Raw genomic sequence first — 108,939 nt, forward strand, 5'->3', positions numbered from 1 at the left:
CAAGTGAAGACATAAACCAGAGGTACAATCAAAGCTGAATGGTGAGGCTGCTGAGCTCTTATCTGTTGAGACTTACAGGAGCAAGAATTCAACCAAGGTTTCTTCAGTGGTCACATCCAGTTACCTGCACAGACCCACCTCTAAGGGCTCACAGTGTGAGAGGAGGGGAGACATGCAGTGATGCTGGGAGTGTGTCAGAGCTCGTCTTGGATCTGGAAGTGGAGCCTCTGGAGCCCAGGCAGGGTGTGTTGAATCCAGGCTGGGGCAACCCCAGAGTTACTTGTATTTGATTCTGAAATCTATTCAGGAATTTTCTCAGCACCAGGTTGGTGCTTGTTAGTGCCGAGCTGTTGTATCTCAGCACCTGGAGGACGAGTGTACTGAGCGGGGTGTTCTCCTCCGTGAATGCTGTGCCCTGTGACTCTCTGCTCAGGATTGTGTGCTCAGAATACCAGACCGTTGGCTCAGAAGAGACCTGCAGGGTTGTAATCTAAATCTAATCTAAATGTAAATCTTCCATTTAGGGGAAATAAACAGAACAGTGGGAGGTGAATAACTTGCCCAGTTAACACAGCTCACACAAAGTCCAGTCTGAAAGTCTCCATCCAGGGCTTTTTGAAAACCTTCTGTACCCAAGTGTAGACCACGCCTCACTGCAGAGCTGACAGCAAGTAAAAGAAATCAGAATCAGGGAACCATATTAGTTTGTCCTAAAATTCAGCAGTGGCCACAGCACTGGAAAAGTTCTGTTCCATTCCAATCCAAAGAAGGGCAATGCCAAAGAATCTTCAAACTACCACACAGTTGCACTCATCTCACATGCTAGCAAAGTCATGCTCAAAATCTCCAAGCCAGGCTTAAACAGTATGTGAACCGTGGATTTCTAGATGTTCAAGCTGGATTTAGAAAAGGCAGAGAAACCAGAGATCAAATTGCCAACATCCGTTGGATCCTAGAAAAAGCAAGAGAATTCTTGCTTCTGCTTCTTTTGATTACGCCCAAGTTTTTGATTATGGAGCACAACACACTGTGGAAAACTGTTCAAGAGATGGGAATACCAGACCACCTGACCTGCCTCTTGAGAAATCTGTATGCAGGTCAAGAAGCAACAGTTAGAACTGGACATGGAAAAAGAGACGGGTTTCAAATTGGGAAAGGAGTACGTCAGGCCTGTATGTTATCATCCTGCTTATTTAATTAATATTCAGAGCGCATCATGTGAAATGCCAGGCTGGATGAAGCACAAGCCGGAATCAAGACTGCCAGGAGAAATATTAATTACCTCAGATATGCAAATGACATTACCCTTATAGCAGAAAGGGAAGAGAAACAAAAAAGCCTCTTGATGAAAGTGAAAGAGGAGAGTGAAGAAGCTGGCTTAAACCTCAACATTCCAAAAACTAAGATCATGGCATCCGGTCCCATCTCTTCATGGCAAATAGATGGGGAAACAATGGAAACAGTGACAGGCTTTACTTTGGGGGGCTACAAAATCACTGCAGAAGGTGACTGCAGCCATGAAATTAACTGCTCCTTGGAAGAAAAGCTATGACCAACCTAGACAGCATATTCAAAAGCAGAGATATTGCTTTGCCAAGAGAGGTTCCTCTAGTCAAAGCTATGGTTTTTCCAGTAGTCAAGTACGAAAGTGAGAGTTGGACTCCAAAGAAAGCTGAGCGCTAAAGAATTGATGCTTTGGAACTGTGGTGTTGGAGAAGACTCTTGAGAGTCCCTTGGACTGCAAGGAGGTCCAACCAGTCCATCTTAAAGGAGATCAGTTCTGGGTGTTCATTGGAAGGACTGATGCTGAAGCTGAAACTCCAATACTTTGGCCACCTCCTGCAAAGAGTTGACTCATTGGAAAAGACTCTGATGCTGGGAGGGATTGGGGGCAGGCAGGAGGAGAAGGGGATGACAGAGGATGAGGTGGTTGGATGGCATCACTGACTCGATGGACATGGGTTTGGGTAGACTCTGGGAGTTGGTGATGGACAGGGAGGCCTGGCGTCCTGCTACTCATGGGTTCGCAAAGAGTCGGACATGACTGAGCGACTGAACTGAACTGAAATGAAGGTTTTTTAATGTCTCAAAATTATATCATTCTCTGATAATCATTTCATAATGTATGTAAGTCAAATCAGTATGCTCTACATCTTAAATGTGTACAGTACTACTGTATGTCAATTATATCTCAATAAAACTGGAAGAAAAATAGATTAAGGTATGAAAATAGATATATTATTCCTTGAATTATTATTCCCATTTTAATTGAGTATGTTGTTTTTCTTTTAGTTGCATTTTCTTTCTTTACATATCTGTCTTTCATTCATTAAAAGGTAAAATAAGGGCACGATTAATCAACATATGAAAGTTGTTTGGTCAAGGAAATTGGCTATTTTTATTCTTTTGGTCTAGCTGTGTGACTCTTGGCATCTTAGTTCCCAGACCAGAGACCCTAACCAGCCCACAGCAGTGAAAGCGCCAAGTCTTAACCACTGGTGAAAGTGAAAGTGATATCGCTCATTCGTGTCTGACTCTTTGTGACCCCAAGGACTGTAGCCTGCCAGGCTCCTCTGGCCCTAGAATTCTCCAGGTGAGAATACCGGAGTGGGTAGTCATACCCGACCCAAGTATCAAAGGTGAGTCTCCTGCATTGTAGGCAGATTATTTACCATCTGAGCCACCAGGGAAGCCCCTTAACCACTGGACTGCCAGGCAATTCCCACTTTAAAAAATTATTATAATTTTTTAATAGTATTTGACAAATTTTTGATTTAAGCAGAAAAGCCCAATCTAGGAGTTTCCCAGGTGGCTCAGTGATAAAGAATCCTCCTGCCAATGTAGGAGACCCCGGTTCAATCCCTTGGTTAGGCAGATCCCCTGGAGGAGGAAATGGCAACCCAATCCAGTATTCTTGCCTGGGTTCCCACAGACAGAGGAGCCTGGCAGCCTGGCAGCCTCATAAAGAGTGGGACATGACTGTGCAAGCTCGCCGAGCCTGCAAAGCATTCTTTTGATGGTTGAACCAACACTTGTAGTTTCAGCAATCGCAGATTGCCCTCTAACGATCATGTCAAGTCTCAAAAATTAGATAAATCACTTTGGTGTTTCTCTTGTGTTCTTAGTCGCTCAGTCATGTCCAACTCTTTGCGGCCCATGGACTGTAGCCTGCCAGGCTCCTCTGTTCATGGAGGATTCTCCAGGCAAGAATACTAGAGTGGGTTTCCATGTCCTTCTTCAGGGGATCTTCCCAACCCAGGGATCAAACCAAGGTCTCCTGCATTGCAGGCAGATTCTTCACCATCCGAGCCATCAGGGAAGCCCAAAAGGATGTGAACTCGATCAGGATTTGAAGCCAGGACTGCTCACACCCGAAGTGAGAGTCACACTCCTAGACCAACGTGACTCTCTGGTGTCTCTCCTAGGACACACCTGACTGATGCCATTTGCCAACACTTTCAGGGCCCTCATTATTAGCCCATTCTGTTAACCTGTAAGTTTGTCCATGTCTGTCACTTTATGTTACCCTGTCTGGATCAGAAAGATCCAGACAGAGCTCCTCTGTCATCAGAGGCCAAACATTTGAGGTAGAGTAAGAGGAAGGCCTGGAAGTCAGTGTCCTGAGGGGTGAGGAAGGACCTGAGGGTGCAGGAGCCAGTCTGTGGAGCTGAAGCAGCCCCAGGTGCTGAGTGTTGAGCTCTGCTTCCCGGGCACCCTCTCTGACCTTCACATCTGGTCCCTTCCTGGCTGTTGCAGCTCCTGTGACCCCAAGGCAATCAAACACTGGGTCACTGGGGTAGGCGTGTGGTGCCAGGGTGGGTCAGGTGTGGTCTGGTTTATTCCATACCTCATAGCTCCCTTCTGATATTAGAAACCAAACTAGACTCATAAACCCTTGCTCTTCCTGCAAGAAAGTGGTTCTAATATAGTTCTCAAAGTGCAGACCCAAAACAGGCTACACTGGCATCAGCTGGGATGCAGTTTTCAGGACCTATCCCAGACCTCCTGATGGGAACTCCAGGGGTGAGGGCCCAGGGCTTTGCATTTCAATAATCCCTGCAGCAGAAATTTCCTGTTCAAATCCAGCCCCGCCCTGCCCACTCCTCATCTCAATATTTAGTAACTGTGATTCCTGAGCAGTCAGATGTTGGGCGCATACTTTCTCGCCAGGAAAGAAGCTGGCAAAGCTCCCCAGTCAGCTTAGTCTGAGTCCTGTCCTGGCCTAGGCAAAGGAATGCATGTCCTGGATTATGAGTCTTGTTCATTTGTCCTGGGTGTCCATTGGGTTCCCACTTATACTCAAAATGCAGCTCATATGCTGTCTCTTTTATGAGGTTTTTGTAACTCCTTGCTCAAAGCTGCCACTACATATATGTCCACAAGGCACCTGTGCAGGTTGCCCTTACCATTTGTGTTAAAACTTCCTTACCCATGTTAGCCTGAGCAAGACTGAGCCAACCTTGAGTGCCAGGAGAGTGAGGTTCCATCAGCCCCAGTTTCTTCTAAAAGCAGCGGCCATCACATAGTAGATACTTAGTACATGTTTGCCAAATGAATGGTCTATAATTGAGAAGGAATTGAAACTCGAAAGTATAAGCCAAGAATGGCTGGCAGGTTTTCCAAGTCCTTTTGTTGGAACCCAGAGCTCACTGGGCTTTGCTTTTGGCATCTTCTCACCTGTCTTCTCTCATCAGACATTTCCATCCCTTCCCAAAGTCCATCTAGAATAAAATATCAACTTTCAGGACTGCCTTCCAGATCAGCCAAGTCCAAATGCCCAAATAACTTCTGTCCTGGATCCACATGCTCAACTACAACCCTGAGGGTAGTTTCACTGAAATTTAGATTACCAATTGGGATGAGTCATGGGGTGGAGTGGGGTAGGGGGACTCGAGTTGACCTTAATATTAGGGAAGTTATCTTTGCATTTTTAAAGAAAAGCCTGCTTGACATGGAAGGAAGAGAGAGAGAATATAGTTTTAGTATGTGCAGGAGTCTTCAGGTGGAAAACTGTAGACACCTCCAAGAACGCTAGGACCCACACTCCATGGCTGAATGACTCACTCATCTGTCACCCAGGTGGTGCCTAGGTGGGCTTCTCAGGAAGTCCAGAGTCATCTAAGTTTCAAGGTCAACATTTTCTGGGAATCCAGGCCACACATTTAGTGTCTCAGGGACTCGGATTCTCAAGCTGTGAAAATGAAAGAATCCATTCTACCCTCTCAAGTGTGGTGAGATTAAAATTATGTAACAATCAGTAATCAATAGTTGATGGTAAGATCTTATGAGTGAGTGAAAATCTCTCAGTCATGTCCAACACTTTGGGACCCCATGGACTATAGCCCCCCAGGTTCCTCTGACCGTAGAATTCTTCAGGCAAGAATACTGAAGTGGTTTGTGCCATTTCCTTCTTCAGAGGATCGTCCTGACACAGAGATCAAACCCAGGTCTCCTGCGTTGTAGGCAGATTCTTTACCATCTGAGACACCAGGGAAGCCCAAGAATAGATGGCATTCTTAGTGTTGCCTTCATTGCTCAGCTGACTTCCAAATCCAAGAATGGATCAGGGATTTCAGGGGAAGAGTTCAATTCTTTCCCCTGGAGGACCATCAGTAGGGCTTTCTGCCCCATGAAGTCTGAGGAGAGATGTTTCAAGGTGAGTTGGGAAAGGAGAGTTGAATTTTTTCATTAAAACTTCATTTTGCACATTTTAATACATTATAATAAGTATTTTATCCCGTTAGAAAAGTCAGGGGCTTCCTTAGTGGCTCAGTGGTAAAGAATCTGCCTGCTGATGCAGGAGACAGGGCTTTGGTCTCTAATCCAGGAAGATCCCACATGCCTTGGAGCAACTAAGCCCATGCACCACAACTACTGAGCCTGTGCTCTAGAGACCAGGAGCCGAAACTCCTGAGCACCTGTGCCACAAGTACCGAAGCCTGCTCACCCTAGAGCCCTGCTCCCCAAGAAGAGAAGCCGCCACAATGAGAGGCCCGTGCACCACGAGCAGAGAGTAGCCCCAGCTCGCTGCAACTAGAGAAAGCCCGTTGAGCAATGAAGACCCAGCACAGACAAAAATAACTGGCTAACTAACTAACTAATCATATTTAAAAAGTAAACCTTGTGCAGTCACAAACAATATATAAAAATAAATAAAAGCAGAAAGATACGAAACCATCTAATGTCTCCACGGGGAGGGACATGGTGAGCTCTTTGGCAGATCGTCACTTCTTAGCTACGCTCGGTTGCACAAACTGCTTCCCATGTATTTGCGTGTCTCTACAGGACTGCATAGCTGTAGTTATGCACTATGAATTATTTTGAATCTTATTTTTGAAAACTTCATTATAATCAACAAATAACTTTACATATTATAAACTCTCCTTAAAAACTGCTTTTACCAGCTGTAAACTATTCCCCCCCCCCAAAAAAAAGAATATACCCACTCTTCTGTATCTTTTTTCTACCTTTACAAATAAAGTTTGATTAATTTATTTTTTATTTTTTGTTGCCCTCATGGCTTTCAGGATCTCAGTTCCCCAAACTGAGACTGAACTCAGGACACAGCAGTGAGAGTGCCTAGTCTTAACCACTGGACCACCAGGGAATTCCTTGATTAATATTCTTACCCTGAGGGTGTTCCTCTGCGGTCTAGTTGGGATTCAGAGCTTTCACTCAGAGGCCCAGGTTCAATGCCTGGTTGGGGAACTGAGATACTGCTAAGCCACCTGGCATGGCCAACATTTTTTTAAAATACAATTTGCATACCTAAACATTATTCTGTATTTTATTTTAAAATGATGGATTTCTTGAGTAAAAATTACTGGGTCAAAGAACATGAACTTTTTTTTGTGGGGGCTGCATCAGGTCTCAGTCCTGGCAGGATCTTTTGTTGTGGCACCCTGACTCTCTAGCTGTGGGTGGGTCCAGGAGCTCCAGGGCTCAGTAGTTGCAATGTACTGGCTTAACTGTGCCCGCATGTGGGATACTACTTCCTGGGCCAGGAACTGAACCGGATCGCCTGGATTATATGGTGGTCTTAACCACTGGATCACCAGGAAAGTTTTGCATGAATATTTTTAAGGCTTTTCATACATGTTTTGGGGGCTTCCCAGGTGATTCAGTGAGTAAAGAATCTACTTGCAATGCAGGAGACACAGGAGATGCAGGTTCAATCCCTGGATTAGGAAGATCCCCTGGAGGGGGGCGAGGCAACCCACTCAGGTATTCTTGCCTGGAGAATCCCATGGACAGAGAAGCCCGGCAAGCAACAGTCAATAGGGTCAAAAAGAGTCAGACACAGCTGCAGCGACGGAGCACACTGGCAGCCTACATGTTTTCAAATAGCTTTTTGAAAGCACTGTGCCAGCCTATGGTCAACCGCTATTTATTGAACCCCTACTATGCACTGGGACTGTTCTAGATTTGAGAGATACAAGGGGTGACAAATAGACAAGGTTCCTGTTTTTTTTTTTGTATATATATAATTTTAAAAACTGTGCAGGTTTAAGGACCAATGGCAGAATAGCATTCTGTGATTGGTAATGTGTTGATGAACACCTTGATGTAGGACCCTGAGAATCTGGGATAATCAATATTGGGACCTGCTTAATATATGCTACCAATATTGAAAACCCACATCAATCACAACTATATTCCACATAATTCTTGTTAATGAGTTAATGGGAACAGATTCTTCTTAGTTTCATCGTGGGGTCAACATTTCTTCACAGACTCAACTTTTATTTATTACCCTTTCCAGCTCCATCTCACCTTACCCAAGCCTTCTGTGTCTCATCATTTCTGTATTTATTTAGCCTTTCCATTCTCTGTCAGGTATGGGTGTGCCCTGCTGTAACCCACATGACACTTACCTTTCGAGTATGTTTTTATACTCTGTCCTTCTCAGCAGTATAGAGATTTTTCTTTTTCAATCTTCTCTGCTGTACCCCACCTGTCATCTTAGTTCACCCTGACAGATTATGCCTGCTCACCCTGACATACCGTCCGTGGCATGCCCTGTATTGTTTCAACTTGCTCAGCTCTTTCTTCTCTGAGACATCTCTCCCATACCCTATATTTTCCTTCTCTTTCTGAATTTTACCTCTACCAAAAGTTTACCCTTCGCTAGTCAGCCCGCCCCTCTTGGCCTGTCTCAAATCTTTCTTACCGTACCATTTGACTTGAACCCACCCTACATTTTCCAGTTGCAAAAAAGAAAAATGGCTGTCTGGGGAGGCCTTACAAATAGCTGTGAAAAGAAGAGAAGCAAAAAGCAAAGGAGAAAAGTAAAGTTATAAACATCTGAATGCAGAGTTCCAAAGAATAGCAAGAAGAGATAAGAAAGCCTTCTTCAGTGATCAATGCAAAGAAATAGAGGAAAACAACAGAATGGGAAAGACTAGGGATCTCTTCAAGAAAATCAGAGATACCAAAGGAACATTTCATGCAAAGATGAGCTCGATAAAGGACAGAAATGGTATGGACCTAACAGAAGCAGAAGGTATTAAGAAGAGATGGCAAGAATGCAGAGAAGAACTGTACAAAAAAGATGTTCACGACCCAGATAATCACGATGGTGTGATCACTCACCTAGAGCCAGACATCCTGGAATGTGAAGTCAAGTGGGCCTTAGAAAGCATCACTACGAACAAAGCTAGTGGAGGTGATGGAATTCCAGTTGAGCTATTCCACATCCTAAAAGATGATGCTGTGAAAGTGCTGCACTCAATATGCCAGCAAATTTGGAAAAGTCAGCAGTGGCCACAGGACTGGAAAAGGTCAGTGTTCATTCCAATCCCAAAGAAAGGCAATGCCAAAGAATGCTCAAACTACAGCACAATTGCACTCATCTCACACGCTAGTAAAGTAATGCTCAAAATTCTCCAAGCCAGGCTTCAGCAATACGTGAACCGTGAACTTCCTGATGTTCAAGCTGGTTTTAGAAAAGGCAGAGGAAACAGAGATCAAATTGCCAACATCTGCTGGATCATGGAAAAAGCAAGAGAGTTCCAGAAAAACATCTATTTCTGCTTTATTGATTATGCCAAACCTTTTACTGTGTGGATCACAATAAACTGGGAAATTCTGAAAGAGATGGGAATACCAGACCACCTGATCTGCCTCTTGAGAAATTTGTATGCAGGTCAGGAAGCAACAGTTAGAACTGGACATGGAACAACAGACTGGTTCCAAATAGGAAAAGGAATTCATCAAGGCTGTATATTGTCACCCTGTTTATTTAACTTACATGCAGAGTACATCATGAGAAACGCTGGACTGGAAGAAACACAAAGTGGAATCAAGACTGCCAGGAGAAATATCAATAACCTCAGATATGCAGATGACACCACCCTTATGGCAGAAAGTTAAGAGGAATTCAAAACCCTCTTGATGAAAATGAAAGTGAAGAGTGAAAAAGTTGGCTTAAAGCTCAACATTCAGAAAACGAAGATCATGGCATCCGGTCCCACCACTTCATGGGAAATAGATGGGGAAACAGTGGAAACAGTGTCAGACTTTATTTTTCTGGGCTCCAAAATCACTACAGATGGTGACTGCAGCCATGAAATTAAAAGACGCTTACTCCTTGGAAGGAAAGTTATGACCAACCTAGATAGCATATTCAAAAGCTGAGACATTACTTTGCCAACAAAGGTTCGTCTAGTCAAGTAGATAGATAGAGAGGAAGATGCCAGTCATTAAAAATAAAAGAAAAAGGATCTTGTCTGCTGTTATGTGGGTAATAGACAGCAGGGCAGGGAGCCCACCCGGAAGACTAGCCTGTTACTACTGAGGAGAGGATGGTTCTCGGATGGAAGCCGTAGAGGTGTGAGAAGTGACTGGATTTCAGTGTTGATACATTTTAAAGACAATGTTAGCAGAAAGCCAGTGAAGAACTACACATCTATTCACTTAATTTTACAGGTAATTTCAGATGGCTTACTGCCCCGTCCAGCACAGTGGGTGAGAAAGACCTGAAATGGGGGCGAGCGCATAATGAAAAGACAGACACATATAATTTGGCAAGCGGGAGAGTCAGGGGGCCTTGCTCTCCATGGCAGCAAGACAAAATGGCCCTTTTCAGCCTGTACTTTTATTGGCAGAAGTCATATCAGATCATTAGGGAATAGCTATACTGGGGAGTTTGATTAGCACACCATAAAGAGTCAAGTTAAGGCTCTGCAGTTGATCAGGAACATCTTGTTTTGTTTCCATGGGGACAGACACAGGGGTAGGCAGTGAAGGGGAGCAGAGAGCACGTCCCGCCATTTGGCATGCTTACTAGGACAATCACGAGGGCACAGTTTGCCGTATCCTTGAGTCATGGGGCAAGTCTGGTCTCTGCTCTGCCAGGCTGCAACAGCTTACTGCAACAAACTCATTGTAAAATACAAGAATTATTTTAAAATCAGGGCTTCCCTGGTGGCTCAGTGGTAAGGAATCAGCCTTCCAATGCAGGAGACACGGGTTTGATCCTGGATCTGGGAAGATCCCACATGACTTAGGGAAACAGGCCCATGCACATCTATTGAGCCTGTGCTCTAGAGCCTAGGAGCTTCAACCACTGAGCCCATGTGCCAACAAATACTGAAGCCCATGCGCTCTAGAACCTGTGCTCTGAAGCAAGAAAATCTACAGCAATGAGAGGCTTGTGCCCTGCCGCTAGAAAGTAGCCCCCATTCACCACAACTAGAGAAAAGCCCATGCAGCAGCGAAGACCCAGCACAGCCAAACATAAATAAATAAACATTTTTAAAGTAAAAATCAAAATCAGTGCCAACAAAAAAATAAATTTTAAATGTTAAGTCTGGGGTTCAAGTTAGAACCTTACTAGGTAAGCTGGGATATCTGAAATGTGTTGAAAAGGAGAATTTACTGTTTATCTAACCATGGATTTTGTTGGCTCAAAAACTCTTAGGATTATTGCATGAGTCATGGGTGGGGCGATGGTTCAAGATCAGTTCCTGGCTTCCTGTTTCCGGTTCTTATTTAGAGTCAAAGCAAATTAATTTCAAAATATTCACAGATGAAATCAATATCCACAATGCCACTGAGTAAATGTAAAATCCTCAGGAATTCAAGGAGATTCTACTTTTGCCCCAGGAATGACCTCGCTGTGGGCAGCTGAAGATCTAGGGTCCTTTCTGAGGCTCCCAGGATGTAGGGGCTACTGAGTTATAGCCTTAAACAGAGTTATCCTTTCTACCTAACACGTCCCACAAAGAATTACAGCCAGCTTCAGAGATCTCATCTGAACTAGGATTTTGGTTTTCTGGTGTTGGTTGTGTTTTAAGCATTTGTGTGGGCTTAAAGTGTCACAAAGATTTTCTCTTAATGATATTTCTTTGAGAGAATTTGACATCCACCCTAGGTGGCTCTGGGACTTCTCTGGTGGTTCAGTGGTGAAGAACCCACTCACCACTGCAGGAGACCCAGGTGCGATCCATGGTTTGGGAAGATCCCCTGGAGAAGGAAATGGTAACCCACTCCAGTATCCTTGTCTGGAAAACCTCATGAACAGAGGAACCTGACAGGCTACTGTCCATGGGGTCGCAAAGAGCTGCACACAACTTAGCGACTAAACAACAGCAGTTCTTCATCTTCATCGTGGTAATGGTGACATGGGCATGTAAATTGCCAGAACTCAACCAGCTATATGTTTCAAACAGGTGTTTTATGTAAAGTATGTACTTTCAAAGTTGATTTTTAACAAATAAATCTCTTTGGAATGAGTCCTTTGGTTAGGTAAACAAAAGAAACAAGACACCTTGTCTTTTTGCTGAGAGCTATGCCTTGGACATCTGGAGGGAGAGACTGGGCAATTTACTCCCCAGTGGTTAGGCAGGAACAAAAACAGCCGTCTACTTATGCATTTAGAGAGAGATCAAACAGTTAAGGCAAACTTTGAATAAAAGACAGATCTAGATAAAGAATAAATATGTTAGAAATCATAAAATTACACTGTTAAAAATTCATCTCCCCTGTAGCTTTTTTCTCCCTTTCTCTTATCTTTTTCTTTTTCAACCTTTTCCCCCGTCCCTCCTTCCTTTTCCACTCTCACCTTTACAGTTTATCCCCCCATTTTCAAGCGCACGTCACTCATCTGGGACTGATCAAGGACCCAAGTCAGAGCTCACGCTGGCATTTTGCCAGCATCTGCACGGCTCTGCAGCTATTGTATCGTTTCAGGAAGGCACCCTGGTCTTTTTTTTTTTTTTGTAATTTTTTTTCTTTTTTTTTTTTCACCCTGGTCTTTGAAGAAAGTCACACTGGGTCTAGTGTGTATGTTTTCCTGGATCCTCAGTTTTTGCTTTCCTCTGGGGTGGGCGGACGGGATTCGAAGGCCAGCTCCGCGGCGGGCGCTTTCCTTCCAGAGGCGACGCGAGGCGGTAGGGAATGTACTTGGATCCTAGAATTCAAGAGCGACCCCGTGGGCTCGGGGGCTCGGAAAAGTCTCTCCCTATTCAGAATCGACCCAGAGGGTGCTTGAAATAAGTCGGGTTCCGGGATCTCCCTTCGGACCTACGACTGGGAATTTCCGCGGATCCGGGCAGATCTGCGTTTTCACAGCCTGCAGCCTGCAGATGTTGAGCAGTTTGAGAACCGGAAACCTAAGGCAGCTCACTCCTCCCAAACCTGCCCATAAATTCCTTCATTCTGCCTTTTTTTTTTTTTTTTTTTTAATCCACGAACAGCGTTTCTTCCCTTTAAACCAGAGTTGAGGGGAGGGGTGACCTTCTGAGGGTTCGCCGAGCTCCGCCCTGGATTCTGTAAACTCCCAACACTCGGATCGTTTTCTGTTTCCTTTCCCAACCCTGTAGTGGTACCAGAGGTCAGCGGAGAGAAGGAGGCCCGTGTGCCGGTGAGTCCAGGGGTACAAAAGGAAGAATGCAGAAAAAGTAGTTTATAGAGCAAAGCAGGGGAGTCTGGAGGCCGGGTGGGCGGAGGAAAAGCACTTGGTACACCGGACTAGCTGCTACGTGTGATGGGGGAGGAGGCGGCCACGGCTAAATCCAGGCGAGCCCCCCAAATCTGGAGTCTTACTTCCCACGGAGAGTAGTTGGCTTTATCTCTCATTACAATCATCCCTAAATGCTGGGAAACAAACGTAGCATGTTAACGTTAGTATGAAAAGTCTTGGGGGGAGAGGGAGAAGGTTTACCTAAGTGAACCAGTTTGCTGGAGCAGCCACACCCAGGAAGTCTTGGAAAGAAGACTGACTTGGAGGAAAGGGCTTGTCTAGCTGTCAGGAGAGCTGGCTTCCATCTGCCTGTCTATACCTTCACTATTCATTTCTTTCCTTCTTTTTGGTTGCTCTGAGTCTTTGTTGTCGCACAGGGGGCTTCTCTAGTTGCCTGGAGCCTGTCTAGAGCTGGGAGGTGGGGTCCAGTAGTTGTGGTGAAGCAGTGAAGTTGCTCAGTCCTGTCCGACTCTTTGGGACCCCGTGGACTGTAGCCTACCAGGCTTCTCCATCCGTGGAATTTTCCAGGCAACAGTACTGGAGTGGGTTGTCATTTCCTTCTTCAGGGGACCTTCCCGACCCAGGGATCGAACCCAGGTCCCCTGCATTACAAAGGACGCTTTACTGTCTGAGCCATCAGGGAAGCCCAGTTGTGGTACAGGGGCTCAGTTGCCCCCCGGGCATGTGGAATCTTCCCAGACCAAGGATGGAACCCATGTTCCCTGCATTGGGAGGCAGACTCCATCCACTCTACTACTCTGGGGGAGGTCCACTTTCACTTGTGAGCTTTAGCAGTGAAAAAGAATCTCTCTGGGATGGGACAGGACCCAATCTCTGACCTGCTACATAAATTATGATGGTCAAAGTAATTAACAAAAATGATGTGAAATCTAAGAAATGTTAAAACTTTCTGAGGCATGACATTTGGGTCCACAGCAAAAGTATTGCATAAGGATCTTAGTGGAATGGTTAGTAATGAGAGGCAGAGAACAACTTTTTAAAAGCATTTGCAGGGACACAAACATGAAATGAACACAGGTCCTGATCCCAGAGTGACTCATTGTCTAATGGGGGGGATGTATAAAATGGTGAGATGGGGTTCAAGGCAGGGCACACTTTGTTCCATCAGGGAGATTTCAACAAGGGCTAGACCAATTATTCTAAAACTGGAATCACTGAGGGGGCTTTAAAGGATAGGAAGCCTAGGCCCAACCCAAGGGATACTAATTCAGTTGGTTTTGGCCATGGCCTAGAGATACAGACGGTAAAAACTCTCCAGGTGGTTCTATAAGCAGTCAAGTTTGAGGACCATGGTGTACATATTCCAAAGACCAAAAGATGTGCTTTGGGGACATCTTTCAGTAGAAGAAGACTTTCAGGATGGCATTATTGTTATATTTGAAGTACAGTTCATATATCACTTAATTCACCCTTTTAAAGCAAACCGTTAAAGAAAGAAAAAAAAAAAAGCAAACGGGTAGTTTTTAGTATGATCCCAAGGTTGTGCCACCCTTACCACCATCTAATTGGGATGTTCTTTTAGGATGTGTTGTTCTGATGGGCTGGAAGGCAGAGGAGAGTAACCCATAGGAGAGTGATGTGTAAGCAGTGGCATCCTTATTTCACAGAGAAATGGAAAATGGTGCCACCTAGCTGGTTGTGGCAGCTTCCACTTAAGATGGAGTAGAGACGTTGTGTGTTAATTCTGCAGGTGGGGCAGCTGTGGATGGCTTGGGGCATTATGGTAATAACTGGGGACAGACCTGTGTTTAGGAAGCCTTTGCAGTTCTCTAGGCTGAGGTAGATGAAAGCTTGGACTAAGGTAGCTGTTGTGGGATTGAAAAGGGGTTGGAGAAGCTGACTGTGAGTCCATGAGAGGGAGGGGAAAGGGGATCAGAAGGGACCAAGCTGGTGATGCTTAAAGAGAACTAGGAGAGGCTGGTGTGCGGAGTTTGCTTGTAGACCTGTTGGGTTTGAGGGGAGGATGGGCCCAGAGGTGCAGACATACTGAGGCAGCTTGAAAAGGGAATCTGGAGAGGCTGGTATTGGAGTGGATCATAGGGAGTCATCTCACTGGACCTGTGATTCCCCAGGGGCTGAACCAAGAGTCTCCTTGGGAGAATGCAGATACTTATAGGATGAGGCCACCAGAAGACACATAGCAGTCAGTCAGAGGAGGAGAAGGAGATTAGAGGGAGGGGATGTATGTATATTTATGGCTGATTCATGCTGTTGTACAGCAGAAACCAACCATTGTAAAGCAGGTGTCCTCCGGTTAAAAATAAATTTTTTAAAAAATGAAAGAAGAGAGAGAGAAGGGTTTGGTCATTCATCTGGGGTAGTGACTTCTGAGAGGCAGAGTTGGGGAAATCTACAAATGTGGTCTCAGTAGACTTTTTGTTTGTTTTCTCAGCTGCAGTGATTCTTCTCTGTGGCACCTAGTTTGTTCCCTGCTTGGCTGGGCTTTCTTTCCTTGCAGAGGGTGAAGACTGCTCTCTAGTTGGGCTGAACGGGCTTCTCATTTAAGGTGACTTTCCCTTGTGGAGCAGGAGTTCTAGGGCACTCTGGCTTCAGTGATTGCAGCTCAAGGGTTGAGTTGTTGCTGTGCGCAGGCTTAGTTGCCCTGAGGCATGCGGATCTTCCCAGGCCAGGTATGGAATCCGTGTCCCCTGTTCTGGCAGGCGGATTCTTAACCACTGGACAATCAGGGAAGACCCTGGCTGGTCTCAGTAGACTTGCCAGTAACTCTGCTGTGCGAGGTGGAGGGAGGTGGAGGTGGGTTGGGTTGGAAGAGAAGTCGTGACTAAAGGAAGAGCCAGAAACATTGAGATGTCTCTAAAGCTCACCCTCCGTCTCACCTCCCTGGCTTTTCTAGCCTTCAGGCTTTTAAAATCACTGCAGATGGTGACTGCAGCCATGAAATTAAAAGACGCCTACTCCTTGGAAGGAAAGTTATGACCAACCTAGACAGCATATTAAAAAGCAGAGACATTACTTTGCCAACAAAGGTCTGTCTGGTCAAGGCTATGATTTTTCCAGTAGTCATGTATGGATGTAAGAGTTGGACTATAAAGAAAGCTGAGCGATGAAGAAGAATTGATGCTTTTGGACTGTGGTGTTGGAGAAGACCCTTGAGAGTCCCTTGGACTGCAAGGAGATCCAACCAGTCCATCCTAAAGATCAGTCCTGGGTATTCATTGGAAAGACTAATGTTGAATCTTAGACTCCAATACTTTGGCCACCTGATGTGAAGAGCTGACTCACTGGAAAAGACCCTGATGCTGGGAAAAATTGAGGGCAGGAGGAGAAGGGGACGACAGGGAATGAGAGGGTTGGATGGCATCACCGACTCAATGGACATGAGTTTGGGTAAGCTCCGGGAATTGGTGATGGACAGGGAAGACCCGTGCTGCGGTTCACGGGGTCGCAGAGTCGGACACGACTGAGCGACTGAACTGAACTGAACTGAGGAGCGGAAGTGAAGTGAAGTGAAGTCGCTCAGTCGTGTCCGACTCTTTGCGACCCCATGGACAGTAGCCCATCAGGCTCAGCCATCCATGGGATTTTCCAGGCAAGAATACTGGAGTGGGCTGCCATTTCCTTCTCCAGGGGATCTTCCTAACCCAGGGAGCGAACCCAGGTCTCCTCATTGCAGAAAGATGCTTTTACCGTCTGAGCCACCAGGGAAGCTAGAAAGAGACCGGCTAACCAAGCAGAGCGGCCGGGGCGGGGCGGGGCGGGGCCGGGGGCGGGGCCTGGCTAGGGCACCGGCGCGGTGAATGGATTTTTCGGACCCGACTTCCCCATAGCTCAGTTCTCCGCCGCGGTTCCTCGGGTCCGCCAGCTTTCCTTCGGTCCCGGAGCCTCTGGCGGGCAGACAAGATCTGGGCCATGGGGCTCTCTCGTGTCTGGCTGTTTCTAGACGGCCTTGCCTTTTTTGTGGTCCTGGGTAACGCCGCCGGTGAGTGGGGTTCATTGAGGTCTCAGTCTGGACGGAGCCCGGGCTGAGTCAGGGGTTCGGGTGGTTAGTATTCGATGGGATTCGGTGAGCGTCGCGGGGATCGTCTCAACTGCGGCTGGGGTTGAGCGAATAGAGGAGTTGGGGGGGTGGGGGCGGGAGGACGGTGGGGGGCGGGGAGGTGTAAGGTCTAGGAGCGGCCGGGAACTTCACATGGCGTGTGGCGAGCACTGCATCCCGCGTTTCAGTCTCTTTAACGTTCCTAGCCTCTGCTCTCCCTGCCCCACCTGCCCTCCCCGGTGTCCTCATCACATGCCTCAGTCCTCAGATTCAACTGATTGGCAAGGCATCTTGGTCCCCACTCCGCTCCCTGCTGCTTCCCGCCCCCGGCTATCGCCTCAGCGCCCGCCCCCCCCCCCGCCCCCCCGCCCCGCCCTGTTGCTGTCTTGAATGGCGTTTCTTCCAGGTCCCAGGCTCAGGCGATCACTTCTTAGCCGTCTGTGGGGCGCCCTCTTATGCCCCTGAAAGCTGTCCTCTCCTATTCTTAGCTCTGCCGTCTCTTCTCATTTCTGGACTCCAGAAACAAGGAGTTTCCAGGTTGGCGGCGCGCAGGGGTCCTCAGCCCCGAGAGTTAGGGCTCTTTTTCTAGTGACCAGGGCCTCTGGGAAGGGGCAAGCTGGATCCACAGTCTTCCTACTGCTATGGGCACTGTGGCGGCTCCTGAATCACTGACGGAGGTTAGGTCTGAGGGCTTCGGGACCAAAGGATTCTTCCTGCGATTTCCGTGGTCCCCCCTCCCCCACTAATGTGAACTCTAATTTTCCGCTGTGCCTGTGGTCCCACAACTGAATCTCTCCTTACCTCCTCCCTTGCTGGCCCTCGAGCCCCCTCAGGATTTGCCCTCCCCGCTCGGTGCTGCCCCCTCCCCTCCCTGCTGCCCCCTCCTCTCCATGGCTCTCTGATCTCTTCCTAGGGCGTCCCCACCCTCATCCCTTTTCCCACTACAGGTCCCTCCCCTCCCCTCATGGGTCTTTTCCTGCGAGGATCAGTCACCTGCAAGGCTCCTCCCTCCCCTCAGCTTTCACTAGCCTTACTTTTCTTGGGATGACTTTTACCCATGAATTTTCCCCTCCACTCTCTGCCCTATATCATCACCAGGGGGAGCTCTCCTGCCAATGATCCCTGGGCCTTGAGCACAGTGCCCAGCCCCTGAGAGACCTGCCCCCCACTTGACACCCACCCTCCTACCTCCGCCCCCGTGCAGCACCTGCTCTTGGCCCTCGTCCCAAGGGAGCCTTTCCCCCAACACGGCCCCTCCCCACTCCTGCATCCTAAACCTCACCCTCTGGATTCCTCCACTCCCCGGGCCACAGGTGCTGGAGTCCTCTTGCCCTGGTCCCTCTGCAGTTCCCCCCATGGCACCTTGCCCTGCTCCCACCCTTGTCCGACTGCCTTGGGCCCTCACCAAGTTCTCATCAATCACAGGCCCCATGGTGCCCAGAATCTCCACCTCACTCTCATCCTCCCTCACCCAGGGCATCCCTCCTCTTCTGTCTTTCCCTTAACCCAAGGCGGGGGGTCACCCCTGGGCCATGCTCACCCCTTGCCCCTCAATCCCAGGCCCTCACCACATCTTCTCTGCAGTCTCTTCCCTTCCCCCACAGTAGGAATACTTGCCCTTGGTCCACTGTCCACCTCCTTAGCCTTCATCACCCTCTCTTTGGTTCCACGACCCCAGTGGACTCTCACTATCTCAATCTTGTATCTGAAATCCTTGTTTATGCCACTTGGTCAGCAGGCTTTTCCTACAGGGAGTCTTCTCCCAGGCCCCCATCCCCTGCTTGCTGGCTGCCTGAACCCTCTGTGGAGGTGTGACCTCACTCCCTCCAACCCCTCCCACCATGTAGGTGCTTCCCAGTGTGCACCTTGGCTTTCAGTTCTATCTTCTCTTGCCACTCCGATATTTTAATTCTCCATGACCCTTATGCACATGGCACTGACTCCTCTCCCAGGGGACACTGGCAGATGCAGCCACCTCCCCACCTGGGGCCTCATCATGCCTCTTTGCACTCTGCGCCCAGACCCACTCCTTCACCTCCCCCAGGTTACTGGCCCACCTTCATCTCTCTTGGGGCCACAGCCCAGCCCCTCAGGCCCCTCTGCCTCCTGCCTCACCCTCCCTGGAGCCCGCCTTGTCCATGATGAGCCTGCACCAGGGGCAGCAGCCCTCTCTTTCCATCTCACCTGGCCCCCCTCTGAGCAGGGATCCCTCTGGTCCTGGGTCTGACACTGCCCTTCCCTCCCTCTGACTCCACCTCCCCTCACCCTGCTCTTCCTGCCTCTCCCCTTGCCCTCCTGCCTGGACCCTTAGGGAGCTGGTGCCTCCCTGTCCTGGCACTTGTCCTACACGTGTGTCCATCTCCACCCTCTCCCTCCACTCCTCGATTCCCCTCTCCCTCCTTCTCTTTCCCATTTTCCCGTATGGAAATCCTCATTCTGGTCCCTTGTACACATGCATGTTCTGCATCCTCAGCACCTGGAGCAGGTCAGGACACAGAACTAGTCTGTTAAACATCTGATGTGCACTTGTCTCCAGAAAGCAGCTTCATCTGTGGTTCCTCCTTCCCCAGGATCCCACAGTCTTTTATACAACATGACTGTGCTTTCCCGGGATGGCTTTGTGCAGTCCAGGTTTTTTGCTGAGGGATACTTGGATCATCAGACCTTCCTGCACTATGATCACAAAAAAGGCAGGGCAGAGCCCTGGGGACGGTGGGCTGAAAAACTGGCAGCAGAGACGTGGGAGACAGAGACCATGGACTTGAATGAGAGCTGGAAGGAGCTCAGAAAACTTCTAGCAGAAATCCTGTCCCTGCAGGAGGAGAAAGGAGGTGAGAGTGCAGAGGGGGCAAGAGTGCTGTGGGCCATTTTCCTGGAAGGTCTTCTACCCAGAGCATGGGCCTCTTTCCTCTGAATTTGGGGATGGGGATGAGGAAGTGGGGTCTGTGAGTTCAGCAGCACAGGGAAGACATGGAGGGGAGCAGGGGGGAGCCCTCTATCTGGACTTTCTCACTGGGGTGGGAGGACAGAGGCCCTGGGGACCAGAGGAGTCACTGATGGGGGGTGGGGATGGGGCAGGCTTACATTCCCTCCAGGAGAGCGTGGGCTGTAATATCGATGAAGACAGCCACCCCCGGGGCTTCCGGCTTCTCTACTTCAATGGGGAGCTCCTCCTCTCCTGCTACCCGGAGCCCCACGGATGTACCCTGCCCCAGTCTTCGGCTCGGACTTTGGCCATGGAAATGGAGTTAAGCAAGCATTACCAGGCCCACGTGCAGAGAGAACTTTGTTGGAGACTGCGGAGCTACCTGGAATCCTGGACGGGCTTCACGGAGAGGACAGGTACTGATGCTGGGCCAGGCCCTTCCTCTGCCCCTGCTCTTAAAACCTCCCATCCCGACTTGCCCACAGAGACCCTCCCTGTCCTCTGGGCACGTATGTGCTCTGTTGGCGCGGTGTCCTGGGGTTTCTTTCCTGTTCTTTTAAATCCACTGTAGAAGGCTGGGTGGGTGGTGGGGCATGAACTGCCCCTGTGACAATCGTCCAGGGGAGTAGTGGGTCCTCTGACAGAAACTGTACGAGGGGAGGTGGGTGTCAGGCAGCAGAGGAGGGCCTTAGATGGGGGTGGGCCTCTGGCCCCCAGCTTGCCTGATCCAGAAAATTCCCTCTAATCCCCAGGAGCCCACCCTTCACAGCCCCCTCCCCAACATCAACAGTGGACCCAAGAGAGTGAGGCCCATCCCACCCCTCCCCTTCCCCGCCAGAGGACTTGGGCCCCAGGGTGCAGAACTTGGAGCAGGCCTGGGGGGATGAGGGCTCAGCCAAAGGTGGACAGTGAGGAGAAGCAGCTCTGTGCGCGCCGTCTTCCTTGAGGGAGCAGGGCTTGGCCGTGGGCCTCACTAGCTCTGTGCTTTCTCCCCACAGAGCCCCCATCTGTGAATGTGACCTGCAGCCAGGACTCAGAGGGCATGGTCCACCTCACAGGCAAGGCTTTTGGCTCTTTCCCCGCAATATCTCAGTGGTCTGGTATTGGGACAAGGAACCCATGAGCCGGGATGCCCAGCAGTCTGGGGATGTCCTGCCTGATGGGAATGGGACCCACTACACCTGGGAAACCGTAAAAATTCCCCAAGGAGAGGAGCCGCGGGTCAAGTGCATTGTGGAACACAGCGGGAATCACAGTGCACACCTTGCACCCTTGAGTGAGACTGGGGTGAGCCTGCAGGCAGTTGTGACCCTGGGAGGGTCAGAGGCCAGGGTCAGGGAGAGAAGAGCAGGCTGTGGCTCTGGGGTGCCCGGGTTGAATATAATAAGGTCCTTTTACAGGAAAGACCCTGGTGCACCAGAGCTTATGGTGGATCGTGAGCATTCCTGTTGTTTTTATCATCGGATTTTGTGTCTATTGTTATATTAAGAAGAGGGAGACAGCATCAGCTACAGGGAGGCCAGGTGAGAAATCTGGGCAGGGGGTGCTCTGTATGAGATTCGGAAGCAGTGAGGATTTCAGCTCCCTGCTCTGTTTGGAACTCTCTTTGTTTTCTGTCAGGCTCACCGGGGCTTGTCTGGGGAGCATGTGTTGGATTATGTGCTGGTTTGGAGGGTCTAGGTGATCCAGGAATCAGAGAGAACCTTTAGTAAAGTGTTTGTACCTGGTGAGGAGGGGATAAAAACTGAAGAGGAATTCAGAGGAAAGGTGACGATCTAAGTGCCTGTCTGCATTTCTCCCCCCTGGGTTTTCAGTCATTATTAAGAATCCAAGTGAAAGCATCATAAGGCTCGAACTAGCGGTCAGTGGATGGTCAGAGCCCTGCCTGTGATGTCCCCTTGCCAGGTCCCACTTGGAGATGTCTTGCAACCTCTCAAATTCCTCCTCCATGAACTAGCTTCTGAGTTCAGTGTCTGCTGGGTCACCCCCAGCCTGCACCTTTCTCAAGTTCCCATCAAGTGCCCCCATGCTAGCTGGGCTCTCCTTCCCCATAATATGGAGGACTAGTAGACATCCCTTGACCATTTGAAGAGAGGAGACCAGTCAGTCCTCAGGCAACTGGGGTCACTGATTTTATCCTGTCTCCAGGTTTTTCCTATCTAGCCCCTTGGGATACTCTTTCGGGCAGGGCACTGGGTCTGCTCTCTGTGGCCTCACCCTGCCCCCCTGAGTCAGTTCCCTTGCTCATGGTGGTCACTGCCTTGTAGATGTGGAGGAAGGGATGGGCTCTTTGACTGCTTCCCCATAATCAAGTGGGTTGAGGGGAGAGGAAAAGAGAAGCAGAGCTTTGTATGTGGCAAAGAGCAAAGGCAGAACGTGGAACAGTAAAAAGGTGGCAGAGACTCGGCTCCTTCTGTCGAGACCGCCTCTTCTGTGTCAGGTGCCTTGTTGGGAGCATGGTTTCTTATCCCCAAACCTAATTCCCTTATCAGTTGGCCTTCGGCCTGGGCATACAGGGGTGGTTAGTTCTCACAGCAGCAGACTCTGTCCGTGTAGCACCCAGAGCAGGGACCCAGCAGATCTGTAGTTTCTCCTGCTCTTACCTGGGGAACATCAGTTCTGGTTCCTCTGGGGCAGAAATGGTTGTCTTGTATGTATTGGGGCATTTGCTGGGAACACTGTGAAAATCATGTGCTAATTTCTCAGAATCACTTTTGACATTTTTAGTGTTCAATAAAATTGTTTATGATTTCAGGTGGCAAACCTTAATAGGATTTCCATGCATATTGAATGAAACAGGAATTCAAATGGGGCGCTCCCGCTGGGAGGTGGAGGGTGGGATGGCAGTCCCAGGATGCAGAGGGGGCCAGGTACAGCCTCATTCTGGGGAAATTCTCAAGAACCCCAATCCACATTGAAAAGCAGATCCCCTGCAGGTAGTGAGGGCGAGTCCTGGTTGACTCCCTGGCTGAGCAAGGCAGAAGGGCCTGCTCTGCCTCAGCCCAGCCCAGCACCTGGAGTGGAGCTGGGATTCCCAGGAAGGAGCAGGAAAGGCCAAGTGCAGCCTAGGGGCCTGGGCCGAGAGTGAGGTTTGGGGCGAGGCCAGGGGTGCTCCAGGGTCCGATCAGGGGGAGAGTCCGTGGCAGTCCAGTGTTTCTAGACAGGGCTGCTGTCCCCTGGGTCTTTGGATGGACTTTCCAGTTCAGAGCTGCTGGCGCAGGGCTGGGGGGGAGGGGGAGGGGGGCTGCAGGAGGTGGAGGTCAGGTTGAGGTGGAGCCAAGCCGAAGAGCAGGTGCTTGTGCGGTGAGGAGGCCGAGAGCTGAGGAGAGAAAGGAACTGTGTGTGTCCACTCCTGGGCTAGAGGAGCATGGAGCTGGGTCCTGTCTGTGAGGGAGCCTCGCGTAGCATTAGAGAATGGATCTGGGTTCAAGGCGGAAAGGCCTTGGGTTTTCGCTCCGGATCTTGTCCTTGTGTCCTGCGACTTCTGTCCCTGTCGTGGAGGGTGGTGGCAGCAGGGACAGGGGATGGTGTGGATGGAGTCAGGGGAGGAGTCCAGCAAGAGCTGGGAAAAAGGAAGCAGAAAAGAACAGGTGTGTCTTCCCTCAGAGGAAGGCAGAATCTGATTTTGAAGCAACTGAAGGAGAATCTCTGAGGAAATGAAAAGCATTACTCTGCAACCAGTTGGTCAGTGACTTATTGGTTTTTCTTTTTCCCCAGAGCCTATTAGCCTACAAGACCTGGGTCAATGCCAGACAGAGCCAACTGATCATAATGGCCTCACACACCCAGAATTTCAGTCCTCGTGTCAGACTCCGGCTCCATCAGTTTAACAGGGGAAGCTTAGAATCCGCCACCAGGAGGCCTGAATTCAGTTCCTAGTTCTGGTCCTAAGAGCACTTTATCTTTTTTGTGTGTTCTGTTATTTATCTTAGTATTTTTAAATTATTTCTATTTTATGTTTTATTTTTAACTGGAGAATACTTGCATTATACTGTATTGGTTTCTGCCATACAGCACTGTGAATCAGCCATAAGTGTACATGTATCTCCTCCCTCTGCAACTTCCCTCCCACCTCCCCCATCCCACCCCTCTAGGTCACTGAGCACCAGGTTGACTACGTAGTCAGGTGCTGTTCCCTCCCTGCCTGTTGCACAGTAAGGCAATGGGAATAGAGAACTCATTCCATATCTGTTTATCTGAATGGGATGATATATTCTTTCATGGTTTTATTCAAGGTTAACATCATTCACACTTTTTGCATGCATGTTTCGAGTGTTCTTGCATTTTAGTAAACTCTCAGGTGTCATTTATCACACTCAGCTCTTATTAATCATAAACTTTCATCCTCATTTATTTTCTTGTGTGATTATTTAATCAAAGGCACAATTGTCTATAAATTAAGAAGTCAAATATCTGTGCATGATTTCTCATGATACAGACTCTTATTATAATCCTGATTCTTCTCAATTTCTGCTTTCCCTTTGGTGACCACTTTGAATACTTTTTCGCTGATTCTTTCGGCTTTTATTTCCAAATCTCTAACACGATGCCTTGTTAGAACTGCTGGTTGATTTTTCTGCCACAGCCACTGTCTGCCGCATCACACAGTGGCTGATGCAATAGTTGATAGTCATGCTTTCACGCTTCCCATTCCTTCAGCTCCCACTTTATTTACATATTGATCATACTTAGTTCATTCAGCTTTTTCTTTTCCATGACTATTATACTTGTCAAGTAAAAAGATGCTCGACTTAAATGTGAGTTAAGTTTTATTTAGGGCAAAATGAGGACTGCAGCCTGGGAGACAGCACCTCAGATAGCTCTGAGAAACAGCTCCACAGAGGTAGGGAGGGAAGGTCAGTGTATATGATTTTGGTGAAGGGGGGAGTTCAGTGCAATCAAGCTTATCTTCCAAAGGTTTTCTGCTAGTCGCAAGGAGCTGATCTCACCGTGAAAGGATTTAATGCTTTTCTACATATGAGGAAGTGAAGCGAACCAAAGGACTGGAAAAGGTCAGTTTTCATTCCAATCCCTAAGAAGTACAATGCCAAAGAATGTTTAAACTACCATACAATTGTATTCATTTCACATGCTAGCAAAATTAGGCTCAGAATTCTTCAAGCTAAGGGTCAGCAGTATGTGAACTGAGACCTTCCAGATGTACAAGCTGGGTTTAGAAAAGGCAGAGGAACCAGAGATCAAATTGCCAGCATTTGTTGGATCACAGAGAAAGCAAGGGAATTCCAGAAAAACACCTACTTCTGCTTCATTGACTATGCTAAAGCCTTTGACTGTGTGGATCACAACAAACTGTGGAATGGTCTTAAAGAGATGGGAACACCAGACCATATTACTTGTCTCCTGAAAACCTGTATGCAAGTCAAGAAGCAACAGGTAGAACCTGATACAGAACTACAGACTGGCTTAAAATTGGGAAAGGAGGATAATTCGGCTGTACATTGTCACCCTGCTTATTTAACTTATATGCAGAATACATCAGGCAAAATGCCAGGCTGGATGAACCACAAGTTGGAATCAAGATTGCCAGGAGAAATAAATATCAACAACCTTAGATAAGGAGATGATACCATTTTAATGGCAGGAAGTGAAGAAGAGGAACTACAGAGGCAGAAAGAACTAAAGAGCCTCTTGGTGAATGTGAAAGAGGAGAGTGAAAAAGCTGGCTTAAAACTCAGCATTTAAAAAATTAAGATCATGGCATCCAGTCCCATCACTTCAAGGCAAATAGAAGGGGGAAAAGTGAAAGCACTGACAGATTTTGTTTTCTTGGGCTCCAAAATCACTGCAGACAGACTGCAGTCATGAAATTAAAAGACGCTTGCTCCTTGGAAGGGAAACTATGACCAACTTTGACAGCGTATTAAAAGCAGAGACATCACTTTGCCAACAAAGATCCATATTGTCACAGCTGTGGTTTTTCCAGTAGTCATGTACAAATGGAGAGTTGGACCACGAAGAAACCTGAGGGCGAAGGAATTGATGCTTTCAAATTGTGGTTCTGGATAAGACTCTTGAGAGTCCCTTGGACAGCAAGGAGATCAAACTGGTCAATCCTAAAGGAAATCAACCCTGAATACTCATGGGAAGGATGATGGTAAAGTTGAAACTCCGATACCTTGGCCACCTGAAGAGAAGAGCCGAATCTTTGGAAAAGACCCTGATGCTGGGAAAGATAGAAGGTAAAAGGAAAAGGTGGAGACAGAGGATGAGATGATTAGATAGCATCACCGAGCCAATGGACAGGATCTTGAGCAAACTCCAGGAGATAGCGAAGGACAGGGAAGCCCGGCATGCTGCAGTCCATAGGGTCACAGAGTCAGACACGACTTAGAGACTGAACTACAGGAACGGATATGAGATGCAGGAACTGAGATCACAAAATCAGTTCTTGAAAATAATCTCTCTAAAGACCCATTCCACTAGCTTCCCTGGAGCACAAAGGGCCTCATTCTCCTCCCTGTGTGTCGAAGGTCAACAGCTGCAGCAGCCCGGGAGTCAGTCTCTGGAGAGGCAGATGGCAGATGCCCTCAGCAAGTGCCAATTTTAGCTGACACACTCATGTGTAAACTCTATTACCTCTCACTTTCTGCTCAACCTCTTGTTCTCCCTGAGTTAACACTTGCCTTTGTGCTTGCTGATTATGTTCTATGAAGCTCTCATGAATTCAGCTCTAATGATTCCCCTGTTTGCGTGACTCTTTCAAGAAGCGTGGATACTTTGGATATTCCATCAGTTTTTCCTTTTTTGGAAATGTCGTCCTGGACCCTGCTGACATGCTCCCACCTGGTCTAGATTCTTCTGCATCTGGAGCAAGCCATCCTCCTAGGATCTCCCTGCACCACCATCTGGGCAGCACTTTAAAGTGCTGTGGATACTGCATAGCACAGGGAACTCTACCCAGCACTCTCAACAATCATCATCTCAACAATCATCACTGGATTGTACAGCAGAAAGTGACACAGCACTGTAAATCAATTACACTCCAATGAAAACAAAACAAACAAGTAAGCAAGCAGACGTCTACCCCAGATGGCATTTATTAGTCACTTGTTCTTTCAGCCAAACCCAAGTGCCTGCATTGTACCAGGTCACGTTCCAGTTCCAGATCTTTGCTCTAACAATTGAAATTTGACATTCTTGTCCATCCCTTTCTCCCCCTCACCTGATTAGGAGCATTTCCACATTAGGAGAATTCCACACTGAAAGAGTCTTGGTAGGAGGCAGAGACCACCTTCCTCCATTAAAGAAGAAAACCCACTTTCCCACATATTCTTGACAGAGCACACAGCATGATGCTGAGGTCCCACCACTCAGGTGACCACATGTCAGACTCTACTTAGGATGTTGTAACACAGAGAAGCTGGAACTATGCAGGATGCATCTGACAAGGGTGTCGAGAGTGGGAGTCACACCACCCCCTGTTGTCAGGAGCCTCAGTGATGGCCGTCCTCAGCACGGGGTCCATGCCCAGCACGAGGGGCTCACTGTGTGAGCAGTGACACTGTGCCCCAGCAGGGCCGAAACTTCCTTTGTGGGACCTGGCCTGGAGTGGACACTGGATCCTGTCCCCGTGGAGCCATATATATATATATAGTACTGTATGTCTAACTTTATTTGGATCCCATGGTTAGCTCCAAGAATAAGTGAGGAGAACTTAACCTGGAGAATAGTTTCAGAGAGCAAGGATTTCATTACACTGAACTGTGAACCACTGCCTGAGTCTTCAGGTGGAGTAAGAACTACAGTATTTTTCAACATCACACCTCATAATTGACAATATAGGTATTCCCTTTTCTTTCTGAAGGAAAAAAAAAGCTTTTAAATGTGGATTTAAGATCCTTCTCTGGCCACTCGATGTCATTTACCTCAGTGGTTCCCAAATTGGCTAATCACCAGAATTGCTTGTGGGGCTTCTTACGAAATGCTCAGCCTCTCCCCAGAACCACCTTCTCAGAGTATTAGGACAAGACCAAGGGATTGCTTCTTTAACAACCTCTGTGTGTGAGGCTGATACACAGCATGTGCGAATCCTGGTCTATGTTCATTCTTGCTATTAAAAGTGTGATCTGAAGACCAGCAGCATCAGCACCAACCTTATTACAAATGCAGATTCTCAGGCTCTACTCCCGACTGTCTAGATTTAATAAGGGTCCAGGGGAGCACCATCATCCCCACCCTGGACACCACACTAATCCTACAGGCTCCTCCACTGCATCACTCACCCTTCACCTCCTGATTCTGCTCAGCAGTTAGACTGATGCTTCTAATGAGCAGTCACACCAGGTCATCTTCTAGTCAAACCATCTTATGAGTGCACATCTTTCACAGACATAAGACACCTTCTAATATGCTGGAGGCCCACATGATCTGGCCAGACACCAGATCTCATCGAAATTCCTTGCTCCTCCAGCCACACCTGCCTCCTGGCTCTTCCTTGAACACACACACACTCTCCTGCCCTCCTGCATTTGCACTGGAGGCTCCTCTGCCTGGAGAGGACTCTGCCCAGACATGCTTGTGGACATTCTTTCATGTCCTTCACATCTTTACTCAAAGATCATCTCAACAAGGCCTATACTGAACACGCTAGTAAAACAGCCACATTCCCTGTACCCACACACTTATACTCTGGGTCACCTTCCTCAGAGCACTTGCCAATCTCTAGGCAGACACTTCCCTCACTTATTAGGCTCACTCTGCCCCCCTCACCAGAACACACTGCATGAGGCCAACAAAGGGTGTCTGCTGTTAGTTCACTGAATTTTCACTGATGCAAAAATAGAGCATCATCTATCTGGCACACAACAAATACCAGATGAAGGAACGATCAGTGTAGACGCCTCTGTATTCTGTCTTCATTAATGTGGACTCAGGCCACTTGCTCTCTCTCGGCAGCTACAGCACATCATTCACTCACACTGACATCAGTGCTGCCTGTGCTTTCCCCACAAGAGCGGATCAGCCCTCCCTCCCACACCCACCAATCTGCACTCTACACATAATGATATTTTCTCTTCAGAAAAGATCCCAGGGGCACAGGTCGCATATTCTTCCTGCTGTGACTATTAGGCACACTTTTTAATTCCAGAAGTTTGTTCTGGAAGAGGTCAGCAGTCTCCCCACCTCTTCATGTTACACTAATAGGAGCACAGACACCTTCAGATGCAGCTGCAGAAAGAGGGGTCTGGGGATCTGATGTCGCAGTGGGACCAAGCATCACTCAGTCCCCACAAGGCAGCTGTTTCACACTGTGAGAGAAAAGAATCAGGAAGCAGTTCAGGTCGGTCATGTAAGGCCTGACAATCTCCATAGCCCCCCACACGCTCACATGTCCCACTCAGAGACCCCCGCCACCCTGTGTGTCCCCTCTGCCCCAACCCCTTCCCCAATCTAGACGCCCCAGGGTCTCACCTTTAGGAACCGTGAGAGACACATCAGAGCCCTGGGCACTGTCACTGCCTGGGGGAGAACAAGACCAGAGTGTGGTCAGAACCCACAGGAGAGAAACTGGAGAAGGCACTTCGAGGAGGGTGAGTCCTGCATGGCCTCCTGTTTGCACCCGCACAAGGGTCTCAGGATTCACACCCTCCATACTTACTTGCAGCCTGGGTGTAGCCCCTTCCTGTTTGACCTGTGAGAAGAAAGTATCACGTGAGCGACCAGGGAGATGACTGAGTCATGAGATCCTAGAAATCCCTAGTCCTGGACAACAAAGAACTTTTCAGAACCGTGACTAAAAATCCAGGACAGTCTCAGGAACATGAAGGAAAGAGACATAGGAGGACTGGACTAGCTGCCCTCCCGGAGGTCTGTTCTCAGCAGGGACATTCCCTCCTGACCTTCAAATGCTGAGAAACAGGCCCCCAACTGGAATTATGAAGATGAAAAATGTGTCTTTCATTTTCACATGTACTTTACAAAAGGGTCAGTCTTAGCATCAGTTCAGATTCCACAAGTGTGTGGAGGGTACTTTCCAGTAACGAGGCAGGCAATCTTCCATCTGGGCCAGACACCCGCCCAGTGAGACAAAAAAAAACAGATCCCTCCCTCCTTTCCCTACCTGAGTGCTTCCTCCAAATCACAGCTCCAGTCACCACAGCTCCAGTGACCATGAGGAGAACCAGGCCAACAATGATGCCCATGATGGGAACAGAGGGCTGAGGAGGTTCTGTGGAAGAAAGGGAAGGAGCCCAGACTTCAAGCTTCAGTCCTGACCTTGCTGATCGTGTCCAGAAGGGCTCCTGACTTATCTGAGAGGAAGCTCCATTCCGACCCCCTCCTTACCCCATCTCAGGGAGAGGGGCTCCTGAAGCCCCTCGTGCTGCACGTGGCACGTGTATCTATGCTCTTCTCCAGAAGGCACCACCAGGGCTGCCCACTTCTGGAAGGTTCCATCCCCTGAAGGCCTGGTCTCCACAAGCTCCATGTCCTGAGTCTGGTCCTCCCCGTCACGCTGCCAGGTCAGTGAGATCTCCTCAGGGTAGAAGCCCAGGGCCCAGCACCTCAGGGTGACCTCATGGTCAGAAATGGGGTGATGGGCCACATGTGTCTTTGGAGGGTCTGAAGAGAAAGAATCAGAAAATTCACATTCCATGGGCCACTGAAGCAGTACCACGTGACCATGCTGAGAATGGAGGAGGTAATGGGTTTGAACAGAAGCAGCAGAAACACCAGACACCAACCTGGACTCCAGGATTGGGAAAAACTCCTAGTTCTTGGAAAGCTCTGGAGTCAGGGTGAGTGCCAAGGTAGGAGAATCCATGTAAGGGGAAATGACAGAGTAATGGTCCTGATTTGGGTGGAGGCTGAATGTCTCAGAAAAGCTGGAGTCTGGCCTCCTAAGATGGTCTCAGGGTGAGAACAGGCCTTGAGGCAGAAACTCAAGATTCACAAGATGGCAGTCAGTGTCAAAGGGCACCACTGACCAGTTATTTCAGGGGTGGTTTTCTGCTTCTCCAAAAACACTGAATGCTTTAACTGTCCTTCAGAGAAATGGGGCCACTGGTGTGTCACTGTCTTCTACAGAATCTGAAAACCTGGGGGGATTCCCCCTCTCCAGACAAGAAGTTGGGGCGGTGTTTCCAGAAGGAGCCCATTTTCCTCTCCTCGTGGAAAGCCGGCTCCAGCCTGAGAGGAGATCAGGGAGGCCTGGTGCCCCTCATACCTGCGCGCAGCAGCGTGTCCTTTCCTGTCTCCAGGTGTCTAAGGAGCCACTGCACGCACTTGACCTCCAGGTAGTTCCGTTGGAACTCTGCCTCCCCGGAGATTTCCCACTTGCGCTTGGTGATCTGAGCCACCGTGTTCGCCGCGGTCCAGGAGCGCAGGTCTTCGTTCAGGGCGAGGTAATCCGCACCGTCATAGGCGTTCTGCCAGATCCCGCGGAGGAGGCGCCCCTCCGGCCCCACGTCGCAGCCAAGCACCCACTGGAGGGTGTGAGACCCTGACCCGCCCCGACCACCCGCGCTGATTAAACTCAAACTGTAAATGAAACCGGGTCAAGTCCCTGCCCCCCACTTCCCCAGGCTCCTCCCTCGGACCCAGAGATTCGGGGCGACCCCAGCCAGTCCCTGGGGATGGGGGTCGTGACCTGGACCCGGGCCCGTCTCGCTCACCGGCCTCGCTCTGGTTGTAGAAACCGCGTATGGTGTTCAAGCCTGTTCGCAATCTCTCTTGAGCTTTCTTGGCATCTCGTGTCATCTCTTCCCAATATTCCGGCCCCTCCTGCTCCATCCAAGGCACCCGCGGCTCCATTCTCGGATTCGGGGCGTCGCTGTCGAACCGCGCGAACTGTGTGTCGTCCACGTAGCCGACGGCAAAGAAACGCGGCTCCCCGAAGCCGGGCCGGGACACGCAGGTGCAGAAATAGCTCAGGGAGTGGGAGCCTGGGGGCGGGGAGGGGTGAGACCCGGCCCGATATTCCTCCTGGAGCGGGTCCCGGGTCAGAGGTGATGGGGCCGGGAGTGGGGACGGGGCTAGGGGCACGTGAGACCGAAAAGGTCGGAGAAGGACTGGGACTTCTTAGGGGAGAGAAAAGGGGGCAGGAAGCAGGGGAGGGACAGGACGGAACCAGGTGGGAGAGGACGGGTCCGGGCGAGGGCGGCGGGGTGGCTCCTTCCCTGGGGGTCCTGCCCATCCCACTCCCCCCGGCCCCTTGGCGGTCCCCTCGCCCCTTCCAGCAGAGGCCGTTCCCTCCCGACCCCGCACTCACCGGCCCAGGTCTTGGTCAGGACCAGGACCTCCGAGAGCAGCAGGAGGAGGGTTCGCGGCCCCATGACCCGTATCCTCCGGGTCTGGGGAGAAACCGAGTCCCGGCGGAGGCGGTGTGGGTACCGTTGGAGACTATAACCTGGAATCGCGGGGCCGCTGATTGGCTTCTAGAAACCAGACACCCAATGGAAGTGAGAACTAGGGCCGCGACACGAGTGTCCGGCCGGAAAGGCACAACACAGTTTGCCAAGAGAAAGTGAAACTCGAGGAGACTAGGGATTCCCCAACACAGTCCCCGCCCCAAACAAGGCCCTTGACTCTGAGACGCTGAGGACTTGAGAACCAGGTCCGGTAACTGGGACTTTGCCCTAATCCCTCCTCTCCTGCACCGAGAACTCTGCAGTCACACTGTCCCGAGTCCTGGCCCAGCGACTGTGTAGTCAGATATTCTCAGAACATTTTGGTCAGGATATTTATACAGTCCTACAAATTAGTGAGGACCCCTAGGATAATTTTGTTTATGTAGTTACTTCTGTCGATATTTTCCGTAGAGGAAATAACAGTTTAAACATTTTCAACTAATTTATTTAGAATAATGTTAATAACCCATGATTTTTACATGAAAAATAACTATTTCTCCAAATAAACTCTATAGTGGGAACAGTGGAAGTTTTTTCATTATTATATTTTTGCAAGTCTCTTCCTTGTCTGTCTCACTGGATTTTATATTTGTTTTGCGTTGAATCCGTTATTTTGATTGAAAATCTATGAAAATAAAAAGGACCATACATATGTAGGAGTAATATTTTTAATAACCTTTCCTGTTATTTGTTGATGTTTATCTTTGATACAAAGCTAAAACTATGCAAGTGATAATTTCTTAAAGGTTATTTTTTCAGTGGACCTGAAACAATACCACTATTTCCTATTCTGTTATATTAAAATCCATAAGCCTATTTTGCAGAGTGGATGTCACTTGTACTAATGTAAGATTTTTTTAAAAGTAATTCATTGTTTCACTAAGTTTTATAGCTCTTCCAGTGTCATTCCTTCTTTCAAATAAAAATTGCATTCCATGAAAAAGAGAGTAGTTCAACTCATACAAATGATTTTCCTTGGGACATAGGACTTTGGAATGTAGCAGAAATGCTTGATGTATACTTCCCATGTCATCATAGAAGATAGTTCTTTTTAAGCAAAATAACCATTTACTAGCATTTTGAGATACGACCATAAGCCTATTATTTTCCTAAATGAAGCAGCTCATTTTGACAGTAGGGAAAACAATAGAGCAATATTTGTGCAAGGCATATATTAAGATTATAACACCATTTTCTGAATTTTGCTTAAGCATGAAAAACTTGAAAGGCCGATATTCACACCAGTTTTTTTTTTTAAAGCATTGATAGTTTTTGATACTTTGAAATAGCAAACCAGGGAAACAGGAGAGCAACCTGTATTAAGTATTAGCAGTCAATAAAGTCTCAAATGATGGTAAGACACTAGATACCAGGTAATCCAGAAAGATCGTTCTGAGGGAAAGAATTGCAAATGCAACATTTCTGAAGGAAGCATTAAAAATGGTTACAGCATATATGTCATTAAAATGCTATATCTCAAAATGAGAAAGCTGACATTCAGTTGACACAAAATAATTCTAGAAAAGAACAGAAAATTCATTAATATTAAATCTCATTAATAACATTAATGAGAAGATTATTAAGAAGAAGTGTCAAGAATATACTGAAGAACTCTACAAAATAGATCTTAAAGACCCATATAACCACGATGGACTATGGACGGAGGTTCATGACATTGTACAGGAGACAGGGATCAAGACCATTCCCATGGAAAAGAAATGCAAAAAAGCAAAATGGCTGTCTGGGGAGGCCTTACAAATAGCTGTGAAAAGAAGAGAAGTGAAATGCAAAGGAGAAAAGGAAAGATATAAGATATAAGACATGCAAATAAACACAGCAATGATACATCCTCATACACCTAGTACAGTAGCTAGAATCCAAGAACTGGTGATGCCAAGTGCTGACCAGGACATGGAGCAGCAGAAAACCAGGCTCAATGGGGCAGGAATAGGAAGCAGCACAGTCGCTAGAAATGAGAGTCAGCAGTTTCTTATGAAGCTACACAGAGACTCTCCATCGCATCTGCTCATCAGTCTAGTACTTCTCCATCTCATTGGAACGCTTATATTTGCACAAACCCCTGCACACCAGAGTTTATATCAGAGCGCCCCTTAAGTGTGGACTGCACATGGTACCTTCCTTCCAAAGACTACAGCATGGACAGTGAGGAAGTAAAATAGAACATCACAAGGAGAAACCGAGGAAATATATCTTAGGTGGGTGCTGAAGTGAATTTATTAGTGATATTCCAGTGGACAGTATAAATAAACCCTTGCTGTGTGGAGAATGTCACTTCATCTCTGTGGTCTTCTTTGCAAAAACCCAACTCAACTAGAGAGACACTCCACACTATCCCTGAGCAATTCTCAAAAACGTCCAGGTCATCAAACAAAAAGGGAAGTCTGAGAGACTGTCTCGGCCAGAGGAGCCTGAAGGAGACGTGATTCAGTTTCAGTTCAGTTCAGTCGCTCAGTCGTGTCCGAGTCTTTGCGACCCCATGAATCGCAGCACGCCAGGCCTCCCTGTCCATCACCAATTCCCGGAGTTCACTCAAACTCACGTCCATCGAGTCGGTGATGCTATCCAGACATGATTAGAATCTAATTTATATCATTTGTCTTTGATAGGATCTTGGGTCAGCAAAAAGAAAATCCCACCAGGAAAGGAGGGCTTCCAGGGCCCAGCCTCCATCCTCAGCCTCCCGCTCTCTCCCACCTCGGTTCCCTCCAGCCACCAGAGCAAACAAGGCTTGAGCACCCAGTATGTGCCAGGCACTGTCCTGAGCACTTCCCATATCAACTCAACCAGCCCTCACCACATCCCTAAAACGTCACCCTTTTTGCAGATGGGGATGAGCACAGAGGGAAAATAACTTGTCTGGAGTAACACAGCTAGGAGGGTGGGGGAGGACATGCTGGGGTTCAGACTGCCCAGGTGGAGCCCCCACTCTCCAGTCTCCAGGGACTTGGTCCGTCCTGTGACACCACCACACCATCCAATATACACACACGACTCCTTATCAGCAGTTTCCCTCTATATAGACCGCAGCTGCCCTGTCAACTCCTCTTCATCCTCAAGGCTGATTTCAAACGTCCCCTCCTCAGGAAGGATGTCCTGAGCTGCTCCCAGACTACAGTGGCGCCCTTGCTCTCTATTCCAAATGCCTATTTCCCAGCCGGACTATTTAGCATCGAAACACACAGGGCAAGTTCTTGGGCTACCCTTGTGGCTCAGCTGGTAAAGACTCTGCCTGCAATGAGGGAGACCTGGGTTGGATCCCTGGGTTGGGAAAATCCCCTAGAGAAGGGAAAGGCTGCTGCTGCTGCTAAATCACTTCAGTCGTGTCAGACTCTGTGCGACCCCATAGACGGCAGCCCACCAGGCTCCCCCGCCCTGGGATTCTCCAGGCAAGAACACTGGAGTGGGTTGCCATAAGGCTACCCACTCAATATTCTGGCCTGGAGAATTCTATGGACTATACAGCCCACGGGGTCGCAAAGAGTCAGCAACGACTCAGCGGCTTTCGCTTTCACCTAATGTATCCCCAGGGCCTGGCAGAAAGCATGTGCTAAATAAATACCATTTCAGTTAAAGAATTAATAAACTTCCTCAAAGCGTCATTGGGATTCCCAGGTGTCCCTAGTGATAAAGAACTCACCGGACAATGCAGGAGGCGTTAAAGTCTCGGGTTCAATCCCTGGGTTAGGAAGATCCTCTGGAGGAGGGCAAGGCAACCCACTCCAGTATTCTCCACCTGGAGAATCCCATGGACAGAGGAGCCTGGCGGGCTACAGTCTATGGAGTTGCAAAGAGTAGGACACGACTGTGCGACTTAGCACGCACGCACGTAAAGCGTCATTAGGGAGAACTTCATGTTTATAGTATTGATTGGCTGAAATATTTGGACCAACCTTCCCACTGATAATAGCCGTTTTTGTTTTTTCGTTTTGCCTGACGAGATATAATTTGCTTAAGAATAGACTCTTCAAATATTGAAGAGTGTTATGTGAAGGCTTAAAAATTCTGGCTGACAACAGAATTCAAAAACTGGTCATTTCTGTAGAAGCATCAGAGAGACAGAATTGGGTTCATCATAAGGTTTTGTTTTTATTAACAATTACGATTACACAGGAATCAGCTTCTTTGGTAGCAGCTGAATTCTCCATCACTAAAGGAGTTCAACTGTTCCCTTTGGATGTTGTATAGAGAAGGGTGATGTTGTGAAAGGATCAACCCCATGGTCTCTGAAGCCTTCTTCCTCTCCGAAGTTGCCATAACGATGGAACACTGGGCTGGTTGTCTCAGTACCTGCCTTCCACCAGCTGCGTGATCCTGGGCTGGGCACTTCTGAGTCTCATTCCAAACACTTGATACTTAAGCTGTGATTATATCTGACTGACTTCAGAATAATAAATGGAATAAATTGGATAGTACATGTACATTTTTGTTTTGTTTTCTTTTTATTTTTTTTTGCATCATAACAGCCAAAATCCTCTCTTTTCCTTCTTTCATTTTTTTGATTGTACACCACATACCAACAACAATAGCAAATAAATATTTAAATGGAAAAAAATTCACCCACAGTCTAACTACCTAATGATAATAGTACCTTCTCCATTCTCTTCCAGTGTGACTAAGAATTTATTTATTCTTAGTAATCTATTGTAAGTTCTTTAAAAAAAATTTTTTTTCTTTTTTATTTTTTTCACCATGCCCTGCAGCTTGTGGGATCCAGGTTCCCCCCAACCCCGACTGATCCCTAGTTCTGCAACTCTGCATTGGAAGTGCAGTCTTAACCACTGAACCTTCATGAACCTATTGTAAGTTCATGAATTTACAGAAGTCAGAACATCGCACAACTATTCTTTCCACAAATATAGCAGCACACTAACAATAAGAACAAAGGCAAAGCCAAACACACAGGCCTTTTAAATGTTGTGCAATATGATAAACTCATGATTTTCTTAAATCTCAGAGGGAAGAGAGTCAGGCCAGCCACACTATTGTCCAGACCACCCTGGACTCTGTCTGTAACATCACTCCTTCCCTGAATTTCCTGCCTGCTTGCCAGCCCTGCACTTTTGGACGCACAAGACCCCCAGGCTCATGAGCCAAGTTTTAAAATCAATCTCTCTCTCTCTTTCACACACACACAACACAATATTTCTCACACACTGGCAAGGGATCATCACTCATAAATAGTAGTGTTTACTTTCGATCCACTGGTTCTGAGCTCAGGGTCAAGCTCTGCAGTATTTCTGCACGGCTGTGTCTGAACCAGGTCCAGGAGTCCCTACACTTACTGCCTCTGGTTAGTGGATGGACACTTTCATCAGGAACTTTCATCCTCCAGAACAGCGAGGCGGGGAGGGCAGAGTCTTGCGTGGCTGTTGGAGAAGCCAAACTACTTTGTTCATGAGACCAAGCTCTTGACGAGTCAGGTGAGGATTTCCCATAAATCTGAGAAACCTGCAGTGATATCATAGCCAAACCTGGAGACTGGTCTGAACAAAGAGCACCCATTGATGAAAGCAGGCAGGAGCCCGGGAGAAAGAGGGGGAGAGGTGCTCTCCACCTCTCCCCAGTCCTCAGGAGCGAGAGGCCCTCTGGATGGACTTCCTGTAGCATCAAGTGAGGCAGATGAGTGAACACAAGAATGAAGAGAATGAAGGCTGGGGTCTGGGTGCCATTAATTAATTATTAATTCAGCAATCTCACTGCTCAAGGATGCAAGCTTAGCAAATAATTTGGGGGCTCTGGAGATGGGGAACCAGATTATAACCTTGTGTTGGTCATTAGAGGGCTGACAATGACTGTGTGGATGATACTCCCCTACTTCTGGGAACTCCTGAGGGACACTCTGATGCATGTGCAAAGATGTCCCAGACCAGAACCTCCTTCAAGGCTACAAGTGAAGCAGAGGAATAGTTCCTAAAGTTCATAGGCCAGACACCCCAGCAGTTAGAGAGAGTTTAATGAATGAGGTGGAACTTTGGATAGAACTTCACCCATGTGGATGACTAGGATAATCATAAAAGACAAAAAGGAAAAGACAATAAAGACATTGCAAGCAGTCGGGAGTTAGTGTGCAGCAAGGTGTGGGCTGCAATCAGGCACAGTGGGTTCAGGGAAGACGTTGTAGTTTAATAATTTCTCGTTAAAGTCACTTGAGGGGTCAGCTGTGTTGAAACAGTGTGTGGAAGGCCTTGAAACCAAGTGAAGACATAAACCAGAGGTACAATCAAAGCTGAATGGTGAGGCTGCTCAGCTCTTATCTGTTGAGCCTTACAGGAGCAAGAATTCAACCAAGGTTTCTCCAGTGGTCACATCCAGTTACCTGCACAGACCCACCTTCTAAGGGCTCACAGTGTGAGAGGTGGGGGGACATGCAGTGATGCTGGGAGTGTGTCAGATCTCATCTAGGATCTGGAGCTGGAGACTCTGGAGCCCAGGCAGGGTGTGTTGAATCCAGGCTGGGGCAACCCCAGAGTTACTTGTATTTGATTCTGAAATTCATTCAGGAATTTTCTCAGCACCAGGTTGGTGCTTGTTAGTGCCGAGCTGTTGTATCTCTGCACCTGGAGGACGAGTGTACTGAGCGGGGTGTTCTCCTCCGTGAATGCTGTGCTCTGTGACTCTGTGCTCAGGATTGTGTGCTCAGAATACCAGACCGTTGGCTCAGAAGAGACCTGCAGGGTCAAAATCTAACCCTCCATTTAGGGGAAGTAAACAGAGAACCATGGGAGTTGAATAACTTGCCCAGTTAACACAGTTCACTCAAAGTCCAGGTCTGAAAGTCTCCATCCAGTGCTTTTTCAAAACATCCTGTACCCAAATGTAAACCACTCCTCATGCAGACCTGACAGCAAGTAAAAGAAATCAGAATCGGGGAACCATATTAGTTTGTCCTAAAACTCAGCAGTGGCCACAGCACTGGAAAAGTTCCGTTCCATTCCAATCCAAAGAAGGGCAATGCCAAAGAATCTTCAAACTACCACACAATTGCACTCATCTCACATGCTAGCAAAGTCATGCTCAAAATTCTCCAAGCAAGGCTTAAACAGTATGTGAACCATGGATTTCTAGATGTTCAAGCTGGACTTAGAAAAGGCAGAGGAACCAGAGATCAAATTGCCAACATCCGTTGGATCATAGAAAAAGCAAGAGAATTCTAGAAAAACATCTACTTCTGCTTTATTGATTATCCCGAAGTTTTTGACTATGGATCACAACACACTGTGGAAAATTGTTCAAGAGATGGGAATACCAGACCACCTTACCTGCCTCCTGAGAAATCTGTAAGCAGGTCAAGAAGCAACAGTTAGAACTGGACATGGAAAAAGAGATGGGTTCCAAATTGGGAAAGGAGTACGTCAAGTCTGTATATTGTCATCCTGCTTATTTAACTTATATGCAGAGTACATCGTATGAAATGCCAGGCTGAATGAAGCACAAGCTGGAGTCAAAACTGCCAGGAGAAATATCGATAACCTCAGATATGCAAATGACACTACCCTTATAGCAGAAAGGGAAGAGAAAGGAAAGAGCCTCTTGATGAAAGTGAAAGAGGAGAGTGAAGAAGCTGGCTTAAAATTCAACATTCAAAAAAATAAGATCATGGCATCTGGTCCCATCACTTCATGGCAAATAGATGGGGAAACAATGGAAACAGTGACAGGCTTTACTTTGGGGGGCTACAAAATCACTGCACATGGTGACTGCAGCCATGAAATTAACTGCTCCTTGGAAGAAAAGCTATGACCAACCTAGACAGCATATTCAAAAACAGAGACATTGCTTTGCCAACAGAGGTCCCTCTAGTCAAAGCTATGGTTTTTCCAGTAGTCACGTATGAATGTGAGGGTTGGACTACAAAGAAAGCTGAGTGCTGAAGAATTGATGCTTTTGAACTGAGGTGTTGGAGAAGACTTTTAAGAGTGCCTTTGACTGCAAGGAGATCAAAGCAGTCAATCGTAAAGGAAATCAGTCCTGAATATTCATTGGAAGGACTGATGCTGAAGCTGAAGCTCCAATACTTTGGCTACCTGATGCAAAGAACTGACTCATTTGAAAAGACCCTGATTCTGCGAAAGATTGAAGACAGGAGGAGAAGGGGATGACAGAGGATGAGGTGGTTGAATGGCATCATCGACTCGATGGACATGAGTTTGAGCAAGCTCTGGGAGTTGGTGATGGACAGGGTGCTTCAGTCTATGGGGTCCCAAAGAGTCGGAGACAACTGAGAGACTGAACTGAACTGCAAGAGGAAACCAATTAAGAGATGGGTCTGCGTTTAAGGCAGGAGGGCTTTGAGTTTCACTCCTGGATCTTTTCCTTTCTTCGTGCTGACTTCTGTCCCTGTTGTGGAGGGTGGTGGCAGTTGGGACAGGTGAAGATGTTGATGGAATCAGAGGAGGAGTCCAGGAAGAGCTGGGAAAAAGGAGGCAAAAAAGGACGGGTGTGTCTTCCCTCAGAGGATGGCCGAATCTGACCTTGGAGCAACTGTAAGAGAATCTCTGAGGGAATAAAAAGCAATATTCTGCAACCAGTTGGTCAGTTATTTTTTGGTTTTTCTTTTTCCCCAGAGCCTGTTAGCTTACAAGACCTGGATTGATGCCAGATGGAGCCAACTGATCATAATGGCCTCACACACCCAGGATTTCAGTCCTCAGGTCAGATCCCGGCTCCATCAGTCTACCAGGGGAAGCTTAGAATTTGCAGCCAGGAGGCCTGAATTCAGTTCCTAGTTCTGGTCTTAATAGCACTTTTTCTTTTATGTGTGTTCTGTTCTTTATATTATTATTCTTATTTTATATTTTATTTTGTTTTGGAGAATACTTGCATTACAATGTTGTACTGGTTTCTGCCATGCAGCAGCATGAATCACCCATAAGTGTACATGTATCTCCTCCCTCTGGAACTTCCCTCCACCTTCCCCATCCCAGCCCTCTAGGTCGCTGAGCACCATGTTGAGCTTTCTATGTTATACCAAAACTTTCCACTAGCTTTTATTTTACACATGGTAAAGGATATATTTCAATGCTACTCTCTCAACTCGTCCCACCCTCTCCTTCCCTCACAAGTCCATTCTCCATGTCTGCATCTCTATTCCTGCCCTGTACATTGGTTCATCAGTACCATTTTTCAAGGTTCCATATAGATGTATTTATTATTATTATTTTTGAATTTAGTTGGTTCAAAATATAACACATTCCTTCTTGAGGTCTCCATTTCTTCATCTATGAAATGAGAAAACTACTGTTTCTTTCCAGTCGTGATTGGGATGATTAAAAGCGTTATTATATTTGAGGTGGTTGCAGCTATACCACACTAGTACTATTATTTTTTCTTTTTAATTATAATAGAGCAGATAGACAATAAATTGTTACCAATAAGCTTGTTCTGCCAGTTTCCTTAGTGTGGCCTCTCCTGAGATGACCACTAGCAGATTTCTGGAATCTAAGGTTCCCTTCACCCTTGTCATAATCACATATGCATGTATGTTACTTCATGCCTGAAAAATCTGTATAATTTCATATTAAAAGTTTTAACTGCTCTTTAAATATACACATAGGATTGCATTTTGTTTCACATGCTGGGATGGAGAGAGTGTAAGATTCTGGGGAAAAGGAGAGTTTGCTCTCAGCCTTGAGGAGGCTCTAATAATCCCCACCTCTCTGTCCCTCCAGCTCCCATTCTGGCAGCTCAGCATAAAGGGCCGGGGGTAATGAGCGGGCCACCTGGGACCAGTGTCCAGGGGCTGAGCCTGGGAGGGAGTCTCCCCTGAACAGTTGTCACCCTCATGTGATGAAGCAGAGCTGCAGCGCGATGCCGGGGGAGGAGACAGGACAGGGCTTGGGGGCCTCTGATTAGGAGGAATATGGGACAGTCTGCTTCTTGGGAGCCGTGACTGTTGGGGATGAGTGTCCTGAACTGAGAGAGTAAAGGAGCCCAGAATGGGGAGGCATCAATCAAGCAGCAGCATCTCCCTCCATCAGCTCAGGCTGATTTGCACAGGGCAGGTGGGAAGCAAGACTTCTCCATCGGACCCTCAGTCGTTCCTGACTTCTGGTCTGGGGCACACAGGTGAGTGGTGCTCTCCTTGGTCAGGACAACCTTAGCCCCACCCAGGTAAAGCATCTGTGGCACGCGTGTTCTAAGGGGCACCTCCCACAGACCCGAGACAGATGACAGGAGCACTTTCTGCAGCAGGACCTGACTGGAAGCAAGAGGGTGACGAAGGGTTCTCCCTAGGCAGGGCCTGTTCCCTCCCTGCCTGGTGCACACGCTGTACAGTAAGGTAACGGGAATAGAGAACTCATTCCATACCTGTTTATATGAATGGGATGATATATTCTTTCATGGTTTTATTAAGGTTAACGTCATTCACGCAGTTGTGCATGCCATGTTTCAAGTATTCTTGCATTTTAGTAAGAATATTTAGAATACTAAATTTAGTAAGAATTTAGTAAGAACTCTCAGGTGTCATTTGTTGCACTTAGCTCTCATTAAGCATTAACTTTCATCCTCATTCATTTTCTTGTGTGATTATTTAATCAAAGGCACAGATCAGATCAGTCGCTCAGTCGTGTCCGACTCTTTGCGACCCCATGAATCACAGCACGCCATGCCTCCCTGTCCATCATCAACTCCCGGAGTTCACTCAGACTTATGTCCATCGAATCAGTGATGCCATCCAACCATCTCATCCTCTGTCGTCCCCTTCTCCTCCTGCCCCCAATCCCTCCCAGCATCAGAGTCTTTTCCAATGAGTCAACTCTTCGCATGAGGTGGCCAAAGTACTGGAGTTTCAGCTTTAGCATCATTCCTTCTAAAGAAGTCCCAGGGCTGATCTCCTTCAGAATGGACTGGTTGGAGCTCCTTGCAGTCCAAGGGACTCTCAAGATCTTCTCCAACACCACAGTTCAAAAGCATCAATTCTTCGGCACTCAGCCTTCTTCACAGTCCAACTCTCACATCCATACATGACCACAGGAAAAACCATAGCCTTGACTAGACGGACCTTTGTTGGCAAAGTAATGTCTCTGCTTTTGAATATGCTGTCTAGGTTGGGCATAACTTTCCTTCCAAGGAGTAAGCGTCTTTTAATTTCATGGCTGCAGTCACCATCTGCAGTGATTTTGGAGCCCAGAAAAATAAAGTCTGACACTGTTTCCACTGTTTCCCCATCTATTTCCCATGAAGTGATGGGACCGGATGCCATGATCTTCGTTTTCTGAATGTTGAGCTTTAAGCCAACTTTTTCACTCTCCACTTTCACTTTCATCAAGAGGCTTTTTATTTCCTCTTCACTTTCTGCCATAATGGTGGTGTCATCTGCATATCTACTTGTCTGTAAATTAAGAAGTCAAATATCTGTGCATGATTTCTCATGATACAGACTCTTATTATAATCCTGATTCTTCTCAATGTCTGCTTTCCCGTTGGTGACCACTTTGAATACTTTTTCGCTGATTCTTTCGGCTTTTATTTCCAAATCTCTAAACACAATCCCTTGTTAGAACTGCTGCTTGGTTTTTCTGTCACAGCCACTGTCTGCCGCATCACACAGTGGCTGATGCAATAGTTGATAATCACTGCTTTCTTTCACTCTTCCCATTCCTTCAGTTCCCACTTTATTTACATATTGATCATACATAGTTCATTCAGCTTTTTCTTTTCCCTAGTACACTTGTCAACTAAAAAGATGCTCAATTTAAGATGTGAGTTAAGTTTTATTTGGGGCAAAATGAGGAATGCAGCTTTGGAGACAGCACCTCAGATAGCTCTGAGAAACGGCTTCAGAGAGGTAGCGAGGGAAGGTCAGTATATATGATTTTGGTGAAGGGGGGAGTTCAGTGCAATCAAGCTTATCTTCCAGAGGTTTTCTGCTAGTCACAAGGAGCTGATCTCACTGTGAAAGGATTTAATGTTTTTCTACATATGAGGAAGTGAAGTGAACCAAAGGACTGGAAAAGGTCAGTTTTCATTCCAATCCCTAAGAAGGGCAATGGCAAAGAATGTTTAAACTACCATACAATTGTATTCATTTCACATGCTAGCAAAATTAGGCTCAGAATTCTCCAAGCTAGGTGTCAGCAGTATGTGAACTGAGAACTAAAAATTAAAAACCCTAAATAAGCAAAATATAAACCCATATACACAAACAAGCCCTGGGGGCAGGACCTTGGCTGAGCCTAGGCTATATAGTGACAGGAAGTCTTTGCTGCCTACCATCCTAGAGACAGGACAAGGCCCAGGTGACTTCTGAGTCCCTGTGAACACAGGTCTTGGTGGGACAAGGATTGACTGAAGGGATAAGGACAAAGGGGCTGAGAATATGACCCAGCCCAGGAGTGACCACACCAAAGCCCACGATGCACTGAGCACTGACTGGACACAGCCTCCGACCTGCCCAGCTCCTCAGAGTCTCCTCCTGTCCCTCCTGCAACAGACTGAGCACAGCAATCAAAACCATTCTGGAAGGTTCCAGGTGCTTCTGTTCATTTTCTCTCTTAAACTGAAGGAATCTTCTATTTTATTTTCCCAGTAAACTCTCTTGGCAGGTATTAGAAAAAAGTAATTCAAGATAGATTTTATTGCCAATAGACAAATAAGACATCTTTACTCAGCGCATGTGGAGAAAAGACAGCGATGGAGAGGGTCCAGCTCTGTCTCTGCTGAAACAGGAATGTGCATGAGGGAAGAGAACACAGGGGAGGTGGAGCAGTGGGCCGTCTCCCCAACTCCTCACATTACCCTAATAGGAGCACAGGCACATTCAGATGCAGCTGCAGGTCTGGGTATCTGACGTCACAAAATGTGACCAAGCATCACTCAGTCCCCACAAGGCAGCTGTCTCACACTGTGAGAGAAAAGAATCAGGAACCAGTTCAGTCAGTCATGTAAGGGCTGACATTCTCCACAGCCCCCCACACGCTCACATGTCCCACTCAGAGACTCCCGCCACCCTGTGTGTCCCCTCTGCCCCAACCCCTCTCCCAACATAGACGCCCCAGGGTCTCACCTTTAGGAACCATGAGAGACACGTCAGAGCCCTGGTCACTGTCACTGCCTGGCGGGGAACAAGACCAGAGCGTGGTCAGAACCCACAGGAGAGAAACTGGAGAAGGCACTTTGAGGAGGATGAGTCCTGCACGGCCTCCTCTCTGCACTCTCACAAGGGTCTCAGGAATCACACCCTCCATACTTACTTGAAGCCTGGCTGTAGATCTGTCCTTTTTCACCTGTGAGAAGAAAGTATCACGTGAGAGACCATGGAGCAGACTGAGTCATGAGACCCTAGAGGAACTTCCTAGTCCTGGACGACAAAAACTTTTCAAAACTGTGACCAAAAATCCAGGACAGGCTCAGGAACATGAAGCAAGGAGACCTGGGGGGACTGGACCAGCTGCCCTCCCGGAGGTCTGTCCTCAGCAGGGACATTCCCTCCTGACCTTCAAATGCTGAGAAACAGGTCCCCAACTGGAATTATGAAGATGAAAAATGTGTCTTTCATTTTCACATGTACTTTACAAAAGGGTCAGTCTTAGCATCAGCTCAGATTCCACAAGTGTGTGGAGGGTATTTTCCGGTAACGAGGCAGGCAAACTTCCACCTGGGCCAGACACCCGCCCAGTGAGACAAAAAAACTCAGATCCCTCCCTCCTTTCCCTACCTGAGTGCTTCTTCCTCCAAATCACAGCTCCAGTTACCACAGCTCCAGTGACCATGAGGAGAACCAGGCCAACAATGATGCCCATGATGGGAACAGAAGGCTGAGGAGGTTCTGTGGAAGAAAGGGAAGGAACCCAGACTTCAGGCTTCAGTCCTGACCTTGCTGATCGTGTCCGGAAGGGCTCCTGACTTATCTGAGAGGAAGCTCCATTCTGACTCCCTCCTTACCCCATCTCAGGGTGAGGGGCTCCTGTAGCCCCTCGTGCTGCACACGGCACGTGTATCTCTGCTCTTCTCCAGAAGGCACCACCAGGGCTGCCCACTTCTGGAAGGTTCCATCCCCTGAAGGCCTGGTCTCCACAAGCTCCATGTCCTGAGTCTGGTCCTCCCCGTCACGCTGCCAGGTCAGTGAGATCTCATCGGGATAGAAGCCCAGGGCCCAGCACCTCAAGGTGACCTCACGGTCAGAGATAGGGTGATGGGCCACATGTGTCTTTGGAGGGTCTGAGGAAGAAGAATCAGAAAACTCACATTTTGTGTTACCTCCATGGGCCACTGGAAGCAGCATCAGGTGACCATCCTAGAATAAGCAGGAGAGTGGGTTTGAAAAGAAGCAGCACAAACACCAGATGCCAGCCTGGATTCCAGGGTCTGGGAACAGCTCCTAGTCCTTGGAAAGTTCTGGAGTCAGGGTGACAGCTAAGAGAGGAGGCTCCGTGTAAATAGCAGAATACAGAGTAATGGTCCTGATGTGGGAGGAGGCTAAATGACTTAGAAAAGCTGGAGTCAGGGCTCTTAAGATGTTCTCAGGGTGAGAACAAGCCTTGAGAGACAAAGTCATGGTTCACAAGATGATGGCCAGGGTCAAAGGGCAGCACTGACCAACTTTTTCAGGGATGATTTACTGGTTCTTAGTCAAAGACACTGGATTCCTTAATTGTCCTTCAGAGAACTAAGATCATGGCATCCAGCCCCATTAGTTCAGTTCACTTCAGTTCAGTCACTCAGTTGTATTCGACTCTTTGCGACCCCATGAATTGCAGCAAGCCAGGCCTCCCTGTCCATCACCAACTCCCAGAGTTCACTCAGACTCATGTCCATCGAGTTGGTGATGCCATCCAACCATCTCATCCTCTGTCGTCCCCTTCTCCTCCTGCCCCCAATCCCTCCCAGCATCAGAGTCTTTTCCAATGAGTCAACTCTTCGCATGAGGTGGCCAAAGTACTGGAGTTTCAGCTTTAGCATCATTCCTTCCAAAGAACACCCAGGGCTGATCTCCTTTCGAATGGACTGGTTGGATCTCCTTGCAGTCCAAGGGACTCTCAAGAGTCCTCTCCAACACCACAGTTCAAAAGCATCAATTCTTCAGTGCTCAGCTTTCTTCACAGTCCAACTCTCATATCCATACATGACCATGGAAAAACCATACCCTTGACTAGATGGACCTTTGTTGGCAAAGTAATGTCTCTGCTTTTGAATATGCTGTCTAGGTTGGGCATAACTTTCCTTCCAAGGAGTAAGCGTCTTTTAATTTCATGGCTGCAGTCGCCATCTGCAGTGATTTTGGAGCCCCCAAAAATAAAGTCTGACACTGTTTCCACTGTTTCCCCATCTATTTCCCATGAAGTGATGAAACCAGATGCCATGATGTTAGTTTTCTGAATGTTGAGCTTTACGCCAACTCTTTCACTCTCCTTTCACTCTCATCAAGAGGCTTTTTAGTTCCTCGTCACTTTCTGCCATAAGGGTGGTGTCATCTACATATCTGAGGTTATTGATATTTCTCCCGGCAATCTTGATTCCAGCTTGTGCTTCTTCCAGCCCAGCGTTTCTCATGATGTCCTCTGCATATAAGTTAAATAAGCAGGGTGACAATATACAGCCTTGACGTACTCTTTTTCCTATTTGGAACCAGTCTGTTGTTCCATGTCCAGTTCTAACTGTTGCTTCCTGACCTGCATATAGGTTTCTCAAGAGGCAGGTCAGGTGGTCTGGTATTCACATCTCTTTCAGAATTTTCCACAGTTTATTGTGATCCACACAGTCAAAGGCTTTGACATAGTCAAGAAAGCAGAAATAGATGTTTTTCTGGAACTCTCTTGCTTTTTCGATGATCCAGCGGATGTTGGCAATTTGATCTCTGGTTCCTCTGCCCTATCACTTCATGGCAAATAGATGGGGAAACAATGTAAACAGTGACAGACTTTATTTTCTTGGATTCCAAATCACTGTGGACAGTGACTGCAGCCACAAAATTAAAGATTTTGCTCCTTGGAAGAAAAGTTATGACAAATCTAGACAGCATATCAAAAAGCAGAGACATCACTATGCGGACAAAGGTTCCTATTGTCAAAGCTATGTTTTTTCTAGTAGACATATATGGATGTGAGAGTTGTACCATAAAGAAAGCTGAGTGCTGAAGAATTGATGCCTTTGATCTGTGGTGTTGGAGAATACTCTTGAGAGTCCCTTGGAGAGCAAGGAGTTCAAACTAGACAATTCAAAAGGAAATCAACCCTGAATATTCATTGGAAAGACTGATACTGAAGCTGAAACTCCAATACTTTGGCCACCTGATGTGAAGAGCCGACTTATTGGAAAAGACCCTGAGGCTGGGAAAGATTGAAGGTAGGAGGAAAACGGAATGACAGAGGATGAAATTGTTGGATGGCATCACCAGACACAATGGACATGAGTTTGAGCTTAGCTCCCAGAGTTGGTGATGGACAGAAAAGCCTGGCGTGCTGCAGTCTATGGGGTCGCAAAGAGTCGGACACGACTGAGCGACTAAATAACAAGTGGGGCCACTGGCGTGTCACCGTCTTGTACAGAATATGAAAACCTGGGCGGATTCCTCCCTCTCCTGACAGAAGTTGCGGCGCTGTTCCCACAAGGACCCCATTTTCCTCTCCTAGTGGGAAGCCAGCTCCAGGCCTAGGGGAGATCAGGGAGGCCCCGCGCCCCTCGTACTTGCGTGCAGCAGCGTGTCATTCCCGGTCTCCAGGTATCTGCGGAGCCACTCCACGCACTTGCCCTCCAGGTAGATCCTCACACGCGCCGCATCACCTGCCGCCTCAGCATTGCGCTTCGTGACCTGAGCCGCCGTGTCCGCCGCGGTCCAAGAGCGCAGGTCCTCGTTCAGGGCGATGTAATCTCTGCCGTCGTAAGCTAACTGATCATACCCGCGCAGGAAACCTCCGTCCGACCCCACGTCGCAGCCGTACATCTCTTGGACTGTGTGAGACCCTGACCCGCCCCGACCACACGCGGTGATTAAACCCAAACTGAAAATGAAACCGGGTCAAGTCCCCGCGAGCTCCTAAAGGGCGGGGATCGGGTGTGTTCCGCAATTTTGGGGTGACCCTCGGACCCGCAGACTCGGGGCGACCCCGCCGGTCCCTGGGGATGGGGGTCGTGACCCGGACCCGGGCCCGGGTCGCTCACCGGCCTCGCTCTGGTTGTAGTAGCCGCGCAGGGTGTTCAGGTACACTCGGAAAAATTGTGCGGTGTCCTTAGTTCTTTGGGTTTCCTGATCCCAATACTCGGGCCCCTCCTGCTCCACCCACCGCGACCGCGGCTCTATCCTCGGATCCGGGGCGTCGCTGTCGAACCGCACGAACTGCGTGTCGTCCACGTAGCCGACGGAGATGAAGCGGGGCTCCCCGAGGCCGGGCCGGGACACGGCGGTGTAGAAATACCTCAGGGAGTGGGAGCCTGGGGGCGGGGAGGGGTGAGATCTGGACCCTCCTCCTGACGCGGGTCCCGGGTCCTAGGTGACCGGGCAAGGAGCGGGGGAGGGGGAGAGGAGCTTGTGATACGGAAATGGTCGGAGAAGGACCAGGCCCTGGGGGGCGAGAGGAGGGAGCGGGAAGCAAGGGAGAGACAGGACGGGACCAGGCGGAGGGGGCGGGTCTAGTAGGGGGCAGAGGGGTCCTTCCCTGGGGGTCCTGCTCCCCCGATCCCCGGGCGGTCCCCTCGCCCCTCCCCGCAGAGGCCGTTCCTGACTCACCCGCCCAGGTCTCAGTGAGGATCAGCGCACCCGGCAGCAGCAGAAGGAGGGTTCTCGGCCGCACGACCCGCATCCCGGGGGTCTGGGAAGAAGAGAGTCCAGCGGCTGCCCAGAGACTTTGTAACCCGGAACCGCGGGGACGACTGTTGGCAACTAGAAACTGAACACCCAATGGGAGGGCCCGACACAGCTGCTGAGAGAGAAAGTGAAAGAAAGGCAAGATGGAAATCCCCAAGAGGGAGCGTCCCGGTCCCTGGCACCGCCCTTGACCCTGAGACCCTGAGAGCCTCGCCGTCCGGGGAACCTGGGACTTTGCCCTGATTCCTACACCGAGAGCTCCTTGTCACACTGTCTGCCTGAGTCCAGTCGACATTTTCCATGGTAGAAATAATAAAGTTTGAATTCTTTAATTAATTTGTTTAGAATAATATTAATAACCCATGCATTTAATATGGAAAACAAGTTATTTCCCAAAACAAACATAGTAGTGAGAACAGTGAAGGTTTTTTTTTAAACAAATGCTTCATTTTATTTCATGGTGGACAGGTGCCTGTATAGGCTGCAGGAAAAAGGGGTGACTGTCTCGGGCTGTGGGCAGGGACTAGTGGCCTCCATAGTTCTGTATGAGCTCCAAAACTGCTTGAACAATCATCAGGGAGCCGGTGGACACAATGATGATGAGGACGATAATCAGAAGGAGGCCCAGGACCAGGGCACAGTGTTCAGGCACTTGGCGGTGGAGGTGTACCTCTGGGCCCCAGTGATGTCACCAACCATCTTCCGGTCCCTAGACTCCACAGAGTAGGCGAATGCCACAAAGCCCAGGCAGCACCAACTCATGAAGATGGTGTTGAACAGGAACCAGACAATGTGGTTGGGCACAGAGGTCTCGCTGCCGATGTTGATAACCGTGGTCGTCACGGGGGCCTGGCTCTGGGGAACCCCCAGCACGGCCACCTCATGCTCCTTGAGCACTTCATAGGCTGGGGGCACCACACCGTGTGCCCCAGTGAATAAGGGCTGGGATGTGCAGTTCATGGTGGGGATGGAGCAACTGCAGTCCAGATGCCAGCACACACTCAGGGGGCTCTTTCTTTACTTAGGAGTTTCAATTTCTCTGAATTTCCGATTCCTGGCTTTTGGGCAACAGTGAAGCTTCTTCAGTTCAGTTCAGTTCAGTCGCTCAGTAGTGTCTGACTCTGCGACCCTGTGGACTGCAGCACTCCAGGCTTCCCTGACCATTACCAACTCCCGGACCTTGCTCAAACTCATGTCCATCCAGTCAGTGATGCCCTCCAACCATCTCATCCTCTGTTGTCCCCTTCTCCTCCTGCCTTCAATCTTTCCTAGCATCAGGGTCTTTCCCAATGAGTCAGTTCTTCGCATCAGGTGGCCAAAGTATTGGAGTTTCAGTTTCACCAACAGTCCTTCCAATCAATATTAAGGGCTGATTTATTTTAGGATTGACTGGTTTTATCTCCTTGCTGTCAAAGGGACTCTCAAGAGTCTTCTCCAACACCACAGTTCAAAAGCATCAATTCTTCGGCATTCAGCTTTTTTTATAGTCCAGCTCTCACATCCATCCATGACTACTGGAAAAACCATAGCTTTGACTATATGGACCTTTACCGACAAAGTAATGTCTCTGCTTTTTAATATGCTGTCTACATTTTTTTACATTTTTATATTTTTGCAATTCCCTTTCTTGCCATCTCATTAGAAGACCACTGGATTTTCATGTTTGCTTCTACATTGAATCCGTTATTTTTATTGAAATCTATGAAAATAAAAAGGCCCACACATATATTGGAGAAAGAAATGGCAATGCACTCCAGTATTCTTGCCTGGAGAATCCCATGGTCAGAGAAGCCTGGCAGGTTACAGTCCATGGGGTCACAAGAGTCGGACATGACCTAGCGACTACACCACAACCACCACACATATGTAGGAGTAGTATTTTTAATAACCTTTTCATGTAATTATGTAAGTTCATCTTTGATACAAATCTAAAACTACAGAACTGGTAGGTTCTTAAAGGTTATTTTCAAAGTGGACCTGAAATTGTATCACTGACTATTTACTGCTCTGTTACATCAAAATCCCTAAGGCTTTTTTCCATATTGAATCTCTTATACTAATATAAGATTTTTTGTAAGTAATACATTGTTTCACTAAGGTACATAAATCTTCCAGTGTCATTCACTCTTTCAAGTGGAGACTGTATTCCACACAAGAGAGGGTAGTTCAGCTCATACAGATTGTTTTCCTTGAGTCACAAGACTTTGGAATGTAGCAGAAGCTCTTAATGTATACTTCCCATGTCATCATAGAAGATACTTTGTTTTTTTGAGAAAAAGAACTATTTATTAGCATTTTGAGATGTGACCATAAAGTTGATTTTCCTTAGGGAAGCAGCTCGTTTTTGCAATAAGAAATGCAACATAACAATATTTGTGCAAGATACATTTTAAGATTAGAACACCATCTTTTGAATTTCATCTAAGCATGAGAAGTTTGACAGACCACTATTCACACTGTTTTAAAATTACTCTAGCACAAGAGAATAATAGCAGATTTTAGAATTATCATACCATTCTATATCACATTATAACATGACATGCTTTACTTCTGTTCTCTTGCAATGTATCAGGTCTTTTAGAGCATCATCAGAGAAAGTGTGACGTTCACCAAGCATGCTCACTCCAAAGAAAGCACATACCTATTTTATGCCATCAGGTTTGCCATTCATTGTTCAAGAAAAGCAGCTTCATTAAGATAGAGTCATATAGAATTTTACTTGTCCATGTAATTATTGACAGTCTATTAAAGCCCATATTTAAGCTTTAGCTCCATAGGATCTGGTATTTATTAGTTCCCCAAGGGAATTAGAGGTGTCTCCATATCCCTAGAGTGGAGAACAAACAGTAGGACAATCAAGGAGGCCAAAGTGAGCATGAGAAGTTAGAGCAGATGGAGAGATTTGATCTGGGGAATACCTGGAACCAGGCGGGACCCTACTGAGGGGTGCTATGGAAGGCTCTCCAGTGTCCTGGGCCTGGCAGGCGAGGTGGCAGCTGATTTATGATGTCCTCCTGTCAGGACAGCTCCAGGAGAGTGCCAATTTCAAATACATTCTCAAATCTGTCAGGTCCTGATCCTAAATGTGTTCATTCAGCAGTATTGGCATGTCTGCTTTGCCCAGTGCTGGTCTGGGGACCTGTCATACACTCAAAATCAATGCTCTCACATGGCTGAGCACTGGTTATAATGGAATACAGTGTATGCTGTTGTTGGCAGAGAATAAACCAGGTAACTAAAATCATCACCTCATCTCTCTCTCACAATTATTACAATCATTGCTCATTATTCTCACCCTGATGTTTCTTAGAATATACAGGATTTTAGCAAAGTTCCCCCAGGAAGGCAGACTTTGTGCTCTGGGGACAGGAGGCAGTATGGACCTTGGCTCTGCTCAGCAGATCTCCCCCTTTGCCTGACTCCACTGAGATCTACTGCCCACCTTCACGTGGTCTCCTAGGGTGTCAGGGACATTCCCATTGTCTTCTGAGCAGACCACTTGGTACCCAAAGTTTCATATCACAAAGCAGGGACAACATGATTGAAAAACATCTCTAGTACATTGCATAGACTGTCAAAAGCTGTTTTACACAAATAGCTGTTTATAGATGGATAGAGAGACAGGACAGAGGTGGACACGATGAGGGACTGGATGCATAATTTTACATGCCTGTGTGTCACAGAGACAACTTATGTCAGTGGCACACCTTATCTTTGTTGCCTGCAGCGGATTTTCAATAGCTCCCAAGAGAGATTAAAGAAGAAAAGCAAATCGATGTACCTTAAAGAAATCCTCTACGTTTATAAAACTCTGATTAAGGCTAATTTGGAGAGGACAGCTAGGGAATGGGGCAGTGTGTTTGTCATAAGCAGCAATACGCTGTCCTCTAGGGGCAATGTGAGGAACGGTGCGAGTGCTACAGGGCTCCTTGACAAATCAGCAAAAGAAGCACATATTCCAACTTGCCACCATCACGTTGCTGTTAGAGCAAACCAAATGCTGTAAGCTTCAGTGTTTTGGAGGTGCCTTCTAGAGGAAGTTACTGTCTTGACTAGGACACGAGAGACCACTTACCAAGTTTAGTGTTTTGGGGAGTGCTGATTGAGCCCCTGAGTCAAGCGCTGGTTCCACAGGGGAGACTAGAGAGGAGGTCTCTGCCTCAGGGGAACTGCAGAGAGAGGGTGGAAATGTGCTGAGTTCATTTATCTACATCCCAGCTCTGTGGTCTGCTGGGGAGAAGTTAGTCTATCCAAGCAAAGCAGTTTATGGCACATTTCTGTTTATATTAACAAGAAAATACTTTAGAAAACAGAAAACTATCACTCAACATATCTATGATTTCATCTGGATTTACATAGCTTTCTAAAAATTTGGATTACCTTATCTTACTCGACTCATTTTCATTTAATATGAGTAATTGTTCTGACCATTCATAACTTTAGAGTGTACAAATTTAATGAATTCAATATCGTACTATTTCTTATGACACCCTGTACTTAAAGGCCCTGCTTCCAAGCTCCTGTTCCAGTTTCTCCGACCAGTATTCTGTTCTTCTCTGAAAGTAGAATCTGAATCCTATCATCTCCAGGCACCTTCCAATCTAGAATCACTCTATGAACTTCCAGAAGACATTCTTTTCCTTTTCTCCTGGGATGGCAGGCACTTCCCACCATATCTTCTCTCCTCCTGTGGATTCAGAGCTTCTCTCCAACAAGATGCTGCTCAATCCGTTCTTAGGCCGTTCTTTGCACAGAGCTTGGTGTGTGGTAAACCGTCACTAAACATTTGAAAGCTAAATAAATTGAAATGAACACTCACTGTTGCTGACAACTTTAATTGTTCTGCCCTCTTGGGGACACGTGGGGAAGACTTCCCAGCCTCCTTTGTTGCCACAGGACCATGTTGCTATCAGTGGAGCAGGAGAGGACCTGATGTGTGTCCTTTCAGATCTGGCCCATCACGACCTTTCACATGCATTTCTCCACATTCTCGCTCCTTCTGCTGAAGGATGCTGGTGGGACTGAGGTCTAAGCACCTGAGAATCCTGAGAAGCAGGAGAGGCTCAGAGGGCTCATGCTGGTACCAGGCACCAGTTTGGGGGTGGACTCCATGAGTGCTCTTGCTGGTGTCTCTAGACTACTTGAAGAGTGATGCTTCCAACTTTGCCCTGCTCCTGTACCGTGAGTGTCACATTTTGGGGACCATCTCAGTCTCCAGCTTCCCCTTTCTCAGGATGAGGGACTTCCAAGAGCTCCAGCACCTCAGTGGCTATAGGAGATACTTTTACAATGTGGATTTAAAGAACTTTCCAGGTGGTCCAGCGGCTAAGACTCTGTACTCCCAAGACAGTGGGCCAGATTTCAATCCTTAGTTGGGGAACTAAATCTCACATGTTGCAACTAAAAGTCCCATATGCCAACTGAAGACCCCATATGCTGCAGGTAAGAACCCACGAGCTGCAACCAAGACCTGGCCCAACCTAAATAAAGAAATAACTGCTTTTTCAAACTGGTGCATCGGGAAATAAGAGAAACATCAATGAAGTCAAGTACATTTTAAAAAAAAGAAATAACTTTTTGTAAAAATGTGGATTTAAAGATAAGAATCTTCATTTATTAATATCTATAAAATTTATTTTACTGAATTATAGTTGATTTACAATATTGTGTTAATTCATACTGTATACAGTGCAGTGATTCAATTTTGTATATATATATTCTTTTTCATATTCTTTCCATTATTATTTATGAACAAAAAATAAGAATTTTTAATGTGTCAATCAGGACATTTTGAAGCAAATTTACTTTTTTTTCCCTGCAAGTAAGTTGTGGTGAAAATAATTACTATTGCAGTTTGCTGCCATAGTCTTCATTATTGTGAAGTTTTACCTCAAAGCAAATGTCAACACAGTGAAAAGTCACATCATATCTTAATAATACTGTGAAAGTAGGTTGCAACCCATGGATCTCATAAAAGGGTCTAAGTGATGTCAAGGATTCCAAAGATCACACTCTGAGAACTGCTGTTTTGAATAAACCAGTGAGTCTCCCAATTGATCCCTGCCTTTGCCTCCTCTTCATTTTGGAAAATCCTTCTCCCTGAACTGGACTTCCTGCCTTCCCAAACTCAGCTGAGGGTCCTGCCCCTTGGCTGCTCTGGAAGAGCACTCAGCCCCTAGAAATTGATGCCAAAGAGTGTCCTCAGTCTGGAAGGGAGGTGGGGAGACAGGGGTTTCCCCTTTGGGATTGGGACAGTTTGTGCTTGAAGGCACCACATGCTCTTATAACTAATTTTGGTTTTGTTTCACACCAACTTACTACGAACTTTCATGACGGTAAAGTGTCTGCCTACAATGCAGGAGACCCGGGTTCAATCCTTGGGTCGGGAAGATCTCCTGGAGAAGGAAATGGCAACCCACTCCAGTATTCTTGCCTGGAAAATCCATGGACGGAGGAGCCTGGTAGGCTACAGTCCATGAGGTCACAAAGAGTCGGACACGACTGAGCAACTTCACAACTTACTATGTATTCATATCCCAAACAGATATCTGACATAGTGTCTAAGAGAAATAATATTGACTGTTTCACCTCACATGGCTAATGCATCTGACTTGAGGCCCACAAAGCATGAAGGGCAGTCCCGTCCAACAGAACATTCTGTAATGAAGGAATCGTGTCCAGTCAGGGAGCCACTAGCTGCGTGTGGCTACTTAGCACCTCAAAAGTGGCTGTTGTGCTGAGCATTTTATTTTATTTACTGAGTGAACTTTTTAAATATTTTTATTTATTTTATAGAGGTATAATTGATTTACAGTGTTGTGTTAATTTCTGCTGTACAGCAAAGGGACTCAGTTATACACATATATATTTTCTTTTTATATTCTTTTCCACTATGATTTATCCCAGGATATTGAATACAGTTCCCTGTGCTATACAGTAGGATCTTGTTATTATCCATTCTATTTTTTTAATATTTGTTTTTTATTTACTTGGCTCTGTCTGGTCTTAGTTGCAGCATGAATGATCTCTGTTGTGTCATGCAGGATCTTTTCACTGTGGGGCATGTGCTCAGTTGCTCCACAGCATGTGGGATCTTAGTTCTCTGACCAGGGATGGAACTCTCATCCCCTGCATTGCAAAGTGGATTCTTAACCTCTGGACCAACACAGAAGTCCCCTGCTTATCCATTCTATACATAATAGCTTGTATCTATTAACTCCAAACCCCCAGGCCATTCTTTCCCCAACTCCCCTGCCCCTTGGTAACTACAAGTCTGTTCTCTATATCTGTGAGTTTGTTTCTGATTTATTTAATTTAAATAGCCATGTAAAACTTGTAGCTAGCATATTGGGCAGTGCATATCTAGAGTATTCTTAATTTTCAGTCTCTTCCTCCCAAAAGATACTGTGTGACTCACAGGTTGATGTATATTAAAATACAATCTTCACATGGAAATCATGGATTTGTCTATTCGGGTCTTGTGTATTTTAACAACGAGAATGTTCAGACATTAAGCAAACCCTGGTTTATCACCTTAAGGTCATAAGAGTTCAAAACTGCCCATCGCTGGAGATAATCCTTGTCCTTATTACACTGAGCACTTGTTGCTTTCCTTAACCTACTTGAACATAAGTAGACACAGAAGTCTTCACTTAGCCCAAAAGGAAGTATTTATTGAACACAACAGATATCGAATATCTTGTACGCCCTGCACATACTTGTAAAATTAAAGCAGAAGAGGTAACCTTAGAATCCACCACCTTAAAATTATTTTTTTAATAATTTTATTTATGTATTTATTTTTGGCTGTGCTGTCTCTTCACTGCTGCACGGGCTTTCCTCTAGTTGCTGGGAATGGGCGCTACACTCTAGTTGCAGTGTATAGTTTTCTCATCGTGGTGGCTTCTCTTGTTGCAAAGCACGGGGCCTAGGACATGCGAGCTTAAATGGTTGCGGCTTGTGGGCTCAGAAGTTGCAGCCTGCAGGCTTTAGAGCACAGACTCAGTAGCTGTGGCACCCAGGCTTAGATTCTCCACAGCATGTGGAATCTTCCCCGGCCAGGGATCGAACCTGTCTCCTGCATTGGCAGGTGGAATCTTTACCACTGAGCCACCAGGAAAGCTCCACCTTAAAATTCTTAACTTCTTCTATACTTTCCCCTCAATCAATTCTTTTTCCCTTCACCCTTGGACCCCTCTCTTGTAGACAAAAATATACATGAATTTTTTACACTTGGGGAATACAGAGTTGTATGACCCAAAGATGAAAAATCATAGAAAACCATAAATCGTCTCTGTGTCAACCAGACACTCACAAAGATACTAAGATGAGTACATGCTCCTATTCAAACTCAAAGACAGGACTTTGAGTTTGACGGGACTTCCTGGGCGGTCCAGTGGTTAAGAATCCACCTGCTAATGCAAGATATGCTGGTTTGATCCCTAGTCATGGAACTAAGATTCCCACCTGCCATGGGGCAATGAAGCCCGTGTGCCACCACTATTGAAACCCGTGTTCTCTGCAGCCTGTGCGCCTCAGTCTGTGTGCTGCGAGGGAGATCCTACATGAGGCAAGGAAGATCGCCCGTGCTGCAACTAAGAACCAGCACAGCCAAATAAATTTTATTTTAGAAAAAGTAAGGAGAAAAAATAGAATAAAGTTATTAATTTTTTAGAAAAAATTTAAAAAGGAGTGGAGGGGACTAAGGAGGGAGGTGGAACTGAAAATCCCCTCTTACTCAGGAGAGTGAGCTGACTTGGGAAATAGCATCTGGAGAGTGGAGGGTGGGGGCCACAGAGGTCTGTGCTCATCAATTTAGAGAAACTTCAGGTACTTCCAACAGCAGGAGGGTGCATAAGAAACAAAAAAACAAGCACAATGGGACAAAATATTTCCAACCTGAGGATTACAGTTTTTTTTTACTTTGTCATTTATCACTTTCAACACTTTATTACTTGTTTTACAGTGAATATACATTAAATCATATATCATACATTACACATATACATCATAATCAGAATTATAAAGGTTTGTCTAAATTTTTAAGAAGGAAGGCAGGTAGGTAGAAAAGTGAAGAGCTGGGGACACAGAGCTGGACCTGCTGGGCTCCATTCCTGGGCTCAGGGGAGTAAACTCACACAGCCTTTTCTTCTCTTCTCAGGACTGAGTTCTCTGTGGAGGCCAAGCAGGTTCTTTCCCTTCTTTTTAGGATGTCGTCATTTATTAGAACATCATCACCTCTTTGATACTTTTAATATGGTCTTTGCATATTACATGGCATTTTCAGCTATTTGCAGTGGGCAGAATCCAGTCCATTTTTCCAGTGATGGAATTTCTATGGCAGAACAACTCAGTCAAAATATGATGGGTCCTGGAGCAAAGAATGTGTGTCCTAACGCGTAATCTGAAGATGATCAGTCCAGGGTTTTACAAGTACAAGGGGTTTTCAGGTCGTTTTTCAAAAGTATCATTTCCATGACGGTACACAGTGGCTCTCCATCCAGTCTGCTAGTTCATCTAGTGTTTCCCCAACTCATTTGCAAACTTATATTTAGACAAACCCCTGAACACCAGTGTTTACAGCAGACACCCCCTTCAGTGTGGGCCGCACTTGGTGACTTCCTTCTAAAGGTTACAGCATGGAAAGTGGGAAACTGAAAATAAAAAGTTCACAAAGAGAAACCTGGGAATTGTACCTTAGCCAGGTGATGAGGTGAACTTATTAGTGATATTTGAGTGGACAAGTACACACCCTTGATGTGTAGAGAATGTCACTCATCTCTGTGGTCTTCTTCCCAAAAACCCAACTCAAAGAGAGAGGTATTCCACAGTATCCCTGAGGAATTCTCAAAAGGATCAAGGTCATCAAACACAAGAGAAGTGAGAGGGACTGTCACAGCCAGAGGAGCCTCAGGAGACATGATTGGGACTTAATACAATGTGTGACATTTTAGGGATGTGGTGAGGGTTGGCTGAGTTGATATATGAAGTGCTCGGAACAGTGTCTGGCACATACCTGATGCCCAAGCCTTGTCTGCTCTGGTGGCTAGAGGGAAACAAGCGGGGAGAGAGGGAGAGGATTGCCATTCCCATCTCCAGGGGATCTTCCCCACCCAGAGATCAAACCTATGTCTCCTGCCTTAGTAGGCGGATTATTTACTGCTGAGTCACCAGGAAAGCAACCCCAGAATTACTTGTATTTAATTCTGAAATCCATTCAGGAATTCTCTCAGCACAAATTTGGTGTTTGTTAGTGTTGAGCTGTTTGCATCTCAGCACCTGAAGGATGAGTGTACTGAGCAGGGTGTCCTCCTACATGAATGCTGTGCCTTGTGACTCTGCTCAGGAACGTGCGCTCAGAATCTGAGACAGATGGTGCAGAAGAGACCTGCAGGGTCATAATCTAACCCTCCATTTCCAGGAAACAAGCAGAGAACTGTGGCAGTTGAATAACTTGCCCAGTTAACATAGTTCAAGTAAAATCCAAGTCTGCAAGTTCCCATCCAATGCTCTTTCTTTTTTTTTTTTTCCCATTCATTTCACATTTAATATCATAAAGTTTGCATGTACAGGAGAAAAACTCTTCCATATATATTCATAATTCAACTCTGAACAGGAATTGTGAACTGAGTTATTCAACTGAAAAGAAAATTATCATTTTAAATATGCAAAGGCAAGGTTGACTTTAACTGTTAATAAAGGAAAAATATTCTATTACTTTCAAATGTAAACCAAAGGTACAGCTAATTCAATGGTAAAAATTAAATAATTTTGCCTAATAGTTAATAATAATAATAATGCCTAAGTTAACAAATTTACATAAAACTGGCATAATACAATATACATCTATAGCCTGATTAACTAAAAAAAGGGGATAAATTCTTGGATTTTGTGGTTCCAATGAATGAATATTCATTATGTGCCAATTACCACAAATAAAAATATACAATATGGTTTGTAACTCTGTATTCTTCTGAGGGCAGAAATTGTATTAAACAGACCACCTGTATAGGTCTCCTGACCATCCCTCCCATCTCTTTCCTGGACAGTCTTTGCTCACAGTAGGCTTTCAATATATATATATATTTACCTAGTTAAAAGCAAGTGTAAATGAACTACAGTGGGATAGTGAGCATTTTTACATTCTTAGTTCATTTACCCAATAAATATTTGGGGGGTCTTCTACTATGTATTCCATGTCTGCAAGTGTAATTCAGCTGTGGATAAAGAGCCAGACAGAAGCTGTTCAAACTCCTGGAAGTTAAGAGCTCGTCAACAAAACAAAGTAAAACAAAACAACCACCTATTGTGTCAATACATCTAAAAAGATGTCTCCAAGGGAATCAAATAGAACAAAAAAATCAGTTACTCAAAATGTATGCCTCAGACAGAAAGACTTGGGAACTGTGCTCACAGGTCCAGCTGATCATTTACCAGACTACTGGAAAACATGGGCAGATGTAAAATTTACCTGTTAACTATACTCTTTTGTATTATTTAACCACAGAGATACTCGAACTGGGGGTACCCTACATCATTAACACATGGAAGAGAAATGTTAAATTTTCACTGTGTCATATGCAATTTAAGAGGACTGATCTCCTAAGAACCAGTTACCAGCATTCAGAATTCTTGAATCCAGGCCAAAGAGTGTCACAAGACATCTACCACTTGACCCCACTTTGAACCTTAATTCCATAATATTAAAGAGAAAAAGCTGTAAAATTTGATGATCCCACAGAAGTCACTAAGAAAAGATCCAATCTTACCTTGTGTTTGATGATGCAGTTCAGGCACAGAAGATGTTCCTATATTACATAATTACAATTGCCAAGATAATTCAGTTACCAAGAGAAAAAAATTACTAAGTTACTAAAAGGGAAAGTGTGAAGTTTTCAGTGTTGTACCTACAGTACAATGCTTTTAGCTAGGCTGCAAACTATGCTTGTTTACAGCTGAAGTAAAAATTCTGTCTTCTGCATGGGGCTGAGGTGTGTCAGGGAGAACTATTTCATTGTAAATAAATCTAGGGGCCAAATAAAAGGAAGTTGCAAAAGCAGGTGTACAGCAGTTGAGCTGTTTCAGTTTCAGAGAAATAAAGTAAATAATTGTGCTGGAATTTGTTCAGTTCTGGGCATTCTGCCAAACAGGAAAGGGTGTGTAATTACTGAAACTAACACATCTGTGTAAAAATGAAGTAATATCAATAGAACACAGTTGGGATCTAAATTTTCTTTTTTATCTCCAAAAAATTAAGGATCTCTATAATGACTCTCATTTCACTCTTTGATATTTAAATATCACTTAAGTTAATATGAACACATGAAGGCAGAATTGTAATTTTCACAAAGTCAGAAAATATTAACTTTAAAGGTGCTATTATTCTCTTTGAAAGCCTCACAAATGAAGAACATTTCAATTTTCACTCATCAAAGATAACAAAAGTATACCCAATACCTCACTTAGGACTTCACCAGAGTAAGAGAAGTACACATAATATTAGCACGTTTTACCAAATCTAGTCTTTGCTGACCATTTCATGCTATCTGGATTGAACTCAATCTTAAACCTGGATTCCAAACTTCTTAAATCATAAACCCAAAATAAGAGGGTGTGGTTTGTGGGAGAACAATGGAAGTTAGAGCACTTAGGGAGTCAGGCCAAGTTCAAATAGAGATCTCAATTATTCAAGAAACTTTATGACAGAAGAAGAAAGAGTGTAATAAATATTACATGTGTGATTTTACAGAATGTAAATCAACTTGCACCTTAAACAGAGCTATGAAAAATATTTAACACTATTCAGGATTGGCCATATGATTTTTTAAAGAGTATTTCTACAATCTACTAAGAGATTCTACCAATTATAAAAGTTCAATATACTCCCCCATTGATAATAAGAGTCTGCTCCTGGCTCCTGGCTCACTGCTTCCCTGAGCCTGTGACGTTAGCATGCTGACACTTCTAAGTTGCAGGGATAGCAGTGAATTTCTGAATGAGTCAGTGTCTTACCAGATTCCAATTCCTTTCCATCCAAAGGCATGCTGTCCATTTCAAGGATGAATCAATCAGTTTAGTCTATGATTTTCACAGGAAGTGGCAAGGCTCTCTGAGGGCATTGGCCATATTTCTTTACCTGACCACATATAAGGTAGGCACTAGATCATTCTTGGGTAAGCCTGAAAACTTACCAGGATACAAAATAGTTTGTTTCCAACATCTACATTCACTTTGGGAATCCTGTGTTCTCAGCAGGAGTTGAACTGAACAGTAGAAACTGCCAAATGATGATCCTGATTGTATAAACCCAACAGCCAACTGGTGGCTTAAGTTCAACTGACACTTTCTGTAATTTTAGACTGGAGTCCAAGGATAACATTACTTTGCTAATCCCATGGGCTGACTTTTTCCTTCTCTTGAAGGATGATCCTTAACTGGAAGACATTTCTTTTGCGATTACTTGGTTTACATGATGATGGTGGATATTTTGTGACATCACCAAGATAAACCGCATCCTTTCATTCCCTACACTTCATTTGCAGCTAAGCTGAACAGATGGAAGATGAAATACAAATTTCTTTCATATTTTTAAAAGACTTAATTTGACCATCCATGTGAAATAAAATTTAAGTTTGTTCCATGCAGAGATCAGATTTAATTTCTAGATCAATATGGATATAGTGCAACTCAAATTGTCTTAAAGATAAGAATGTACAGCTGAGTAGTTTTCTAGGTATTGTCTTGAGATTCTCTTGCTTAGTAATGTTTCTATGAATGTGGCAACAGATTCCATTATCCTTACAGGATAGCCAGTTGGTGACAAAGTGATCTGATAGCATTATTTATTTACTTCCTCTTTCAACAATCATTCATGCAGCCCTAGTATATTCAAGCCCTTTGGGCTTCCCTGGTGGCTCAGATGGTAAAGAGTCTGCCTGCAATACAGGAGACCTGGGTTCGATCTCCTGCGTTGGGAAGATCCCCTGGAGAAGGGAAAGGCTACCCACTCCAGTATTCTGGCCTAGAGAATTCCATGGACTGTACAGTTCATGGGGTTGCAAAGAGTCGGACATAACTAAGTAACTTTCATTTTCATCCTCAGGTAGCTTTTAATTATATCATCCAAAGGAGCATGTGATGAATCAGAGCAGTGGTATAAAGTGCTAAGAAAGATCAGCAGAGAGTTGACTTCAGGCTGGGGTGAACTTCATGGTTGGCGTCATGAAAGAGGTAGCACTTGAACAGAAGTGAGTTCCTTCTTTCTATCTGCTCCTTCACGGAAGCTAGAATAGTGGTGGCTGTGGTCTCAGGGCGGGGCCAGTGGAGGCAGCTTCCTGGCGGGTCTGTGGTTGCCCCTCCTCCACCAATGAGGCCTGCTCAGGAGCTGGCCTTCCTCTTTCCAGGTTAGGCAGCAGTCGCTGTCGCTCCGGGATCAGGAACATCGGCGCGGTGGGGTCGCCGCTGCGGCACTCGAAAAAATTTAAAAAGTGCCGTTGCCGAGCGACTGCCCGCCCCTCCCTCCCCCACCCGCCCCCTACCCCGAAGCGGCTCTCCCACCACCTCTGGCGGCGGCGGCGGTGGCCAACTTGCCCCGCTACCCCTTGCCCAAGGTGCCGCCTCCGCGGTCGGCGTCGACGCGGACTCAGCCCCGGAGCTCCCTCCGGCCAGAGGCCGCCGCCGCCCGCCCAGCCCAATGCTCTTTCAATACATCATGGACCTGAGTAGGCATTTAGAGAAATTTACAGCAAACAAAAATTAAAATACAATAATTTGTTTTCTTCCTGAGACACTGTATCAGTTGCCTATTGCTGCATAATAAATTATTAAAAAATCAGCTGCTCAAAACAACAAACATGTATCATCTCCCAGAAGGTCTCTGGTTCTGGGCCTCTCAAAAGGGAACAGTCAGCCAGGGTTGCATCATCTGATGGCTCGGCTGGGTCTGCAGGCTGTTGGAATAGAGCCTCAGTTTCTAGACACATGGACCTTTCCACAGGGCTGCTTATAACATGTTCCTTGTGTCTGTGCTTAGTCACTCAGTCGTGTCCAACTCTTTGTGGCCCCATGGCTACATAGACTGTAGCCTGCCACCCTCCTCTGCCCATGGAATTTTCTAGGCAAAGATACTGGAGTGGGTTGCCATTTCCTACTCCAGAGGATCTTTCTGACCCAGGGATCGAACTCATGTCTCTTGCATCTCCTGCATTGGCAGGCAGATTCTGTACCACTAGCCCCACTTATAACATGCTTATAACATACCAGTTGGCTTTCCCCAGAACAAGTGATCTGAGTGAGAGAGAGCAACAAAGATGGGAGCTGAAGTGAGTTTTATGTCCTAGACTCAAAGTCACACACCATTAAATCAGGTAGAAGTGAGTCATTAAGTGTAGCCCACACTCAGAAGAAAAAAAATTAAGCTTCATCTTTGGAAGGGAGGGACATCAAAGCTTTCATGTATGTGCTAAAACCAAAATTAAAATTAAATTTTTTTCAGGATTTTTTAAAGTCAAATACTAGAGTAGATCGTATATATACTTTAACCATACTAAATAGCGCTATTTTGAGTTCCAAAGTACCGCTACCGAGCACATTATTATAAATCAACTATATTACAATTAAACAAAATGAAACAACAAAAAAAGTGCTAGTACCAACTTAAGCTTTTACCAGAAATGTGTAAGTGTTCATGTGGCCGATGTGTTTGTTCTAAAAATGAAGGAAACTCAGCTTAAGGGAAGGAAGGAAGAGTTAGTCACTTGTTTGCACAATCAACCAGGCATTTTCTTTTCAGACAACTAGTTACTTCTTTTATTTTGCTTTTATTCCATATATCTTGGCATTATATTTTTAGTATAAACAAATAGTGCTTCCTTTTAGTATCAGTTTAGTTCAGTTCAGTCGCTCAGTCATGTCCGACTCTTTGCGACCCCATGAATCGCAGCAAGCCAGGCCTCCCCGTCCATCACCAACTCCCGGAGTTCACTGAGACTCACGTCCATCGAGTCGGTGATGCCATCCAGCCATCTCATCCTCTGTTGTCCCCTTTTTCTCCTGTCCCCAATCCTTCCCAGTATCAGAGTCTTTTCCAATGAGTCAACTCTTCGCATGAGGTGGCCAAAGTACTGGAGTTTCAGCTTTAGCATCATTCCTTCCAAAGAACACCCAGGGCTGATCTCCTTTCGAATGGACTGGTTGGATCTCCTTGCAGTCCAAAGGACTCTTAGTATACCTACGTAGTATTTTTTTATATGTTTGAAATATCCAAAAATAAGAATAAAGGAAGGAGGAGAGGAGGAAAGGAAGGGAGGAAGCAGAAAAGACAAAAGAAAATAAAAAATGAAAGAAGAGAGAAATTGGAAATGCGTATAAATAACATTTTCAAGTTGCAAGGAAATAAAACAAATTTAGGCAATACCTATAGAATAATAGAGATTTATGAGAGCTTTGTTAGTTATCTATTGTTGTATATCAAACTACTTCTAAAACTTAGTAGCTTGAAACAATAAATATCTATAGTTAGAGAAAGACAAATATCATACAATATCACTTATATGTGGAATCTTAAATGAGACAAATGAGTTTATTTACAAAACAAATAGACTCACAGACATAGAAAACAAACTTTGTGTTACCAAAGGAGAAAGATGAGGGAGATATAAATTAAGAGTTTGGGATGAACATAAACACACTACTACATATAAAACAGGTTAAAAACTACTATATATAAAATAAGCTAAAAACAAGGATCTAGTTTATAGCACAAGGAACTATATTCAATATCTTATAATAACCCATAATAGAAAAGAATCTGAAAAAGAATATATATATATATGTGTGTATTTACTGAATCACTTTGCTGTACACTTGAAAGTAACACAACATTATAAATTAACTATACTTCAATTTTTTGGAAAAAATCATCTATTACCTCAAAGAGATAATACAAAACAAGCAAAATGGTGCAAACGCTGGTAGGAGGAGTTGGAAAAAAAGAAGGATTTTACAAAATGGAATAAGTATATTGGTATTGGTATACAGATGGAAATTATTTTGTTAGTCCCAGTCCTCCAAGAAACAAGTGCTGGGACTTCCCTGGTGGTCCAGTGGTTAAGAATCCACCTTGCAATGAAGGAGACGAAGTTGGATCCCTGGTCAGGGAACTAAGATCCCACATGCAGTGGAGCAACTAAGCCAGCACACCGCAACTAGAGAGTCTGCACACTGCAGCAAAAGATCCTGAGTGCTGCAACTAAGACCCAAAGAAGTCAAACAGATAAATATTTTAAAAAAGGGGAAGAAACAATTGCCAAAATGGGATTAAGATCAGGAGAATTTTATTAAACACTTGTCAGAGAATATGGAGAGGGCATCAGTAAAGATGAGAGCTCGCAGACCAAGATGCAACTCTGACCCCAAGTGACAGACAGAAGCAGAGGTTTACTGGACTCTCCAAGACCATCAGACAATGTGACCAGAGTTAAACAAGGCCAGAGGGAGTCCTCAAGTCACAGCTGGTCATCTGAGGAGCCCCATGTCTCCCAGGAACGAGCCTCCCCCGGTGTCCCTGCTGAGACCAGTTACTGTCTGAGAACAACCCACGGGGAGCAGGTGAAGTGAATTAAAGTGAAGTGAAAGTGTTAGCCGCTCAGTCGTGTCTGACTCTTTGTGATCCCATGGACTGTAGCCCACCAGGCTCCTCCGTCCGTGGAGTTCTCCAGGCAAGAACACTGGAGTGGGTTGCCATTCCCTTCTCCAGGGGATCTTCCCAACCCAGGGATCAAACCCACATCTCCTGAATGGCAGGCGGAATGAGCCACCAGGGAAGCTGAGCCTCTGCACAGATGCTGCTGTGGATTTCAGAGCACAGAAGCCCCAGCCCTTGTACCTTACCTAAGAGTGTGACCCACATCTTCACACCTAATGAGTCTGGACCTCTGGAAATCAAATCAACACTTCTGTAACTGGACTTAATTACATCCCTCCCAAACAAAATCTCATGCTGATTACTTAAGACCAATGAGACTGAATTTGAAGATGGGGCCCTTAAGGAGGTAATTGAGACTAAATAAGATGGTAAAGATTACCCCAAAATGATAGATCTGGGGCATTATGATAGATCTGGTTCTGTTCAGTTCAGTTGCTCAGTCGTGTCCGACTTTGTGACCCCATGGATTGCAGCACGCCAGGCTTCCCTGTCCATCACCAACTCCTGGATAGGTCTGGTATCTTTATCAAAAAAAAAAAAAAAAAGAGGTACCAGGGATAGCTTTCTCTCTCTCTCTTCCCACCACCCCCCACTTTTTTTTTTTTTTTTTTGGTATGCTCAGTGAAATTTGTGGGAACTTAGTTCTAGGGATCAAACCTCTGCCCCCTGCAGTGAAAGCATGGAGTCCAAACCACTGGACCATTAGGGAATTTCCTCTCTTTTTCAATTCCCCTCTGCTCACAGAGGAAAGGTTGGTAGCCACAAGAATTCAGTGTTGAAAATCTTTAAACTGTTGATACTGAGAATGCCTTCGTGAGGAAGGAAAGTAGAAAAATGTTGAAAGGCCTCTTTGTGACCTCTTCCTCCCAAGGACACAAAACATCTTCCCCATCTTTGATGCACCTCTCCTTCTGGGGCATCCCCCAGTGGATAGAAATTACTGGGATGTTCTGCTCCACCAGGAGCTGGGCAAGGGTAATGCAACGCTGCACAGACCTCATATGGATCATTATGTGTGTGTGTGTGTGTGTATATAAGGGGCGAGGGTTGGTGAGAATGAGGGGATGTGGGTTCCCAGGCAGGCTGCCTTAAAACTCCCTGAGCCCACAGCCTCCCTTGAGCATGGTCCTCCACCAGAGGGCCCAGGATGTACCCCACAGAATGGCACAGGCACTCGACCCAAGACTCCCAGGGCCCTGCAGCCAGAGACCCCTGGACCAAGCTCCGCTCCTCAGTGGGTGGGCACCAGCCCCAGGATACTCTGGGCCCAGCACCACCCACCAGCCAGCTGACACCAGCCTCACAACCAGCCTCACAAACCAGTCAGCAGGCACCAGCCCCGTTCACCAGCGGCAGTACAACAACATTTCTGGGACTAGAGGTGTGTGTTTGTTTCTGGCCCTGTCTTTTGTTGCGCTGATCTGTATGTCTGCTTTTGTGCCATCTAGTCAATTAATCTACAACAAAGGGAGCAAGAATATACAATGGAAAAAAGACGGTCTCTTCAATAAGTGGTGATGGGAAAACTGACAGCTACATGTAAAAGAATGAGATAAAAAAATTTCCTCATATCATACACAAAAATAATCTCAAAATAAAGACCTAAATGATGTCAAACTGATCAGTCCAAACTGATCACATGGACCACAGCCTTGTCTAACTCAACGAAATTATGAGCCATGCTGCATAGGGCCACCCAAGAAGGATGGATCGTGGTGGAGAGTTCTGACAAAACGTGGTCCACTGGAGAAAGCAAATGGCAAACCACTTCAGTATTCTTGCCTTGAGAACCCCATGAACAGTATGAAAAGATAAAAAGATATGACACAGAGAGATGAACTCCCCAGGTCGGTAGGTGCCCAGTGTGCTACTGGAGAAGAGTGGAGAAACAACTCCAGAAAGAATGAAGAGACGGAGCCAAAGTGAAAACAACACCCAGTTGTGGATGCATCTGATGATGGAAGTAAAGTCCGATGCTGTAAAGAGCAATACTGCATAGGAACCTGGAATGTTAGGTCCATGAATTAGACCTGGTCAAACAGGAGATGGCAAGAGTGAATATTGACATGTTAGGAATCAGAGAACTAAAATGGACTGGAATGGGCGAATTTAACTCAGATGACCATTATATCTACTACTGTGGACAAGAATCCCTTAGAAGAAATGGAGTAGCCCTCATAGTCAACAAAAGAGTCTGAAATGCAGTACGTGGGTGCAATCTCAAAAATGACAGAATGACCTCTGTTCATTTCCAAGGCAAACCATTCACTATCACAGTAAACCAAGTCTATGCCCCAACCAGTAACACTGAAGAAGCTGAAGTTGAATGGTTCTATGAAGACCTACAAGACCTTCTAGAACTAACACCCAAAAAAAGATGTCCTTTTCATCACAGGGGACTGGAACGCAAAAGTAGGAAGTCAAGAGATATCTGTAACAGGCAAATTTGGCCTTAGAGTACAGAATGAAGCAGGGCAAAGACTAATAGTGTTTTGCCAAGAGAATGTGCTGGTCATAGCAAACACCCTTTCCCAAAAACACAAGAAAAGATACTACACATGGACATCACCAGATGGTCAATACCGAGATCAGATTGATTATATTCTTTGCAGCCAAAGATGAAGAAGCTCTATACAGTCAGCAAAAACAAGGCGAGGAGCTGACTGTGGCTCAGATCATGAACTTCTTATTGCCAAATTCAGACTTAAATTGAAGAAAGTAGGGAAAACCACTAGACCATTCAGGTATGACCTAAATTGAATCCCTTATGATTATACAGTGCAGGTGACAAATAGCTTCAAGGAATTAGATCAGATAGACAGAGTGCCTGAAGAACTATGGACTGAGGTTCATGACATTGTACAGGAGGCAGTGATTAAGACCATCCCCAAGAAAATGAAATGCAAAAAGGCAAAATGGTTGTCTGAGGAGGGCTACAAATAGCTGAGAAAAAAGAGAAGCTAAAGCCAAAGGAAAAAAGGAAAGATAAACCCATTTGAATGCAGAGTTCCAAAGAATAGCATGGAGTGATAAGGAAGCTTTCCTCATTAATCAATGCAAAGAAATAGAGGAAAACAATAAAATGGGAAAGACTAGAGATCTCTTCAAGAAAATTAGAGATACCAAGGGGACATTTCATGCAAGGATGGGCACAATAAAAGACAGAAATTATATGGACCAAAGATATTAAGAAGAGGTGGCAAGAACACACAGAAGAACTATACAAAAAAGATCTTCATGACCCAGATAACCACAATGGTGTGATCACTCAACTAGAGCCAGACATCCTGGAATGTGAAGTCAAGTGGAGGACGCATCACTACAAACAAAGCTAGTGAAGGTGATGGAATTTCAGTTGAGTTATTTCAAATCCTAAAAGATGATGCTGTGAAAGTGCTGCACTCAATATGTCAGCAAATTTGGAAAACTCAGCAGTGGCCACAGGACTAGAAAACATCAGATTTCATTCCAGTCCAAAGAAGGGTAATGCCAAAGAATGTTCAAACTACCACAAAATTGCACTCATTTCACATGTTAGGAAAGTAATGCTCAAAATTCTCCAAACCAGGCTTCAATAGTAAGTGAAACATCAACTTCCAGATGTTCAAGCTGGATTTAGCAAAGGCAGAGGAACCAGAGATCAAATTGCCAACATCTGTTGGATCAGAGAAAAATCAAGAAAACTCCGGAAAAACATCTATTTCTGCTTTATTGATTACACCAAAGCCTTTGACTGTGTAGATCACAACAAACTGTGGAAAATTCTTCAAGAGATGGGAATATCAGACCACCTGACCTGCCTCCTGAGAAATCTGTATGCAGGTCAAGAAGCAACAGTTAGAACCGGACATGGAACAACAGACTCATTCCAAATTAAGAAAGAAGTACGTCAAGGCTGTATATTGTCATCCTGCTTATTTAACTAATATGCAGGGTACATCATGTGAAGTGCCGGGCTGGATGAAGCACAAGCTGGAGTCAAGACTGCCAGGAGAAATATCAATAACCTCAGATACACAGATGACACCACCCTTATGGCAGAAAGGGACGAAGAACTAAAGAGCCTCTTGATGAACATGAAAGAGGAGAGTGAAGAAGCTGGCTTAAAACTCAACATTCAAAAAACTAAGATCATGGCATCTGGTCCCATCTTCATGGCAAATAGATGGGGCAACAATGGAAACAGTGACAGACTTTATTTTCTTGGGCTCCAAAATCACAGCAGATGGGACTCCAGCCATGAAATTAAAAGAAGCCTGCTCCTAGGAAGAAAAGCTATGACCAACCAAAACAGCATATTAAAAAGCAGAGACATTACTTTGCCAACAGAGGTTCCTCTAGTCAAAGCTATAGTTCTTCCAGTAGTCATGTACGGATGTGACAGTTGGACTATAAAGAAAGTTGAGTGCCAAATAGTTGATGCCTTTGAACTGTGGTGTTGGAGAAGAGTCTTGACAGTCCCTTGGACTGCAAGGAGATACAACCAGTCAATCCTAAAGGACATCAGCCTAAATATTCATTGGAAGGACTGATGCTGAAGCTGAAACTCCAATAACTGGCCACCTGATGCGAATAACTGACTCCTTGGAAAAGACCCTGATGCTGGGAAAGATTGAAGGCAGGAGGAAAGGGAATGACAGAGAATGAAATAGTTGGATGGCATTACCGACTTGGTGGACATGAGTTTGAGCAAGCTACGGGAGTTGGTGATGGACAGGGAAGCCTGGCGTGCTGCAGTCCATGGGGTGGCAAAGAGTTGGACACAACTGAGCAACTGAACTGAACTGAAATGATGTAAAACCTGAAACCATAAAACTCCTAGGAGAGAACATAGGCAGAACATGTTCTGACATAAATCGTAGCAATATTTTCTTGGATCTGTCTCTTAAGGTAAAGGAAACAAAAGCAAAAATAACCAAGTGGGACCTAATTAAACTCTCATAACCTTTTTTTTTTTTTTTTAAGTCATGCTGTGTGGCTTGTGGGCTCTTAGTTCCCTGACCAGGGATCAAACCTGGGACTATGCAGTAAAGCACTGATTCCTAACCACTGGACCACCAGGGAACACCCAAATCTCATAAGCTTTTGCAGAGCAAATGAAACTGTCAACAAGATAAAAAGACAACCTACTGAATGGGAGAAAATATTTACAAATGATATGACTGATAAAGGGTTAACGTAAAAAATATATAAATAACTCATACAATTCAATATCAAAGAAACAAACAACCCACTTAAAAAAATGGTCAGAAAACCTGCATAAACATTTTTCCAAAGGAGACTTACAGATGGCCAACAGCACATGCTCAACATCACTAGTCATCAGAGAAATGCAAATCAAAACACAATGAGCTATCACTGCGTATCTGTCAAAATAACAATCTCCAAAAAGTCTACAGATATGGACTTCCCTGGCTGTCTAGTGGTCAAGACTGCCCTCCCAGTGTGTGAGGGGGGCAGGACACGGACTCTATCCCTAGTTGGGGAACTAGGATCCTGCATGCCACATAGCATGAACAAATAAATAAATAAATATAAAATGGGTGTATTTTTAAAACATCTACAAATAACAAACGGAGAAGGAAATGGCAACCCACTCCAGTGTTCTTGCCTGGAGAATCCCAGGGACGGGGGAGCCTGGTGGGCTGCCATCTATGAGGTCGCACAGAGTCGGACACGACTGAAGCGACTTAGCAGCAGCAGCAGCACAAATAACAAATGTTGGTGAGGATGTGGAGAAGAAAGAACCTTGTATGCTGTTGATGGGAATGTAAATTGGTACAGCCACTATGAAAAACAGCAGTGGAATTTCCTCAAGAAATTAAAAATAGAATTACCATATGACCCAGCAATTCCACACCTGGGTATATATCAAAGAAAATGAAAGCACTAACTCAAAAAGATACATGCATCCCAATGTTCATAGCATCACTGTTTACAATTGCTAAGATACCGAAGCAATCTAAGTTCTTAATGTGTGGAAGCATATTCTGCAAAGATGAGTGAAATTCTATTCTGCCGTTAAAAAGGATGAAATTTTGCATTTACAACAACATGGAAGGACCTGGAGGGTATTACGCTTAGTGAAATAAGTCAGAGAAAGACAAATACTGTATGTTATCACTTACACGTAAAATCTAAAAAATAAAATGAACAAACGAATATAACAAAACAGAAACAGACTCACAGATACAGAAACAAACTAGTAATTTGGAGAGAGGGAAATGGGAAGGGGTAAGATGAGGGTAGGGCAATAAGAGGTACAAACTACTGTGTATAAAATAAATAAACTACAAGGGTGTATTGTGCAGCAAAGAAAATTTAACCAGTACTTGGTAACAACTTTAAATGAAGTATGTTGTTGTTGTTCATTTGCTATGTCACGTCTGACTCTTTTGTGACCCCGTGGCCTGCAGTCCATCAGGCTCCTCTGCCCATGGGATTTCCCAGGCAAGAATACAGGAGTGGGTTGCCATTTCCTTCTCCAAAATGGATTATACTCTATAAAAATTTTGGATCACTATGTGGTACATCTGAAAATAAATGTATGTAAATTAATATGATATGTAAAAAAACCTCAAAAAAATTTTTTTCACTTAAGGTAAATCCAAATATATTTTACATACCTCTCTATTGGTTGCAATTTACAATGTAAAACTGTTAAAAGTAATATTAACTATTTCTGTCTAGTTGGAATAATTAACTTTGACTCACACAGGAGATGGACACTCACTCATCAGAAAAGAGTTCATGAATTGGAATTGGAACTCCACATTGTCATCATCCTGTAACTATACTCAAGATTCTGCAGATGAAAGAAGAATCCACTGGTCTGCTGCTGTCCAAAAATTGCTTCTGCAATGATAGAAATGTTCTAGATCTACACTTCGATTATGGTAGCTACTGACCACATGGGACTTTTGAGCATTTGAAGTATGGCCAGTTCAATGGAGGAACTGAATTTTAAATTTTATTTTATTTTAATAGATTTAAATATAAACAGTTTCATGCGGACAGGGCAGCATTAGAAAAATGAAACAAAGGGTCTGTTATCACTTTTTAAAAATTCAGTCCATCCATCATTGTTAACGAACCTTTGGCTGGGGCTTGGGGTGAGCAGCTACGAGGAGGGGTGGGCGGGGGAGGGCCCCGCCTTCCCATGCAGGCTGGCCAGTTCCCAGCAGGGAGGCTCCGTCAGCCTTCATTGCAACCTTCATTAGTGAGCATGTCCCACCCGTGAGAAGGGCCAGTGTGGCATCACCTACTCCAAGACCACACTGGTGTTTCTCAGCCTCATCTTCTGGTGTGGGAGCATATGTCTTCATCCCTTACAACCACTACCACCACTTCTTTGAAGACGTCTACCCTCTCCTCCCTGCTATGCTGATCGTAGCTGTAAGAGCCGGGCTCTTCATTACCGGGCTGATTGGCTGCTATGCCACCATCCAGGAAAGCCGCTGTAGACCTGCCACATTTGTTGTCATCTTACTCTTAGGTTTTGGTTACAGAAGTTGTTGTAGTGGTTTGGGGATATGTTTACAGAGCGAAGGTGGAAAATGAGGTTGATCGCAGCATTTGGAAAATACAGAAGACCTACGGTGGAACCAACCCTGTTCTGCTAGCTGGGCTATTATGTTCCGAGACAGCCGTCATCCTGTTGTTGCAGTCACAACTCTTCTCACTGGGAAAATACAGACTGGTTCAAAGAAACCAAAAATCAGAGTGTCCCTCTTAGCTATTGCAGGGAGATTGCCAGCAGCTGTCATGGAAGTCTGGCCCACCCCTCTGACCTCTATGCCAAGGGGTATGAGGCTACTGGAAGTTGTGAAGAAGCCACAGGAAAGCATGAGGCATGTTATCTATGCGGCAGTAGACATCTGGCTACTGGGTGGGCTCTGTGCCTGCATCCTGTTGTGCAGAACTAGAGAGCCTGCTTACAAGCTCCTCATCACCAGCAGAACCTATGCACATTTAAAACTCACCTGAGGGAATGCAAACTAGTACAGCCACTATGGAGAACAGTGTGGAGATTCCTTAAAAAACTGGAAATAGAACTGCCTTATGATCCAGCAATCCCACTGCTGGGCATACACTCTGAGGAAACCAGAAGGGAAAGAGACACGTGTACCCCAATGTTCATCGCAGCACTGTTTATAATAGCCAGGACATGGAAGCAACCTAGATGTCCATCAGCAGATGAATGGATAAGAAAGCTGTGGTACATATACACAATGGAGTATTACTCAGCCATTAAAAAGAATACATTTGAATCAGTTCTAATGAGGTGGATGAAACTGGAGCCTATTATACAGAGTGAAGTAAGCCAGAAAGAAAAACACCAATATAGTATACTAACGCATATATATGGAATTTAGAAAGATGGTAACAATAACCCTGTGTACGAGACAGCAAAAGAGACACTGAAGTATAGAACAGTCTTATGGACTCTGTGGGAGAGGGAGAGGGTGGGAAGATTTGGGAGAATGGCATTGAAACATGTAAAATATCATGCATGAAACGAGTTGCCAGTCCAGGTTCGATGCACGATACTGGATGCTTGGGGCTGGTGCACTGGGACGACCCAGAGGGATGGAATGGGGAGGGAGGAGGGAGGAGGGTTCAGGATGGGGAACACATGTATACCTGTGGTGGATTCATTTTGATATTTGGCAAAACTAATACAATTATGTAAAGTTTAAAAATAAAATAAAATTAAAAACAAAACAAAACAAAAAACTCACCTGAGCTTTTTAGTCTTGTTCTGATTTGGAAGGTGAATTGAGCAAGTCCATTGCTATTGGCCTTCCTGAGATACATACCCAGGTGTTGAACAGAGCAGCTTAGCTCCTCCTGTCTCCACCGTCCTACCTACCCACCTATGACTTTCCCTCTGTTCTACCAGACTCTCCATGTCAGTGAGTGTGTAAGTACGCCGGTAAATGTTCTAATCTCAGAACTGTTTGCAAGTTGCTTAGAGTGGTAGAATTAAAGGTGGACATGGGCCTGCTTCCGTCAGGGAACTGCTGACGAAGTGTCACAGGGTCCTTTCAGTCTTCACAGGGGAGCACTCTTGGCCAGAGGTTTTTGACAGGAGAGGGAGGCAATCAGCTGTCTGGTAAAAGTTATTATTATACCAGATGGTGCCCTTCATCAGTGTCCTTTTTAAAAATAAATACTACAGTCCAGTAACTAGCTCAAAGGCTATCTTATAAAATGGCTAAAATAGATTTTAGAATCATATGGTATGTGTCTTGGTTCATCTTCAAAATCAGACTGATCTTTGAAACTAGCGGTTTTTAAGCAAAGCTGGCTTTATGTGTGTGTCTGCTCAGTCACTCAGTTGTGTCCAGTTCTTTGTGATCCCATGGACTGTAGCCCACCAGGCTTCTCTGTCCATGGGATTTTCCCAGCAAGAAGTGGGTTGCCATTTCCTCCTCCAGGAGATCTTCCTGACCCAGGCATTGAACTGTCTCCTGTGTCTCTTGCATTGGCAGGTGGATTATTTACTACTGAGCCACCTGGGAAGCCCAAGGAGTATAATGTATGCACTACTGTTTAAAAACAATTTTTGTGAGTTAGAAATAATGTACCCATGTAGACTAGCAAAATAGTATGTAAATGTGATCTCAGTTGTAACTAGAAAAATTTAATTCAATAAATTCTGTATTACCCTAAAAAAAAAAAAAATAGCTTTGTTGTTGTTGTTATTTGGCCACCCTGGGTAGCTTGTTGGATTTTAATTGCCCAACCAGGGATTGAACCCAGGCCCTCAGCAGTGAGAGCTCAAATAGCTAACCACTGGACAGCCAGGGAATTCTCAGCTTTGTTGTTATTACTACCTTTGGAACAAAACCTATTTCAACAAAAATAATGTTATTGAAACTTACTTCAGGGGTAACATTTTCTTATACTGGGAAACTAATCAAATATCTGAATTATATGAAGAGCACATTTATCACTGTTCTCTATGAGTCTAGAAAAATATTATCAAATTTTTATTCATATATGAAATAAAAGTACTTTTCCAATTACAGATTTGGTATAAAGTGAGAAAACTTTCTAAGTACAGTTTTCTATTGAAGAGGTATTTTATAAATAGTTTTGCTGTACTACTATATTTTTTTAAATTATACATTTAAATATTAAATCTAGCAATGCTTAAGAGAATGAAAAGACAAGCCATAGACTAGGAGAAAATACCTACAAAATACATAACTGACAAAGCACTGTTATCCAAAATATACAAAGAATTTAAGTTCAACAATAAGAAAAAACTTGGTTAAAAAATGGGCCAATGACCTTAACTGATACTTTATGAAAGAAGACATACAGATGGCAGAACAGTACATGAAAAGATGCTCCACACCATATGTCATCAGAAAAGTGCAATTTTTTTTTAATAGAATGCTTTATTGACTTTAGGTCAGTTGGGAACAATTACCTATATTTATGTTTTATATTTCATCTCACTGGAAGAAAAGATAAATGTTACATTAGAGACTTTTCACTTTATGTATTTGCTGCTCTGGGTTCACAAAACGTTCAGTTCTTTCCTGCAGTATGGGATTCAGTATTACAACTCATCAATGAAAGGTGTATGCCCCAAATTTCCACTTGCTGCCATTGACTTCCGGCCAGAAACAAACTTCTTTGCAGCATTTATGACATCAGCGTCAGCTACTGCATCAATCTGCTGAAGGACTGTGGATGGCGGCGTGTATGAACCAGCAGCTAGAGCCTGGGACCTGACTTCATCCAGGAAACCCTCAGAAGACTCCACTGACATCAGGTACCCAGCTTTCAGCTTGTTCTTGGCAGCTTGGACACCTGGATTAGAAAGGTTTCCTTGAGCAATTGTTTTTACTTGGTTATAAGCAGCCTTGATAACATCTCCAGCAGATGCAGCTTGTGAGATAGTGTAGAACCCAAAGAGTCCAGAGTCTGAGTAACTGGCATTAAAAGCAGAAACATCAAATGGCTGGTGAACTCCCTTGGCAACAGCCTGGTACAGAGAGCTGGTGGCATTACTGCCCCTCTTAACATGTGGTCCAGCACCAAGGACGTGCTGGAGAACTCTGAACGCGTTTGCTTCTGCACTTCCTATGGCTGCGCTCTCTGCTACAAGAGCGGCATGGACGAGACTCTCCATTCTGTTCTCGAATTTCACCTCCATGGTACTTGGCTTTTGCACCAGATAAACCAAGGCCACCCCTTATGTTAAGAAACTGTTCAGCAACTTGCTTTAGAACAGGATGACTCACACCAAGTCCAATCAAAGCCATTCTTGCACTTGTAAAATGATTTTGTACATAGTCATGTAACTCAACTGGTGTCACTTTTCCAGTCCTATAATCAGGACAATATAAGGAATTAGCCAAGGCATTTCTGTAAGGGGCAGCATGCAAATTTTCAATGACATGAGCCTGTGGATTCTGAAAAGCCACAGCTTTGTCAATCCTTAGCTGAGGCTGAAGGGCAGCTACCTCCCAGCGTTGAGATTCTGGTGCTGTGGTGACATTGAGCAGGAACTCCATTAGAATATCAACATCATCCCGCAGGCATTCCACAGTATAGGCCATGTTTTCCCTTGTTGAAGTCACGCTTAATTTACCACCAACTGCTTCAATTCCACGAGTTATCTTGAAAGATGAAGCTCCTTTTGTAGTCAAACTGGATGCAAGACGAAGCAAATGAGAAGTTCCTAAATTGTTGGAGTTCTCATATCTGCTGCCTGCTTTAATGAACAAACCAATTCTTGATGCAGTCGCATAGTTTTCGAGAGAAGCAATCACTAAACCATTTGGTAACCTGGTAAACTCAAGGTCCTGAGGATGTGGAGGCACTCCTGTAGGGGCTGCTGTGGCTTTAACTTTAGGAGCAACTTTGAGGGAATAAAATCTCGAGAGGGACCTGGCTCTGGCTAACAGCTTCATTGCTCAAGATTGTTCTGAGCCTCGGTCTCTGCCGCCTTAGAAGAAAGCAAGATGGTCAGAAAAGTGCAAATTAAAACAACAAAAGAGTCCTACAACATACCTATTTGGACAGCCAAAAAGCAGATGCTGAAACACCACATGCCAATAAAATACGGAGACTAAAGAAATCTCATTCATTGCTGATGGGAATGCAAAACGATACAGTCACTTCGGAAGAGAGTTTGGCGGTTTCTTACAAAACTAAACACATGCGTATACAATTCATTAATTGTGCTTCCTGCTATTTATAAAGAGGAGGTAAAACCATACACACACGGAAACCACACCCAGGTGTCAATTTTTCTATATTGAGCTGATTTATCATAAAAGAACAGCAAGACTTGTGATTTATGCTGCTGCTGCTGCTGCTGCTAAGTCGCTTCAGTCGTGTCCGACTCTGTGCGACCCCAGAGATGGCAGCCCACCAGGCTCCCCCGTCCCTGGGATTCTCCAGGCAAGAACACTGGAGTGGGTTGCCATTTCCGTCTCCAATGCATGAAAGTGAAAAGTGAAAGTGAAGTTGCTCAGTCGTGTCCGACTCCTAGCGACCCCATGGACTGCAGCCCACCAGGCCCCTCTGTCCATGGGATTTTCCAGGCAAGAGTACTGGAGTGGGTTGCCATTGCCTTCTCCCTTTTTGTTTGTAATTTAAGAACTGAAGATTGGCATTCACTTTTTGTTGATATTCTCTAAGCTTCACTGTACACACACAGCTTCTGTCACATAGAATTGCCCATAATTAGCTGAAGTTGAACTACTCAAACTAAGATTTCAAGTTAATATTATATCTTTTTCTTTTTTTGCCGGGGGCGGGGCACACTGCTGCATGCGGAACTTCCCCAACCAGGGATGGAACCCATGTCCCCTGCAGTGGAAGCACAGAGTCTTAACCACTGGACCACAAGGAAGTTCAAAGTTAACATTATATCTGATCAGAAAGTAGAGTGAATCATTTACTTTGAAAATAAAATACAAAAGAAGGCGGAGGAATAGGACGGGGAGACCACTTTCTCCCCCACAAATTCATCAAAAGAACATTTAAACGCCAAGTAAATTCCACAAAACAACTTCTGAATGCCGGCAGAGGACATCAGGCACCTAGAAAAGCAGCCCATTGTCTTCGAAAGGAGGTAGAAAAATATAAAAGACAAAAAAAGAGACAAAAGAGGGAAGGACTGAGTTACGTCCAGGGAAGGGAGTCTTAAAAAAGAGAGAAGTTTCCAAACACCAGGAAACACTCTCACTGCCAAGTCTGTGCCGAGCCTTGGAAGCACAGAGGGCAACATAACAGGGAAGAAAAATAAATAAACAATTAAAACCCACAGATTACGAGCCCAACGGTAACTCCCCCAGCGGAGAAGCAGCGCAGATGCCTGCACCAGCCACTAGCAAGCGGGGGCGGGGCAGGGAGGCGCGGGCTGCATCACTTAAAGATCTGGCCTGAATGCCCGGAGCGCTTTCTGCGCGAACTAACTTGGACTAGCAAACCAGACTGCGGGACAGATACCACACGAAAAGCCAGTCCTAACCTAAGAAGCCACCACGCCCACGCACAGAACAAAGGCTGAACAGAGATAGCCGGCTGCAGACCATCCCCCTCTGGTGACAGGCAGCCAGAGCCGGAAGGGGGCAATCGCAGCCCCAGAGAGATGTTATCTACAAAACTGTAAGCAGGCGTTTTTGCAAACTAAGACTTCTTGGTGTTCTGGACGGTCAACATCCGCCTGAGAAGGTGCGCCGGTTGTACACCCAGAAAAGCGAGCGGCGGGGAGGCGATAAGTCGCAGCGACCACAGTCGCCAAACACCTCATCACCTGAGCTGCTCAGACCCGGGAAGTGCACAAAACTCAGGCCCAACCGAGTCTGCGCCTCTGAGGACTACCCGAGTGCCTGAACCTGAGAGGCTTAGACCTGGGAGGTGCATGCAGCCCAGGGCTGGCCTCCGATGGTTCCCTGCGGAGCAACCTAGAGCCTAAGCAGTGTGGGCAGGGAAGCTACACCCGCCGCCAGCGGAGGCAGGCCCAGTGTGGCTGAGGCACTGCGAGCACACACCAGTGTTATTTGTTTGCAGCGTCCCTCCCTCCCCACAGCGCGACTGAACAAGTGAGCGCCCTCCTCCCACCAAAAAAAGTGTCCACCACCGCCCCCTTATGTCAGGGCAGAAATCAGACACCAAAGAGACCAGCAAACAGAAGAAGCTATAACAGAGGGAACCACCTAGGAAGCGACAGGTGCAATAGATTAAAACCCTGTCGTTAGTACCGACTACATAGGAAGGGGCCTATAGATCTTGAGAAATATATGCCAGACCAAGGAACTAGCCGAAAATGAACTCCCACAACAACACCAGACAAAGTCCTAGATATATTTTTACTATTTTTACGATCATTCTTTCTTTTTTTTTATTTTTTAAAAAAATTTAAGTCCTCTATTACTCCTTTAATTTTCACTTTTATAACCTACTATTTGCAAAAAAAAAAAGACCCTATTTTTTTAAAAGCAAACTTCATATATATATTTTTTATAATTTTTGTGACTTTGTTTTTTTTCTCTTTCTTTCATTTTTTTTTCTTCTTTTCTTTAACATCGTATTTTTGAAATTCCAAACTCTACTGTAGATTTTTAATTTTTGCTTTTTGGTATTTGTTATCAATTTTGTACCTTTTTTTTAAAATAATTTTTGTGACTTTTTTTCTCTTTTTCTTCTTCTTTTCTTTAACATTGTATTTCTGAAATTCCAAACTCTACTCTAGATTTTTAATTTTTGCTTTTTTGTGCTGCTATTGCTAAGTCACTTCAGTCGTGTCCGACTCTGTGCCACCCCATAGACGGCAGCTCACTAGGCTCCCCCGTCCTTGGAATTCTCCAGGCAAGAACACTGGAGTGGGTTGCCATTTCCTTCTCCAGTGGATGAAGGTGAAAAGTGAAAGGGAAGTCACTGAGTCGCATACGACTCAGCGACCCCATGGACTGCAGCCTACCAGGCTCCTCCATCCATGGGATTTTCCAGGCAGGAGTACTGGAGTGGGGTGCCATTGCCTTCTCTGTTGCTTTTTTGTATTTGTTATCAATTTTGTACCTATATTTTTTTTATAATTTTTGTGACTTTTTTTTTCTCTCTTTTTCTTCTTCTTTTCTTTAACACTGTATTTTTGAAATTCCAAACTCTAGATTTTTAATTTTTGCTTTTTGGTATTTGTTATCAATTTTGTACCTATATTTTCTTTATAATTTTTGTGACTTTGTATTTTTTAATCTTTCTTTTTCTTCTTCTTTTCTTTAACATTGTATTTTTGAAATTCCAAACTCTACTCTAGATTTTTAATTTTTGCTTTTTGGTATTTGTTATCAATTTTGTACCTTTAAGAACCCAATCTTCAGTACCCATTTTTATTTGGGAGCGAGATTACTGGCTTGACTGCTCTCTCCCTCTTTGGACTCTCCTTTTTCTCCACCAGGTCGCCTGTGTCTCCTCCCTAACCCCTCTCTGCTCTACCCAACTCTGTGAATTTCTGTGTGTTCCAGACAGTGGAGAACACTTAGGGAACTGATTACTGGCTGGATCTGTCTCTCTCCTTTTCATTCCCTCCTTTTATCCTCCTGGCCACCTCTGTCTCCTTCCTCCCTCCTCTCTTCTCTGTATGACTCTGTGAACATCTCTGAGCAGTTCAGTTGTGGAGTGCACATAAGGAAGTGATTACTGGCTAACCTGCTCTCTCCTCTGTTGATTCCACCTCACCTCATTCAGGTCACCTCTAACTCCCTCCTCCCTCTTCTCTTCTCCATGTAACTCTGTGAACCTCTCTGGGTGTCCCTCACTGTAGAGAAACTTTTCATCTTTAACCTAGATGTTTTATCAATGGTGCTGTATAGAAGGAGAAGTTTTGAGACTACTGTAAAAATAAGACTGAAAACCAGAAGCAGGAGGCTTAAGTCCAAATCCTGACTCCAGAGAACTCCTGACTCCAGGGAACATTAATTGACAGGAGCTCATCAAACACCTCCATACCTACACTGAAACCAAGCACCACACAAGGGCCAACATGTTCCAGAGTAAGACATACCACGCAAATTCTCCAGCAACACAGGAACACAGCCCTGAGCTCCAATATACAGGCTGCCCAAAGTTACTACAAAACCACAGACATCTCATAACTCATTACTGGACACTTCACTGCACTCCAGAGAGAAGAAATCCAGCTCTACCAACCAGAACACTGACACAAGCTTCCCTAACCAAGAAACCTTGACAAGCCACCTGTACAAACCCACACACAGCAAGGAAACTCCACAATAAAGAGAACTCCACAAACTGCCAGAATACAGAAAGGATACTCCAAACTCAGCAATATAAACAAGATGAAGAGACAGAGGAATACCCAGCAGGTAAAGGATCAGGATAAATGCCCACCAAACTAAACAAAAGAGGAAGAGATAGGGAATCTACCTGATAAAGAATTCTGATTAATGATAGTGAAAATGATCCAAAATCTTGAAATCAAAATGGAATCTCAGTTAAATAGCCTGGAGACAAGGATCAAGAAGATGCAAGAAGGTTTCAACAAGGACCTAGAAGAAATGAAAAAGAGCCAATATATAATGAATAATGCAATAAATGAGATCAAAAACACTCTGGAGGCAACAAATAGTAGAATAACTGAGGCAGAAGATAGGATTAGTGTATTAGAAGGTAGAATGGTAGAAATAAGTGAATCAGAGAGGAAAAAAGAAAAACGAATTAAAATAAATGAGGACAATCTCAGAGACCTCCAGGACAATATTAAACGTTACAGCATTCGAATCATAGGGGTCCCAGAAGAAGAAGACAAAAAGAAAGACCATGAGAAAATACTTGAGGAGATAATAGTTGAAAACTTCCCTAAAATGGGGAAGGAAATAATCACCCAAGTCGAAGAAACCCAGAGAGTCCCAAACAGGATAAACCCAAGGCGAAACACCCCAAGACACATATTAATCAAATTAACAAAGATCAAAGACAAAGAACAAATATTAAAAGCAGCAAGGGAAAAACAACAAATATCACACAAGGGAATTCCCATAAGGATAACAGCTGATCTTTCAATAGAAACTCTTCAAGCCAGGAAGGAATGGCAAGACATACTTAAAGTGATGAAAGAAAATAACCTACAGCCCAGATTACTGTACCCAGCAAGGATCTCATTCAAATATGAAGGAGAAATCAAAAGCTTTACAGACAAGCAAAAGCTGAGAGAATTCAGCACCACCAAACCAGCTCTCCAACAAATGCTAAAGAATATTCTCTAGACAGGAAACACAAAAACGGTGTATAAACTCGAACCCAAAACAATAAAGTAAATGGCAACGGGATCATACTTATCAATAATTTCCTTAAACATAAATGGGTTGAATGCCCCAACCAAAAGACGAAGACTGGCTGAATGGATACAAAAACAAGACCCCTATATATGTTGTCTACAAGAGACCCACCTCAAAACAGGGGACACATAGAGACTGAAAGTGAAGGGCTGGAAAAAGATTTTCCATGCAAATAGGGACCAAAAGAAAGCAGGAATAGCAATACTCATATCAGATAAAATAGACTTTAAAACAAAGGCTGTGAAAAGAGACAAAGACGGTCACTACATAATGATCAAAGGATCAATCCAAGAAGAAGATATAACAATTATAAATATATATGCACCCAACATAGGAGCACTGCAATATGTAAGACAAATGCTAACAAGTATGAAAGGGGAAATTAACAATAACACAATAATAGTGGGAGACTTTAATACCCCACTCACACCTATGGATAGATCACTAAACAGAAAATTAACAAGGATACACAAACTTTAAACAATACAATAGACCAATTAGATCTAATTGATATCCATAGGATATTTCACCCCAAAACAATGAATTTCACCTTTTTCTCAAGCGCACATGGAACCTTCTCCAGGATAGATCACATCCTGGGCCATAAATCTAGCCTTGGTAAATTCAAAAAATTGAAATCATTCCAAGCATCTTTTCTGACCACAATACAGTAAGATTAGATCTCAATTACAGGAGAAAAACTATTAAAAATTCCAACATATGGAGGCTGAACAACACGCTGCTGAATAACCAACAAATCACAGAATAAATCAAAAAAGAAATCAAAATTTGCATAGAAACAAATGAAAATGAAAACACAACAACCCAAAACCTGTGGGACACTGTAAAAGCAGTCCTAAAGGGAAAGTTCATAGCAATACAGGCATACCTCAAGAAACAAGAAAAAAGCCAAATAAATAACCTAACTAAGAAGGCAATGGCACCCCACTCCAGTACTCTTGCCTGGAGAATCCATGGACGGAGGAGCCTGGTTGGCTGCAGTCCATGGGGTCACTAAGAGTCGGACACGACTGAGCGACTTCACTTTCACTTTTTACTTTCATGCATTGGAGAAGGAAATGGCAACCCACTCCAGTGTTCTTGCCTGGAGAATCCCAGGGACGGGGAAGCCTGGTGGGCTGCCGTCTATGGGGTGGCACAGAGTCGGACACGACTGAAGTGACTTAGCAGCAGCAGCAGCAGCACACCTAAAGCAACTAGAAAAGGAAGAAATGAAGAACCCCAGGGTTAGTAGAAGGAAAGAAATCTTAAATTAGGGCAGAAATAAATGCAAAAGAAACAAAAGAGACCATAGCAAAAATCAACAAAGCCAAAAGCTGGTTCTTTGAAAGAATCAATAAAATTGACAAATCATTAGCCAGACTCATCAAGAAACAAAGGGAGAAAAACCAAATCAACAAAATTAGAAATGAAAATGGAGCGATGACAACAGACAACATAGAAATACAAAGGATCATGGGACTACTATCAGCAATTATATGCCAATAAAATGGACAACGTGGAAGAAATGGACAAATTCTTAGAAAAGTACAACTTTCCAAAACTGGACCAGGAAGAAATAGAAAATCTTAACAGACCCATCACAAGCACGGAAATTGAAACTGTAATCAGAAATCTTCCAGCAAACAAAAGCCCAGGTCCAGACAGCTTCGCAGCTGAATTCTACCAAAAATTTAGAGAAGAGCTAACACCTATCCTACTCAAACTCTTCCAGAAAATTGCAGAGGAAGGTAAACTTCCAAACTCATTCTATGAGGCCACCATCACCCTAATACCAAAACCTGACAAAGATGCCACAAAAAAAAGAAAACTACAGGCCAATATCACTGATGAACATAGATGCAAAAATCCTTAACAAAATTCTAGCAATCAGAATCCAACAACACATTAAAAAGATCATACACCATGACCAAATGGGCTTTATCCCAGGGATGCAAGGATTCTTCAATATCCACAAATCAATCAATGTAATACACCACATTTACAAATTGAAAAATAAAAACCATATGATTATCTCAATAGATGCAGAGAAAGCCTTTGACAAAATTCAACATCCATTTATGATCAAAACTCTCCAGAAAGCAGGAATAGAAGGAACATACCTCAACATAATAAAAGCTATATATGACAAACCCACAGCAAACATTATCCTCAATGGTGAAAAATTAAAAGCATTTCCCCTAAAGTCAGGAACAAGACAAGGGTGCCCACTTTCACCATTACTATTCAACATAGTTTTGGCCACAGCAATCAGAGCAGAAAAATAAATAAAAGGGATCCAAATTGGAAAAGAAGTAAAACTCTCACTGTTTGCAGATGACATGATCCTTTACATAGAAAACCCTAAAGACTCCACCAGAAAACTACTAGAATTAATCAATGAATATAGTAAAGTTGCAGGATATAAAATCAACACACAGAAATCCCTTGCATTCCTATACACTAATAATGAGAAAATAGAGAAATTAAGGAAACGATTCCATTCACCATTGCAACGAAAAGAAAAAAATACTTAGGAATATATCTACCTAAAGAAACTAAAGACATATATATAGAAAACTATAAAACACTGGTGAAAAAAATCAAAGAGGACACTAATAGATGGAGAAATATACCATGTTCATGGATTGGAAGAATCAATATAGTGAAAATGAGTATACTACCCAAAGCAATTTATAGATTCAATGCAATCCCTATCAAGCTACCAATGGTATTCTTCACAGAGCTAGAACAAATAATTTCACAATTTGTATGGAAATACAAAAAACCTCGAATAGCCAAAGCAATCTTGAGAAAGAAGAATGGAACAGGAAGAATCAACCTGCCTGACTTCAGGCTCTACTACAAAGCCACAGTCATCAAGACAGTATGGTACTGTCACAAAGACAGAAATATAGATCAATGGAACAAAATAGAAAGCCCAGAGATAAATCCACGCACGTATGGACACCTTATCTTTGACAAAGGAGGCAAGAACATACAATGGATTAAAGACAATCTCTTTAACAAGTGGTGCTGGGAAAAGTGGTCAACCACTTGTAAAAGAATGAAACTAGAACACTTTCTAACACCATACACAAAAATAAACTCAAAATGGATTAAAGATCTAAACATAAGACCAGAAACTATAAAACTCCTAGAGGAGAACACAGGCAAAACACTCTCTGACATACATCACAGCAGGATCCTCTATGACCCACCTCCCAGAATATTGGAAATAAAAGCAAAAATAAACAAATGGGACCTAATTAAACTTAAAAGCTTCTGCATAACAAAGGAAACTATAAGCAAGGTAAAAAGATAGCCTTCAGAATGGGAGAAGATAATAGCAAATGAAGCAACTGACAAACAACTAATCTCAAAAATATACAAGCAACTCCTACAGCTCAATTCCAGAAAAATAAATGACCCAATCAAAAAATGGGCCAAATAACTAAATAGACATTTCTCCAAAGAAGACATACAGATGGCTAACAAACACATGAAAAGATGCTCAACATCACTCATTATCAGAGAAATGCAAATCAAAACCACTATGAGGTACCATTTCACACCAGTCAGAATGGCTGCGATCCAAAAATCTACAAGCAATAAATGCTGGAGAGGATGTGGAGAAAAGGGAACCCTCTTCCACTGTTGGTGGAAATGCAAACTAGTACAGCCACTATGGAGAACAGTGTGGAGATTCCTTAAAAAACTGGAAATAGAACTGCCTTATGATCCAGCAATCCCACTGCTGGGCATACACTCTGAGGAAACCAGAAGGGAAAGAGACACGTGTACCCCAATGTTGATCGCAGCACTGTTTATAATAGCCAGGACATGGAAGCAACCTAGATGTCCATCAGCAGATGAATGGATAAGAAAGCTGTGGTACATATACACAATGGAGTATTACTCAGCCATTAAAAAGAATACATTTGAATCAGTTCTAATGAGGTGGATGAAACTGGAGCCGATTATACAGAGTGAAGTAAGCCAGAAAGAAAAACACCAATATAGTATACTAACGCATATATATGGAATTTAGAAAGATGGTAACAATAACCTTGTATATAAGACAGAAAAAGAGACACTGATGTATAGAACAGTCTTTTGGACTCTGCGGGAGAGGGAGAGAGCAGGATGATTTGGGAGAATGGCACTGAAACATGTATAATATCATACGAAACGAGTTGCCAGTCCAGGTTCGATGCACGATACTGGATGCTTGGGGCTGGTGCACTGGGACGACCCAGAGGGATGGTATGGGGAGGGAGGAGGGAGGAGGGTTCAGGATGGGAACACGTGTATACCTGTGGTGGATTCATGTTGATATATGGCAAAACCAATACAATATTGTAAAGTTAAATAAAATAAAATATATATAAAAAATAAAAAAAATAAAATACATAAAAATTACAAAGACTTTGTCAATCTAACATATGATCTCAAAAGGCAATGGCTAAATTAGGAACCACTCAGCCACTTTCAAAATATGTTTTCAAAATGATATTTTTTACACAGGTTTATTGAGGTAGCACTGATATACAACAAAGAACTGCACATATGTAAATAAACAATACGATAATACACAAACACCTATGATACCATTACACAATGGTGGGGGGAAGAAATGGAGGCCATTGTGGGCAGGGGTGGGTCAGCCTCCCCACTTTCTCACATTATAGTACAGGAACACAGACACATTCAGACATCTCTACAAAAAAAGAAGTCTGGGTTCTGAAGTCATAGAGTGGAGGCACAACTTTTTTCACATAGAGTGAACACAACTTCTTTCACTCAGTTCCACACAAGCCATCAGTTTCACACTATAAAAGAAAATAATCAAGAATAAATTCAGGTCAGTCATCATAGGTGGGGACATTCTGAACAAATTTCCACTACTCAAAATGTTCAAATCCAGAGCATCCCCATAACCCAACCCCTCTCCCACTTCTGGCCCTCCAGAGTCTCACCTTTAGGAGCCATGAGAGATACATTAGGGCCTCAGATCCTGTCTTCTCCTGGGATAGAACAGAACTTGGTCAGAGCCCACAGGAGTTAAGACTAAAGGAGACAATACAGGGTGGGTGAACCCCTCCAGGGGGTTCCCATCTACACTATCTCAAGGGTCTCAGGGTTCACCCATACACACACCTGTCCATACTTACTTGCAGTCTGAGTATAGCTCCCTCCATCTGTGGGTAAAAGACATCATGTGAGAGGCCTGGGGGGAGGCAGAGCCTTGAGATTCTATAGGAATCCCTTAGTCCTGAATCCCAGGGAATTTTCCAGAACCGTGAATGCAGATCCAGGGCAGGATTGAGAAACATGAGGAAAGAGGGTTTATGGGAACTGTACCACTCCCGTTCTGGATGTCTATACTTAGCTGCTAGAAATCAGATCCCCATTACGGGAATCATCAAAGTGAGAAGGTAATCCTCTTTTACACACATGCCTTTCAAAAGAGTGTTAGAGGGCTTCCCTGGTGGCTCAGTGATAAAGAATTCGCCTGCTAATGCAAGAGACACAGATTCGATCCCTGGTCCAGGAAGATTCCAAATACTGTGAAGCAACCAAGTCCCTGAGCCACAACTCTTGAGCCTGTGCTCTGGAACCCGGGAGTTGCAACCACTGAGCCCACACGCCCTAGAGCCAGTGCTCCACAACAAAAGAAGCCATCGCAAGGAGAAGCCCGCGCACAACCACTAGAGTAGCTCCCGGCTCACTGCAACTAGAGAAAACCTGCGCAGTAACAAAGACCCAACACGGCCATAAATAAATAAAATTATTTTTAAAAAAGAGTGTTAGAAACAGGACCTCAGACTGGGTAAGTGCGTGTATGTAGATGGTGCCTCCCAGCACTGAGGCAAGAGACTGGACATTTTCTGTCTTGAAACCCTCTGGGAGCACAAGAAAACTCAGATTTCACTCCTCTCCCTACCTGAGCGTTTCTTCCTCCAGATCACAGCTCCAGCCACTGCCAATACGAGGAATACCAGGCCAACAATGATGCCCATGGTGAGGAAGAGGGTCTGAGGAGGTTCTGTGGAGTCAAGGGAAGAGCCCTGACCTCAGGCTTGAGCCCTGACATTGCTGAACTGACTCCTGAAGGGCTCCTGCTTTATCTGAGAGGACACTCCAGCCCCATCCCCCTCCTTACCCCATCTCAGGGTGACGGGCTCCTGAAGCCCCTCGTGCTGCACATGGCACGTGTATCTCTGCTCCTCTCCAGAAGGCACCACCAGGGCTGCCCACTTCTGGAAGGTTCCATCTCCTGAAGGCCTGGTCTCCACAATCTCCATGTCCTGGGTCTGGTCCTCCCCGTCACGCTGCCAGGTCAGTGAGATCTCCGCCCGGTAGAAGCCCAGGGCCCAGCACCTTAGGGTGACCTCACGGTCAGAGATGGGGTGTCGGGTCACATGGGTCTTCGGAGGAACTGAGGAAAAAGGTGAGAAAATTTAGGAACTTTGTATTAATTCTAACAGCCCACATGAGGGGGCACTTCTGTGACCATTCTGAGAATGGAGGGAATAAATGGTGTGAGAGGTGAGAGTGCAAAAGACATGAGCCTGGACCCCAGGATATGGGAAAACTTCTTATGCTTTGAGAAGTTCTAGAAACAGGATAAAACAGCCCAGGGTAGGAGGCTCCAGGTCTCTGAGTGAGACAATACAGACTTCTGGTCCTGACCTAGGTGAAGACCGAGTTGACTCAAAAAATCTGGAGCTCAGGTGGCCAGTGAAGAAGGCATGGGGCAGAGAAAAAAGTGAGAGAGTAAAGCACCAAGACTTAGGCCAAAGTCAAATAAATCTGCTAATAAATTATTTCAGAGACCTCCACATCCAGAGAGACAGAACCCTTTAATTGTCCTGAGAAGGACATTTGGTTTTTAAACAGCCTCACAGAACACAGCAAAAACAAGATGCAAAGAATACCTGTTAAGCAAATGAATGTAACAACGTATTTAAACCTGAGAGTGTCACTGCTTTAGAATTCTTTACATCTGCTTCTTCTCCACACCTCTTGCTTCTCTAGCCCGTCTCTCTGTTTCTCACATCCCTCATCCCCCTTAGTCTCCACCAACTTCTCATCCCTGAACTGTCGCACAAGAACCACCACCTAACCTGCCACCCATAGACTATTCTCTCCACAGTGGTCAGGAGTGCCATTTCAGACACTGAGTAAGAATCTTTAAGCCTTACTCTAAGGATCCAAGTGGTGGAGGAGAGGGGGAAGAATGCTAGTGTCAAGCCTATGCTTTTGCCCTTAAGGTTGGGCTAGTTGGAGGTACAGCCCCAACCTGAGGTGAGATCTGGGAGGGCCCGGGGCCCCTGGTACCTGCGCGCAGTAGCGTCTCCTTCCCCTTCTCCAGGTATTTGCGAAGCCAGTCCACGCAGTCGGTCTCCAGGTATGCCCGGTACTGTTCCGCTGTTCCCTCCATCTCCCACTTGCGCCGGATGATCTGAGCCACCGGGCCCGCCGCGGACCAGGAGCGCATGTCCTCGGTCAGCGTGATGTAATCCACGCCGTCGTAGGCGAAGTGCTCGTACCCTCGGACAATGCGGCCGTCCGGCCCGACATCGCAGCCAGACAGCCAAAGGAAGCTGTGCGATTCTGCCCCGCCCCCGCGGTTAGCACCGCCCACTTAGCCCCCTCAGCGCTCAACCTAGCTTTCCTCCCTCTCCAGACTCCCGGGCGGTGATTGCTCAGAGCCCGTTTTTCTCCTAAGTTGAAAACGCAATCCCTGTGAATCCTAGTTCCTAGTGGGCTCTTCCCAGACCGAAGAGAGGTCGGAGGATCTCCTGACCTCGGGGGCGAAACCTCGGACCCGGGAACTCAGGGAGACCCCGGGTCATCGCAGGGGAATGCAGGGCTTGAGACTCACCCAAGTCGCTGTGGTTGTGGTTGCCAACGATGACCTTCAGGTTCGACCGCGAATCCTGCAAATGTTCTCTGGCTACCTTGGTTTGCCGGTCCCAGTACTCTGGCCCCTCCTGCTCCATCCACGGCGCCCGCGGCTCCACCCTCGGATTCGCGGTGTCGCTGTTGTATCTTACGAGCTGAGTGTCGTCCAGATAACCGACAGATTGATAAAAGTCCCTCCCGAGGTTAGGACGCGATACCAAAATATGGAAGTACCTCAAGGAGTGGACCCCTGGGGCCGGGAGGGGCTGCCACCCGGGCCGACGCTCCTTCGGGCGCGGGTCCCCATGTCCGAGGTGAATGTGACCTGTAGGGGATAAGGGGACGAGGGGGCGTGCGAGACGGAAGAGGGCCGGTGGGAGACTCGAGTGGTGAGAGGAGAGGGCTGGAGGCTCGGAAGGGACAGGGGAGGGTCAGGACGGGACGGGGGCGAGGTAGTGGGTTTGGTCTCGGGGCCATAGAAACGCGTCTTCCCCGGCTGTCCTTCGCCCCAGACAGGCGGTCCCCTGGCTTCTCCTGCAGAGGCTATTTCGTCTCGACCCCGCACTCACCCGCCCAGGTCTCGGTCAGGGCCAAGGATCCCGAGAGCAGCAGGAGGAGGGTTCGCGGCTCGGTGACCCTCATGCTTGGGATTTTGGACGAATGTGAGTTCGAACTAGTCTGAGAACTTCGTAACAGGGAACCGCGGTGGCGCTGATTGGCTTCCCTAGAAACCAATAGACCGAGACCTGGAGCATCATCATAGGTTTCCAGGAAGAAGGACCTGACACAGTTTGAGAGAGAAGTGAAACTGTGGGGAGGTGATGGGGAATCCCCAGTGCTTAGCTTCCGTGTCCCAGACGCCAACCCCCGCCCCTAGAACCTGAGACCTTGAGCGCCACACCCAGGGCACCTGGGACTTGGTGCCCCGCCCCTCTCCTCAAGGCTGCACCAAGAGCACTTTGCCTCCCTGGCGCTGGGACTGTTTGAGAAAACCAAGGAGAAACCTTGGTTTTCCTTGGGTTCCAAGGAGAAACCCCCAGGCTGGGATCAGCCCCTTTGTCTTTCCTTCCCCAGTTCCCTCTCCCTGACTTGCATCCCTATTCACTCATCCCTAGGGCACTCTCCTAGGAAAAACAAACTTCCAAGGAATAGGGTGCCAGAAGGCAACTTGGTCTTAGGAAAGCTGGTGAAGAAACAGTGGTATGCTCGTAAAACTGGGGGCAGTTGTGTATGTAGAGATTCCTATAGAGACCAGCTTCCTGTTTGCTTGTTAACCATAATCCTGATGTCCCCTGGATGACTGAGCATCTAATCTGTAAAAGTAATGATTTTACCCTTCCCGTGTGAATGTGTCTAAACACCTCTGCAATAACCAAAGTTCATAACTTCACTTTCCCAAACCGTGGCTCCAGGCTTTTATACTTTAAAATTACCTTTATTCCATAGCCCTGAGTTTTCCTGTCAGAGTCTCAGCACATGGTCTATACAGAAAAGCCCATGGAAGCACAGTTTCTTCCTGCAGAAGACCTGTGCCTATGCAGTAATTTACTACAGTGACTAGGTGATGACAGGAGAGGCTAAACCATTGAAAGAAGATTTCTTACTAATTACATTTTCAGAGAGGAGGGGGCATGGCACACCACACAGAGCCACAGGGGGAAGCACCAAGTTTGGCCAGAAGGTCAAGGAGAGGGAGAAAGCATGGCTCAGAACTTTCATGGCATTTTCCTCAGGGCTGAAGGAAAGCAAAGGAGGGCTGGAGAAACATCTTAGGATTGGCTGGTTTGAATAAGGTCATTGGCAGGTTCTGGGAGACAGGGCCTGTCTCTAGGTGCCTGGTACCTGGCCCTGGATAACGAGAGCTGAGGAATATTGCTTCCTGGAATGTAAGACCTGATAGAAGTGTGTATGTGTGTGTGTTCGCACTCAGTCATGTCCAACTCTTTGCGATCCCATAGACTGTAGCCCGCCAGGCTCTGCTATAGAAGAGGTGGTTCCAGATATGGACTCTGGATTGTCTAGTTTGCAAAGAAAAGGCTGCTCCTGGGCAAGCCCTTTGCTGTCTCTAAGAATTGGTCAGCTCTAGAGCGCAAGTCTCTCCCCAGTTATCCAGACCACAAATGGCAGAGCATCAAGAATACAGAAAATAAGAAATATTATTAACACATTATATTTCAACCAGAGTGTACAAACTTTAATCCCCTCAAAGTTGCAAGTGTTCAGTGCAATCAAAGTGTCCTTCACGAACACTCCTGCATCGTCTATGCTTGTGATCCACACCTAAGCGATGTGCACATTTTATTGGGCACTTGGTATTATTTTCTTTAACCTGATTGACATAAGGAGACATTTGGTTTTTAGGCAGCCTCACAGAACAGAGCAAATACAAGATGCAAAGAATACCTGTTAAGCAAATCAATGTAACATCATATTTAAACCTGAGAGTGTCACTGCTTTAGAATAATTTTACATCTGTTTCTTCTCCACACCTCTTGCTTCTCTAGCCCTTCTCTCTGTCTCTTTCATCCCTCAGGCCCTCTTCTCCCCTTAGTCTCCACCAACTTCTCATCCCTGAATTGTGACACAAGAGCCACCACCTCACCTGCCACCCATGGACTATTCCCCCCACAGTGGTCAGGAGTGTCATTTCAGACATTTTTTAATATTCCAGTGGCTCCATCTCACTCTTGGAAAGCTTCTAGAATGTAAGGCACGTGAGCACAGGGGCTTTGTGTTAAAGCTGTTTTGGTTAAAGCTGTACCTCCAGCATATAAAGCTATGTTTGATACATAGTGAGCACTAGATTAATCATTGTTGAACAAATGAAATAAACAAACCTGATTGTATTAAAGTCTGATGGCATCATATACAAATCAGAAAATTTTTTAAAGTAGAAAAATTAGGAAAGATTTTATGTTGTTCAACTAGTATATGCGAGAGTTCATAAATTCATTCCAGTGGAGAAAATGTTTTATATGTTGCACAGTTGAGCCTGTGCATTCGTTTTCTATTGCTGCATAAAATGTTACCACAAATGTAGTTGCTCTAACAAGAGCCATTTCAATGCTCACAGTTCTGTGGATCAGAAGTCCAGGTGCAGTATGGAGAGGGTCTCTGTTCAGCATTTCATGAAGTTGTGTTTGCAACTAGAGCTTAAGGTCCTCCTCCAAGCTCATGCAGAACTCTGCAGAATTTTACATCTTACAGTTGTAGCACTGAGGTCCCCATTTCCTTTCTTGAGGTCGGTAGAATGCTGCTCTCAGCGCCTCTGGCCACCAGCATGCCTTGCTATGTGGGCCCCTCCATTTCAAGCCCTCCCCCACACTGAATCCCTTTCACTGTTTGTTCAGTAATAACCTAGTTGGGTTAAGAGTTCACTTGATTAGGTCTGGATTACCCATGATCATCCCCTGTTGTAAACTCAACTGATATGAACCTAATTACATATGAAAATATCCCTTCACAGTACCACTTGCATTAGTGTTTGATCAAATAACTGGGAGAATGTGAATAATGAGAAGTTGGTTATTCCCGGCTGTTTTAGAATCTGCCTAATATAGCCTTGTTCTTCCTTTGGGTTTAATTGGGTTACAGTTGGTAATGGAAATTCAAATAAATAAAATTTTGTAAATAGTAATAACATGCTTTCTGTCCATTTAACCATGGGGATTCTTCTTAAATCTTAAAACTAAATGGTATGTTTAATAGAAAGTGTTAGTCGCTCAGTTGTGTCCAACTCTTTGTGACCCCAAAGATTATAGCCCACCAGTCTCCTCTGTCCATAAATTCTCCAAGCAAGAATACTGGAGTGGGTTGCCATTTCCTTCTCCAGGGGATCTTCCTGACCCAGGGATTGAACCCACATCTCCCTATTGCAGGCAAATTCTCTACCATCTGATACACCAGGGAAGCCCTATGTTTGACATCCTATTGTTAATTTACAACAGATCAAAAATAAAATGCAATAATCCATTATTTTCTTTGGATGCTGTAATAACTATGTACTGCTGTAAAAGTGAGAATTTCAAAAAACAAATAATTATTATGTTCCACAGTTTTCCAGAATCAGAATTTCAGGAGAGGTTTACTTGAATTCTGGTTAGGGCCTCTCATAGGTTTCGATGAAGCTGTCAGCCAAGGCTGCATCATCCAAAGGCTTAACTAGGGCAAGAAATTCACTTTAAACATGGTCACCCACATGGCTGTTGGAAGAGGCCTCATTTCCCTCCTGGATGGTCCTGGGAGGCCTCAGTTCTGAGCCATACTAACTTTCCTTAAAGCAGCTAATGACTAGGCAGCAATCTTCCGCCAGAGCAAGTGATCTGAGAGACGGCAGCCAAGATGGAAGCTGTATTGTGTTTGATGTCATAGGCCCAGAGTCACACACCATTACATCAGCTTGCTCTCTCAGTTACAAGTGAATCATTGGGACTTCCTGTTTGTTCAGTGGCAAAGACTCCATGCTCCTAATGCAGGGTGCCCAGGTTGGAACCTTGGTCAGGAAACTAGGTCCCACATGCTGCAACTGAGAACTGGTGCAGCCAAACAAATAAAAGATTATAAGTGAATTACTAAGTCCAACCCAAACTCAAGAGCAGAAAATGAAGCTCCACTTCTGGAAGGGAGGAATATAAAAGAATTTACCCACATGTTAAAATCAAAATTAAATATTCTTTCAGGATTTTTTAAATCAAATGCTTCCTTTAGTCAATTATTCTTGAGTGCTTCAAACTTCTTTTTGGAACGTAATAATAAAAGTTTGCAGGTCTTCCCTGTAGCTCAAATGATAACGAATCGGCCTGCAATGCAGGAGACCAGGGTTCAAACCCTGGGTTGGGAAGTTCCTCTGGAGAAGAGAATGGCAATGCACTCCAGTATTCTTGCCTGGAGAATTCCATGGATAGAGGAGCCTGGCAGATTATAGTCCATGGGATCGCAAAAAATCGGACACAACTGAGTGAGTAACACTATTACTACTAATAAAAGTTGGAGACAGAGAAGTGAGATACCCCAAGGTCTCTAAGATTTCCCTGCAAATTCTATACACTGAAAACATGTAGTAGCTATATGTAAATGATTAGGTAGCTATGGACAATTGAGTTCAGTTCAGTTCAGCCACTCAGTTGTGTCCGACTCTTTGCGACCCCAGGAACCGCAGCACGCCAGGCCTCCCTGTCCATCACCAACTCCCGGAGTCTACCCAAACCCATGTCCATCGAGTCGGTGATGCCATCCAACCATCTCAATCTCTGTTGTCCCCTTTTCCTCCTGCCCTCAATCTTTCCCAGCATCAGGGTCTTTTCAAATGAGTCAGCTCTTTGCATCAGGTAGCCAACGTATTGGAGTTTCAGCTTCAACATCAGTCCTTCCTATGAACACCCAGGACTGATCTCCTTTAGAATAGACTGGTTTGATCTCCTTGCAGTCCAAGGGACAATTCTGATCTAGGTAAAACTTTGTTCCTAGATCAAAATTAGCCATTCCTGTCTAATGAGTCACATCAAAACTGTTGTCATGATACTAAGCTCGGAGTGGGGAGGGAGACTAAAGTAAGAGATTCTTATTTTTCTTTTTTTTTCTTTCCTTTCAATTGAAGGATAATTGCTTAACAGTATTTTGTGGGGATTTTTGGTCATACATCAATAAGAAATAGCCATAGGTACACCTGTGTCCCACCCTCCTAAACTTTCCTCCCATCTCCCTCCCATGAGATTCTTATTTTTGTAGTTAAAATGAAATCTCATCAGGTAATATTATCAAAGATGATATTCCTTTATATTTTTCCAGCTTAATTTACACTGAGCACAATGCACTTTTTGGTTCCGTAAATGTATTTAAGCCAGGTGAATGTGAAAGTTAACGTAAGTGACGTGTCTAAGCCATCACAAGACCTTAAGCATCAGATTAAACACTGTGCAGCAGAAGACTGACAGAGACGCCAGTGAACAAAAGAGCGAACGGCCTAGACAAAGATATTTCTGTGGCATCCTGGATCCTCTCTCTCGAATACAGTTCACAGCATTTGGCTATGGGTTAGTTCTACTCTGAGTAGGTCTTACTAAGGATCCTTAAACTTTGGTATGTAATTTTCCCTTTCGTTGAAAAAAAAAATTAATCTGGAATGGCTCACAAACTCCAGTTTCAAAAATACCAGTTTAAGGAGTTCTGATACTCCTCGGAACCCACCTCTGAGATAAGATGTGAAGCTAAGGAGATTTGTCTGATGGTTCAGTGGTTAAAACTCCACACTTTGACGGCAGCAACCACGGGTTCGATCCCTCGTTGGGGCACTAAGATCCTGCATGCCATGCAGTGCAGCCAAAAAAAAAAGAATCAGAGACTAAGAAGCTACCGTGAGCCACTTCTTAATCCCATCTCCCGTATATAACCTCTGTCCTGAAATTTGTGTTTACTGTTCCTCTGAGCTTCTCTAATGATTTTACAGTAAGTGCATATACCCCCAAACCAAATGTTATTTAGTTTGGCCTGTTTTTGACCTTCCTGTTCAGTGAACACATACAGCTTGTATTCTTCCATGACTCAGTGTTATGGGTAGGTGAGTTATCTGATAACTGATAGAAAGATTCACTCATTTTACTGCTGGAAAAGCTTTATAGTTCATGATTGTACCACAGTTATTTTCCTTTGGGTGAACATATGGTGTTTCAATTTTTGTCATAAACATTAGTGTACATGTCTCCTGGGACACATAGGCAAGCAGCCCCCCAGAGTGAATGATCAGGAGTAAGATTGTTGGGTTATATGATATATGTACTGTAACCATTCTGCTGCTGCTAAGTCGCTTCAGTCGTGTCCGACCCTGTGTGACCCCATAGATGGCAGCCCACCAGGCTCCCCCGTCCCTGGGATTCTCCAGGCAAGGACACTGGACTGGGTTGCCATTTCCTTTTCCAATGCAGGAAAGTGAAAAGTGAAAGTGAAGTCACTCTAGATAAGGCTAATTTGATTTCCAAAGTTCTACTATCAATTTAAATTTTCATTAGGGCTGTGTAAGTGTTCATGTTGTTTGTGTGGTTCCAGAGGAAGCTGTTTTCAGCAGAAAGACAGAAAGCAAGAGGTAAAACCCACTTCCTGTGTTGAAACTCACTTGCAATGCAGATCACCCTGGCATGTTTTTCAGACTCTAACAAAAACTTCATTTCTTCTAGTTTTATTCTGTATATCTGGCATTGTACTTTTTTTTTTAAACTTTACATAATTGTATTAGTTTTGCCAAATATCGAAATGAATCCGCCACAGGTATACATGTGTTCCCCATCCTGAACCCTCCTCCCTCCTCCCTCCCCATACCATCCCTCTGGGTCGTCCCAGTGCACCAGCCCCAAGCATCCAGTATCGTGCATCGAACCTGGACTGGCAACTCGTTTCATGCATGATATTTTACATGTTTCAATGCCATTCTCCCAAATCTTCCCACCCTCTCCCTCTCCCACCGAGTCCATAAGACTGTTCTATACTTCAGTGTCTCTTTTGCTGTCTCGTACACAGGGTTATTGTTACCATCTTTCTAAATTCCATATATATGCGTTAGTATACTATATTGGTGTTTTTCTTTCTGGCTTACTTCACTCTGTATAATCGGCTCCAGTTTCATCCACCTCATTAGAACTGATTCAAATGTATTCTTTTTAATGGCTGAGTAATACTCCATTGTGTATATGTACCACAGCTTTCTTATCCATTCATCTGCTGATGGACATCTAGGTTGCTTCCATGTCCTGGCTATTATAAACAGTGCTGCGATGAACATTGGGTACACGTGTCTCTTTCCCTTCTGGTTTCCTCAGAGTGTATGCCCAGCAGTGGGATTGCTGGATCATAAGGCAGTTCTATTTCCAGTTTTTTAAGGAATCTCCACACTGTTCTCCATAGTGGCTGTACTAGTTTGCATTCCCACCAACAGTGGAAGAGGGGTCCCTTTTCTCCACACCCTCTCCAGCATTTATTACTTGTAGACTTTTGGATCGCAGCCATTCTGACTGGTGTGAAATGGTACCTCATAGTGGTTTTGATTTGCATTTCTCTGATAATGAGTGATATTGAGCATCTTTTCATGTGTTTGTTAGCCATCTGTATGTCTTCTTTGGAGAAATGTCTATTTAGTTCTTTGGCCCATTTTTTGATTGGGTCATTTATTTTTCTGGAGTTGAGCTGTAGGAGTTGCTTGTATATTCTCGAGATTAGTTGTTTGTCAGTTGCTTCATTTGCTATTATCTTCTCCCATTCTGAAGGCTGTCTTTTCACCTTGCTAATAGTTTCCTTTGATGTGCAGAAGCTTTTAAGGTTAATTAGGTCCCATTTGTTTATTTTTGCTTTTATTTCCAATATTCTGGGAGGTGGGTCATAGAGGATCCTGCTGTGATGTATGTCAGAGAGTGTTTTGCCTATGTTCTCCTCTAGGAGTTTTATAGTTTCTGGTCTTACGTTCAGATCTTTAATCCATTTTGAGTTTATTTTTGTGTATGGTGTTAGAAAGTGTTCTAGTTTCATTCTTTTACAAGTGGTTGACCAGATTTCCCAGCACCACTTGTTAAAGAGATTGTCTTTAATCCATTGTATATTCTTGCCTCCTTTGTCAAAGATAAGGTGTCCATACATGTGTGGATTTATCTCTAGGCTTTCTATTTTGTTCCATTGATCTATATTTCTGTCCTTGTGCCAGTACCATACTGTCTTGATAAATTTTATTTTTATTGAAGTGTAGTTGAATTGCAATGTGGTGTTAATTGAAAAAGAATGTGTCGGCGCTCCCCTGGTGGTTCAGTGGTAAAGAATCCTCTTGCCAGTGCAGGAAACATGGGTTTAATCCCTGGTCTGGGAAGATCACACATGTGGAGCAACTAAGCCCGTGCACCACAACTATTGAGCCTGTTCTCTAGAGCCCAGGAACCGCAACTACTGACCCCACGTGCCACAACTACTGAAGCCTGAGCGCCCTAGAGCCTGTGCCCCGCAACAAGAGAAGCCATCGAGATGAGAAACCTGTGCACCGCAACTAGAGAATAGCCCCCGATTAATGCAACTAGAGAAAAGCCTGTGCAGCAACAAAGACCCAGCACAGCCAATAAATAAATCAAATTATTTTTTTAAAAAAAGAAGAAAAGGAATGTGTATATAAATGGCATCACACTTTCAGCATATGGGTCCTGAGAATGCTTCCTTTTAGCACAACCATATAGTATTAATTTATATATTTGGAGTCCTCAAATTAAAAAGAAAGAAAGGAAGGAGGAAGAAAGCTGAGGAGGAGGAGAAGAAAGAGAAAAGTCCAAATTAGTAAAAGAGAGAACAAGAGGAGAGCAGTTAGAAATATTAAGTATGCTGCTGCTGCTAAGTCGCTTCAGTCGTGTCTGACTCTGTGCAACCCCATAGACAGCAACCCACCAGTCTCCCCCGTCCCTGGGATTCTCCAGGCAAAAACACTGGAGTGGGTTGCCATTTCCTTCTCCAATGCATGAAAGTGAAAAGTAAAAGTGAAGTTGCTCAGTCGTATCCGACTCTTTGCAACCCCATGAGACTGCAGCCTACCAGGCTCCTCCGCCCATGGGATTTTCCAGGCAAGAGTACTCGAGTGGGGTGCCATTGCCTTCTCCAATATTAAGTATAGATAGCATTTTTAAAATGCAAGGAAATAGATTTAGACAATATCCATAGAATAATAAAGACTTAAGAGAGCTTTATTACTTAGCTTTATTGAACAGAAAATTATCTTAAAACTTAGTGTCTTAAAGCAATAAATATAACTCGGATACTAAAAAGACAAGCGAAATGAAGCAGATTTTGGTCGGAGAAGCTGGATAAAGAGAAAGGTTTTATAAGCTGAAATAAGTAATAGGTTATTGGTGCACAAATGAAAATGATCTTGTTAGTCCCTGTCCTCCAAGAAGCAGTTGCCAAGTTGAGACTGAACTCGCCAGTGTTTTATCAGGGGAAACACTTGTCGGAGAATGTGAGGCAGGCAGAAAACACTGGGAGAGCCCACAGGACTAAGATGCAATCTGACCCCTAGAGGCGGACAGGAGAGAAGGTTCATTGGACTGTCCTAGATCCCTAGGCAATGGAAGTGAAGTTGAGCAAGGCCATAGAAGAGTCCCCGAGCCACAGATGGCCTTAGGAGGAGCCCTGTGTCTCCCGGAATTGAGCCTCCCTTAGGGTCACTGTTGCAACCTGTCATTGTCTGGGAACAGCCCTGGGAAGCAGGGTCTCTGCATAAATGCTGCCTTGGATCTTAGTGCACAGGAGCAGGGGCCCTTGTGCCTCACCTGGGGGCTGTGTCCTAAACCTTCCTACCTGAGGCGGCTGGACCCTTGGAAATCAAACCCTTCTCAGACTGGGTCACTGCACCTAACATTCATAGTTTCACTGGGACAAGGGAGAAGCAGCAGGCACCCAAGTCTCTCACCTGAGTTCCCCATGTAGTCCTCCTGCACCAGTTATGTAGCAGCAACTCCGTCTCTCCTGAGGACCAGACTCAATCACATCTGCCTAGAGAAGACAGGACCCCTACTCTCACCTGCTGGTCTTCGGCACATGGAATCCAAGCTTCCCGGGTGGCAGTCATAGGGTATGGTTCAATGGGACCCTTGTCGTGTCCCCTTGTAAGAGTGCCCCCTTAGTGGAACTGAGACCTCCTATCCTGCAAAACCCAGAGCTGTGTAGACAGAACGTGTCACAGGTTCAAGGATTTGGCCATGGACCGCATTGAGGGCCACTGTTCAGCCTAACATCTCATGTTGAAATCACCCGAGACCAAGGAGCTAACATTGTTGGAGTCAGTGATGGTGAGTCAGGAGCTGTGAGAGAGGAGCAATGAGGGGAACGGGCTGGGTGTCCATGGGGAAGGCCCACAACCAGCAGCGTGGGGGCTCTAACCTGATGTCAGACTGGAGGATGTTAGGGAAGGGGGTGGGAGAAAGGTCTGCAGGGAGTCATAAGAAGGGCCCCACCCACACCCAGGTACAGGGGTACAAGGTCCATGGATGAGGAAGCAGTATCAGAGGACTTCAGAGGGACCGTGTCCTTGAGGAGACCCAGGTTTCTGTCAGAGCTGTGAGGTGAAGGGAACATCCGAAGGAGGACGTTGGAGATTTTGCTGGTCAGTGTCTGAGAACTCCAGGGGGCGCTGTGAAAAACCCTCAGGAGCTGAGGAGGGGTGGAAGAGGAGACAGAATAGAGCTGTGCAGAGCCTCTAACACAGATGAGAGGCCAGACTCTCTGGGGGCTTGTCATGACTAAGACAAACAGGGAAAGGGCATAATGAGGTTAGTCCCGGTGGGCCAAGGCAGCTGACAGGGAGATGAAGGTGGAGAGGATCGGGGGTTTGGGGCTCTCACTTGGGCTCTGGGGTGAAGAAGATGGTGGAGATGACAAGGGCTGAGGTGGCTGGGTCTTTGTTTCTGTGTGTGGACCCCTCTGGATCCGCTGACTCTGGGATGGAATGCCTGAAGGGGACAAGTGGTCTTCAAGGATTATGTGAGTTCACTCTCACCCTGAGGGCTCAGGTCTGCCTTGACACCTGCTGTTGGAGGTGTGGGTTCTCAGGGAGCCAGGGGTGACCCTGGCACAAGGGTCCCTCTTCTACCCTCATAAGGAGAACAGAAGGCCCAGGGCACCTGTGTCCCAAGTCCCAACTCCCAACTGTCCCAAGATGCTCATCGCACTGTGAGATGTTATGTAGACATTGAGATGTCGCTCCCAAACAAGAGATGATTTATGTCAGAAAACTGAGTTTCAAAAAGCTGCAAAAGAAGTAGGAAAAAAATGTGTCTACTTTTCAGTTTTCTTTGGAGTTGTCATTAGGGGCTGGAGAGAGGGAAGAGAAGGAAAATTCATAGATAGCACAACCAAGCGTTCCTCTCTCCAAGTGAAAGACATGTGGAGGATAATTAAGAGAATTTTATATTACTTTGACATTTCATAATGTTAGGGAATTACAGTTATTTTCAGTATGATAATAATATTATTTGAAGACAGTTTCCTTTTCAAGAAATGACACTGAAATAGCTAGGGATGAGGATCAGGATGTTGGCAAGTGATTTTCAAGGATTTCAGCAAAAATCATGGAAATACAATCTATTACATACACAAAGAAAATATGACAAGATATTAACATCACTATATCTAGGATGGCTATTGTACTATTCTTTCAAACTTGAGATATCTTTGAAATGTTTCACAATAAGTTGGAGAAAACTTTTAGAAATAATAATGCATGGGAAATGTCCACAACCTAATATTGAATGAAAATTAGGCTTCAAGAGTATGTGCATGTGAGAATGTGTGAATGTGACAATGTGTGTATGTGAGTGTGTTCTGCGTGTGTATGTGTCAGTGTGGGTGACAATATGTGTGTGGCAATGTGTGTCTGTGCATGTGCCAGGCTGCTTGTGCATTCATTCACTCATTCATTCACTCACTCACTCATTCACTCACCCATTCATTCACTCAACAAGTATTTCTAAAGCAACAACCAGGCACTATTCAAGGAGATAGGAATACAGCTGTATACAATCAAAGTCTCTATACTTGTGCTCATAAAGCTTATGTTCTAGAGGAAGGAGAGAAAATAAACAATTAAATAATGACACTTCAAAATGTGCATTAGTGACCATGGTGTGAGGCTTCCCAGGTGACTCAGTGGTAAAGAATCCACCTGCCAATGCAGGAGGTGCAACTTCAATCCCTGGGTCAGGAAGATTCCCTGGCAAAGAAAATGGCAATGCACTCTAGTATTCTTGCCCGGAAAATCCCATGACAGAGGAGACTGGCAGACTACAGTCCATGGGGTCACCGAGCCAGAATAACTTAGCGACAACAACTAGGGTTTAAATAAAATCAACGCAGGGCAGTGGGTAGAGGGAGGCTGGACACCCAGATGTGGTGAGCCACGCAGGGAGGGGCTCTCAGTAAGGACAGTTGAAGAGAATGTCAGGGAGGGAAGCGCTGTGTGGGGGTCAAGTTCTCAGGCCAGTGAACAGCCTGGATGTCTCTGAGGTGTGAATACCCTGTGAGTGCTGGAGGACCACACTCAAAATTGTTTATTTTCTCTCCTTCCTCTAGAACATAAGCTTAATGAGCACAAGTATAGAGACTTTGATTGTATACAGCTGTATTCCTATCTCCTTGAATAGTGCCTGGTTGTTGCTTTAGAAATACTTGTTGAGTGAATGAATGGGTGAGTGAATGAGTGAGTGAGTGAGTGATTCAGTGAGGCCTGAATCATATCATAGGACCATAGCGTGTGAACTGCAAGTAAATAGGAAAGAGTCTCATAAATGAGAAAGATTTTTTTCTTTTATAGATTTTCTTTTCTTTATATTTTTCCTTATTGTTACTGAGAGGGATATGTGTGTGTGTTTTGTGGTTTGTGGGATTTTAGTTCCCAGATCAGGGATTGAAAGTGGGCTGCTCTGCAGTGAAAGTGCAGAGTCCTAACCACTGCACCACCAAGGAATTCCCAAGAGGGATTTTTGTTTGTTTTGTTTTAAAATGTATTTATTTATTAATTGAAGGATGATTGCTTTATATAATAGGGTTGGTCTGCCAAACATCAACATAAGTCAGCCATAGATATACACATATACCCTCCCCAAGAGGGATTTTTAATGCAACATATTTTTCAAAAATCTTTCAAGATATTCCAAAGGATTTGCAAGTGAAAAATTTTCCTCCCTCCCCAAATCCCTGGCACTTAGGTCCTCTGCCAGAGGTGAGCATTTGATCAATTTCTCACGTATTCTTCCTGAGAAAAAACTTATACAGATATTGTTACTGTTGCTACATCAAGGAGTACTGAAAAGAAATAGTGTAGAAGAAAATGCTTATTTTCCATTTTCCCAGGCATTGTCAACAAGAGGCAGGAGAGTCACAGGGTAGGGATGGTAACCTCAGAGTTAGCATAAGAACCCTATTCTCCTCCCGTCCCTGGACCACCCCTGACCCTGACACCAGTGGAGTCCAGAGCTGCTCAGAAGCTGTTTCCCCACATTGGTACTCAGTCCTGAGGTCAGCCATCTCTGACTGATCTAGAGCCCAGACCCTTCCAGGCCACGCAGAGCAATGTGTTAGCGCCCTCGTGTGGCCACAGGGCTCAGGACAGGAGACGTAGCTCTCTCCTATTCAGCCAGAACCCTCCCAGGGTCTCTGGCGGCTCCCAGAACCAGAATACGGCTTTAAACACAAGAAGGGGCCTCCATCCTCTATCAGTTTGGGGAGAATGAGGTGTTTCCCTAAATTCCACACTGACACACGTTTCCTTCCCACTGAGTCACCGTGGACTCTGCCTCAAAGCACAGTGCCTCCAGGCCGTAACAACTGGTTCCCAGGTCCCAGATGGACCCCACAAGAAACACAGTGCCCTCAGTCTCCTGAGATGGGACCTAGGCCTCCTGAGTCCTTATCGCTTGCTTGTTCCTGCCACTGCCTCGAGCTGGAGGACCTCTGTATCTGGGAATCAGTCCAGTGCATTTCAGGACAGGGGGTGGGATCCCGGAGTGGGAAGAGCCCCTAGTGAGCTGGGTTCAAGAAGGAGCCGATGCTCCAGGGGAAGTGAGGGTAGGGCAGAAATAAGGACATCAGGGAGTTGAAGGTTACAAGAAGGAGAGAAGAAGGAGCCAGGGAGGAGCGTGACCTGAGAAAGGCCAGTCTAGGGGACACCTGCGGGTTGTATTTGGAGAGGGTTTCTGGGTGCTGGGCCATAGAGAGTGAAGGGCAGGTGCTGGGCTGTCACTGTGGGGACCAACTCTGGCATCAAATTCCCAGGGTTTCCAGGGTCCCACTTCCTGCGCTAGGACCTCACTGCCATGTCTGAGCCCAGCCTCAATGAATGGCTTGTCACGTTCTTCAGTTATCCCTCCCTCTCCTAGACAACCAGAGCCTCCATGCCAGGTCAAGGGGCGCCTGGGGATCAAGTGCTCAGCACGCTGTGGGGGCCAGACACCACCATGGGCTTCAGGGACCTCAGCAATGAGACCCAGATGACCAAAAATACCCACTTCTTAGTGGCGGTCCCTACATCCTCCACAGTTCACTTCCAGAGGACTCTGGGATGAGTCCACCTCCTTCCTCACTGGTGACCCAACCACCCAGATCCTCAGACTGGACCCCTCAGGCCCTGCTCCCTGCTACCCCCACCCTCTGAACTTGGGAGCTCGGCAACCCCAGCCCCAGGTCTCAGTTCTACCCTGATGACTGATCCAGGACTTCAGGTGCCATAGACTGAATGTTTGTATCCCCAGAAATTCTTGTGTTGAAACCAAATCCCCAGTGTATTTGGAGGTAGGGCGTTTGGGAGGTCAGGTCACGAGGGTGGAGCCCTCATAAATGGTGTAAGTGTCCTTATAAAAGAGAGGTTCTGGAGAGCTCCCTTTCCCCTTCCACATGGGAGGTCACAGTGAGAAGACAGCCATCTGTGAATCAGGAAGAGGGCCCTCATTTGACACCAAATCTGCTGAGACCTTGATCTTGGACTCCTCATCCTCTATGATAGTCCGTTACAGCAGCTTGAGCAGACATGGGACTCACAAGCCAAGGAAGGGTTCCCTGGAGCCCCCATGCGGCAACTGAGTCATGGCTGCAATTTGGACAGCAGCCACCCATGACCCCACAATCTAGACGGACCCCCCTTCTCTGGCCCAAGAGACATCAGAGGCAGGTGATGGTGGGTAAGACACAGACACAGCCTGTCCATTGAGCTTATGTGGCAAGACAAGAGTTCAGGGTGGCACTGAGAGAGGAGAGGCTCAGGAAACCAAGACCAATTGGTGGGTAGCAAATACATGTCACAGGAGACCCCTGTTATGCACTAAGATGTGGCCCTCAGAATCCATATGTTGAAGCCCTAACCCCCTCTGTGTGATTATATTTTTTAATTGAGGTATAGTTGATGTACAATAAAAGTTCCAAGTGTTCAACATGATTCATAACTTTAAAGGT

At 45.4% G+C, this 108,939-nt stretch overlaps 5 protein-coding genes and 2 pseudogenes across 8 annotated transcripts; 2 read left to right on the forward strand and 5 right to left on the reverse strand.

The window, feature by feature from the left end:
• The first annotated feature begins 16,762 nt into the window (after positions 1–16,762).
• LOC129645717 (MHC class I polypeptide-related sequence B-like) lies at positions 16,763–24,258 on the forward strand. 2 transcript variants are annotated; one of them, XM_055571057.1, is made up of 6 exons: positions 16,766–16,925; positions 19,553–19,813; positions 20,061–20,324; positions 20,907–20,966; positions 21,309–21,431; positions 23,626–24,258. In XM_055571057.1, the coding sequence occupies exons 1-6, from the start codon at positions 16,856–16,858 to the stop codon at positions 23,736–23,738; spliced, it is 891 nt and encodes a 296-aa protein (XP_055427032.1). In that variant the 5' UTR covers positions 16,766–16,855; the 3' UTR covers positions 23,739–24,258. The 2 variants fall into 2 exon arrangements, with proteins under 2 accessions (XP_055427033.1, XP_055427032.1); XM_055571058.1 differs by lacking the exon at positions 21,309–21,431 and having other exon boundaries at positions 16,763–16,925.
• Positions 24,259–24,719: 461 nt separating this feature from the next.
• On the reverse strand, positions 24,720–32,378 carry LOC129645715 (BOLA class I histocompatibility antigen, alpha chain BL3-6-like). The gene is made up of 8 exons (XM_055571056.1): positions 32,138–32,378; positions 31,542–31,811; positions 31,094–31,369; positions 30,214–30,489; positions 29,990–30,097; positions 29,528–29,560; positions 29,341–29,388; positions 24,720–29,177 (listed from the first exon to the last, which is right to left on the reverse strand). The coding sequence occupies exons 1-8, from the start codon at positions 32,199–32,201 to the stop codon at positions 29,173–29,175; spliced, it is 1,080 nt and encodes a 359-aa protein (XP_055427031.1). The 5' UTR covers positions 32,202–32,378; the 3' UTR covers positions 24,720–29,172.
• Positions 32,379–42,611: 10,233 nt separating this feature from the next.
• Positions 42,612–50,160, reverse strand: LOC129645718 (BOLA class I histocompatibility antigen, alpha chain BL3-7-like). The gene is made up of 8 exons (XM_055571059.1): positions 49,963–50,160; positions 49,398–49,667; positions 48,924–49,199; positions 46,182–46,457; positions 45,955–46,065; positions 45,491–45,523; positions 45,304–45,351; positions 42,612–45,141 (listed from the first exon to the last, which is right to left on the reverse strand). The coding sequence occupies exons 1-8, from the start codon at positions 50,033–50,035 to the stop codon at positions 45,137–45,139; spliced, it is 1,092 nt and encodes a 363-aa protein (XP_055427034.1). The 5' UTR covers positions 50,036–50,160; the 3' UTR covers positions 42,612–45,136.
• A 403-nt stretch (positions 50,161–50,563) lies between these two features.
• Positions 50,564–51,155, reverse strand: LOC129645719 (interferon-induced transmembrane protein 1-like; annotated as a pseudogene).
• Positions 51,156–64,405: 13,250 nt separating this feature from the next.
• Positions 64,406–75,730, forward strand: LOC129647197 (tetraspanin-3-like; annotated as a pseudogene).
• A 2,425-nt stretch (positions 75,731–78,155) lies between these two features.
• Positions 78,156–79,722, reverse strand: LOC129647540 (cytochrome b-c1 complex subunit 2, mitochondrial-like). Its single transcript, XM_055574618.1, is given in 2 exon segments — positions 78,156–78,888; positions 78,890–79,722. Coding segments are annotated over 2 exon segments (1,359 nt in total). The 5' UTR covers positions 79,678–79,722; the 3' UTR covers positions 78,156–78,317.
• A 9,849-nt stretch (positions 79,723–89,571) lies between these two features.
• On the reverse strand, positions 89,572–93,660 carry LOC129645720 (BOLA class I histocompatibility antigen, alpha chain BL3-7-like). Of its 3 annotated transcripts, none has more exons than XM_055571062.1 (8): positions 93,555–93,660; positions 92,966–93,310; positions 92,419–92,694; positions 91,241–91,516; positions 91,022–91,123; positions 90,249–90,275; positions 90,054–90,101; positions 89,572–89,906 (listed from the first exon to the last, which is right to left on the reverse strand). In XM_055571062.1, the coding sequence occupies exons 1-7, from the start codon at positions 93,625–93,627 to the stop codon at positions 90,085–90,087; spliced, it is 1,116 nt and encodes a 371-aa protein (XP_055427037.1). In that variant the 5' UTR covers positions 93,628–93,660; the 3' UTR covers positions 89,572–89,906; positions 90,054–90,084. The 3 variants fall into 3 exon arrangements, with proteins under 3 accessions (XP_055427037.1, XP_055427036.1, XP_055427038.1); XM_055571061.1 differs by having other exon boundaries at positions 90,235–90,275; XM_055571063.1 differs by lacking the exon at positions 91,022–91,123.
• Between the last annotated feature and the right edge of the window lie 15,279 nt (positions 93,661–108,939).

Source organism: Bubalus kerabau, chromosome 3 (genome assembly GCF_029407905.1).
Source record: "Bubalus kerabau isolate K-KA32 ecotype Philippines breed swamp buffalo chromosome 3, PCC_UOA_SB_1v2, whole genome shotgun sequence".
In the NCBI taxonomy this organism is placed as follows: Eukaryota; Metazoa; Chordata; class Mammalia; order Artiodactyla; family Bovidae; genus Bubalus; species Bubalus kerabau.

What these genes read in the sequence shown, in the direction of transcription:
- LOC129645715 (XM_055571056.1), bottom strand. Translation starts at nt 32,201, where the DNA reads ATGGGGCCGCGAACCCTCCTCCTGCTGCTCTCGGAGGTCCTGGTCCTG. An exon ending in CTACAACCAGAGCGAGGCCG is followed by an intron (nt 31,370 to 31,541) that starts GTGAGCGAGACG and finishes GGGGCGGGTCAG; the next exon opens with GGTCTCACACCCTCCAGTGG. An exon ending in GCCCCTCTCCCTGAGATGGG is followed by an intron (nt 30,098 to 30,213) that starts GTAAGGAGGGGG and finishes TTTCTTCCACAG; the next exon opens with AACCTCCTCAGCCCTCTGTT.
- LOC129645720 (XM_055571061.1), bottom strand. Translation starts at nt 93,627, where the DNA reads ATGAGGGTCACCGAGCCGCGAACCCTCCTCCTGCTGCTCTCGGGATCC. An exon ending in GCCCGTCACCCTGAGATGGG is followed by an intron (nt 91,124 to 91,240) that starts GTAAGGAGGGGG and finishes TTGACTCCACAG; the next exon opens with AACCTCCTCAGACCCTCTTC. An exon ending in ATCTCTCATGGCTCCTAAAG is followed by an intron (nt 89,907 to 90,053) that starts GTGAGACTCTGG and finishes TTTCTTTTATAG; the next exon opens with TGTGAAACTGATGGCTTGTG.
- LOC129645717 (XM_055571057.1), top strand. Translation starts at nt 16,856, where the DNA reads ATGGGGCTCTCTCGTGTCTGGCTGTTTCTAGACGGCCTTGCCTTTTTT. An exon ending in GGTCCTGGGTAACGCCGCCG is followed by an intron (nt 16,926 to 19,552) that starts GTGAGTGGGGTT and finishes CTCCTTCCCCAG; the next exon opens with GATCCCACAGTCTTTTATAC. An exon ending in ATCAGCTACAGGGAGGCCAG is followed by an intron (nt 21,432 to 23,625) that starts GTGAGAAATCTG and finishes CTTTTTCCCCAG; the next exon opens with AGCCTATTAGCCTACAAGAC.
- LOC129645718 (XM_055571059.1), bottom strand. Translation starts at nt 50,035, where the DNA reads ATGCGGGTCGTGCGGCCGAGAACCCTCCTTCTGCTGCTGCCGGGTGCG. An exon ending in CCTCACTGAGACCTGGGCGG is followed by an intron (nt 49,668 to 49,962) that starts GTGAGTCAGGAA and finishes CCCCGCCCCCAG; the next exon opens with GCTCCCACTCCCTGAGGTAT. An exon ending in GATCTACAGCCAGGCTTCAA is followed by an intron (nt 45,352 to 45,490) that starts GTAAGTATGGAG and finishes GTTCCCCGCCAG; the next exon opens with GCAGTGACAGTGACCAGGGC.